The sequence below is a fragment of the Telmatherina bonti genome (assembly GCF_933228915.1).
Source record: "Telmatherina bonti genome assembly, chromosome: 19".
In the NCBI taxonomy this organism is placed as follows: Eukaryota; Metazoa; Chordata; class Actinopteri; order Atheriniformes; family Telmatherinidae; genus Telmatherina; species Telmatherina bonti.
The window spans coordinates 34,521,969-34,654,425 of record NC_136617.1 but is presented as its reverse complement, the minus strand read 5'-3'; the positions used below and the strand labels follow the sequence as shown (position 1 = coordinate 34,654,425).

Genomic DNA, 132,457 nt, shown 5'->3' with positions numbered 1-132,457 from the left:
AGTAGACCAGCTGAGCTTCTGTAAACCAGCTGAGCTTCCGTAGACCAGCTGAGCTTCCGTAGACCAGCTGAGCTTCAGTAGACCAGCTGAGCTTCTGTAGACCAGCTGAGCTTCCGTAGACCAGCTGAGCTTCCGTAGACCAGCTGAGCTTCAGTAGACCAGCTGAGCTTCAGTAGACCAGCTGAGCTTCAGTAGACCAGCTGAGCTTCCGTAGACCAGCTGAGCTTCCGTAGACCAGCTGAGCTTCAGTAGACCAGCTGAGCTTCTGTAGACCAGCTGAGCTTCAGTAGACCAGCTGAGCTTCTGTAGACCAGCTGAGCTTCTGTAGACCAGCTGAGCTTCAGTAGACCAGCTGAGCTTCTGTAGACCAGCTGACCAGTGGCACTGAGCAGAAGCATAGGGGTGGAGAAGCTCAGAACTTTTTATGATTGCTATTTCTAAAACATAACGAGTAATGTTAATGAGGAAATGGTGGCAAGTTGCAAAGCTTTGAATTAACACGCAAACCTTTAACTGACCTCATCGCTGGCCTGCAGGTGCTGAGCGGGTCATCTCTCTGAAGATGGAGATTCCAGGTTCCATGCCACCACTCATCCAGGAGATGCTGGAGAACTCAGAGGGCCAAGACGGCCAGAGCAGCAGCAGCACTTCAGCTGAGGCCGAGGCAAGTCCGAGCAGCAAAGGCAGCCCCAAGGAGGACGCCGATGCGCCAGAGTCACCGGATCCTCTCAACACGGAGGGGACCGCGGCCACGCCGCCCCGCGATGATCCCTAGGAGGTGCCTCCAGGTGCCTCTGAAACTCTCTGACATTCCTTTGCACAAAAAAAGAACACCCGAAGAAGGCACTGACCCCCCCTATAACCCCAGCCTGACTCCTTTGCTTGGTATTACGTTAACTCCAAATCCTCCTATTTTTCTCTCTAATTTAATCTAAATTTCTCCTGAAAAGACATGGAGGCCTCAAAGGATCAGCACTTTGTGTATAATTCTGATTGAGCTCTTATTTGGCGTTGCGTCTCTGGGACAGCAACATTGTGGCCCATGCAAACCGCCAGACGTGATACTCCTCAGGTCTCCTGTGTAAATTCTTATCTGCATGACGGGAGTTTGATAAGTGGTTTCTCTCGCTATCCTCTCTGTTTCTCTGACGTCTCTCTTCATCTCTTGTATTGTTGGCATACCATACACTGTATATACCATTGTATGGTTAGGTCTCTGTTTCTATGATGAATTTTGTGGTGCTTCTTTCATTGTCTTAACTATTATCTTTGAGGCGATACATCAAGGTTGAAAGCGGGACTTGGTCCTTCAAAAAAATTTTGAATGTTATTGCACATAGACATTATGGAAATCAAATATTTTATATTTGTTTGTATATTTAAAGCTGTTTTTGTCTTTTACAACACTTATTAGCTCATGTCTTGACATGAATAAGTGTCCATCCACACCGCCAGAATGCAAAGCTTCTCTCCACATTTACAGCTGTTCAGCTGTTTCCTCAAGGAGGGAAGCACAACAGCAGAAGCCTTTGATACACACTCATCAGACTGGCAGCGTCTCCTTTACTTTGTAGTCATGACAAAAGCAGCACAGATTAGGTTTATAAGCCCTTCTATGAAATCAGCTCATTTGGGGAACATCGTTTGTCATAACCAAACGATCAAAACAAATCTAAGAAATGAAGGTTCTCATAGACAGCAGAAATTTTTCTGCAACTCGTTAAGTGGCATCGCTTTTCCTTAACCCTGGGCTTTACCTTGATCTTTGTTCCCAACACAGTCCTGTTTAGCGGAAACTTTACTTAATTAATCTACGTACATCTGACCTCATTCATCTAAATCATGTGTTTCCAGAATGGCAGATCAGTCTGACTGTAGAAACCAGAGACAGCACTTACAGACAGTTAGCTAAGATAACCAGTCTACGTAACTTCCCGAAGGAAGAAAAGATGGTACATTTAAAGTACCATCTTCACTTGATGCTACTGCAGCAGTGCCATCAATACTGACTCAGCATGCAACTCCATCTAGTTTTAGCTTCTAACATTAGCATGAATTAGCCACCAGTTTTATAGCATGCAGATGAGCTACTTCTTGCGAATGTACTTAAAATTTAATTGTTCATATGTACATTCCCAGCATCAAGGTTCTGTTTGTTGTAACATTTAGTGCTGACTCATTAAATTCTGGGTCTTTTCCTGTGCTAGCATAGCCATAGCAATGTAAGCTTGGCTAAACTTTAGTGGTGGAACATTGGTGGAAGCCAATCAGACTGATTATGTACATGAGCTTATAATGAATAGTTGCAGCCATCTCAAAAGTCGAACTATCCCAACATTGGCAATGAAGAACGTACTATAACTGGCTAAGCAGCTCAATACAGTGAAACAGACCTGCATAGCTAGCTGAAAAAGTATAAATATTTTCACAGGACAAGAAATCTGATTTAGAAAACTACTTTAGAAGAAATTTATAAAAGTTTGATCCTAAATACCAATATTGATTAAAAAACCAGCTTATTAGGTATGCACAGGTATGCTAATCATCGTTTCTTCAACAAATCACAACATTTATGTTGTTTATGACTACATCTTTGTCTTTTCAAGTTATTTCTTGATAAGTAGTCTTGCAGTGGTCCAATCTCAGCAGTTTTGTCCTGGTTACAAATATCAAGTCCCTTTATCGCCTTTTAGCTTTTCAGTTATCTAGTTTAGCTTGTTGGATTTTCCTGAACAGACGCCTGAGTGTCAGCCTAATGAGTGCGTATCTACCACTAACAGCATAATATTACCGCACATGGGCTCTGTTATGGCCTTAAAAACAGAGCTCCACATCCAGCTTTTCTCTCCCTTTTCAGAAGTGTCTTGTTTGAAGCAGTGAAACATGGGGGCAATGCAATTCTTAAAACACACTGAAGACGGAGCCACGTGGGTCAGGATGAGTGTACACTAATGCAGAAAGCACAGCATGCTATGGGGTAGGATCAGTGCGAATCCACCCCAAACGTTTGCCTTGTTCTTCAGACTAGGCCGTGTAAGCTATATTTAAATGATGCAAAAGGAGATTCCTGATGACCCGTCAACCCTCCTGAGAGCAGCGGTCGAGGGAAGAAGTCTTTGGACAGTCCATCCGGTTGAGATCCAGTTGAGTCAGTGTGTCACGTGGGATGAGTTGGTCTCGCTGAAACTAAAACATGATCCCTGAGAGCTGCTTTCCTCCACAGCCAAGGTCACATGTTCTGAACAATAAGAAAAACCTACTGTTATGTCCCTTTTCAGGAGCCAGAAACCACCTACTCCGTCCCTGCTGCCGTAGTCGTGGTATAGGACCATTACTGCCAACACTAAATCTAGCACTTAAAAAAAAGAACAATTTCAAAAAGCAGCTGCAGCTCTTAAACCAGAAATTGACAGCAGGAACCACACAAAGGAGCTCCAGTTTGACTAATATAGCATAAACTGGAAGAGAAGAAAGAGAATATTTTATTCCTAAAGGCGAAGAAGGAGTAGATGTTTCAGGCTTGGAGCAGATTTATGCAGATCATTTACCTGTCTGTAGACTCCTGCATTTTGGCTAAAACACGTCAAAATAGCAGTTTTGAGTTAAGATGTTTGTAGTTCGATGTGCACTGGTGGTGATGTTGCCATCTGTTAATCTGATCTCCACAGTCAGACTCCCACTTGATGCCCACTGTCTTACATATTTGTAAAATATTCTTCATCACTGTGTCGAATTAGCATCAGTGGCATTTAATGTATTAGCTAAAAGCAATAGTTTGGCATTCATATTCATATTTGTTCATTTTAGCAAAGTCAGAGAATATAATTGTCATGTCTGCATGCAACACGAATGTGGATTTTACATATGAACTGCAGTGAGAATTAATTATGATTCAGAATTTTCCTGCACCTGCAATCCACTGTTTACTGGGGAGTTAACTGTAAACCTGTAACACATGACCCAAGAAATTATAGACAAAATTATATATATTCTTGAAATCTTTGGCCCTTTAAAATGAAATAAAATAAACGAATAGAGAGCATATATGTAGGCCATGGCAGAATTGTTGTAGTGCAGCAGGTATCCACCAGGGGACAGTAGACACATATTAAACTATGTAAAACAGAGTTTGTACCATAATTCAGATGAAACAGGTCTCAGAAACTCTAAGTATGATAATAACATTTTATCTATTATTTCTAGATACTAGAGGTCACCGTACAGATAAAAAAAAATTTAAAAAAATTTACTGCATATTCCCTCAAACAACTAAGCTGAGTCACTTTAGTCACCGTTTGATCCGAAACCTCCACGCTGAGGTAGTGACAGGTTCTGGCTCTGGAAAGGCACATAGCAAAACCCATCTGCATCCCATCCCGGCTTGGAAATACATATCATAAGGGAAGCCAGAGCTGTTTTATTTCTCTTTCTTCGTAATATAGTGTGTTTGAATGTGAATAATGTAATGGAGTTTCACAGAAGAAAGAAATGCAGTGTTAGTGCAGGAGTATTTACATCTATGTCAATGTAACAGGAAAAGCTCTCCCTCGATTCTCTCTTGGTCCTCTCCTGGTGAGAGATGAAGGGAGGCATCTTGGTGGGCTTCTTCTTTTTTTTTTTTTTTTTTTTAGCTGGAAAATTCACAGCCGAAGAATGTCCACATTCATACCTGAAGCATCAGGTCAGCCCTCGGGCACCTGGACGTAGAAAGGCCTGTCATTGGTTCCTTTCGAAAGCAACTTCACAATGTTGAAATCACTCGTTTGTTTCTGTTGAATGTCGTACCGACCTAACTGTAATACTCTACTATCAGCTCGCTGCGGAGATGTTATACATGATGTGTGCTTTGCATTCCAACTGGCAGCTCTGTGGAAAAGATGCTGTTATTTTGTCCTTGGAAACATTGACCCATTCAAAAATATAAAAAAAAAACAAAAAAACCCCAGAAATAAAAAAGGAACTGGAACACAGTGAGCAGACTACACAGGACTCAGTTATATTTAGGACAATAGGAGAAGAGGTCTGAGTGGGAGAGATGAACAATCAAGACACCTCAGCAGATATCATTGTTGAGTTGTGTTTGTTCCACGTTAAGTCGCAGAGCTGCCTCCTCCCTCCTCCATCAGGAAGCTGCCGTCAAACAATCAAACTCAATCAACTGACGGCTATTTGGTGAACTGATTTGCAAGGGTTTGACCAATATGGGTTTTTGAGAATAACCTTTAATCATCAGTGGGGAACATTATGTGCCATTAGTCAGTTCAAGGTACATTTGTTGTCAAAGAAACCCTCAAACTTAAAACTGTGACAGTGAATTCACTCTACACTCTAGATTTTGTAGCTTAGACACTAAAAGTTTCCCAGAGAAAGGTCAATGTGATGTCCTTGTCCAGTCCAAACCCAAAGGTTCAAAAACATCCTTCAATTTTCCATGTCTACTTTGTGCACGTGGGATAAAGGACGTGCATAGGGAATAAAGTAGTACCTTGCTAGCTTTGACGTTCAAACCTAGCTTGCTAATTATGATGTTGAAGCCTAGCTTATTAGCTATGGTATTAAGTCCTAGCTTGACAGCTATGATATGAAGTACTAGCATTAACTTGACTCAAGTGTTTAGCGATGGATCTTAACACTGCACTCAACCGTTTTTATTTGCAGTGACTGCAACCAGATAAAAAAAGTGCTATAGGTATGTTTCTAAGCACCAAACCCTCAAAGAGCACTCAGAATGGTTTTGCCCAAAATTGTTCATTAGCGCTTAGCAGTAAATTAAGTTAGCATTACAAAAACATCAGTTTACTGCAGATGCTATTGTATTTAACACTAACAGCAAAGGCTCAGATCTTCATCTGCTTATGGTCTTGGCAAAGGGGCGTGATACCCTCAAAATAAATACATATTTCCACTCAATCTTTTTAGTAGCTGCTTCAGTTTAATGCCTGGTCATCACTGCTTCACAGCTCAGCTCAGAAAAAACCCAGTTTGTCAAAAAAAAGATTCAACTTTGCATCCAGTTAAAGTGAACACAGCTTCAGTAACATTTCTTTGCCTTTTTCTTGCATCAAAAAGAACACAAGCAGTTAGTAACAGCTAACAGGAAGATGTGGAGCGAATATTTAAACAGGAACATTTTAGCTTTGGGACATCTTGGTTATGGTTATGAGGGGTTGATGCTATTCTCAATTAACCTCTCCATTTTCCTACACATGAAATTAAAACCCAAAAAATATCATTCTCTATCAGACCCCTATATCGGTCTAACCCTGCAGCAAACATGAGTCAGGAGCCAGCAATCATGACTGTCAACGTCAATATCAGTCATTAAGAGTAGCTGTATTTGTCAGTTCTGAAGTTGTTCCTGGTAAACATATAAAAGGGTCCGTAGACATCTTTTCCCATCAGACTCACTACCAGTCATATGCAGTGTTAATCGTGTTAATATAAGATGATGCTCACATCTTACCGGACATGATGGTCGGAGGGAGCAAGAACTGCTGCAACCCCCTGTGGGAACTACTCAAAAGCATCAGCTCCGACCAGTTTCAGCTATCCATTTGAAATACTGTCTTTGTTTGTATATTAACATATGCTTTTTATGTTCATATACTGTTTAACTTTACCATGATCTGTCCTGGCAAAGTAATAAAATATATTTATTTTAAAAATACTGGTGTCTGTGCGGGTTACTTAGGTGGGGCTCCTCCTGGAGCTTCAATTCCCACTGGACCAGCACCAAAGAATCAAAGGAAACCAGTACCTGTCAAAGTTTTCTGATTCTGATGTATTCCAGAGAAGGGAAGGGACACCGACTGAAGTCTGGGCAACATTAAGGACCCTCTGCTGGTTCTTCTGTGTCCTGGCCTACCACCAGGCCAGGACACAATAGAAAAAAGCTGCTTCACCTTCATCATTCAGCATCCCCAGGAAAGGTTCTCAGGTGTGGAATTTAAGAAACCAAGTGCCGACAGCAGCGAGGAGGTTCAACACTCTGACTCAATAAAACACTGTCATCGCTGGAGCTCTGACACCTGGATTGCCATGGAAACTGCTGACAAAAAACTGCCAATTAATTCACCTCACTGCAGTGAGAAGTTCTCAGACATGTTAACAAGGATGCATGATGGGAGAAAACTACTGCCCCGAGTCGGAATCCGCTGACTAAATACTTCACTTCCCAATCTATTAACCCTGAGGACCCCATTCCTACAACTACCAGAGCCGTGGACCCCCCACCGGTCACATGTTGAAGCTATGCTTGTTAGGAGAACTCACCTCATTTCATCTCTGTGTGGTCATCAACTTTATTTAAAATCACACTGGCTCTGAACAGACAAAGTCTCAGCAACACCCTGGGCTCTTTGGAAGACCCTCTCGGGGGTCCAGTGACCACAAGTTGGGAACCATTACTCTACAGCAGTGTTTCTCAAATGGAAGTAAGGATAGTAAAGATATTTGAATTCAGTTGAATCCACAGGAATGAACCCAGGCTACCTCCACACATTCTGGCTAATCATGAGTAACATCATCAGTCATGTTTAGAGTTTTTTTAGGAGAAAATTCTTCTGCTGAGTTTGTGCTCATGACCAAGTACCCCCAGCTGGATGTTGTGGGCAAAGTAAGGCTTGAGCATTTCAGGAAGAGACTTGTCTTAGGCCATCCCCTTTCCATCTGCACTCTCAGGGCAGTGAGCGCAGGACATGTCTCACATGTCTTGAGTCAGAGGGCTTTCAGTTCTGTATCCAGCAGAGCAACCAGCTCAGGCTCCACCACTGACTCTGCATTCTCGACTGATGGAAGAGGCAGTCTGAACCAGCACAGTACACGACTCTTCCGAGGAGCAAACCGCCAGTCAGCACACCGGGTCCTTACAGTGAAATGGGCACACAGTTTATTAAAAGCAAGGAAGTTAAAAAAGGGGAGTCCGAGTTCTTTTCCTTCTCTCTGGGCAACGTGAGGGGGAATCCCTCTTTGGTGGTCAGCGGTCCAGATCCCTCTAGTGCTGTGACCACTCCTCCGGATGCCCGACATCAGATCAACTGCAACCAAGGGAGAAAGTCTAAGCCCAATGTCACAACAACTAAAAACCATGCAATAAACCAGGTGTTTGGACTCGTGGTCATCCACCCTTCAAGCGAGTCGAATAGGAGAGAGTACTTAGCTTAGCAGGGGGTGTAGCGTACGTCACCCCTCCCGTGTTGGCCAAGGCCTCCTCTCTCTTTTCCATAACGTCCCCGTCTCTGCCGCGTTCTTTTCACATCCTTTTCCTGTGGTTGCCCTCCTCCATCCCTGCCGTCAAAGTTGGCCTCTCGGCTTCAACCTCTCCCAGGAGCTCTCTCTGTCCAGCCAGCTCTCCCATTCACCTGGAATGCACCGGAGAAAAAGGCACCCAGGTGGCAGTGATTAGGCTCCTTGTCCTGGGAGGAACTGGATGCAACACAAACACACCTGTGACATGTGTGCAGTGTGAATCTTGTCCCCCACAGAAAAGTCCTCCATTTTTCAACTGCCAGTGTCGAAGCTTGGCTGTGCAGCTGCAGTCCATTTGAATGTCTCATCACGCAGACTTTCTCGCAGGGGCTTCACCAATGATGCATAGTTTTGCACAAACTTTGAATACCATGCGGTGAGCCCTAAGAATGAGTGCAGAGTGGTGGCATCATTTGGTTCTGGAGCTTCTGTGATGGCTTTAAGATGATCCTCATATGGCAACAAACCTTGAGCTGAAATTACATATCTGTGTGTTGGGGTTTACCCCGGTGGATGAAAGGGTAGTTTCCCTCCGCCTCCGGGTGGGGGGACGGGTCCTGACTGTTGTCTGTGCTTATGCACCGAACAGCAGTTCAGAGTACCCACCCTTTCTGGAGTCCTTGGAGGGAGTGCTGGAGGGTGCTCTTTCTGGGGACTCCATTGTTCTTCTGGGGGACTTCAATGCTCATGTGGGCAATGACAGTGAGACCTGGAGGGGAGTGATTGGGAGGCATGGTCACCCCCCTCTTAACCCAAATGGTGTTTTGTTATTGGACTTCTGTGCTTGTCATGGATTGTCCATAACGAACACCATGTTCCAACATAAGAGTGTCCATATGTACACCTGGCATCAGGACTCCCTGAATGGGGGGCGGAGCTGTCAACTGATCACCACCTGGTGGTGAGTTAGCTCAGGGGGAGGAAGCTGGTCAGACCTGGCAGGCCCAAACGTGTTGTGAGGGTCCGCTGGGAACGCCTCAACAATGTCCCGAGTGAGGCGGGGGACATTGAGTCTGAATGGGCTGTGTTCCGTGCCTCTATTGCTGAGGCAGCCGGAGCTGTGGCCGTAAGGTCATTGGTGCCTGTTGTGGCGGTAATCCCAGAACTCATTGTGGACACCAGCAGTAAGGGATGCTGTTAAGCTGAAGAAGGAGTCCTATCGGGCCTTCTTAGCCTGTGGGACTGTGGAGGCAGCTGATGGGTACTGACAGGCTAAGAGGATTCGGCTGTCGCCAAAGCAAAAACTCGTGCGAGGAGTTTCATGGAGAAAGACTTTGGATGGCTTCGAGGCGATTCTGGTCCACCGTCCGGCGGCTCAGGAGGGGAAAGCAGTGCTACGTCAATATTGTGTACAGTGGAGATGGGGAGCTGCTGGGGAGAATACTTCGAAGACCTCCTCAATCCTACCAACATGTCTTCCGATGAGGAAGCAGAGTTGGGGGACTCAGGGGTGGACTCTCCTATCTCTGAGGCGGTTAAAAGGCTCCTTGGCAGCAAGGCCCAGGGGGTAGATGAGATCTGCCTGGAGTTCCTTAAGGCTCTGGATACTGTGGGGCTTTCCTGGCTGACACGCCTCTGAACTGGCAGACCGGGGTGGTGGTCCCCCTTTTTAAGAAGGGGGACTGGAGAGTGTGTTCCAATTACAGGGGAATCCAGGAGTCCTGGAGAGGAGGGTCCGCCAGATAGTCAAATCTCGGATTGAGGAGGAGCAGTGTGGTTTTCATCCTGGTCGCAGAACAGTGGACCAGCTCTATACCCTCTTTTGAGTTCTGGAGGGGGCTTGGAAGTTTGACCAACCAGTCTACATGTGCTTTGTAGACCTGGAGAAGGCATTTGACTGTGTATCCCGGGGGCTCCTGTGGGGGGTACTCCATGAGTATGGGGTAACGGACCCCCTTGTACGAGCTGTCCGGTCCCTGTACGACAGGTGTCAGAGCTTGGTCCACATTGCTGGCAGTAAGTTGGATTCATTTTCAGTGCAGGTTGGACTCCGCCAAGGCTGCCCTTTATCACCGATCACCTATTTCCAGGTAACTGGCTTATCACCCTTCTAGGTGCTGTATGCGACAACTACATTGCCTAGAAAAGTTGTGTAACTTTAAAGAACATTTATTTTTTTGTACTCGATGGTTTTGGGACCTCGATGGTGTAAATGATCACAATGCGATCAATCTTCATCTATCTATCTATCTATATTCACACACACACACACAAATATATAAATATATTTGTATGACTTTTTTTTTATCACTTTTTAAACTTTCATGAATTATTAGTGAACAATTATCGTACTAAATCACAGAAGTCCATCTTTGCAGAAAAATGGCCATTTACGGTTGGAGTTTTAAATTGTCTCTTAAACAGAAATAATCTTAAAATGGATCATTTCATGCTCTTGTCACAGTCCTATGTGAAGACCAGGAAGAAGGCAGGTGTACTGATCAGTAAGGAGTCGGACCAGCAGACATTTCATTGTTTACTTTCAACTTCATGTTCAAAAAGTTACATATCATCTTAACAATTAAAATGTGCTAAATAACAGTGCTCTAATCTCTACAAGCTGCGTCAGACAAAGACGGAACGTTTCAATGGGCATTAAAAAAACAAACTGTATATGTAGAATAATAAAAAGTGTAAAACACCTACACATTAAAAATCATTTAACACCACCATCAATGAAAAGAACAGAAATGAAACTGGAAATGTACAAAAAGGTCTGTGGGAACACAGGAGGAGGAACTTCCACACAAGCAGAGTGGTTGAATGTGACTGAATGTTGCTTTAATCAAACATGTCGTCATCGTCATCCTCCTCTTCCTCGTTGTCCGACTCGTGGAAGTACTTGACCTCCTTCCTGGCACGGCCCGGCCTATCGCGGGACAGAGCTTTCATGGTGCTCAGGCTGTTGCTGTCCTCGTCTTCGTCTTCGTCCTCGGAAGGAGCTTTCTGTGGCTTCTGGGAGGAAAAAAATCTCATTTCAGCACGTTTCCTCATTTGTTTTGGAACGTTCCAGATATTACCGCCGTGCAGAATCATGCTCGTATGGAATCAGTTTTGTTTCAGAATCTCCAAGCAAAACTTTAAAACTCAAGCAAAAACCAATTAAAATCAAAACTTTCTAAAAACTTAAGTAAAATAAATGATCTCAAAATCAAAAATGATCAATCATCATGAAAACTATTAGGCTTTTATTTGGTATAATTGAGTAGTGTTTGTAGTTTCCTCTTTCTCTCTTTTTGCTATTTTGGTTGCACTTCACAGTCTTTGGCTTTGATTCTCGATTGTTTGGTTTCATTTCTGACACAAACCTTTCATGGGCGGGCTCTTTCAGGGTGCATTTCGATTGGCTGGTGAGTTCTGGAGCGACACAGCTGTAGCCTGATGAGATGTACAAACACTTTCTTCGGAAGTTAAGGAGTTGAAAATTAAAACTACTTCTGATTCCCTGACAAAGAATTTGAAACTGTAGAATTGTTATTGTCTAATGGTCATTTTCTTTAATCATCAGCATTCATCTGTGCTGCTTAACCATAACAATGTGAACATCCTTAAAACCATTAAAAGACGAGTTAACTGTTTACTTCTAACTCCTCATGAACCCAGCCACTTTCACTTTTCAGCACACAGTAGTTAAAACACTCTCATAAAAGTCTATTCTAGACTTGTATCTAGAAACTGATGCAAACTGCACACTTAGTGATAAAACAGACATGGGTGTAAACATAACTCAAAGCTGAACTTGGCATACATATACAGGGGTTTAAACAACCTCTGGGCTACAGCTGTGTCACTCAAAAAGTCGCCAGCCAATCGGAATGCGCCCCTGAAAAGAGCCCGCCCATAAAAGATTTGTCAGAAATTAAACCAATCAAGAATCAAAACCAAACACTGTGAAGCGCAACCAAATAGAGAAGAGAGAAAGAAGAAGACGAAACCGCAAACAAGACTACTCAATTATACCAAATAAAAGCCTAATAGTTTCCATGATGATTGATAATTTTTGATTGAAATTATTTATTTTACTTAAGTTTTAGAAAGTTTTGGTTTTAATTGTTTTTGCTTGAGTTTTAAAAAGATTCTGAAACAAATCTGATTCCATATGCTTGTGCTTACTTTGCACTATTAACGAGCGTCTGCTCCTGTTGTAATTTTACTGGTGTGGTGCTGGCCTGCCAAACAGGGGAACGAGCTTTGTAACATTTTCTCTATTTCTAATATACCAATGACTTTATACTCCTCAGTATAAAATATAGTTTTACATTTTATATGACATTTACATACAAAGTGTTAAATACAAAGGTTTAATTTTAAAGTAAATTTGATGAAAAATTCAGTTTATTCTTTAATTTATATATTCTCATATAAACATTTTTTTCACTTAATGTAAACTATAGAAAGCATTTTATTTACTTCTAGACGTGCATCAGGTTAGACATGACGTCTTTCTGCCTACTTCCTGTTTAGCGTTTCTGACATTGAGCCGAGAGGCTGTCCGTCTCTCAGGACAACTTTTAGTTCCTGCTTACATAACATAAAACACAGATGGACTTTATGTCCGAACATAAACCAGACGTGGTTTCTGCGCAGCGCGTCTAAAACACAGTAAGTTCCTCACCTTGCCGACTGGTTTCGCTGCTTTCTTCATCGGACTGTACTCGTCTTCAGAGCCAGAACCCTTCCTCTTCCTTCCTCGACCTTTTCCTGCTACAGCAGCAAAACAACAACATTTCCCACAACACTTCCAGTTTTAATGTCGTGTTTTTCAGAGGAAATGGTTTCCTACCTTTGAGAGCTGGTGCTGGTTTCTTGGAGCCGGTGTCGGAGTCGGAGTCCCAGATGGATTTATCCGGCTTCTTTGCTTTTGGTGCTGGTGGTTTCTTAGGTTTTGGGGCTGCATCAGAAGGCTTCTTTGCTGCTGCGGGTCGCAAATAAATAAAATTTCATATTAAATCAGCCTGTGTCAGTGTGGAAGCGGTGTTATACTGCCCTCTGCTGGGCATCCTGGGACATTACCTTTCTTTGCTGATAGTTTGTCGAAAGCTGAGCTGCTGGAGTAAGTGGAGAAGACCGGACCGTTGTCATCACTGTCCGACTTGGAGGCGTCTACAAGACCAACACAGTGCAGAGTTTACCTGCTGCTCCCTAAACGCACCGCAGCTGCTTGGCTGCTGTTTCAGAGTAAAAACAGACATTTTTCCTACAAACTGAAAACAAGGAGCTGCTGTGAGACGAGACAAATTCAGCTCTGTTGGTGTATTTGTGGAGAAAACATCCCTCTTGTGATGGATAAGAAAGGATATTGATGCAGTAATAAAACCTCTTTGTTTAAGTGGAAATCCGTCTGCAGGATTCTGTAAAAGGTCAACAGAGCTGCTGGAGCAGCCTGACAAGACCCCAGCGACGTGTACAAGGTCAGAGGTCAGGCCAGATCCGTGTCAGCTGGCGCCTCCCTGCTGGAGGCTTTACTCACCGCTGTCGCTCTTTTCAGAGAAGGCCGGCTTGGTGGAGAAGATGCTGCTCGCTTCTTTCTTTTTGGCTGCAGGTGCAGACCTTCAGAGGGACAGAAGGAAACAGTCAGCGACGTCAGATCAGCAGCAGCCACCTCCACCGATTCACCAACAGCTGCTCTTACGTGGTCTTCTGTTTGGGCGGGGAGGAGGACACTTCGTTGTCTTCGTCCTCTTCCTCGTCGTTACGGTCGTTGTATTGGTCCTTGGTGTCGGAGAAGCCGAAGTCGTCTTTGAACGACCTCACCGGAGAAGAGGCCGCGTCGTCGTCTCCGTTTTCCTCTTCGTCTGCCTCCTCCTCCTCTTCCTCCTCCTCAGAGAAGTCGAATGTGTATTTTGGTTTGGAAGCTGTGAAAAGGAGCAGACCAGGTTAGTCTGACTGACGCTGACATGAAGAGTCACGCTAACCAGCTGTTAGTTAACCAGTTCTTAACTAAACACTAGGACAGCGTTAGCGAGGGCAAACCGAGTTGTGGAACCAGGAAGGATGAATGTTGATGACTTGATGTGTAAAGGCGTGGAAAGAACAACTTAAACCATCCTGCGTAGGTGGCCGATAAATGGAATTCCCTAAAAACAGATGTGTCTTCCTGGCGGGGAAATTCCCCTGTGGTGTTGCTGTACATTTGCTTGCCTGCTTCTTCTTCTGTGGTGGCGGTCAAAGGTTTGAGCAGTGCAGCCCACACGTGCTTGACCAGCTCATGAAAACATGTATAAAGTAACGGCAAAGCGGCAGAGTTTCCACACGGAGAGCCGCAGCAGCATACCTGATGCCCGCTGAGACTTGGTCTCTCTGGGAATGACGGGTTTGCTGTTCTCCAGGTCGCTGTCGGACTTGGACTCGTCATCAGACCAGGGGTTCCTCTTCTTCACCTTCTTAGCTGAAGCAGCTTTGGGTGCAGGAGGTTTTCTGACTCTGGGAGCTCCTGAAACAGAAACAAGCTGACATTACTTCCTTCTGCCATGGTGGAAGACCTGGGCATCGAGCGGAGGAATGTTAATGAGAGGCGACGTGTTGAAGAGAACTGACCCGACTCTTTCTTCTCCTTCTTGACTCGTGGAGCTTTCGGTTTGGCCACAGAGTTCTCTCCGGTTCCTCCCTCGCCGCCCAAACCCTCGTCGTCAAACTCCAGCTTCACGGCTGCGTCCGAGTCTCCCTGACAACGAGAACAGTTAAAAACTTTACGTTTGTCGCTTTTTCTTACTTTTTACCTTCATCACTTTAATTTTATCCATCCATCCATCCATCCATTATCCATCCATTATCCATCCATCCATCCATCCATTATCCATCCATCATCCATCCATCCATCCATTATCCATCCATCCATCCATCCATCCATTCATCATCCATCCATCCATTCATCATCCATCCATCCATCCATTATCCATCCATCCATCCATTCATCATCCATCCATCCATCCATTATCCATCCATCCATCCATTCATCATCCATCCATCCATTATCCATCCATCCATCCATTCATCATCCATCCATCCATCCATTATCCATCCATCCATCCATTCATCATCCATCCATCCATCCATCCATCCATCCATTATCCATCCATCCATCCATCCATCCATTATCCATCCATCCATCCATCCATCCATTATCCATCCATCCATCCATCCATTATCCATCCATCCATCCATTATCCATCCATCCATCCATCCATTATCCATCCATCCATCCATCCATCCATCCATTATCCATCCATCCATCCATCCATCCATCATCCATCCATCCATCCATCCATCCATCCATCATCCATCCATCATCCATCCATCCATCCATCCATCCATCATCCATCCATCCATCATCCATTATCCATCCATCCATCCATTATCCATCCATCCATCCATCCATCCATTATCCATCCATCCATCCATCCATTATCCATCCATCCATCCATCATCCATCCTTCATCCACCCATCCATCCTTCATCCATCCTTCATCCACCCATCGATCCATCCATCCAAGTGATTTCAGGAGGATGTTGCTAGGTTACCTTCTTCTTCTTGATCATCTTCTTGACTGCATCAGATTTTATGGGCTGAGTTGGAGGCTCCACCCGCCGACCGAACGGTGAGGGCATCGTCTCCTCCAGGTTCATTTTCTTCACTTTAGGTTTGCCCACTTTTCCCTTCACCAGCTTGATGGCTTTTCCTAAACTCTGCTCTTCTCTCTCCTGAGCCTCCACTTTCTGAAAACAACATACGGGCCATATAAAAACTCCAGAATGACGCAACCAGAGGCCTTCAGTTTCACACTCCACTGGTCTCATTTTAATTTTAATCACAATTTGGGTTTAATTAAGCAAAACCGTTTCCAATGATCCTTTATCTACACCTGTTTAAATATCAGGGTGTACAGGGATACTAGTCCAGTCCAGGTGAGCGACAGGATCACTGGGAGATATGCACTGGGAGACGTCCCGAGATGCACTGGGAGACGTCCCGAGATGCACTGGGAGACGTCCCGAGATGCACTGGGAGACGTCCCGTAATGCACTGGGAGACGTCCCGAGATGCACTGGGAAACGTCCCGAGATGCACTGGGAGACGTCCCGAGATGCACTGGGAGACGTCCCGAGATGCACTGGGAGACGTCCCGTAATGCACTGGGAGATGTCCCGTAATGCACTGGGAAACATCCCGAGATGCACTGGGAGACGTCCCGAGATGCACTGGGAGACGTCCCGAGATGCACTGGGAGATGTCCCGAGATGCACTGGGAGACGTCCCGTAATGCACTGGGAGACGTCCCGTAATGCACTGGGAGACGTCCCGTAATGCACTGGGAGACGTCCCGTGATGCACTGGGAGACGTCCCGAGATGCACTGGGAGACGTCCCGTAATGCACTGGGAGACGTCCCGTAATGCACTGGGAGACGTCCCGAGATGCACTGGGAGACGTCCCGTAATGCACTGGGAGACGTCCCGTAATGCACTGGGAGACGTCCCGAGATGCACTGGGAGACGTCCCGAGATGCACTGGGAGACGTCCCGTAATGCACTGGGAGACGTCCCGTAATGCACTGGGAGACGTCCCGTAATGCACTGGGAGACGTCCCGTAATGCACTGGGAGACGTCCCGTAATGCACTGGGAGACGTCCCGTAATGCACTGGGAGACGTCCCGTAATGCACTGGGAGATGTCCCGTAATGCACTGGGAGACGTCCCGTAATGCACTGGGAGACGTCCCGTAATGCACTGGGAGACGACACTGTAATGCACTGGGAGACGTCCCGTAATGCACTGGGAGACGTCCCGTAATGCACTGGGAGATGTCCCGTAATGCACTGGGAGACGTCCCGTAATGCACTGGGAGACGTCCCGTAATGCACTGGGAGACGACACTGTAATGCACTGGGAGACGACACTGTAATGCACTGGGAGACGTCCTGTAATGCACTGGGAGACGTCCTGTAATGCACTGGGAGACGTCCCGTAATGCACTGGGAGACGACACTGTAATGCACTGGGAGACGTCCTGTAATGCACTGGGAGACGACACTGTAATGCACTGGGAGACGACACTGTAATGCACTGGGAGACGACACTGTAATGCACTGGGAGACGTCCTGTAATGCACTGGGAGACGTCCTGTAATGCACTGGGAGACGTCCTGTAATGCACTGGGAGACGTCCTGTAATGCACTGGGAGACGACACTGTAATGCACTGGGAGACGTCCTGTAATGCACTGGGAGACGACACTGTAATGCACTGGGAGACGTCCTGTAATGCACTGGGAGACGACACTGTAATGCACTGGGAGACGACACTGTAATGCACTGGGAGACGTCCTGTAATGCACTGGGAGACGTCCTGTAATGCACTGGGAGACGTCCTGTAATGCACTGGGAGACGACACTGTAATGCACTGGGAGACGTCCTGTAATGCACTGGGAGACGTCCTGTAATGCACTGGGAGACGACACTGTAATGCACTGGGAGACGTCCTGTAATGCACTGGGAGACGTCCCGTAATGCACTGGGAGACGACACTGTAATGCACTGGGAGATGTCCCGTAATGCACTGGGAGACGTCCCGTAATGCACTGGGAGACGACACTGTAATGCACTGGGAGACGACACTGTAATGCACTGGGAGACGTCCTGTAATGCACTGGGAGACGACACTGTAATGCACTGGGAGACGTCCTGTAATGCACTGGGAGACGACACTGTAATGCACTGGGAGACGACACTGTAATGCACTGGGAGACGACACTGTAATGCACTGGGAGACGACACTGTAATGCACTGGGAGACGACACTGTAATGCACTGGGAGACGACACTGTAATGCACTGGGAGACGACACTGTAATGCACTGGGAGACGTCCTGTAATGCACTGGGAGACGACACTGTAATGCACTGGGAGACGACACTGTAATGCACTGGGAGACGACACTGTAATGCACTGGGAGACGTCCTGTAATGCACTGGGAGACGACACTGTAATGCACTGGGAGACGACACTGTAATGCACTGGGAGACGACACTGTAATGCACTGGGAGACGTCCTGTAATGCACTGGGAGACGACACTGTAATGCACTGGGAGACGACACTGTAATGCACTGGGAGACGACACTGTAATGCACTGGGAGACGACACTGTAATGCACTGGGAGACGACACTGTAATGCACTGGGAGACGACACTGTAATGCACTGGGAGACGACACTGTAATGCACTGGGAGACGACACTGTAATGCACTGGGAGACGACACTGGGTCTTTCTCTGCCTCATGACTCTCTATGTAGAAAGTGACCCTGACTACGGCCACCATTATGTCTTTGGGGCTGAAATCAGATTCCAGCCGCCGTGTTTCTGTGAATGCTGAATAAAATGATAAGCTGTCATATGATCCCAACAGCTTTTGACGTGTGCAATATGTAAGAGGACCAGAAGATCTCATTATTTTTAAGGCATTTCAATCATTAAAAAGCTCAATAACTCCTTTAGTTTTAAACAAAACTGTATCTGCCGCCATCTTTCCTGAAGCTCGTCACGTCACGTAACCCCTGCATGTTTAAAGCGTGTGCTGAAGGGTTTTCATCCCTGTTAGAAGGGACTTTTCCTTGGCCTGGGTTGCCTGGTGCCAGTGGGACAGAGGAGTGTTGGCCTTCACTGAGACATTTTCACCCAGTTAGAGGCTAAATGCAGCATTTTAGACAATTACTACCAGCTGAAATTCACAGCAGGAATCATTCTTCCATCACTGGTAATGTTTCAGACTGAAGTGAAAAATGGGCCCAAAGTTTTTTTTTAAAAAGATGGCACAATCCTTGCTGAAGTGCCCAGTAAGGAACCACAAGCTGTTGGTTTTGATGAGTTGCCCGTAAACACATTATTTCAGCGGCAACATGAACTTACATCCAGCTCTTCAATGAAGACCGCCAAGTCCTCTTTCCACAGATCCTCCGAGGATTTCTTCTGCAGATGGTTCAGCTCACTTCTCTGCACACACAAACACACACGTGCTCAGAAACACATGCCTGCTGCAAACCTGGATTAGTGTGAGCTAAATAACTCTGCTGATCAGCACATGAATAATTAAGTACAGCTCGCTTAGCCCAGAAAACAGCTGAATGAAACCCCGATGGATACCTTTTGGTCCCTCTGCTTGAGCAGCTCCTCCACCTTTTCTTTAGTCAGACACCACAGAGGCATGTTGAGGATGTAGTTGAAGTTTGGGCCTGATGAGGATCCGGAGTCCACGGAGCCGTCGCTGTCGTTCCCGTCGGGATAGTCGTCTTCCTGAGCCTGGAGAGAAAACAAGCGGGCAGATCTGGCCTCATGTTGCCACCTTTATGGTGGACATGCAGCACGAGCAGGTCAGTGCAGGAGCACTTCCCACCAGAACTAATCACACTGTTCAGCTGCAGCCGGGTCGTACCTTTTCCTGAGCCTTGGCCCAGGCAGCAACCGGGTCGGACTCGTAGCCTTTCTGCACCAGCATCCGGATTAGTTCACGTTTGGATTTGTTCTCTGGAGGAAAAGAAAACTTGCAGCTTAACATCAATCAGCTGATTTCAGACGGGATGCAACATTTCCATCTTTCACAGAAATCCTTTAAACAGACGTTTGGGAGGTTTCATCATCTTATGTGGAAACTGTTTGCTGAGGTCCCCGACGCTGTGCTGTCACGGCAACACAGTCTGGACTTACAATACGACTTTAGTTTGAAATGGTCCAACATCTTTATTGTTTTTAATCTTTGTTTTGGATTTGTTGTTTTCCTTCACTGCACCGTCAGATCTCACCGGCTACAAGCGGAACATGGCGTGTAAACATGTTGCAATCTGACCTCTGATGGAACATACGAGGTGCAAAACATCGAAGCAAATCATCAGCACTGAGTTACTCTGATAATCCTTTCGACTCCATATTTCTGGCTGCAGAGACTGAACAACAACGTTTTTTGTTCTGGTTGTTGAGGTAAAAGTTGCCGTCAGCGTTTTCAGGTCCTACCGATGGAGATCTTTCCTTCGATCTTCTCCAGAACAAAGCGAGCCTGGTTGGACAGTTTGGCGGCATCAGCTCCCAGGCTGCCCAGCAACCAGTCTTTCCTCAGTTTGTAGTAGTGCAGCCGGAGCTCAAAGAACTCCTTGAGCATGTCTTGGACTGAATCGTACCTTTTCAGACAACCCATGTGGTCAAACAGCACCTGGGGAGAAAGTCAGTGAAGAGTTCAACTTGCACGTCCACAGTTAAAAAGCAAAATTTCAGAATAAAAGGCCTGGACGTCTCGTTTCACCATGGAGTTGCAGGTGAGGCTGGACTGCAGTTTGAAGACTTTGTGGAGGCCAACTGCTTCGGCTTGAGCCAGCTTCTCCTCAGACATGCGAACCACAAACTTCACCGTGGTATCTGTGTGGTATTCCTTGTAGTCGTTGATGAGAGCCGGCGTCTTGTCGCTGCCCTGCAGCATGGGCTCCAGCACAGACTCCTTGTAGGCCTGAACACAGAAGCAAATATGATCCTCAGCTCTACGTCGGACATCCGTTCCTCTGATGAGGAAGGAGGCTGGATCGTACCTGAGTCCATGTCCGGATAGGAAGCTCTGTGATCTCGATGGTGTTTTTGTCAATGACTGACACTTCTCCACTGACCAGGTACTGGTTCTGACCTAGTTCGTGGATCACTCCTTTGAAGTTTTTGTAACTGGGAAGCTGTTAAATACACACACACACAAAGAAAGCATTATAATGGGATAAAAACAGAACAAAATGTCCTGTACAGGAGACAGCATGAGATCCACACTATTCAGATGTTTGGACGGCAGCAAGCAACAATGCTAACATGTAGCGTAGCAGCAATGCTAACATGTAGCATAGCAACATGACAGGAGACACTGGGTGTTTCTCAATCCAGGGTCTGCACACTTCGAAGTGCGGATTCGTCGGCTGCATGCGTCATCGTGGCGCGCCAAGTGCTGTCTCAATTCAAAGGCTTCTTCGAATCCACCCTTCAAATGCGCACTTCGTTTGGCTCCAGATTAGCTTAAAACATAGGATACAAGAGATGTATCCTTTGCACCCTCTCCTATCCCAGAATCCATTGCGTTCCTGATATAAAATGAGCAGCAGAGCACTGGTGTAGGTACCACACCAGCGAGACCGTTTATTTTTTATTTCTATGTATAAACATACATATTTGTGTCCAATAACCACAAATGAATTCCATTCCAGTCGTCCTCAGATGTCTTCGTTAGCTTTCATTACAGCTGGAAGAAGTCTGTCTCGTCTCCGTGGGACAGAAACTCTGGAAGACGTCTGTCTCGTCTCCGTGGGACAGAAACTCTGGAAGACGTCTGTCTCGTCTCCGTGGGACAGAAACTCTGGAAGACGTCTGTCTCGTCTCCGTGGGACAGAAACTCTGGAAGACGTCTGTCTCGTCTCCGTGGGACAGAAACTCTGGAAGACGTCTGTCTCGTCTCCGTGGGACAGAAACTCTGGAAGACGTCTGTCTCGTCTCCGTGGGACAGAAACTCTGGAAGACGTCTGTCTCGTCTCTGTGGGACAGAAACTCTGGAAGACGTCTGTCTCGTCTCTGTGAGACAGAAACTCTGGAAGACGTCTGTCTCGTCTCTGTGGGACAGAAACTCTGGAAGACGTCTGTCTCGTCTCTGTGGGACAGAAACTCTGGAAGACGTCTGTCTCGTCTCTGTGGGACAGAAACTCTGGAAGACGTCTGTCTCGTCTCTGTGGGACAGAAACTCTGGAAGACGTCTGTCTCGTCTCTGTGGGACAGAAACTCTGGAAGACGTCTGTCTCGTCTCTGTGGGACAGAAACTCTGGAAGACGTCTGTCTCGTCTCTGTGGGACAGAAACTCTGGAAGACGTCTGTCTCGTCTCCGTGGGACAGAAACTCTGGAAGACGTCTGTCTCGTCTCCGTGGGACAGAAACTCTGGAAGACGTCTGTCTCGTCTCTGTGAGACAGAAACTCTGGAAGACGTCTGTCTCGTCTCTGTGAGACAGAAACTCTGGAAGACGTCTGTCTCGTCTCTGTGGGACAGAAACTCTGGAAGACGTCTGTCTCGTCTCTGTGAGACAGAAACTCTGGAAGACGTCTGTCTCGTCTCTGTGGGACAGAAACTCTGGAAGACGTCTGTCTCGTCTCTGTGGGACAGAAACTCTGGAAGACGTCTGTCTCGTCTCTGTGGGACAGAAACTCTGGAAGACGTCTGTCTCGTCTCTGTGGGACAGAAACTCTGGAAGACGTCTGTCTCGTCTCTGTGGGACAGAAACTCTGGAAGACGTCTGTCTCGTCTCTGTGGGACAGAAACTCTGGAAGACGTCTGTCTCGTCTCTGACAGAATCCGGATCCTAATCGGGTTTCTGGTGCTGACGGCTGTGTTGATTCATGAACTGGGTTTGTGAAACGAAAGAAAGAAATGACACAGACTTGGAGATGCAGCACCTCTTCCTCCTTTTCAGACGTCATCTTTTCAGATTCGTCATATTTGAGAATTTAATGAATCTTCCAACATTTAAATAAAATGAATAAACGACACAGAGGTGAATGTTTTAGGACAGAATGTTAAACCAACAACATATCTCATTGAATCTCTAGTAGTAGGGAACGTTCCTCAGAGACATGTTCCTCTGGATGAAGTGGTTCCTCGTCCTGATAGTAGTCTATACATTCTGTCATCATGAACAATACGCAATATAGTTAGAGGCTTCAGTTTACTGTAAATCTGTAAAAACTCTGAGCAATCCAAACGTTCCGACCCAAATGGAGTTGTTCATTTCTTATATTCCATAGCTTCTTCTCCCAGCTCCCCTCCTCCCCCTCCAGCAGAACATACCTGATAGCCACACCCTGCATATAAACAGCATGTTAGGATGAAAATACAAAGTAGTGAAGAAGAAACTTGGAAGGCAAACATGGCTGACAAAATGCAGGAAGGATTTCCCGACCCGGCTCGGTTTATTTGCCTCCTCCTGCTAAACAGCCGAGAAAGAAAATCGTTGGTGGAAAAAACTGCGAATAAAAAAGCCTCGGATCACGCAAGGAGCAGAACCAGAGGGGGAGGAGCCAAGACAGAGCGCCACTTTCACATCTCTCTAGCTCCCCATCATGAGCTACCGCATCTTTAAATCTGGTCTGAACTAAAGTGACCCTTACCATGGGTAGGGGGTCTTGGTGGTTCAGCATTCTGTTGATGTTGTTGACGATCTCTCGGGTGTCATAGTTTGGGATCTTGCAGGCCCAGCCTGTCCCGATGCCCTCTGCACCGTTCACCAGGACCATAGGAATGATGGGAATGTACCACTCTGGCTCCACCTTCTGGTTGTCATCAAACAAGAACTTGAGCAGGTTTGAGTCCACAGCAGGAAACAGCAGCTTGGCCAGAGGACTGTAAGGAAACGGGAACGCTGTTATTTTGGTTCTTTGGGTTGAACATTAAGGATTTATTGGCTCTTTTTAACGCTGTTTGTGTCCTGGCTGAAATGCACACAGAACTGTTGTTTTACCTGAGCATGGTGAAGATGTAACGAGGGCTGGCAGCATCTTTGCCTCCATTGATGCGAGTACCAAACTGACCCAAAGGCTGCAAGATGTTCACGTTGTTGCTGCCAACAAAGTTCTGGGCCAAGTTCACTATAGTCATCATGAGGGCTTGCTGCAGGACAAACAGGAAGTGGCTGGTCAGGAAGTTTAGCATGCACGTGAACGCCAGGAACAAGACAAGCTTTGATAAAAAAATTTTAAAAAAAGTTGGTCCTGCAATAGACTGGCAACCTGTGCAGGTGGCCCCTGCCTCTAGCCTGCTGGGATGGGCTCTAGCTTCCCTGCAACCCTGAACAGGATTAACCAGTTCAGAATATGGACGGATGGAAAGTTAAATGTTCCTTTATGTAATAAGCATCAGTAAATCAGCAGCAGATACCTTCAGTCTCAGCATGAACTTTGTCTAATCTCTTGTTCTGGTTTTCCACCAGGCACAGTCAAACAACTCTACCGAAGTCCAGCAGCTCTCAAAGTGGGGGTTTGGTCCCTATGGGGGTCACCACATGATGCAAGTAAATCTGGGAGAAGCTTCTCTGCAGCAGACTGATTAGGAAGTTTTATATTAGTGACATTTAAAATAAGTTGCTTTGATTTGAAAAATTCCTTTTGAGATTGAAAAACTAGAAAAACCCTTTTGCTCCTCAGTTCCTGTAGAAAGTTTTCTCGCGTTAGTTTTAAATAAACAGGAAGGTGAACATGTTGCCGGAGCTGGAGCTTCATGACCTGATGAAGGCTGCAGAGGACCAGCAAACAGTCCACAGTGACCTTACCTCTCCGTGGTGGTAGGCAGACATCTCTGCCACTGAACCAGCCAGCTGAGCGACTTTCACTTCTCTTTTGTCGTTCCTCTTTAAACAGGTAAACAAAACCTTCCTCTGCCCGGGTTTTAAGCCTGAAAGGAACACACACATATTTATCTGAACAGAGTGGTTCTCGTGCCTTAAACAATGGTTTTCCATCAGTTCAGACATGAAGATGATACAAACCATCAACTAAAGATGGGATGGATCTCTCGTTGTCAGAGTTGGAGAACAGAATCAGCTCTTTGTTGATGAAGTCATTGTATGAGAGGAGCCTGGCTTGAGTTCCATAAAGGTATTGCTGAAAAGGAAAAAAAAATTGGTTTCCCTTTCAATCAGATGTCAGAGGAAACCGAACCAAATCAACTGGTTCAGTTTCTGTAAGATCGATGTTGAAGGTTGTGGCTTAGTTGGCCTGATCTGCAGAAACCGTCACCTTTCACTGCATGTTATCGTATAAAAGGCTCAGCCAGAGGCCTGTCCCAGGAAGCGGGTTAAAACTCAGTATGTTCACTGCGTTGAGGGAAAATCTGGGTTTTTATTCCAGAAAGCGACATAGGGGATAGGCTCCAGCTCCCCCGCGACCCTTAATCAGACTAAGCGGTTTGGATAATGAATGAATAAGTTATGTGAAGTGAACCTCCTCGCTGGCAGGTTCATAAAGAAACCCTGAGTTTCAACCCGCCTCCTCCTCCAGAAGCAGCTTGACATGGGTTGTCTGTACCAACGCCACTGCAGAAAGATTTACGTTGGCAGAAGATTAACAAACATGTTGAACAACATGTCTGTCAAAAGGTGCTGTTTTGCAGTCACTCAGATTCACTGGCTGTACATATCCACTAGGGGCAGGCCGATTCACCAACGCAACACATGCCAATTCAATTACAGTTCACAGAGGTTCAAAAACAATAGTTTCATTAAGTCACACGTTCCGTCCTGACACTGAACAGTAAACAGAGATAGCAGGAAGCTAGCAGCTAGCCTGGCATTACTAGCCACAGCTAGCCACCGTAACTGAGTGCAAGATCTCCAGAAAGCATGGTATGTCATATCACTTTTATGCTGATGACTGCCAAAGTTACGTGCCAATGTCCAAAAGCAATTGTTGCCTCCTGACACCCTTACTCAATGGTCTTGGTGACGTCAAGGCTTGGTTAGCTCAAAACCTTTTTAAAATGAATGAGGAAAGACGGAGATCCTGCTCTAACAAAACACCCCCGTTGACTTGGGACCGCTTCAAAATTTTGTGCCTCCCAAGGTCACCAGCCTTGGCGCCACAATGGACTGGGATTGATTAACAGGTGGATGCAGTTTTATGCCGTGTTCTGGAACACGTTGTGCACGCTTTTATTTCTTCTCGATTGGACTACTGCAACGGTCTCTATGCAGGTATCAGCCAACGCACACTTTCATGCTTGCAGTTAGTCCAGAATTCTGCTGCACGACTTTTAACGGGGACTAGAAAGCATGGACACATCACCCCAATTTTAGCTTCTTTGCACCGGCTGCCTGTACGTTTTAGAGTTGATTTAAAGATCTTATTGTTTGTTTTTAAAGCTTTAAATGTACTGGCCAGTCAATACATTACCAAATGCCCCCAAATTTACACTCCAGTGTGCACTTCGAGGTCTCAGGGCCAGTCCCAGCTTGTGGTGCCTAAGATGAGACTTAGGAATGGAGGGGAAAGGGCATTTTCAGTTGTCGATCCTAGGCTCCAATTGTATTTCATATTATTTGTATTTTGTGATATTTGACTCTGTGCAGCACTTTGGAGATGTTCTGTTTTTTAAAATGTGCTTTATAAATAAAGTAAATTAATTGGATTTCCTCATCGGGTCTGAAGCCTATGGACGAGAAAGAAGGAGATCTCGTATACAGGCGGCTGAAATGCGTTTCCTCCGCAGGGTGGCCGGGCTCTCCCTTAGAGATAGGGTGAGGAGGGAGGAGATCAGAGTAGAGCAGCTGCTCCTCTGCATCAAGAGGAACCAGTTGAGGTGGCGGATTTATCTCTGCACATATAGCAGGTTGTCCGCCATTCTCCATCTTCTGTTTACGTGTTTTCCAAAACGGACATAACATCGTGTTACTGGGCAGTCAAAGGAAACATTTCGCCCTCTGCTGGAGAAAAGCTGTAACTTCTTCTCGATCTGGCATCTAAACATATAAACATTTAAAAAAATGGGGGGAAAAAATTATTTTTGACCCAAAAAATTGTGAAAGAAAAAATCCAGATTTTTATGTGAAAGGATTTTTCTCCCACCCCTAGTTTTTATACTACATTTCCATTCCTTCATATCTGTTTTTCCCCGGGGGAGTTGAACCTACAGACGTAAGATCTGATTCAATTCACCATTATTTAAATCCACATGCTCCAAGTTTATTAGGTTAAATATCCAGTCAGGTGACCAGTGGATTCCAACATCCACACTGACAAAGGCAGCAGAGGCTTCTCAGGTTTTCCTCATTGAGAGAAGCACACACACTTCAGCAAGTGTAGAGGGAAGCTACGCACCTCCGGCAGGCCGTGCATCCTCCTCTGACGTCTGTCTTCCATGAAATTAGTCAGCCACTCCTTCCTGTCATCTGTTTTTTTCTTACTGAACGCCTGAAACAAACAAGCAAAACATAAACAACATCTACAGCAGCCGCCACTACTTCATCCTGTAATTCTGTTTGCATCGTGTCTGATTATTCCCTTATTTACACAAACATCTGGTATCTTCGTGTTTTCTGTAAAAATTACAGAACAATCCTGATTTAAAATGTAACTTTTTTAAACAAGTTAAGTATTTAAAATACACATTTAATTTCACTCAGTTATTAATAAATTAAAGACACTTTTCCCCCCGAAACAAGAGATCTGCAGGATTTACTGACGAAAGGGACGTTTTTTTTTTTTTTTTTACTACCGTTCTACCAAATAAATAGCTTAGAGCACCTGACCAACATCTGATTCGTAACTTCCAGTAAACTGTTAACATTATTTTGCTTTTAATGTGTCATGAAGAAGAAAAAGGCCAAACCTTCTCAGCTTTAGATTTCATATAAAATAGGACCGTCAGTTGTTATCGCCGGCAGCGCTCACCTCATCGGCGGAGCGGAATCAGTCTGTTCTGTTTGCTGTAATCTTCTGAATTATTTTACGTGTCTTCAGTCTAAGACGAGATGTTCTGATATTTTCAGGATTGATTCTTTCATGTGTTCTTGGTTTGTGAATGGCTTTCTGTGGCTCAGCTTTCACCAAACCTGCAGACATAGCTGAGTTTGGGAACTTAAAAAAATAAATCAGAAAATTACAGAAAAAAAAAGTTTTTATGCCCACGTTACTGAAATAAGTTGTGTTTTTATTCTCAGAATGGACTATTTATATCTACATGGGTTTGGGGTACAATAAAGGAGCGTAGAGGAAGACCGTACCGATGTACACAATGTTGAAGAGGTTACCTGTGGTGCAGTCATCACATCTACATGTCTGGAAAAATTCTGGCTACTGACGGCCACCGTATACTTATTTTTATATTTACAATTGTGCTGTTGAATGTTTGATGCCTGTCTTTGCCACTAGATTTGAGTATAATGTCTAAAGCATGTTTTCATTTTCCACAGAAGGTCCAACATGCTCCGTTTGCTCTGTGAATGTCTTTCAACAGGAATTCTTTTGACTGTTTGGTCATTTGCAGTAACAGAAATCATTTTTCTCACGCAGAATTACTCTTTTATTCTCCTCTGGGGCGATGCAGAATGGTTGTAGAGGCTCCAACCAACAGAATGCTGTCGTAGCTTCGACTCACCAGAGTGATGGCTGCATCGTCCTCAGCACCGCCGTATTTGAACGTGATTCGGTGCCTCTCCATGTCAGCAAAATAGTCCTTTGCCTCTTTGCTTGTACTTGTACCCAAACCTGGAAGCAAACAATGAAATATTGTGATTATTACTGATATATTAAAAATAAAAACTGATCTTTTTATGATTTGTGTAAATTGTTAACGATCGAAGCAGCAAACCTTTGTAGTACTTTATATGCCAGGTTTTAAAGTTTTCTGTTTGTTTCTTCCACTCCTCAAACTCTGGAAGGCTGTAGAAGGCCACTTCCTGTTTGTTCTTGGTCGCCTGCAGAGAAATGTGTAAATATTAAAGCTGGAAGTCATGTTGGGGAGCTGGCAAGATAAAAGTAGCATCCTGTCTTAGCTCCTCCCCTCTCTGGTTCTGCTCCTTGCGTGATCCAAGGATTTTTTCTCACCTCCACCAAGGAGGTTACATTTTTACCGGCGTTTATCTGTTTGTGTTTCAGATAACTCATAAAGTTATGGACTGATTTTAATGACATTTTTTGCGAGTTGTTGGAAATATGAAAATAAAGAACAGATTTAATTTTAGTGGTGATCCAGATCACTGGTTGGATCCCGGAACTTTTTAAAAGGCCTTGGTGGAGGTTTGCGCTCTCAGAGGGTTTTTCTAGTTTGCAGCTTTTTCCACCAACGATTTTCTCTTTCTCGGCTGTTCAGCAGGAGGAGGCAAATAAACCGAGCCGGGTCGGGAAATCCTTCCTGCATTTTCTCAGCCATGAAGAAGCTTACAAAATATAAGAAGTGAACAACTTCAATTCTTCCCAAACATTTGGATTGGTCAGAGTTTTTACAGATTTACAGTAAACTGAGGGGTCTAACTATATTTCTTATTGTTCATTATTTAAAAATGTATAGACTACTATCAGGATGAGGAACCGCTTCACCCAGAGTGGAAAAAAAAGTGTCTCTGGGCAACATTACCTACCCCAGCTTAAATTTGCGTTCATGTTTCAACTTGCATGCAGCAGATTAACCAGAATAAACGCTTTGCTGAAGTACTGACATCTGCAGCAGTTTAGCTGTTAGTCAAGTTAAAGCGGAATAAAAAGGTATTTTTATGCATTTTAATTCTCTTACTTTGACAATAGGTGTGATGAACTGCTCCAGGAATGTGTGTTTCAACAGGGATGGCCAGTTGTGGTGGAAAAAGTTGATGAGCAGACCTTTGATGTGGGAACCATCTTGATCCTGAGGGAAGATGACAGTTATTATGTCTGCGTTCTGAGCTGCCGTTAATCTGACGCCATCTTGAAAGACATGTCTGAGAGGCTGGTCACCTGATCCGTCATGATCATGATTTTGCCGTATCGGAGGCTCCTCAGAGACTCTGGGTCGTCGTAGCTCTTCTTGTACTGAAGGCCAACAATTTTGATGATGTTGTTGATCTCTGCATTTTCCATGATCTGTTGACAGAAAGATTAACGTTAACTGCTGCTGGGTTAGCGTAGCCAGACCGATCAACAGCCAGTTGCAAACCAAAACCTGGTTTGAGTTGTTCATCTAATCTGAACCCTGCTTATCTGATGGAGGAACAGGTGGCTTATTTATAGAACACATTAAGAACAAAGTGCTGGAGAAAAACAAAATGTCACAGAAAGATGCTGACAAAAGACAAATATGCAAACCCTGAAAATAAAGCGATTAAAAAAGGAAAGAAAACATGTAGAAAAGAACTCCCAACCTTCATTTCTGATTAACTGAAAAAGTTTGTCACATCTGATAGGTAGACCTGATCTAGACGGTACATTAGAAGTCAGAGATATGCAGAAAAACTAGCCTGTTAAGAGACTTTTAAGTCAGTAAAAACAGCTCAAATGTTACCATTCATTTGATGAATCGTTTGATTTTGATCTGTTTTCCAGATTTTTATGAAACACCATTTCACTAAAAAGGTTTCAGTTACCTGTTTTTAACACTGAATCCACTTACGTGACAGAAAAATGTGGGAGTAATCCGATTACTGTAATAATCTGCTCCAACACATCTACATGTACTTGTGATTTCATTATTGGATTTACTTCAGAGTACATACATACGTCTGTAGCGATGTCCCATCCTTTTTTCAAAACATCCAGTGGATATTAAAAATGTCAGAGCAAACTGTCTTAGCATTAGCTGCTGATGTCAGAGCCCACTGTCTTAGCATTAGCTGCTAATGTCAGAGCAAACTGTCTTAGCATTAGCTGCTGATGTCAGAGCAGACTGTCTTAGCATTAGCTGCTGATGTCAGAGCAGACTGTCTTAGCATTAGCTGCTGATGTCAGAGCCCACTGTCTTAGCATTAGCTGCTGATGTCAGAGCAGACTGTCTTAGCATTAGCTGCTGATGTCAGAGCCCACTGTCTTAGCATTAGCTGCTGATGTCAGAGCAGACTGTCTTAGCATTAGCTGCTGATGTCAGAGCCCACTGTCTTAGCATTAGCTGCTGATGTCAGAGCCCACTGTCTTAGCATTAGCTGCTGATGTCAGAGCAGACTGTCTTAGCATTAGCTGCTGATGTCAGAGCCCACTGTCTTAGCATTAGCTGCTGATGTCAGAGCAGACTGTCTTAGCATTAGCTGCTGATGTCAGAGCCCACTGTCTTGGCATTAGCTGCTGATGTCAGAGCAGACTGTCTTAGCATTAGCTGCTGATGTCAGAGCCCACTGTCTTAGCATTAGCTGCTAATGTCAGAGCAGACTGTCTTAGCATTAGCTGCTGATGTCAGAGCCCACTGTCTTAGCATTAGCTGCTGATGTCAGAGCAGACTGTCTTAGCATTAGCTGCTGATGTCAGAGCCCACTGTCTTAGCATTAGCTGCTGATGTCAGAGCCCACTGTCTTAGCATTAGCTGCTGATGTCAGAGCAGACTGTCTTAGCATTAGCTCCTGATGTCAGAGCCCACTGTCTTAGCATTAGCTGCTGATGTCAGAGCAGACTGTCTTAGCATTAGCTGCTAATGTCAGAGCAGACTGTCTTAGCATTAGCTGCTGATATCAGAGCCCACTGTCTTAGCATTAGCTACTAATGTCAGAGCAAACTGTCTTAGCATTAGCTGCTGATGTCAGAGCAGACTGTTTTGGCATCAGCTGCTGATGTCAGAGCCCACTGTCTTAGCATTAGCTGCTGATGTCAGAGCAGACTGTCTTAGCATTAGCTGCTGATATCAGAGCCCACTGTCTTAGCATTAGCTACTAATGTCAGAGCAGACTGTCTTAGCATTAGCTGCTGATGTCAGAGCCCACTGTCTTGGCATTAGCTGCTAATGTCAGAGCAGACTGTCTTAGCATTAGCTGCTGATGTCAGAGCCCACTGTCTTAGCATTAGCTGCTGATGTCAGAGCAGACTGTCTTAGCATTAGCTGCTGATGTCAGAGCAGACTGTCTTAGCATTAGCTGCTGATGTCAGAGCAGACTGTCTTAGCATTAGCTGCTGATGTCAGAGCAGACTGTCTTAGCATTAGCTGCTGATGTCAGAGCAGACTGTCTTAGCATTAGCTGCTGATGTCAGAGCCCACTGTCTTAGCATTAGCTGCTGATGTCAGAGCAGACTGTCTTAGCATTAGCTGTTGATGTCAGAGCAAACTGTCTTAGCATTAGCTGCTGATGTCAGAGCCCACTGTCTTAGCATTAGCTGCTAATGTCAGAGCAAACTGTCTTAGCATTAGCTGCTGATGTCAGAGCAGACTGTCTTAGCATTAGCTGCTGATGTCAGAGCAGACTGTCTTAGCATTAGCTGCTGATGTCAGAGCCCACTGTCTTAGCATTAGCTGCTGATGTCAGAGCAGACTGTCTTAGCATTAGCTGCTGATGTCAGAGCCCACTGTCTTAGCATTAGCTGCTGATGTCAGAGCAGACTGTCTTAGCATTAGCTGCTGATGTCAGAGCCCACTGTCTTAGCATTAGCTGCTGATGTCAGAGCCCACTGTCTTAGCATTAGCTGCTGATGTCAGAGCAGACTGTCTTAGCATTAGCTGCTGATGTCAGAGCCCACTGTCTTAGCATTAGCTGCTGATGTCAGAGCAGACTGTCTTAGCATTAGCTGCTGATGTCAGAGCAGACTGTCTTAGCATTAGCTGCTGATGTCAGAGCCCACTGTCTTAGCATTAGCTGCTAATGTCAGAGCAGACTGTCTTAGCATTAGCTGCTGATGTCAGAGCCCACTGTCTTAGCATTAGCTGCTGATGTCAGAGCAGACTGTCTTAGCATTAGCTGCTGATGTCAGAGCCCACTGTCTTAGCATTAGCTGCTGATGTCAGAGCCCACTGTCTTAGCATTAGCTGCTGATGTCAGAGCAGACTGTCTTAGCATTAGCTCCTGATGTCAGAGCCCACTGTCTTAGCATTAGCTGCTGATGTCAGAGCAGACTGTCTTAGCATTAGCTGCTAATGTCAGAGCAGACTGTCTTAGCATTAGCTGCTGATATCAGAGCCCACTGTCTTAGCATTAGCTACTAATGTCAGAGCAAACTGTCTTAGCATTAGCTGCTGATGTCAGAGCAGACTGTCTTGGCATCAGCTGCTGATGTCAGAGCCCACTGTCTTAGCATTAGCTGCTGATGTCAGAGCAGACTGTCTTAGCATTAGCTGCTGATATCAGAGCCCACTGTCTTAGCATTAGCTACTAATGTCAGAGCAGACTGTCTTAGCATTAGCTGCTGATGTCAGAGCCCACTGTCTTGGCATTAGCTGCTAATGTCAGAGCAGACTGTCTTAGCATTAGCTGCTGATGTCAGAGCCCACTGTCTTAGCATTAGCTGCTGATGTCAGAGCAGACTGTCTTAGCATTAGCTGCTGATGTCAGAGCAGACTGTCTTAGCATTAGCTGCTGATGTCAGAGCAGACTGTCTTAGCATTAGCTGCTGATGTCAGAGCAGACTGTCTTAGCATTAGCTGCTGATGTCAGAGCAGACTGTCTTAGCATTAGCTGCTGATGTCAGAGCCCACTGTCTTAGCATTAGCTGCTGATGTCAGAGCAGACTGTCTTAGCATTAGCTGTTGATGTCAGAGCAGACTATCTTAGCATTAGCTGCTGATGTCAGAGCAGACTGTCTTAGCATTAGCTGCTGATGTCAGAGCCCACTGTCTTAGCATTAGCTGCTGATGTCAGAGCCCACTGTCTTAGCATTAGCTGCTGATGTCAGAGCAGACTGTCTTAGCATTAGCTGCTAATGTCAGAGCAGACTGTCTTAGCATTAGCTGCTGATGTCAGAGCAGACTGTCTTAGCATTAGCTGCTGATGTCAGAGCAGACTGTCTTAGCATTAGCTGCTAATGTCAGAGCAGACTGTCTTAGCATTAGCTGCTGATGTCAGAGCAGACTGTCTTAGCATTAGCTGCTAATGTCAGAGCAGACTGTCTTAGCATTAGCTGCTGATGTCAGAGCAGACTGTCTTAGCATTAGCTGCTAACGCCAGAGCCCACTGTCTTAGCATTAGCTGCTAACGCCAGTGCCCACTGTCTTAGCATTAGCTGCTGATGTCAGAGCAAACTGTCTTAGCATTAGCTGCTAACGCCAGTGCCCACTGTCTTAGCATTAGCTGCTGATGTCAGAGCAGACTGTCTTAGCATTAGCTGTCCATCCATCCTCCAGGTGAAGCAGGTCTGCAGCGGGGAGGGATCACTGCGGGGGGCGATGTCTGCTTTATGTGCCATGAACCCGGTTGTTACCTCCAGCAGGTTGTGTTTTTACCACCGTCTTTGTGCTCAGGATAACTTAAAAGGTTATGGATGGATTTTTATAAAAACTTCAAGAGTCGTTGAAAATGTGAAAATGAAGAACTGATTAAATTCTGGTGATGATCCGGATCACTGTTTGGATACAAGAATGTTTTAAAAGGATTCTTTAACATTGTGCTTGGCGGAGGTTTCCAAGTTTCTAGTTTCATATTTAACGACCAACTTCGTCTGCGGCAGGGCGGGTCGTGCACGCGGCGGGGTCTGAGTATTTTAATGCCACATGTAAAAATGTTCCTACTTTCTCACCATCTCGATCAGCTGTTTTATTAAAACAATCCGTTTTACCTGCAGCAGTAAAAACACAGAAGCAGCAACTCCGCTTCATGTTTTCTCTGTGTTAACCACGCCCACCTCACATGTCTGACCAATCACACGATACTTCTCGGAGCCCCGCAAGAAAAAAGTTCTGCCAACCCGATGTGTTGTGTCTGCGAGAACAAAATGACGTAATTTTCTTCTCGGAGCCTCAAGAACAAGAAGAAAGTTCTCGCTTCTCGTGGAGGATGGAACGAGCCTTAGATGCTAATATGAGAGCTAATGGTGAATGTTTACACATGAATGTAATGGAATGCTGAGTACCCGCGAGGTACGCAGAGTAATGTGATGAAGAAACCACAAAATAAACATAACCTGAGATAAAAGAACCACAAAAAGTAATCAAAATGATGAAAATCTGCACATTAAACTATAATAAATGCTTATTTGGTCTGATAACAATCCGACATGCAGAGAATTATAAATAACTGTACACATAAAGTATTAACTCTGTGATTTAAGAAACGACTGCAACACAAAGACAAGTGAATAATTGTAAACATCAGAATCAAAATAGTTGGCAATTAAAAGTAGTTTGTGATTGCAGTGGAGGTTAGAATGAGCCATGAGGAGTCTGACGACATTCTGACCATGGCTGTCCAGGTAAGTCAATATTTTAAAGTCCAGAAGTATGTCACCTGTTTGTGTGTTGCCTCCCGCACGTTCAGGATCTTTCCTCTTAGTGGGAAAACTCCGTAGCGATCCCGACCGATGACTCCCAGACCAGAGACGGCCAGAGACTTGGCCGAGTCTCCCTCGGTGAGAATGAGGGTGCATTCAGAGGAGTGTTTGCCACCTTACACGAGATAAGAACATGTAGAAGGTTTAGAAGGGCACAAACTACAGACTTCATGAGGAAAATAAGGCATTTCTGATTCTCCTCCTATTAATAACTCATTTAGTTTATCCAATGAAATTCATCTATAAAAAAGACAAGAGACATGTTTGAGGCGTGATACAGGCAGATGCGCGATTCCTCACGAAACCTGCGGTCCTGAATAAACTGGTGGCATTAAGAGTCCCGTTCCGTTTGAATGAATCGCTTTACTAAAACCTTAAATAGGGAAGTCATTTAGAATTTTTAGAAAACAAATGGAAAAAAGTAAACTTTTAAATATAAAGCACAAAACAACAAAGTTCAATTTCCTGACCTACCCTTCAAGCGAATCCATCCTTTTCCTGTTTACCAGACCCAGGTGTGTGTTATCTTATTTAAATTTAACATAAAAACAAAATATCATTTAAAACAAGTCATTTTTTTGGTATAGATGAAAGTTTTTACAGAATTAGATGTTTGGCTTAATCTGACAAGAAGCTGTGTTTGAAGTTTTACTGTTTATTGCATTTTAAACATCGACGCTGGATGGTTTTATGTCGGCTCCCAGTCCGACAGACAAACCTTAGAGTTATTCTGGACCAGAATCTGCTTTCTAGGACCACCTTCGTCCACTGATGTAACATTCCCTAAATGAGGAACATCCTGCCTCAGAATGCAGGAAAACTAGTTCATGGAACTGTTTCTTCCTTACTGAACGACTAACTCCTGATTATTGTTGTGTTATGGAAGTGGACAGTACAATAATCACTTGTTAGAGCGTCCTCTGTGGAACCAGCTTCAAGAAGCAGACCCCCTCCCTACCTTTCAGATCCTATCCACACATATACATGGGCATTTTGAGAAGGACAGATTTCAACTCCAGCAGTTCACATGCAAACAGTTTCAGGATCTTGAAAATGTCTTCTAAGGTGAAGCTTTCTGGAGATCTTGGTGTGCAGTGTGTGTATCCCATCTGTATTGTTCATAGCACAAAAAACAAAGCAACGCCACTGGAAATTGCGTGGCGGTGATATGTTGAACAGCGGTTTCTGGTTTGCTTCTCTGGAACAAACCAGAGAAACAGGAAGATGACGCAGTGAACCACCAAATAAAAAGCACACAAAGAAGACGCAGAGGAGCGGTGCATTAACGCTACCAGTGTCAAAACTTGCAAGTGAACCCTGAACTCAGCGCTGCCCTCTAGTGGATGACCTGACTTAACCATGGCAACATAAAAGACGAGTGGATCACCACTCCTACAGCACTATTTTAAATAATATCAGCCTCCATCCATGACGGAAACACGTTAAGCAAAGCAGGTATGGATGACAGGATGGCTTGTTCTGTAAATCAGTGAATGGTTACCGCACCGGCATCGTTGGCGTCATCTAGCTTGGGGATGCCTTTGATCTTGCTGTGTTTGACGGACGAGCACTTCTTGTTCAGCTGTGTCTGAGCTTTGAACTTGACCCAGTTGAGAATACTCTCCACGATCCCACAGTTGGTTGCCTGTTGGTGACGGAGAGGAATAGTCAATTCATTCCTCTTTTCCATGAACAAAAAAAACAAAAAGGAGGTGAAAAATGTCCTTACAGCCCTAATGAACTTGTCAGACAGAAGGCACTTGGACCCAAAGCTCTTGGTTTGGAGTGTCATGTTCTCCTTGGTCTGGGAGTCAAACGTTGGATTCTCGATCAGGGCGTTGACAAAAACCCAGATATGGTTCTTCACCTGAGGGGCAAACAACAGGAGGATCATCAGCTTTTCCTTATTCTCTGTAGTGAAACACTGCCGTCACAGCGACGTCGAAATGTTGAGAAAACCTTTGTTAAACTACCTGGAAGGGTTTGACCGAGACTCCTGCCTTGTTCTTCTTCTTCACTACTTCTATGAGTTTGGCTACAATCTGGTCCACCACATAGTCGGTGTGTCTGCCGCCCTGAAACACACGTCATGTCAGGCTGTTACACGTTTCACACACACGTGTTACTTTCCCCACATTTCAGGGAGATGTACCTTTGTGGTGGCGATGCTGTTAACGAAGCTGATCTGCTGGAATCCCTTCTCACTCATGGTGAGGCAGACCTCCCACCGATCATTCACAGTTTCATTCACCACCTTCAGGGGGACGCCCGTCTCGTCCAGTTTGTCCTTCACGTATAAATCCACATAGCTGCGGAAGCCATGAACCTACGGGACAAAGAGGACGGGGTTCATTATAAACTTATATCCAACTAAACTAATTAAAACAGTTATAGAAATCCTTCTGAAACATTTTCTATGTGTAAAGAGAGTCTGGGTTACAGCCGAGTCACAACGGTTTTATCTGGAGCTCCACTTTCATGCAATTCTGGCAGATCTACACATTAATATGTAGTTTAATAATGAAGCACATTCATTCCTTTTCTCCTCTAGTGTTGTAGACAAACTGGACTGATGGTTCATATAATCACAGCTTGAGTTTGGAGTGGAGTTATCAGTGTAGGCTAAAAGAGTTGCCAAATATCGTTTGCATTCCTAGCAAATAAATTCTGGATTACAGATGATACGAGACGAAATAATAATTAGAGAAAATTAAGGAATAATTTTGTATACTGAACAGAAAAGATTATAAAAAAAATAGTGCCTATATGAGAGGTCCACCTTTGAATCTGCTGCAGAAAAGACTAATGTGTGATTGAAGTGGTAGTTCTGTGTTTCTGCACCGAAAATGACTCAGCAGAAACATCACATGTCAACATATAAAGTAGAGGAAGAGACTTACGGGTAATTTTTTGCCGTTCAGTGACACTTTAACGCCCCTGCAGGAGCCGGCTACATCATATGCTCTGCGGGTAAGGAGTGCTACGATATCCCGGTCCAGTTTCTCCATCTTGAACTTGGACAGGTCTGGCTGGAAGGTCACGCAGGTGAAGTCTTCCCCATCAAAGAATTTGATCTTGGGCTCAGAAGTCTTGTTCATGTTGTTCTGCCACGTCTGAGGGTCGAACACATGGCAACATAAACCGGCCGTTTCCGAAGCCACTTTGCATTTTCTGACTGTTAAACTCTCCTGTGTGCACCGTCCTTTAACTAAGACCAACTTCTGTTGTATGAAGTGACCATCTCCCACAAAACGCCGGATATGAATTCACCCAGTAACCTTCAATCACCCAGAGTGTGACGGTGACAATATTCACACCCTTACCTCATGCGTTGCTGCATCTCACAACCCTATAAAAACAATCATTACTTCATTCACATATCATAGAGTAAACAGATTAAAGCAAAATGCTTTTGTCGTACTCAGTGCACAACAATAAAATGTCCTAGTGGGGACTATGAATGAAAATGCATTTTAAAACATTTTTTATGTACAATCTCTTGAGATTTTCCAGTGAAACCAAGAAAAGACGAAATGGATGAAATCACACGAGGAGACGTCCTGTAGACGGCAGCTGGGAACCTGAGACACTACAATGACCTTTCACAGTAAACAAAGTGTTAATTAAACCACAATCCAAACTACTGCCTCTACTTTGTGGCCAAATAAGGAGAAGAGGTATCTCACCTGTTTAAAACTGTGTCTGTATTCTTTGCAGGCAGTTTCTACTGTGAACTTGGTACTGAAGATGTTGCAGAGTTTAGCACCGTAGCCGTTCCTCCCACCTGGACACAAACACACTTCATCAGCAAGAGAGTTTGGAAAAATGAAAAGAGCTTTCAGTGGACCCTGTGAAAGCTAGCTGCTGTTAAAAAACCACTCGAGTCGGCAGGAGGCAACTTTCTGAGTGGAAGTGGGAGGTGTTCGCTCGCTGGAGCAGAGGGCCGTTTCTCAGCATGATAGCAGGGAAAAATAAAGTAAACATGAAATTGTTTCGTTTTAACATTTACTTTTGTACTATTTACGCCCTGCACATATTTGGATTATTATATAATCATTTGTTGAAACACACATCTGGGGAGGGAAAAAATAATCATTTACATGATAATGTTTAAAATGACTTTAATTCATTTAAAAATCCTTTTGGAAAAGGTTTATATTGCATAGATCTTCTACCGTCCTCATCACGAATCCTAATGACGAGTCAGAGTCCGGAGTTTAGTGAATGTGAAGCAGGAGGAAATACGGCTGGAGCTATAAATGCACGCTTCTGGCTGTGTGCTAAATTAAAGTAATGCCAAATTGAGAGGAATGTAAGCTGGAGCGTAACTCAGCCCTCCTTCAGTTTGTTGTCAGCAGCAGGCAGGACAAACAGCCACACTGTGTGTTTCTTTAGGAATTCAGTATGATGGTTCTTCAATACAAACAGCCTGGATTTCCAGAGGTTTACATGGGTAAGCTTAGAAAACATGGAAAACAGCCTCATGCTGCAGGCTTAGCCGGCTTCCAGGAGAGGAGAAGGTTTGTAACAGCTTTATGGAACTCCATCAGACAATGACCCAAACGTGCTGAGAAAGAAAACCAGGAGTTTCTGAGAGCAAGGAAGAGAAAGGTAGTGTGACGGCAGATTCAGCCATGTGATCGAAAGCAGGTCAAAGTGCCTTTCATAGCCCACAGTGAGAGGAGGCTGCTGATTTCTACCAAACTCGCCTCATCTAGATTTAAATACGTTGCAATAAAAATCCACAATGAGCTAAAATGAAATATATCTGCTCTCACCTGTGACCTTCTTCTCTTCATCATCGTAGTTGCTGGAGGTGAGCAGATGGCCGAAGATGAGAGCGGGAACGTACATCTTCTCGTCTTTATGCTCGACCACAGGAATTCCTTTCCCGTTGTTCCAGATGGAAATGGTGTTGGATTCCCTGGGAACAGAACAGGCATGACATGCAGAGCCTGCTTCGTGTGTTTAAGGTCACTGGAGAACGATGAGCTGCTGGGCAGCTCTGCAGACATTAAAATACTGCAGATTGATGAATTCTGGACAACATACAGATGTTTTATTTGGTTTTAACTGCTGAAATGTCCCTTTAGGGCTGGAATAGTGACTCCGCTTGTCAAGGTGAAGCTGGATTTCTTCAACACTTCTACATGGTGCAGTGGAACAGGTTAAATGTTACAATCCAAACACTGAAGCATAAGAAAGGTTTTCCGTCTTCATGACACTATGACTGGTACATAGTGTGGTTTGTGGTGATTCAGAATGACAGCGTGTGCTTCTAGCTCGGCCACTAACAGGCTGTCTGGTAGGAGTTCCTCTGACAGCAGCAGACATCAGAGCTGAAAGAAAGAAGCAACAGTTTCTTCTCCGTTTTCCAGGAACCGTCCTGATCGTCATCATCACACACTTGTGATGCAAAATACTCTGAAGTCAGTGAGAATTATTCATCCCCTCTCAGCGGTAGCTAACGCCAGGTTGCTAGCATCATCGCGCTGTTCCTTTTCCATTTCCAGCGTTCAGCAGCTGTTTAAAGCACGTTCATGAAGTCTGATGAGGTCCAGTATTTGCTCTTGACGGCCAACATCAGACCTCATCTGGTGAAGAAGCTGATTGGTGGATTAACCTTCTGCTGGAGGCTTTGTTGACTGATGATCTGCTGGCTTTACTTGCAGAGGTCGAACCGGACCTCATTTCCCTTTATTGTCTTTCTCTTTCAACATAGTTTAGTGAACTGATGGAGACCACAGTCACACAAAATGTTCTAAAATGTTTACCAGTCATAAGTAAAGCCTGTACTCACGGGTCGATGGTAACCTTGATGGCGGTCATGTTCTTGTCCCTTTGTTTGTTGTCTGCTGCATTGACTGGAAAGGAAAAAGGAACAAAGCCATAAAAACACAAAGTCTGACTTCATGAATCAAACTAAAACCTGATGATTTTTATCATAAATTCAAATATTCTTTTCTTTTTCATAGAAATAGCTGAAATAGTGAACATAACAGTAAGATGAGACATTCATGCATCGCTGCATAGAAGAGAGACGAACGACAGCTCAGATTTTTCCTCTGGTTTCTGTCAGAAATATGCAACGTAGAACTCATCTGCACCCGCCCGTTTCCTTCGGCCCAGAACACCAAACATCTTGTGATTGTGTTGCCTTAAGCCAATAACGTGGTCCTGTTGGAGTGTTTTGATGTTTCCAGTGTCTTCCAGACATTCATAGTGTGGCACAAGTCTGAGTCTGCCTGAGGACGACCACCAGAGAAGCTGCTAGTTCGTCTTCAGGCAGGAAATTCAGACTAACTTTCAGCATCACTTATACACCATGTTTCTGGTTCTGTCAGGCAGAAACATGCAGGGTTTTTCCCCGGAAACTCGTAGTTTTCATCTGTTTTCCCCTGATCTGCTCCATGTGCAGCTCAAACAGAGGAAGTCTGATGGAAGCTGCTTCCATCAGCGGGATGTTCTCCTGGCACAGCTCCACCAGGAACAGATGCAGCAGCTTTCACTTATTCCAACACCAATGTGTGGCGTTGGGGTCTGCTCCGTTGTGCTCGGTGACAAACTCTAGAATAATCAGTAATAACATGAGCGGCTCCCACGTTTTACAATTGTTTCCAGTTTTTGCGATTCTTGTCTGTCGTTCTTCACCGTAGAACATGTCTGATGTGCACCGGTGTTAATTCCACACCAACACCCGACAGGTGTGAAACCGGGAATCACAGCCAATCAGAATGTTGCTTTTTGCACGCTTCCATGTGTGGCCTGCTGCATGCAGCTCCAGGAGAGAGGTTATTTCCCTTCTTAAGGTCCCAAAGGGGAAAGACTCACCTGTTTGAGCACATATTTGCTACAATGTGGAGCAGGTGGGAGAGGTGAGAGAGCTTTCTCAGGTTTGGGCGTCAGGCGCAGGACATGGAGACGGTTAGAAAGCCTTCAGAAAGTTAAAATGACATAAATGGGACCTCTAAAGTCTTTCACCTCGACATGTCAGATGTCAGGAACACTGGTGCGAAGAAGAAAAAAACTTTTGTTTCACACTGGAAGCAGGTAAAATGTGAAACATCATCTAACAGAAACTTCTGAATGTCCCAAACTCCATCAAACTGCCTGGAGGCTCTTTGTCCTCATCTGACCCGGAGTCAGGCTGAAGCTGGCAGGAGCGGCTGCAAGCTGCATGATAAGACTGATGAAAGCAAACCATCGGAGAGAGCTGCTCCACCCATAACACAAGCAGAAACATCTGCATCATCTGTTCATGTCAAAAATCTCCTTTAAAACATGTTTATGCCCCTCCTGCTGCCATGACAGAAAACAGGAGGGGCCAAAAAGGATTTCTGATGTAAAAATGGTTGTAGGATCCATCTGAAAGGTGATTCTGCCTTAAAATGTCTCCAGATGAGTCTTGTGTACGCAAGAGGAAACAGGAAACTGTTTATCTGTCTGGTGTCACAAAGCGCTGCATCTCTCCCAGATTTAGCCCAGTCATAAAAACAAACGATCCCGCCGCCGTTTTAACCTGCATCGGCCTGACTCAGCATGCCTGCACGTTAGAGGCATAAATAAAGCCGCAGCGCTCGCTCTAATCTGCCACAAACACTCCTCAGTCAGGCTGAACGTTGGAGTTAGAGGAGCTGAGTGATCAGAGCTGCCGAGCCTGCTTTCAGATGCCACATGGCCTTTTCCTCCAACATAAACAGTTCATACTCACTCACCGAGAATTTCATCAAAGATCTTGTAGAGTCCAGGGACGTAGGTGATTTCCCTCTGGTTCATCCCGACCTCTTCATCAAAGACCCACATCGGCTGAAAGAGATCATGAAAACATGAAGAGGGCGGCGTGTGCTTCTGGTCAAACTGGACCCAGCCTGGTTATCACTCATTCATCTTCTCTACCATTTATTCAGATTTAAAATGCAGGGAAATCAGATGTTGAGTCATTTCATTGCTAAATAACTGAAAAATTCTAATTATTTCACTGATAAACACACAATATTTTATTCTGTTCATCTCTGCGACTTTGTCGCTACGCTCAGCGAGACCCCTGCAGCGACCATTTCTCCAAAAGCAACAAATGTAGCCACTTCTCCAAGGATTCAAGGAACTTTATTGTCATGTCAGCTCACATTTCGCAGGTATGTTTGCTTTCTTTTCAGTGAAAGAAACGTCTAAAACCCCTGCAGTAGAGGCGCGGACCTCCCGCAGCAGCAGGAGGCGCGGACCTCCCGCAGCAGCAGGAGGCGCTCACCTCGTCGCCTCCATGAGCAGACTGAACCATCCGGGCGAACCGACACGTCTCCTCATGAAGAGTGTGAACAAAACAAGGATAAAGTTAGAAGCACCGCAACATGTTGTTAAAAACAAAACAACGCTTCATGAAAACTAAACATAACTAGAAAAACACCCAGAGAGCGCAAACCTCCGCCAAGACCATTAAACAGTTCCTGATCTGGATCACCACCAAAATTAAAGCAGTTCTTCCTTTTCACCTTTCCAACAAGTCCTGAAAATTTGATGAAAATCCATCCAGAACTTTTTGGGTCATCTTGAACATAAACAAACAAACACAGCCTCCTTGTATCATCATCTATCTGGCCTCTCCGGCGACATTATTCCTCTCCACAACATTGTGTGTTACTATGAACCAGTCTGATTCTGCAAATTAAGTGATGACATCATTTAGCTACTACAGCCAATCGCAGCTTCTGTTACTGGGGAGTTGGCAGCACTGCAGAGGAGCGCCAAACACAGGAGAACACGTCTGAAACGGCGTCTTACAGCTGGAGGCAGAAGCACTGACCACATGGAGAGAGAAACAGCACACTGGGGGAACATTCAGGCATTTGAGAAGAGAATTAAAGATTAGAACAAACGGACGTCAGATTTGTTTCTTTCTGTTAAAAGTTTGTTTTATTTAAATATCAGCGACACACAACAGCCATCAATCAGGCTGTAGAAGACCCTCCAGTGGGAAGGAATCTTTCCGTCCAGAATGTGCTTCCCCTCAAACATCATCTGTCTGAGCTCAGGGAGAAAACCCGGCTGCTGCTGCCATGATCATATCGCTTCATATCCACCTCAGGAGCCCGAACCGAACGGAGTTATATTTACATCGGTTACTGAATCAGCGACCACAGCTACAGGATGACCAAGTCTGACTTCATTATTCAGAATGAAAGTATTCTCCTTCGTCTTGACGTGGGAATAGTCATTCCGCATTGAGGTTTTCATGGAAAACACATCAGATCCCCTTTATTCAATTCCACTTCCAATGTGGGGGGGCTGGGGACGGCTCTGACCGGACGTGTCTACAGCTACAACATGGAACATAAATAACCATTTCTGCTTTGCTTCCAGTTCACTTTCAGCGCCGGTCTCGTCTTGAGCCCGACGCCGGCTTTGGGCAGCCATCCTGGACTTTGTGTCCGCCGGCGCGGCAGGACAACGGAACAGCCCGAGTCAATAAACAGAGCGTACAGGTGATGTGGAGGCCTTTCTCTGTGGAGTGCATGTGCATGGGTTCTCTGCAGGAACCCACAAGACATGTGTGTTAGATGAATTAATCGCTTGTCACATGCAGCTGTTTTGGCAGAAATGACGGCTTAACAAGGATTCAGACAGCATGGTGATTCTGAAGCACGACACCGGCACATAGCATCCTATAACTTCCCAAAAGCTGGTTAATCAAACAAAGATGATGAATGAGCACATCTGTGGTCCTCTTTGTGTTTTCAGTCAGAAGTTTCTGCTCCGGCAGGGTTTCTAGCACTGAAACCACCACAAACACAGATTTACTCTCTAGCTGAGGTGTGAACAATGTTCTGACCTGGAAATGTTAACTAGTGGAGCGTCTGCATCTTTTCTTGGTTAAACACTGCAGAGATCAGGTCTGTGAACATGATGGAGTTTTATTTTCACCAGGCTTTTAGAAACCTGGTGAAAATTATGCACGTGCATCGCTCCACAAGTTCAGTCAAGAAACCATAAAGCTTTTGCATCGGTCTTCAGATCCTGTAACAGCAGGATGAATCAGCCAGTCGTTTATGTTATTAGTGCATTTAGAACAGATTGGAGTGAGAAGCCAGTAAGTTGCATGGTGAGTTTTCTCAGGCATGCACCAGCTGGACATGTCCTTTTCCACACAGGACCATGAAGGCTTGGAGACTCTTTGGCCCCTAAAGACTGCCTTTTCCTCAGGGTAAAATCTGTGTGATGATCTGACACTTTGAAGTGTGACAGATTTGCTAAAACATAAGAAATCTAAAAGGGGAAATACTTTTTCACAGCACTATACATGAAGCTCTACCTGTGTGCCCTGAACAAAGCCTTACACAGATATGACTGGAGTTGGAAGATGAATATCACCGAACCATCTGAGAGACGTACGCTCTGAAAGCACATGTTGACGACCTTGCATCAGAACTCACCTGAGTGACGGGCTCCACTGAACCGATGTACGTGTCTGGACGGAGAAGGATGTGCTCCAGCGGGGTCTTCTTCTGGTACACTCGCTCCACGGATAACTTGGAGACTGCCTTGTCTTTCTTGGCCCCCTCCATCTTCCCAAAGTCACCTCTGCCGTTGGCAGCCTCCTGTTCACAATGATTGTTGTTAGAATTGGAAATATCCATTTAACTGCGAAAGCTGCGGGACAACGCAGGCAAGTGAGAGCAAGCTTTGTCATTTACTGGGTTTTACATTTCTTTTTCATCTACATCCCTTTTTCAAACTTCTAATTCCTCTTGTATTGAAAATGTGAAACATGCGTCTTCTCATTTTATCTTATTTTGCACTTCAGCAGGAATTCCCAGCATGCAGGGAAACATATAACAAGAGTAATGACTAATGGGGTGACCCCAGCAGCCCTAAACCCCCCCCCACGTAATGTCTGCGCTGCATGATGCCCCCAACAACAGTCCCTGTAAACGTATCAATCAAAACTGATGAGACACAGTGATGTCTGCGCAGGCTGAATTTCTGCTCTGCACAATCCAACAGTAAATACAAAAAATGTTAGGTCACTTAAACTTCAGAGATATTTCTAAACAAATCCGGTGCAAGACATGAAGATTTAAGAAAGAAATTCACCAGGATTAACACATTTGCAGCACATAATTTATTTTCAACTGTAATGTTTACAAAACAAGGCAAAGTGTATTTTACAGCAGATATGTGTTAGCATGGTTTTATCCTCTGTCAGACAAATATTTCCCATTTCTTCGCTGACTGATTCTGATTTACAACCCATTTTTACCCTGGCAATGCATCCCAGGTCTCAGGATGCCCCCAGACACCCAGAACATGGAGATTAACCTGAATATTGTGGAGCAACTCTTTACTTTAAATAAACCTTTATTAGTTTCTGTGATAATATGAACAAACAAAAACTCTAAATAATTAATGGATTGGCTTGATTTCACCTCTGTGAAGCTGTATTGGACAGAAGGATATCAGACTTTTGGTGTGTCTGATATTTTATAGACTTCTGATGTTTAAAGGTAGTAGATTCATTATCGCCATGTTTGAACAATTTTACAGCAAAAACCTAAATATATTCATGCAAGTTGGGTCCATAAATTTTATTAAGGTTGTGATCTGAAGTATAGACTTTATTAGTGATGTTGTGTGCCCTCATTCAATGGTGTTGTGGGAAGAGAATCCTGTTTTGCAGAGCTGCTTGCTTATATCACTGAAGAAGGTAAACTGAGTGTGTGAAACAACAAAAGTTATGGTCTCATGGTGTGTGTGTGTGTGTGTGGGGATGGTTGGCCACCTCCCTAGCGCTCCCACGTTATGTTGCAGAGTGAGGGGTATTAAAGCGGGGAAGCCCCAGACTTCGGTGGAGTCTGCTGCGGGTCTATCTGATCAGGACGCCCAGCTGGTTTTGGCACTCTCTACCGGGGTTGTGGGCTCCCCAACCTATCCGCGTTACGGTAAGAGCTGGAAACTGAAAAGTGCCTTAACCGATGTGCTTACTCTTGTGCTGCAAGGTTAACAAAACGCTGAGTTAATCATTGGGCAGAGAGTTTGTGTGTTCATTATTTGCCGACTTCCTACGATCCTGCAAAATAAATAAAAGTGTTTCATTACATGATCAATATTGTAATTTTGTTAACGGTCAGTCTTAAAATCAATTACAACTTTCAGTGAATCAAGTTTTGGACCCTGATCATCTTGTCCACAGTTGATGGCGCTACAAAGTGGCGCAGTTTTGTCTGCTGTGTGCTGCTGTGTGTTATAAGCTCTGATCAGCCCCATGGGGGTCCAGAAGAGGGGTTCTGATCAGCCCGTTGGGGGTCCAGAAGAGGGGTTCTGATCAGCCCGTTGGGGGTCCAGAAGAGGGGTTCTGTTCAGCCCCATGGGGGTCCAGAAGAGGGGTTCTGATCAGCCCCATGGGGGTCCAGAAGAGGGGTTCTGTTCAGCCCCATGGGGGTCCAGAAGAGGGGTTCTGATCAGCCCCATGGGGGTCCAGAAGAGGGGTTCTGATCAGCCCCATGGGGGTCCAGAAGAGGGGTTCTGATCAGCCCCATGGGGGTCCAGAAGAGGGGTTCTGATCAGCCTGATGGGGGTCCAGAAGAGGCGTTCTGATCAGCCTGATGAGGGTCCAGAAGAGGGGTTCTGATCAGCCCCATGAGGGTCCAGAAGAGGGGTTCTGATCAGCCCCATGAGGGTCCAGAAGAGGGGTTCTGATCAGCCTGATGGGGGTCCAGAAGAGGCGTTCTGATCAGCCCCATGGGGGTCCAGAAGAGGGGTTCTGATCAGCCCCATGGGGGTCCGGAAGAGGGGTTCTGATCAGCCCCATGAGGGTCCAGAAGAGGCGTTCTGATCAGCCCCATGAGGGTCCAGAAGAGGGGTTCTGATCAGCCTGATGGGGGTCCAGAAGAGGCGTTCTGATCAGCCTGATGAGGGTCCAGAAGAGGGGTTCTGATCAGCCTGATGGGGTCCAGAAGAGGGGTTCTGATCAGCCTGATGGGGTCCAGAAGAGGGGTTCTGATCAGCCCGATGGGGGTCCAGAAGAGGCGTTCTGATCAGCCTGATGAGGGTCCAGAAGAGGGGTTCTGATCAGCCCCATGGGGGTCCAGAAGAGGGGTTCTGATCAGCCCCATGGGGGTCCAGAAGAGGGGTTCTGATCAGCCCCATGGGGGTCCAGAAGAGGGGTTCTGATCAGCCTGATGGGGGTCCAGAAGAGGGGTTCTGATCAGCCTGATGGGGTCCAGAAGAGGGGTTCTGATCAGCCCCATGGGGGTCCAGAAGAGGGGTTCTGATCAGCCTGATGGGGGTCCAGAAGAGGGGTTCTGATCAGCCTGATGGGGTCCAGAAGAGGGGTTCTGATCAGCCTGATGGGGTCCAGAAGAGGGGTTCTGATTAGCCCCATGGGGGTCCAGAAGAGGGGTTCTGATCAGCCCCATGGGGGTCCAGAAGAGGGGTTCAGGCCTGGGAAGCCCCAGCTGGAGTTACAGACCGGCTCCGGTAAAAGAATAAACAGCAGGGACTTCCTGGGAGACTTCCTGCCTACTACAAGCTAAAAGCGACTTACACAACGTTTTTGTCTTAAAATATACTAAATATTGCAAGCGCAGTTTTTTTTAAGTTAGTCAATTTGATTTGATATGAAGGTAACTTACCATCCAAGCCAGACCCCCACTCCCTGCGGCGCCGTTAGACATCTTTCTTTGTGATCCTTAATTTGTTTATGGTGCAGCTCGCAAAATGTCCTCAGTCCCGGCCAAATTTATAGTCCATCAACATTGACTCATGTGCTGAACGGTGCCGAAACCTGTCCACAGTCCATGTTCTTTAGTCGGCTCGCCCTGAAAATAGCTGTTGGAGTGAATGAAAACAAGCTGAAGAGAGGAATGTGTCCCTGCTATTGTTAAAATCGACAAGCGGAGGTACCGCAGGCCTTAACTTGCAACAAAGCTGCTAACCGGCTGCTTGCTGCTAAATAAATACTGGACAAAAACAAAAGATTTAAATACGTTTACAGTTTCATGTGGAAATGTCACATAGTACAAGTTTAATTTAACGGAAACGCCCCGAAATGCAGTAAATTAAATGCTTTCGCTTATTGAGAAATAAAGCGAACATTAGCTAACAGCAGTGCCCGATGTCCGGCTCCGCCATCTGCACGACAAACGGCGAATCGCTTCGAAGAGAAAGCAGCCAATCAGGGGGCTGCTTTCGAAAAGAACCGGAATTTCAACCAATAGGAAAAGTCAACTTTAAATGACCCCATGCTCTTGTTTCAACGCAAGATGGCGGCAAAAATCCAATCAGCTTTTCCTCAAAATTAATTAATTAAAACACATCCCTTGTCTGGCCTCTTTACTGAAAAAAGTAAGACACTGGCGTGGTTTTACTATTGAAGTAAACTTAGGGGCTGGACTACAGTGTTATCTTTACAGTACAACTACACGTTTGGTAACGTACAGCTTTTGCTCAAAGAGAAGAATAATTACTAGTAACATGACTAGGCACAAGATGTAAATCACTACTAGATAACACGTTCACCAAATATGACAGTTTATTACTTACAAGTGACCTAAAGCCCGAGAAGACAAAGGTATCCTCAGATACACAGTGAAGGAAAATATTACAAGAATGCTATGGCTTATACTTAAAACTCAGTTTGATTAATTAATTTCCAATCTAAATGTTCAAAATGTGTCACAAGTACAAAAGTAACATTCATTCATCTATCATTCATCCAAGCACGTTTACACACCCTGGAGAACTAACATGTTTAAATATTGCACTGATTTGTCAACATAAGCTACAACCATTTTAGTCCCCAGTTATTGAAGTTACCGTGGCAACCAAAAGTGAACAAAAATTATGTGTCCAGTTTAAAAGCAAAAACAACTTTTATGCATCTTGTAGATGAATGATGACTTCAAGCGAAGTCAACTCTGGTTCTTTCAAATGCTGTCTGAAGAGCTGAGAGTGCTGCCAGGAGTTGTCCCCTTCTCCCCCGCTGAGTTCTGCTGCCACGATGAGCTCGGAGGAGCCGGACATGTCGGGAAACGAGTGCATCTTCCCATCTGAGGATTCAAGTGCATGGAAGGAAATAATCAGGAGGGATCAAGTCCCACAACATGGGGAGTATTTTGATATGTCTGACTGGTAAGTGTACCTCCAGGAAATTCTGTAGTAGTCTGGCCTGACTGCACGTTCCAACAGATGTGAGCAGAATGGAAAGTCTGGCTGCTGGCCATGATGGAAAAGGACTCTATCTTCATCCCCGCCGGAGCAAAGTCAAACTTCCAGCTGATTCTTCCAACCGAAGAGCCTTCTGTCCGGGCTATGTATACCTAAAACATAATTACAACCAGATCATCACAAAAAAGCTGCTCATGCTTCCTGATTCTGTAAGATTTCTGCTAATTTCAACCAGTTTATCTTTGCTGGACTTATCTAGATTTAAAGCTCTTCCAAGCTGTTGTTGCAAGCAAAGCAGTTGGTAACTGTTTTTCTGCCTTTTCATTTATTCACTGAAGTGAGGGCACTTCTTTCTTTCTCTCTTTTTTTTTTTTTAATGAGAAACACGGTAATTAGTCAATCCTTTCATTGTTTTTAACAAACCACATTATCAGATTTTCAGGAACAGACAAGATTTTCATCATCATTTCCAGGTGAACATAGAGGTCTCTTAGCAACATAGTGGTGAGAGTGATGAAAATTTGAGAAATTACTGTGTAACCATATTGTGGATTTGCCATAAAGTCTGAATAAGCTCCATGTTTTGTTGCTGGATTGTAAACCTTGTGGATGGAATAAAAATGTGAGAAAACTTCTGTAGATCACCTCAATGGTCAGATATCCATCCAGGGGTGGACTGGCCAACGGGCATACAGGCATCGTCCCGGTGGGCCATTGACCCAATGTGGGCCGGTCCAGTCTGCTGTCTTTTTTTTTTTTTTTTTTCTCTCTCTCTAAAATTCCTCCATTTGGGTCAATTGGTACAAAGGGCTAGCAGTGTGTAGGCAGCCTCGACACATGTGATTGGTCTATGTTTGTCATCGTCAATAAATCATGGACTAATAGGCTAAGAGAGCCCTAAAAGTTCCAACACAAACAGGGTGGGTGGGACCCAAGCGGCAATCTCCGGCGGTTAACAGTGAAGTCTATGCGGAAGTGCATAAAACTGCAGTTCCCCCTTCATCCGCTAGGGACTGACTCCAAAACAGAGCAAATCCCCATAGATTCCCATGTTAAAAAGGCCAACTTCACGGCAGAAATAAACATGTTCACAGCAGAAATAAACATGTTTACAGCAGAAATAAACATGTTCACAGCCAGTTCAAAAATCCATTTTCGGTTCATAGGTCAGGTTTACCTTCATGACAACTGCGGGGGGAGTGAATTTTTTTCTAACTCACCCTTTTAAAAGTAATCTAATCTCGAAGTTCGGCATATTTAGGGGCGTGTCCTTTTGATTGACAGGTACCAATCTCCAGCTTCAAGTCAGAAGAACGTAGAACAAGCGCGGTTTTTAGCTGGTTAACAACGTGACTTAGCTTTAGCCCGCTTACCTCCGTTAGCTGGTTATCTCCAGTTATCTCCGGGTTAGCTCGGTTAGCTCTTAGCTACAGAAAGCTCGGAGTGCGCTCGATGTCAATCATCTGCCATGACCCATATGGCTCCCCTCTTAGCCCATATTTGTATTTTCTGGGCGAGACGACGCGCATGACGCTGTCAAGATGGCGACGGTAGGAACCGCCCACCGAGCTTCAATTCAGCTCTTCAGAAACCTACGGGTGACGTCACAGAGGCTGCGTCCATCTCTTTAAATACAGTCTATGGTGGGACCTCATGGCATGGGCCGGAGTCGTGGGACGCTCTGCTGCTGAGCTGAAAATGGAAATGCTTAAAGAAACCTCCGGGTGGTGCTAAAAAACTGTGACTCAAAAAGCTGAAGTCTTTGGAGGCGGAAGCTGTTAAAAGTTCAAACCTGACAGATCTATTTTGGTCTGGGGTCACCACCTCAGCAGGTGCTGCTGCATCGGAAAGCCGAGCAAGTGGAGACCTACATGGTGAGTAACGTTAGCCTTACTGGCTAGGCTTTGAGACGTGTCCAAAACAAAGTAGAAAACGTTTTTACATTGGATGTGATGGGACCAAATTAACTGAATACCCGTGACAACATATTAGCCCAGAGATGAAGGGCTGTGACTGTTGATATTTGTGGCTGATTATTTTTTAACATTACGGTGGGTTGTTATTGTTCAGAGTATTTAGCTAAGATAGCGAACAGCTGCTAACAGCAGCAGTCTCTTGTCGCCATAGCAACAGTAAATATTGACATGGACTATTGACCTGTAAACAGATGCAGAATCAATATGCATTGTAAATAAAGATGATATACTTAAAGTTTTAGCATACAATACAAGTACACCTGTTTTATTTGCAATATCTTCCATTGAATTTATTGTAATCTTTCAATGCATTTATTGTTTACTGAGGTAATAGGTAAAATTTGTGTGTAACATTAATATCTGTGTAAATGTGTTACTTTTTCTATAGTTTTCAAACAGTTGTGTATATTGCTGTCTTGAATATTTTCATGTATTTTCACAAAGATCTGAAAAGATCAGATTTTCTTGCATTGTAAAGCAATAGTAAGTGTCATAATATGACAAAGACATTAGTGTTGTTACACTCGAGAAAGATTATTTCACAATGAACTAATCTCTTATGTAGCTCATTATTTTTCAGTTTTGAGTTATTTCCCATCCACTGATAAATGTTTTATCTGAAAAGTTTTCAACTGTAGGTGCAGGACAGAAGAAAAAAATTCTTTGTAAGATGCTGAGGAGTTGTTCCCCCTACGTCCATTTTCAAGGACTTACTGCCTTTACTTCACCACTTTGGACACTGAGACCTCTGATTTGTTGAGTATGTATAATAATTGTATATGAATTCATACTTGATTTCAGATGGTGACTTTATAACGTTTCCACATCTCTTGTAGGTTGACCACTTTATGTAAAGAGCCTAACGAGTTGTTTCCGCTCTGTCCCCTTTTGACAACCTGCTTTGACTCCTCCATCATTCACTGGGCCAAGTTTGGGTTTCTGATCTTGTTTCACGTGGTGAGAGGAATATGTATGTTTAACCTTCGCATGCTTAGGTTGGGTGATTTTCAGTCATGCTATGTCTACAACTGGTAATTCATAATTGTCTCTTTATATTCTCTGCAACCATCATCTCTTGTAAAACAGGTCTTCCTCTTTATTTTTTTACATTCCGGTTTATTTATTACATGCATGTTGCATTTGGTTAATAATAAATGGTCAATAAGGCATGTTGCAACTGGGTACTGCTGGAAGGAATGGCTGAAATGGAATACAGAGTGGAATCGACTGCTTATATCTGAGATTATTGGTACAGTCAGATAATATCCAATGTTTTGGCAAAAATCGGACCTATTTCCAATTCGGAACACCCTTAGCTTGATTATGTTTATTTCCTGCTTGAAGATTTTCATATTGATGATCTTAATTTCAGACATTTACATATCTTTTAATTCCAGTTAACGGTTCTGTAGGCAGGCCTTAAGGCTCTTAGGAGACTTAGTCTTCCTTAATGACAGAAAAACTTGTTCACTGCATCACAAAAAGGCTACATGGGTACTTGACTGCCATAGTTACGTTCTTTATTTGTTAACTGCTATTGATGAACATGACTTTCGTTGTGCATGAGATGAGGTTGTGTGAGATTTGTAGACTTATCTGTAAAGTCCGCAGATGATGTAGTGGGCTGGTCTGGACAGAAAATGCCAGGGTTGGTTTTTTTTTTTTTTTTTGTCCCAGTCCAACCCGGTATTCATCACGATTTACTTTACAGAGTTACACACTACTGTTTCTGAAAAACTGATATACAAGTAGTGCTTGGAGTTTTAATGGGTTAATGAGCACCTAAAATCTAAATATCTCTAACAAACTACAGACCAGTCCCTAACGAGCTATTGATCTGTCTCTAACCAGCTATAGAGAGAGACACCAGCTACAGACCACTCTCTAACCAGCTACAGACCACTCTCTAACCAGCTACAGACCACTCTCTAACCAGCTACAGACCTGTCTCTAACCAGCTACAGACCACTCTCTAACCAGCTACAGACCACTCTCTAACCAGCTACAGACCTGTCTCTAACCAGCTACAGACCACTCTCTAACCAGCTACAGACCACTCTCTAACCAGCTACAGACCACTCTCTAACCAGCTACAGACCTGTCTCTAACCAGCTACAGACCTGTCTCTAACCAGCTACAGACCTGTCTCTAACCAGCTACAGACCTGTCTCTAACCAGCTACAGACCTGTCTCTAACCAGTTACAGACCTGTCTCTAACCAGTTACAGACCTGTCTCTAACCAGTTATAGACCTGTCTCTAACCAGCTACAGACCTGTCTCTAACCAGCTACAGACCTGTCTCTAACCAGCTACAGACCTGTCTCTAACCAGTTATAGACCTGTCTCTAACCAGTTATAGACCTGTCTCTAACCAGTTATAGACCTGTCTCTAACCAGTTATAGACCTGTCTCTAACCAGCTACAGACCTGTCTCTAACCAGCTACAGACCTGTCTCTAACCAGCTACAGACCTGTCTTTAACCAGCTACAGACCTGTCTCTAACCAGCTATAGACCTGTCTCTAACCAGACACAGTCCTGTCTCTAACCAGTTATAGACCTGTCTCTAACCAGACATAGACCTGTCTCTAACCAGTTATAGACCTGTCTCTAACCAGACACAGTCCTGTCTCTAACCAGTTATAGACCTGTCTCTAACCAGACATAGACCTGTCTCTAACCAGTTATAGACCTGTCTCTAACCAGTTATAGACCTGTCTCTAACCAGCTACAGACCTGTCTCTAACCAGCTACAGACCTGTCTCTAACCAGTTACAGACCTGTCTCTAACCAGCTACAGACCTGTCTCTAACCAGCTACAGACCTGTCTCTAACCAGTTATAGACCTGTCTCTAACCAGACATAGACCTGTCTCTAACCAGTTATAGACCTGTCTCTAACCAGTTATAGACCTGTCTCTAACCAGTTATAGACCTGTCTCTAACCAGCTACAGACCTGTCTTTAACCAGCTACAGACCTGTCTCTAACCAGCTATAGACCTGTCTCTAACCAGACACAGACCTGTCTCTAACCAGACATAGACCTGTCTCTAACCAGACATAGACCTGTCTCTAACCAGTTATAGACCTGTCTCTAACCAGTTATAGACCTGTCTCTAACCAGCTACAGACCTGTCTCTAACCAGCTACAGACCTGTCTCTAACCAGTTATAGACCTGTCTCTAACCAGTTATAGACCTGTCTCTAACCAGTTATAGACCTGTCTCTAACCAGCTACAGACCTGTCTCTAACCAGCTACAGACCTGTCTCTAACCAGCTACAGACCTGTCTTTAACCAGCTACAGACCTGTCTCTAACCAGCTATAGACCTGTCTCTAACCAGACACAGTCCTGTCTCTAACCAGTTATAGACCTGTCTCTAACCAGACATAGACCTGTCTCTAACCAGTTATAGACCTGTCTCTAACCAGTTATAGACCTGTCTCTAACCAGCTACAGACCTGTCTCTAACCAGCTACAGACCTGTCTCTAACCAGTTACAGACCTGTCTCTAACCAGCTACAGACCTGTCTCTAACCAGCTACAGACCTGTCTCTAACCAGTTATAGACCTGTCTCTAACCAGACATAGACCTGTCTCTAACCAGTTATAGACCTGTCTCTAACCAGTTATAGACCTGTCTCTAACCAGCTACAGACCTGTCTTTAACCAGCTACAGACCTGTCTCTAACCAGCTATAGACCTGTCTCTAACCAGACACAGACCTGTCTCTAACCAGACATAGACCTGTCTCTAACCAGACATAGACCTGTCTCTAACCAGTTATAGACCTGTCTCTAACCAGTTATAGACCTGTCTCTAACCAGCTACAGACCTGTCTCTAACCAGTTACAGACCTGTCTCTAACCAGCTACAGACCTGTCTCTAACCAGCTACAGACCTGTCTCTAACCAGTTATAGACCTGTCTCTAACCAGACATAGACCTGTCTCTAACCAGCTACAGACCTGTCTCTAACCAGTTATAGACCTGTCTCTAACCAGACATAGACCTGTCTCTAACCAGCTACAGACCTGTCTCTAACCAGCTACAGACCTTTCTCTAACCAGCTATAGATCTGTCTCTAACCAGTTACAGACCTGTCTCTAACTACAGACCTGTCTCTAACCAGCTACAGACCTGTCTCTAACCAGACATAGACCTATCTCTAACCAGCTACAGACCTGTCTCTAACCAGACATAGACCTGTCTCTAACCAGTTACAGACCTGTCTCTAACTACAGACCTGTCTCTAACCAGCTACAGACCTGTCTCTAACCAGACATAGACCTATCTCTAACCAGCTACAGACCTGTCTCTAACCAGACATAGACCTGTCTCTAACCAGCTACAGATCTGTCTCTAACCAGCTACAGACCTGTCTCTAACCAGCTACAGACCTGTCTCTAACCAGACATAGACCTGTCTCTAACCAGCTACAGATCTGTCTCTAACCAGCTACAGACCTGTCTCTAACCAGCTACAGACCTGTCTCTAACCAGCTACAGACCTGTCTCTAACCAGACATAGACCTATCTCTAACCAGCTACAGACCTGTCTCTAACCAGCTACAGACCTGTCTCTAACCAGCTACAGACCTGTCTCTAACCAGCTACAGACCTGTCTCTAACCAGCTATAGACCTGTCTCTAACCAGTTATAGACCTGTCTCTAACCAGCTACAGACCTGTCTCTAACCAGCTACAGACCTGTCTCTAACCAGACACAGACCTGTCTCTAACCAGTTATAGACCTGTCTCTAAACAGACATAGACCTGTCTCTAACCAGTTATAGACCTGTCTCTAACCAGACATAGACCTGTCTCTAACCAGCTACAGACCTGTCTCTAACCAGCTACAGACCTGTCTCTAACCAGTTATAGACCTGTCTCTAACCAGACATAGACCTGTCTCTAACCAGCTACAGACCTGTCTCTAACCAGTTATAGACCTGTCTCTAACCAGACATAGACCTGTCTCTAACCAGCTACAGACCTGTCTCTAACCAGCTACAGACCTGTCTCTAACCAGCTACAGACCTTTCTCTAACCAGCTATAGATCTGTCTCTAACCAGTTACAGACCTGTCTCTAACTACAGACCGGTCTCTAACCAGCTACAGACCTGTCTCTAACCAGACATAGACCTGTCTCTAACCAGCTACAGACCTGTCTCTAACCAGCTACAGATCTGTCTCTAACCAGCTACAGACCTGTCTCTAACCAGCTACAGACCTGTCTCTAACCAGACATAGACCTGTCTCTAACCAGCTACAGATCTGTCTCTAACCAGCTACAGACCTGTCTCTAACCAGCTACAGACCTGTCTCTAACCAGCTACAGACCTGTCTCTAACCAGCTACAGACCTGTCTCTAACCAGCTACAGACCTGTCTCTAACCAGCTACAGACCTGTCTCTAACCAGCTACAGACCTGTCTCTAACCAGCTACAGACCTGTCTCTAACCAGCTATAGACCTGTCTCTAACCAGCTATAGACCTGTCTCTAACCAGCTATAGACCTGTCTCTAACCAGCTATAGATCTGTCTCTAACCAGCTACAGATCTGTCTCTAACCAGCTACAGATCTGTCTCTAACCAGCTACAGACCTGTCTCTAACCAGCTACAGACCTGTCTCTAACCAGCTATAGACCTGTCTCTAACCAGCTACAGACCTGTCTCTAACCAGCTACAGATCTGTCTCTAACCAGCTACAGACCTGTCTCTAACCAGCTACAGACCTGTCTCTAACCAGCTACAGACCTGTCTCTAACCAGTTATAGACCTGTCTCTAACCAGACACAGACCTGTCTCTAACCAGCTACAGACCTGTCTCTAACCAGCTACAGACCTGTCTCTAACCAGCTACAGACCTGTCTCTAACCAGCTACAGACCTGTCTCTAACCAGCTATAGACCTGTCTCTAACCAGCTACAGACCTGTCTCTAACCAGTTATAGACCTGTCTCTAACCAGCTATAGACCTGTCTCTAACCAGCTACAGACCTGTCTCTAACCAGCTTACAGACCTGTCTCTAACCAGTTATAGACCTGTCTCTAACCAGACATAGACCTGTCTCTAACCAGCTACAGACCTGTCTCTAACCAGTTATAGACCTGTCTCTAACCAGACATAGACCTGTCTCTAACCAGCTACAGACCTGTCTCTAACCAGTTATAGACCTGTCTCTAACCAGACATAGACCTGTCTCTAACCAGCTACAGACCTGTCTCTAACCAGCTACAGACCTTTCTCTAACCAGCTATAGATCTGTCTCTAACCAGTTACAGACCTGTCTCTAACTACAGACCTGTCTCTAACCAGCTACAGACCTGTCTCTAACCAGACATAGACCTGTCTCTAACCAGCTACAGACCTGTCTCTAACCAGACATAGACCTGTCTCTAACCAGCTACAGACCTGTCTCTAACCAGCTACAGACCTGTCTCTAACCAGACATAGACCTGTCTCTAACCAGCTACAGACCTGTCTCTAACCAGACATAGACCTGTCTCTAACCAGCTACAGATCTGTCTCTAACCAGCTACAGACCTGTCTCTAACCAGCTACAGACCTGTCTCTAACCAGCTACAGACCTGTCTCTAACCAGCTACAGACCTGTCTCTAACCAGACACAGACCTGTCTCTAACCAGCTACAGATCTGTCTCTAACCAGCTACAGACCTGTCTCTAACCAGCTACAGACCTGTCTCTAACCAGCTACAGACCTGTCTCTAACCAGCTACAGACCTGTCTCTAACCAGCTACAGACCTGTCTCTAACCAGACACAGACCTGTCTCTAACCAGCTACAGATCTGTCTCTAACCAGCTACAGATCTGTCTCTAACCAGCTACAGACCTGTCTCTAACCAGCTACAGACCTGTCTCTAACCAGCTATAGACCTGTCTCTAACCAGCTATAGACCTGTCTCTAACCAGTTATAGACCTGTCTCTAACCAGACACAGACCTGTCTCTAACCAGCTACAGACCTGTCTCTAACCAGCTACAGACCTGTCTCTAACCAGCTACAGACCGGTCTCTAACCAGCTACAGACCGGTCTCTAACCAGCTATAGACCTGTCTCTAACCAGCTACAGACCTGTCTCTAACCAGTTATAGACCTGTCTCTAACCAGCTATAGACCTGTCTCTAACCAGCTATAGACCTGTCTCTAACCAGACACAGACCTGTCTCTAACCAGCTATAGACCTGTCTCTAACCAGTTATAGACCTGTCTCTAACCAGCTACAGACCTGTCTCTAACCAGCTACAGACCTGTCTCTAACCAGCTATAGACCTGTCTCTAACCAGCTACAGACCTGTCTCTAACCAGCTACAGACCTGTCTCTAACCAGCTATAGACCTGTCTCTAACCAGCTATAGACCTGTCTCTAACCAGCTATAGACCTGTCTCTAACCAGCTATAGACCTGTCTCTAACCAGCTATAGACCTGTCTCTAACCAGCTATAGACCTGTCTCTAACCAGTTATAGACCTGTCTCTAACCAGCTATAGACCTGTCTCTAACCAGCTACAGACCTGTCTCTAACCAGCTATAGACCTGTCTCTAACCAGCTATAGACCTGTCTCTAACCAGCTACAGACCTGTCTCTAACCAGCTACAGACCTGTCTCTAACCAGCTACAGACCTGTCTCTAACCAGCTACAGATCTGTCTCTAACCAGCTACAGATCTGTCTCTAACCAGGTAGACCAGAGACTGGATCAGAATCCTTTTATATTTTATTTAATTTATGATTTCATTGTAATTTTTTTCTATTTGTTGTAGCCTTTTATGCTTCTTTCTACGATCTGTAATACTTTTAATGTTTCATGTAAAGCATTCTGACTTAGCTGGTACATGAAAGCTGCTGTAGAGATAAACTTGCCTTGCTTTTGTGAGTGCATCAGTCATAATCACTGAAAACAGTGAATGAGCCCTCTGAATATCCTGAAAATTAATGCATGTAATATACAAATATCTAATCAGACACCCATCCTACTGTGGAGAGATTATTTCACTGCTGTAGGAATAAACTTTAAATACCCTTTAAAATGATCAATAAAACTAAAGAAAACTTCAATATTTTATGTTTTAGTTACTTCATGTAAAACGCAAAGATGCATTTTAGAAACTTCAAGAATAAAGCAGATGTACCATCAAGAGCTTTTTAGTCCAAAATGATGAACATACCATTTGCCAGTCGTTCTCCACCTTCCTGAAGACTGACTCCTTCATCCACACACACCGATCCCAATTTGGGATCGTCTCAGAGTAGTTGGACACTCTGCAGTACTGGTCCTTGGTGGCATTGTACTGCATGTGCACTAACCTGTCACTCTGTTCTTTCTCAGTGGGAGTAAAAACAAAACCTGCAGCCTGGAAAGAAAAAACAAGAGAAGAAAAAAAAGACACTTTTTTTTTTTTTTTTTTTTTTTTTTTTAGAAAACTTTTAGATCCAGCTCAACCAGCTGTGCAAACCCAACACTTTGTCCTCTGTGTTGTTTCTGACACAGCTGCAAATACTACATTCAGGCAAGAATATTGTGGATGGAAATCCCTCTAAAGCTCTAATAAACTGGTTTCAAACTGGCAAAACCAAGAAGTTCGAAACATTAGCCATGTAACCATTTACTCAGGTACAGGGCTGCCACCTGGTGGCCGTTTGGAGTACACACCAGTAAGAATTCCAGTGAATATTTAATACATATCTATCACACTTCAGTCACTGTCAAAATACAGTCGTTTACATTTAACATTTTTAATCAAGTGTATGTAAGTTTTTTTATTCATTTTACAGGAACTTTTTGAAAAGTTATAGTAAAATGTTTTTTCCTTACAGACATGAAAAGGAGGGAAATTTACTGTCAGCAATCTAAAGCAGCAGGAAACGTGAACAGCAGCAGGAAGAGCCCACAGACTCTATTGTAAATAGTTTCAGGGCATTTAACCCGTTTTTCTTGTCTGTCCAGCAGCAGAGAGCATCATCCCGTGTGACAGTGAAACCCTGCGGAGAGGTGGATGCAGCTGTGACAAGTCAGCCGCTGACGCTGCATCTACACATTCACATTATCTGTCTAATATTTATACTGGTTCATACATTCATCATCCTTAGTTTTATTTTTCTATTTTTAATCATACTTGTGATCATTTTTTCTGTTTTGTCTGTTTTGTGAAGCATTTTGGTCAGCAGGGGCTGTTTTTGAATCTGCTATATAAATACATTTGACTTGGATAGCAAAATCAATATTCGTATTACTTTCCAGTGGATGTTTACTACTACAATAAATTTTTATACTCTGACCATCAATTTTCCAGAAATTCTCCTCAAACTCAGCTGCAGTCATGCCAGCATACCAAATTACTACACTACTGGTCAAAAAGAGAACACTGAAGTAACACGTTGTAGATCTGAATGAATGAAACATTTTTATTATTTCATAATATCCTGCTGAGAATGAAGGCAGTTCTGGAGGAAACAGAAGGTCTAACCCAGCAGCAGAAGGTGGGCCTGATGATGTGGATGCTGGGTGTTGATGATGGGCGGCTGGTTTGAGCTCTATCATGTAAAGCATGTATGGCTAACAGATTGCTGCATTTTTGATTATCGGATGAATTTCTGAGTATGATTGAATAAAGTGATAAACTAAGTTTAAGATCAAATGTTTAAGACTGTCAGTTTTTACAGAACAAAAGAACTTCATCTGAATGAAAATCCAATTATCTGACGATGCATACTGATTCATACTTAAGGTCCTTTTCTGCTTCCTTATGCACGTAAATGAGGACGTCTATCTCAAGTATAGTCATCATCTGTCTTCATACTTCATTACGTCTTTCACGTTGTCGTGGTTGTTCAGTCAGTTCATCCACTAGGGGGCAGTGCTGAGTTCAGATTTCAGTTCCTCGTTCTGACACCTGTTGGTAGCGGTAACGCACTGATATAAAGCTATTTACAACCGTCCTAAGAGAGAAACCACAACTGTTTGGAGTCTTTTTATTTGGCGGTTTCTGTGTCGTTTCTTCCTGTTACTCTTCTTCTCTGGTCTGCCCCCGTTATTTCTGGTGTTATTGCTCCGTTTTCTGTGCCAAGTGACGGGTTGTGAAGCTCCAAAAAGACCAAATTATGCGTCTAACCAACAGAGGAGACAGACCAAACTGTCCGTCCGTCTTCTGTTTCCAGCATAAAGGGCCTTTAGAGGCATTGTTTTTTAAGTTATGACTGTGTTGCTGATAGGAAGAAGGCTAATAAAATGTCTGTTTCAGCATGTATGAGGCTGTATGTACTGTATCGTACCTGTATGGCTGTCCCAGTATCAGCTGCTCTGGTCTCACCACGTGCTAAGCGCCAAGCTAGAGAACCGGAGTTACGCCCCCCCAGATCTCCTGGTTTTGGCTTCTTTGGGGAAATGAACTCCACCAGCTCAACAAGCAGCCTCTCCATCAGCTCCTTCCTTCTGTCTGGACTCAGAGACTGCTGTCTCTGTCAGTCGGAGCAGAGGAAGAGGGTTTTCCATCACTGCCACCGAAGCAAAGCAGTCCAACTTGCTGTGTCAGGGCTCAAGCTTACCGACGTATTCAGCCTGTTGATGGTGTGCAGCAGCCAGGCCTCCTGCACTCTGGTTCTTCTGGTCAGAACCTCTGGGTGTTTGCAGGAATACCTCCATGTCACATCAACCACCTGCAGCACAAACACACCAGTGATTTTTGTGATTAAAAAAACATTGAAATGGGAAACATTTTTCAAACTTTTTCTACCCTTAATGTGACCGTTTACAATCTGAACAACTCAACTAGAGAAACTGATGTGTAAGAAAAGCCCAGTGAGACTGTGAATCCCAGATGTCTTTCTTCTTCTGTTGCAGTCTGTGACAGTTCCCACTCTTCCTCACATACTGGCTCCAGATCTGTCACACTGTGACGACGACGCTCGTCTCCACAGATCTTCTGTTGGGTTTAAGGTCGGCTCTCTGGCTGGACCGTTCCAGAACTTCAGTTTTCTTATCTGGGATTTTCTTGATTTATACTGTTTGGGCTAAAAGATGCTGTCGTGTTAAAAGATTAAATTCTTTCTAGCAGAAGCCTGGTTGTTGACTGAAAGTGAACCAGAGGTTTTAGCGTGTCCCCGCTGCGACACACCCGACCCAAATCCATGGCTCAACAACGGACAGCTGCAGAAGATGACAACAAGTTGCTGGAGAAGCTTTTCGTTTGAATCCAGTGTGTTGCAGACACTGGTCACATAAAGGTGAGAAAATATGGAAATTCCTAACATTTCAACAAGGGTGTGAAAACTTTTATATCCACCATATTTCTTCATCTATCAAAAAGGCCCTTTGAGAAAAAATGAACCAGATGTGTCTTCATGGTGCAGAAACATCCACTTTACAGTGAGAATACAGATGAAGAATAAGATTACAAGTAAATGTAAAACTGGACCATTGACAGCACTGATGTTCCAGAGGGATAAGACAGGCACCTGGTCCTTGGAGAAGGCCAGAACGTAGGCGAGTTTTTTCCCCCAGCCGACCTCATACAGCAGCGGTTTGTCACAGACATTCTCACACGGGTCACAGTGAAGCCAACGCCGCTGAGAAACCGAGTAGATCTCCGTCCACACGTGGTCTGCAGCAGAGTCACTCATCACACACAGATATACCAAACACAGGCTGAAGCTCAAACAGCTTTCCAAGTCTGAAAATCAGCTTCAGATTCTTTCAAAATGAGACGCGTTGAAGCGATGGCACCGAGCTGACCCAACAGCCTCGCTTCCTCCTCCGATGCAGACTAGCAGGCTTCAACATACCTGTGCTGTCCCAGATGTACCTGGCCTCCAGGCCCAGAGCTCTGCAGCACAGCGTAAAACAGTTGGCCCACTCCCCACAGCGCCCCCTCCTGCTTTCCAATAACTTCTCAGGATTATTGTATCTGTGGGTAAAAGACAGAGATGCTCAGCCTCTATGCTCAGCATAATCTATAAATTACATAAAAAAACTTTATTGAACGTGGGATTTAACAGTGAAATGAAAAGCCTAATCTATATTCTAACGTAACATTCAGACAAAGTCTCTGACATGACCAAGCAGCACACACACCTGGGGAATCTTGTGGAGAAGCGGCAGCTGTGACAGGAGTGGTTCTCCACTCGCTGAGCTCCCCAGCGGAGGTCATCGGCACTGGGGCTGAGGGAGCCGGCGTTCTGGGTCGGACCTCCACACCGGCTGCAAGGCAAGCAGTCCACCCAGGAGAAGAAGTTCTGTTTGAACCATCTGAGTAACTCCAGCACCAAGAAGTCCTCCATTCCAAGTTTACCTTCTACAAACAGGACAATGAAGTCAGCCTCCCTAAGCTCGTCTAAACGTGTCACACAGGATGAAGTTCCTGTGATGAGCAGCAGGTCTTCACCTGGATCCGCCTCTTTAGCCTCCTGCAGCTTGCGTTGAGCCGCAGAGGACAGCTCCAGCTGTGGGATAACGCTCCTCGCTTTCTGCTGCAGCTCAGAGTTTTCATACTGCATCACGTGCTGGAAGTTCGACTGAAGAGTCACGAAGAAACTCATGCTGCTCTCCTGAAATACAGAACCAAAAAAAACCACTTTCAGAAGGAGGCTTCTGTCTCGGAGAAGATTCTCCTCCAGTTTTACAGCAGAACTGCTTCTGTATCCATCAGCGCTCAATAAGGAACCAATCAGCTTCGTCTTCCTTTTCTTTATATCTGGATTCTTAAGATTTCTCATCCACTTTCTGGAAGGACTGGACTCCTCCGGGGACTCCTCCGGGGACTCCTCCGGGGACTCCTCCGGGGACTCCTCCGAGACTCCTCCGAGACTCCTCCGGGGACTCCTCCGAGACTCCTCCGGGGACTCCTCCGGGGACTCCTCCGGGTCTCCAGTTGTGTTTCTGTCTTGTTTGACAGATTTCTAGGATGAACTGGGGCTGTGAGAAGGTCTGGTTTTGGGGACTCAGGACTTATGAGAAGGTCTGGTTTTGGGGACTCAGGACTTATGAGAAGGTCTGGTTTTGGGGACTCAGGACTTATGAGAAGGTCTGGTTTTGGGGACTCAGGACTTATGAGAAGGTCTGGTTTTGGGGACTCAGGACTTATGAGAAGGTCTGGTTTTGGGGACTCAGGACTTATGAGAAGGTCTGGTTTTGGGGACTCAGGACTTATGAGAAGGTCTGGTTTTGGGGACTCAGGACTTATGAGAAGGTCTGGTTTTGGGGACTCAGGACTTATGAGAAGGTCTGGTTTTGGGGACTCAGGACTTATGAGAAGGTCTGGTTTTGGGGACTCAGGACTTATGAGAAGGTCTGGTTTTGGGGACTCAGGACTTATGAGAAGGTCTGGTTTTGGGGACTCAGGACTTATGAGAAGGTCTGGTTTTGGGGACTCAGGACTTATGAGAAGGTCTGGTTTTGGGAACTCAGGACTTATGAGAAGGTCTGGTTTTGGGGACTCAGGACTTATGAGAAGGTCTGGTTTTGGGGACTCAGGACTTATGAGAAGGTCTGGTTTTGGGGACTCAGGACTTATGAGAAGGTCTGGTTTTGGGGACTCAGGACTTATGAGAAGGTCTGGTTTTGGGGACTCAGGACTTATGAGAAGGTCTGGTTTTGGGGACTCAGGACTTATGAGAAGGTCTGGTTTTGGGGACTCAGGACTTGGGCTCTGCTTTTTGCAGATGGTTCTTGCTTCGCTGAGGGTGATCTTCACCTTTACCTGGAGCAATTAACAGTCCAGTGTAATGCGAGTGAGATGCTAGTCCAGCACCTCCAAATCAGAGAAAATGATGGTCAAACGGACGAGGGTGACGTGTCCTCTCCAGGTGGGGAATGAAGCCCAAAGTGGAGTTCAACTACCTCTGTTTTGTTCTGTTTATGAATGCAGGTAGAATTGAGCACGCTGGAGCAGCCAGACTGAGTTCCCCCTGATGCAGACTGGCTAGCATGTTCAGCCATGCAGGCTCGTGACCTGGGACTGGGCCTTCCTGAAGGGGCTGAAAACAGCACAACTCCCACAACAGCTGCTGGTTAACTTCTAAAGGTGAATCAGGAATCTGCATCATGGCAGTTGCACCTTGGAGAACAGAAAACTCCTTTTAATGCATCATAAAGACCGGCCAGCAGATGGATGGCACCCCGGAACAGCTGCACAGGCAGAAATACCACTAAAGACTAAGCCAAAGACCCAGTACGGATCACCCTGTGAGCCAAGGGCAACAGGCAGTCACACTTACTGCACCCAAAAGCAAACTGAAGACAAATTAAAAAGATATAGAACGAGGAAAAATATACGAGATGTCTTGAAAATCTATGACACACTCTCTAGTGTTCAATAAATGAAAGTAACTTCACCAGGGATGATGGCTGTTGTGCAGATGGCGTTACTCGCTGTCCAGTGGCAGGAGTGGAGGCCTCTGACGCCGCGGCGGGCGAAGCGGCGGGCGGAGCAGGACGTCCCCCATGCAGCCTCTGGTCCCTCTCGGCTGCGATGGTTTCCCTGATAAGCCTCAGCTGTTCCACAGATGCAGACTTGGGGAACACAAGGTGGGTCTCAGCCTGGAAAAACAAAGACAAAAACCTGATTTATTTAGTTACATAAACATCAGACGACCAAAAAGTCTTTGAGTTAAGTCGGCATTTCTTTCATTGCCAAACCAGAAGTTCCACTAAAGTGTAAACCAGGAAGCTAAATATTAATAACCTCTTCAAAGCCCATCTCGAAGAGACATTCCACAGCTCCTTTAATGGGCAGAAGTTTGGTGGAGAAGGTGGGATTGCCAATACGAATAGATCTGTACTTCTCCTCATTTGGATACCTGTTGGGGGGGGGAATACCATCATCATCATCATCTGAGACAATAGTTGCTCCCTAGTCAGAAAATACAGTTTGATCCTGTAAAGCTGAAGAGATGTGCAAGCATGGTGTTTTTCTCTACACACACACCTTCCCATTTTAAAATGCGTGTTCCTTCAAAGTATCATAAACATTTCTACAGCTTGTACTTTAATATGCTGAGTCCTTCACATATCATGCAGCGGAGTGGGGTTTTGTCACCTCATGGATAAACCAGGAACACGTTTAAAAACCTGCTCCTCCTCGTCTGTTGAATTAATAAAAACAAGATTGTTTCTGGTGATTACGTTACAGAATAATTTTAGCAGGAATTTTCTCATTTACATGAAATAACCGTCACATATCGGCAGCTACGTCAGCTTTACTCTTACTGTAGACATGTTGGAAATGTACCAAGTATTTCTACCACAGAGACAACTTGTCACATTAGCATCACCTCAGGATGTTGTCCGCGTACGTCAGTAATAACTTTGCGACGTCTAAGAAGACATCGTTGGGATTCTCACACAGAGTTGTGACCGCCGCTGACATAACCATAATGCTGCTTCTGGACTAAAACCAACTAAGCCCTTCCTATCTTAAACATGAGAGCTAATGCTAGGAGCGGTCCTTGTGATCATAGACATCATTTACATAGACGCCGCATCGGTCTATACGAACTGACGTCATATCGCGCCGCCATCTTGGATGGGTCTCCATGCGCTTCCAATGCATTTATTTATAAGGTGTAGGTCCAACCACAACAATAACTTCACCAATTTTTACCTGATTTTTCTCAAAGTTTGGTTTGTTCCAAAAGACAGAGATATTGTTATGATAAAGGTCACTGTCAAACATTAAAAACTATGTGCTAAAATATTTTATATTGCTATTTAACAAAGACAAAAGGTAGCTACAATATAAACAAATATATAAATTAATTTGATACTAACATGTTTGACTGTTTATTGATGCATATAGATTTATCCGTCTATTTTTATCTGGCCAAATAATTAATTGATTTTCAACCTAACTTGTGAAATGTAATTCCACATCATCTGCTTTCAATATTTCATCGGTTATTGCAACAGTATGCTGAACGAAATATGGGAATAGTTGCTGGTTATCTCTTGACTACAGTTTACTGTTTCTTTTTTACATTTATTAATTTAGCTATAAAGAGATACAGTGGTACAACATCTAAAAATAAAGTATTGTATCAAAATAGTGCAATTTAAAAGTTAATTTAAACACTGAGAGCGCAAACTTCCACCAAGGCCTTTAAAAGGTTCTTGGATCCAAACAGTGACTCAAATCACAACCAAAATTTAATCAATTCTTCCTTGTCACATTTCCAACAAGTCCAAAAAATGTAATGAAAATCCATCCATAACCTTTTGGGTTATCTTGAACACAAACAAACAAACAAACAGACAGACAAGCTAGAAAAGCACTCAGAGAGCGCAAACCTCCACCAAGCACAATGTTAAAGAATCCTTTTTTTTTTTTTTTAATTCCTGAATCCAAACGGTGATCTGGATCACCACCAAAATTTAATCAGTTCTTCCGTTTCACATTTCCAACAAGTCCTGAAAGTTTAATGAAAATCTGTCAAAGTTATCTTGAACACAAACAGATAATGCCGGTAAAGACAACATCTCCTTGGTGGAGGTAATTATGCTACCATGTGAAACTCTCTTTGTGAAACATCAATGTAATATTACCCTGAGGTGTTTATGGAAAACATAAACACCTCAGGGTAAAATTATCTTTTGCATTTAGTAGATTGGTTTGTGTTCACATTATTTATAAACCAGTTATGTAGAAAAGTGTTTTGTTCGTGTGTAATATATACACACTGTTCCACAGAAAACAGTTATGTGGGGAAACTACGTTGACTCTGCGGCAAGACTCGAAAGCAGAGACCCATCCAATATGGCGGAGACCCATCCAATATGGCGGCGACGCTGGTTCACTCGCCAGCACCCAATGAGGCGTCTTACAGTCTATAGTCTGTGTATGTATGATGTCTACGTTTGTGGTCCTTAAAGAAGGTGTCCTACCTGCGCCTGTATAAAAGATGTACGTTTCTTTTTTGTTTTGTTTTGTTTGTTTGTTAAGAATGTATTTTTCTGTTGCATGTTATATGTATATTTAAGGCCTGTGAATATTTTTGTTTTACAGTTATATAGGTTACTTAAATTACTTTTAAAAAGTTGCATCGGTCTGGCGATCCATAAAGCTACCTAAAGTTAGCTAGCAACAGTCCAGGGATGTTATGGATCCGTGTTTTCTCCACGTGACAGCTCGTTTTGACGGGTATTGTCAGCGCTTTTCCTGCTCCACTTCAAGGCTTATGCTGATTACTTTTTCACACGTTAATTGTTCACTTTTAATCTGATATTTACATATAATTCACAGAAACCTCAAGCTGGCTGTCTAAGTTAAGAAAGGCACCATAATGTCTGCCTTTTCAGTGTCCTGTTGGAATAAGCTTCTGCATAGACCGCAGTTCATCAGGACTTTTCTTCCACATGCATTTCTTTGTCCAAACCAGGACTCCAGACTTCACAGCTGTGGACAGCAGTCGCCCAGGAGGAGGGTTGTTATCACTGGCATAGGGTTGGTTTGTCCACTGGGCACAGGGACTGGTCTGCCCTGGGAGAACCTGATCAAAGGTCACAGTGGCATTGTTGCTTTAGACTCAGAGGAGTACAGGACAGTACCCTGTAAGGTGGCAGCTCTGGTACCAAGAGGGACTGATGAGGGCAAGTTTAAGGAGGAAAGGTTTGCCTCTCGTGGGGAAATTAACAGCATGTCACCTGCTACTGTAATGGCCCTTGGAGCTACTCAGCTGGCTCTGGAGGACTCAGGGTGGAGCCCCAAGAGCCCGGAAGAACAGCTTAACACAGGGGTGGCTGTCGGCATGGGTATGGTGTCACTGGATGAAATTGCTCGCACCTCTACTGCCTTCCAAGAAAAGGGTTACAACAAAGTGAGCCCCTTCTTTGTTCCCCGCATCCTGGTCAACATGGCTGCTGGTCACATAAGTATTAAGCACAAACTGAAGGGTCCAAACCATGCCGTGTCCACAGCATGCACCACAGGAGCTCACGCCATAGGTGATGCAGCCAGGTTCATCGCCCACGGAGATGCAGTTGCTATGGTTACAGGTGGAACAGAGTCTTGCATAGGGCCTCTTTCGATTGCCGGCTTTGCCAGGGCTCGTGCGCTTGCTACTAAATGGAATGATACTCCTACGCTGGCTTCAAGACCCTTTCATCCGGAGAGAGAGGGCTTCGTGATGGGAGAGGGAGCGGCTGTGCTCCTGCTGGAAGAGCTGGACCATGCACTGAAGAGAGGAGCCAGGATCTATGCTGAGGTTCTGGGCTATGGTCTGTCAGGGGACGCCAGCCACATTACTGCTCCCACTGCAGACGGAGATGGGGCATTCAGGTGACTCAGTCCAACGTTTCTTTTTACTCATACTTAGTATTTAAACAATAACCTAATTATTCCCATAAACCTACTGATTCTGACTAAAGCCAGCTGGAAAGCCATACGGCACCATGGGGTCTTCAGTTGGTTTAAAAGGAAATATATCTCATGCAAACACTTTACATTTGATGGTTCTTTTTCTGTGGAAAACTTAGATTCCACTCATCTTTACTTATATAGTAACAGTTTACAAGCAAATCTTCTGTTATTTTAATTTTTTGCATTTGAAATAATAGTGACCAGATTTTCATTTTTAATTGACATCTAATCAAAAGGGTGGACCTGCAGAAGCCAGTGATTGTAAGTTTAAAGAGAATACACAAACAAATAGTAACGGCATCACAAATAAGAGAGTTTTGATCCACTATCATGCAGATGTTAAATTCTACCTGACTCCTTTACATGAAGGCGCAGGAGAGCCATGCAGCGCACAAGATATTAGCAGACAGCAGGAAGGAGCAATGCTAACATGTAGCGTAGCAACAATGGTAACATGTAGCGTAGCAACAATGCTAACATGTAGCGTAGCAACAATGCCAACATGTAGCATAGCAACAATGCCAACATGTAGCATAGCAGCAATGCTAACATGTGGCCTAGCAGAAATGCTAACATGTAGCATAGCAGCAATGCTAACATGTACTGTAGCAGCAATGCCAACATGTAACATAGCAGCAATGCTAACATGTGGCATAGCAGAAATGCTAACATGTACTGTAGCAGCAATGCTAACATGTACTGTAGCAGCAATGCTAACATGTAGCATAGCAGCAATGCTAACATGTAGCGTAGAAACATGACAGGAGACACTAAGCTAAAAGACTCCACCAGCATCAGCATCCAAACCAAACAGTTCAAACTCCAAACAGAAACATGACAACATCAGCGTTCACTTAGAGCTTCTCATAACTTCTCCACACAAACAAGGCGTCATATGAAGCAGAGACTCTGCTGGTTACAGAGACGTCTGTCTCGTCTCTGTGGGACAGAAACTCTGGAAGACGTCTGTCTCGTCTCTGTGGGACAGAAACTCTGGAAGACGTCTGTCTCGTCTCTGTGGGACAGAAACTCTGGAAGACGTCTGTCTCGTCTCTGTGGGACAGAAACTCTGGAAGACGTCTGTCTCGTCTCTGTGAGACAGAAACTCTGGAAGACGTCTGTCTCGTCTCTGAGAGACAGAAACTCTGGAAGACGTCTGTCTCGTCTCTGAGAGACAGAAACTCTGGAAGACGTCTGTCTCGTCTCTGTGAGACAGAAACTCTGGAAGACGTCTGTCTCGTCTCTGTGGGACAGAAACTCTGGAAGACGTCTGTCTCGTCTCTGTGGGACAGAAACTCTGGAAGACGTCTGTCTCGTCTCTGTGGGACAGAAACTCTGGAAGACGTCTGTCTCGTCTCTGTGAGACAGAAACTCTGGAAGACGTCTGTCTCGTCTCTGAGAGACAAACTCTGGAAGACGTCTGTCTCGTCTCTGAGAGACAGAAACTCTGGAAGACGTCTGTCTCGTCTCTGAGAGACAGAAACTCTGGAAGACGTCTGTCTCGTCTCTGTGGGACAGAAACTCTGGAAGACGTCTGTCTCGTCTCTGAGAGACAGAAACTCTGGAAGACGTCTGTCTCGTCTCTGTGGGACAGAAACTCTGGAAGACGTCTGTCTCGTCTCTGTGGGACAGAAACTCTGGAAGACGTCTGTCTCGTCTCTGAGAGACAAACTCTGGAAGACGTCTGTCTCGTCTCTGTGGGACAGAAACTCTGGAAGACGTCTGTCTCGTCTCTGTGAGACAGAAACTCTGGAAGACGTCTGTCTCGTCTCTGTGAGACAGAAACTCTGGAAGACGTCTGTCTCGTCTCTGTGGGACAGAAACTCTGGAAGACGTCTGTCTCGTCTCTGTGGGACAGAAACTCTGGAAGACGTCTGTCTCGTCTCTGTGGGACAGAAACTCTGGAAGACGTCTGTCTCGTCTCTGAGACAGAAACTCTGGAAGACGTCTGTCTCGTCTCTGTGAGACAGAAACTCTGGAAGACGTCTGTCTCGTCTCTGAGAGACAGAAACTCTGGAAGACGTCTGTCTCGTCTCTGTGAGACAGAAACTCTGGAAGACGTCTGTCTCGTCTCTGAGACAGAAACTCTGGAAGACGTCTGTCTCGTCTCTGTGAGACAGAAACTCTGGAAGACGTCTGTCTCGTCTCTGAGACAGAAACTCTGGAAGACGTCTGTCTCGTCTCTGTGAGACAGAAACTCTGGAATACGTCTGTCTCGTCTCTGTGAGACAGAAACTCTGGAAGACGTCTGTCTCGTCTCTGTGGGACAGAAACTCTGGAAGACGTCTGTCTCGTCTCTGTGGGACAGAAACTCTGGAAGACGTCTGTCTCGTCTCTGTGAGACAGAAACTCTGGAAGACGTCTGTCTCGTCTCTGAGAGACAAACTCTGGAAGACGTCTGTCTCGTCTCTGAGAGACAGAAACTCTGGAAGACGTCTGTCTCGTCTCTGAGAGACAGAAACTCTGGAAGACGTCTGTCTCGTCTCTGTGAGACAGAAACTCTGGAAGACGTCTGTCTCGTCTCTGTGAGACAGAAACTCTGGAAGACGTCTGTCTCGTCTCTGAGAGACAGAAACTCTGGAAGACGTTGTCTCGTCTCTGAGAGACAGAAACTCTGGAAGACGTCTGTCTCGTCTCTGAGAGACAGAAACTCTGGAAGACGTCTGTCTCGTCTCTGTGGGACAGAAACTCTGGAAGACGTCTGTCTCGTCTCTGTGGGACAGAAACTCTGGAAGACGTCTGTCTCGTCTCTGTGGGACAGAAACTCTGGAAGACGTCTGTCTCGTCTCTGTGAGACAGAAACTCTGGAAGACGTCTGTCTCGTCTCTGAGAGACAGAAACTCTGGAAGACGTCTGTCTCGTCTCTGAGAGACAAACTCTGGAATACGTCTGTCTCGTCTCTGTGGGACAGAAACTCTGGAAGACGTCTGTCTCGTCTCTGTGGGACAGAAACTCTGGAAGACGTCTGTCTCGTCTCTGTGGGACAGAAACTCTGGAAGACGTCTGTCTCGTCTCTGTGGGACAGAAACTCTGGAAGACGTCTGTCTCGTCTCTGTGAGACAGAAACTCTGGAAGACGTCTGTCTCGTCTCTGTGGGACAGAAACTCTGGAAGACGTCTGTCTCGTCTCTGAGACAGAAATTCTGGAAGACGTTTGTCTCGTCTCTGTGGGACAGAAACTCTGGAAGACGTCTGTCTCGTCTCTGTGGGACAGAAACTCTGGAAGACGTCTGTCTCGTCTCTGTGGGACAGAAACTCTGGAAGACGTCTGTCTCGTCTCTGTGGGACAGAAACTCTGGAAGACGTCTGTCTCGTCTCTGTGGGACAGAAATTCTGGAAGACGTTTGTCTCGTCTCTGTGGGACAGAAACTCTGGAAGACGTTTGTCTCGTCTCTGTGGGACAGAAACTCTGGAAGACGTCTGTCTCGTCTCTGTGAGACAGAAACTCTGGAAGACGTCTGTCTCGTCTCTGTGGGACAGAAACTCTGGAAGACGTCTGTCTCGTCTCTGAGACAGAAATTCTGGAAGACGTTTGTCTCGTCTCTGTGGGACAGAAACTCTGGAAGACGTCGGTCTCGTCTCTGTGGGACAGAAACTCTGGAAGACGTCTGTCTCGTCTCTGTGGGACAGAAACTCTGGAGACGTCTGTCTCGTCTCTGTGAGACAGAAACTCTGGAGACGTCTCACTCATACATTTATTTAAAGTTTGCCAGAATCCTCTGTTGGTTTTAATAATAAATAATTCCAAGTTGATGATCATAAATGAGGTCAGATTGTGATGAAATTGCTCTTCTTTCTGTCTGTCTACTTTTTTCTGCAGGTGCATGTCTGCAGCCCTCAGAGATGCCGCCATTTCTCCAGCTGATGTCACCTACATCAATGCTCATGCCACTTCCACACCTTTAGGTGACGCTGCAGAAAATGCAGCCATCAAAAGGCTTTTCCAGCAACATGCTGACAACCTGGCGGTCTCCTCCACTAAAGGAGCCACCGGACATCTGCTCGGGGCCGCCGGGGCTCTGGAGGCAGCGTTCACAGCTCTGGCCTGCTACCACGGGGTGCTGCCCCCGACCCTCAACCTGGACCGCACAGAGCCAGAGTTCCACCTGAACTACGTCCCCTGTACAGCGCAGACGTGGCGGATTCTGGGCCGACGGATCGCCCTCACAAACTCGTTTGGGTTCGGCGGCACCAACGCTTCTCTGTGTCTCGGCAGTTTGTGAAGATTGGCTGAAACTGATCCCAGCCGCAAGGGAGACTTCTGGTGGGGTTTGTAGTTGAATGTTAGCTACTTTCATCTGGACCTGCTTTCAGTTAGAGATTTGGAGTTGTAACGGTGAAAAAAAAACGATAATTATCAGTTTGTGGAATAATATCTTTTCCACAAATGATCAAACATGCACTTGGAACTTCTGCTTTCATGGTTTGCCGCAGTCACAACTTCAAGCAATGAAGCTCTGATCCTCCATTATCGACTTGCCGGCCCAAAACAAATACAACCAGAAGGACTCGGAGAGCAAACACCTCCACCAAGCTGAAAGGTCTCTCACCTGAGAAAAGCTGCCCATGCTACATTTATGTTTCCATCATCAGGACAGATGCAGCATCTCATGTAGAATCTTTGATCCTTGAAACAAACTTTACATGAAGCAGACGGCTCAGATCGTCTCTTGAAGGAGTCATAACCTGGTCTTTTCATGTGCCCACTGTCCTCTAATGGTTTTTAAATAACTGTTTAAAAACTTATTAAACAAAAAAAAATTATAAAAGTGCTTTTAATGACACTTTATTCATAATAAACATTTTCTTGCGAGAATTCACGCGAGATTTTCATCAACCTTGACATCGATTAAAATAATGTTAATGAGGTGCTCGCTGATTGGTCGCTGGAAGTCCGGAGTCGGAAGAGGGGCAAGGCCAGTAGTTTCCATGCTAAAAACATTAGCGGCTAGTGATAGCAGCTAACCTGACAGCAGCAGCTTTCTGAATTCAGCATTGATGTCTGAGCCGGACTCTGAGCCTGACAGAGAAGATACTGAGATGGTGGAAGGAGCACGTTTACGACAGACTGTCTCTGAATGGTAAAGTCCTCATTTTTAATGTCTGCTCGCCTTGCCTGTTCAGATAGCATGTTGACAACGAGGCATGTCGTTCATGTTAATACGTCTCAGTTTTATTCCATGTTGGACCGTTTTTTAAAACAATAAATGTACTTTTTTTTTTAACACAATCCGAGGTTACAGATGTAAAAAATGAAACGGATGTTGACTGAACCGGTCGGTACGTTCAGTGTCCAGCTGCCGGCCGGTCTGCACCCAGATAAGCACACACACATTTTAACCACACAGAGTTTCACGAAGCTGCGCTTTTTATTGAGGTTTAATTTACCGTCACGTTTTTCTAGATTAATTAGCTTATTTATATTTCCCGTTTTAGCCAGGAGTGTGAAAAATGTCGTTATGCCAACATGACAGATCTCTGGTTGATGCAGCCACTGATGTGGGCTGCTGTGTTACTGTACAGATAAATAACATCAAGTCAGATATCTTGTATCATTGATCAGACTTGCTGCTGACTAATATCTCGTGTTTTATATATTCCAGCATTACTTACCATCTATTATGTTGGTCTAATTGTTTCTGTTAAGCTGCACATGCCAACAGGAATAGACAGCAAGATATTATTATTGTGCTTAGAAAATAAAATTTGTCTTTTTAATTCCTTAGGTGCTGAGAAGGATAAAGCAGGTCCAAACTCCTCCGTGTCTGACCCAACATTCTGGCATCGAACCAGTCTGCTTCAACGCTTTTTTATTACAAAATGCAGGAAACATTTATAAGCAGGATTATGTACATTTACCTGTCAGAGGGAATGAGAGGCAAGTTTCTCTTCAATGCCCAAAAATTCAGAAATAAAGCGGATCAAATGGCAAATAACTGTAAAAGGTGATTATATATGTTCTTGCTCTTTCATATTACATATAACAAATAGTAACTTTGCTGCAGTCACTTATAACAAAAGCAATAGAATTAAAGTAAATACACAGTTTTACCATATACACATTTATGCATCTGACTTCTGAATGTAAAATGTAAAGCTGAAGTAAAAAAAATACAGCTCTTTAAAATACAATATCTTTATTAGTGTACAGAAATAAAATCAATGCTCATTTTCAATGTAATAAATTAAAATTGATCATTTTCACTCTTCGTTATTGATTCTGTTAAGACAGTAGCTGAGTTTTCTGGGTTTCATGTGGACTCTCGTGGTTCTGGAGCCCGATGAGCAAGCCTCAACAGCACTCTTCATCATCACCATCATCATCTTCCTCCAGACTGGCTGAGATGTCCCTTCACTGCTGTCGTCTGGGTTCCTTCTCTGCACAGAACCAGATACTGACATCAGAACAAGCAATAAAAGTGCCTCTTAGCTTCCATTAAGAATATATATGTGTTTGATTTATTATCATTTTCTGCATGTAAAATTAATCAAACAAATGACAAACCTGTATTTCTGAAGAGAGGATGAAAAGTCCTTGATGACAGCTGTGTTCCAGTTGTTGCCTGCATTGCAGGGTCAGTCTGCTCCAACATCAACTTTTAGACATCAGTGGACCGCTGGTGCTGCGCATGGCGTGAGATGTGCTGGATTAAAATCTGCAAATACAAGTTTGAAAAATATCAAATCATCACATAAATAGATTGTAGGTGTAAATAGCTGCAGTTTAAGAGTAATCAAATATTGTAATACAAATGGATCAAATCTTTCATGCCAAAGGCAACACAAAGTGCTTTGCAAATTAAACAGGTTTTCACACACCAAAATATTGACAAAGAATATTAAAAACACACTCATTTTATTTCACACATTTATACACAGACAATTTTCACCAACCTCTGTGTCTTCACTGCATGTAGATAAAAAAATAAAACATATCTTTCAAATCCATCCATACCAGGAGTCAGACCTCCATATCTACAGAGGCTGCAGATATTAATCCTGCACAGCTCCCGTTTTACAAACATGACGTGAAGATCTCAGAAATAAAAAGTTTGCATTCTGGTTCAGTGAATAAATCCGATGATGGAAATAAAAAGGCAGTATAACATCACTTTAAAAAAAGAAAAAACTAATACATATCCTCCCTTTCAATAACCAATAGGTGCCAATATCAGACTAAATGTCACCTTGTTAAATCATCATTGTGATTATTACAACTGCATGTCATGGTGGGGAAAGCAAAGCTACATACATCATGAACACCGTACTTACTGTGTGGTAGCAGGCATGAAAAAAATAGAGAAGTCATTTACAAACATTTACGTGGCAGAGCATAGGATAGATATAAGAAAATAAAACCTGCGGCTCATTTATACGCCGCAGGACGTTAAACCTCCAGGCTTGTCTCATTAGCATTAGCATTATCTGCATCCGCTTAAGTCACGTCTCAGTCACGACAAAGCAGAACTTTATAGTAGTAGTGACACTTACCGACTGCATTGATGGTGAGCCGCTTAAAGTTGTAACTGCCCCACTTTCCAACCGGGTTGATGCCGTCTTCCCTTGGTATTTTCCCAAATGTTAGCAAAATGTTTGGCACAAACAGGCCGCAGCCGGCAGAGATGCAGGTGCATTATCAGCAAAGAATAATGTAATCCATTTGTCCATGGTAGTTTGGTCCGCTGATGAAGGGAGAGCAAAAAACCTTCCGATGTTGGTTTTGGAAACAGACAACCGAGCAGTGGACATGGGATCGCTGCTCGCACATCTTCACACAGCTTGTTGCTGAAAGCAACTGAGGCAGGTCCAGCAGGTGTATTCAGGCGTGGAAAAGGGGCTGGTTAATGCAAATAGCTCCCCCGGGATAAAATTTTAAAAAAGCGTTTGCGAGACTTCAATCTTATGGGCAGTTTTGCTGCAAACAAAGCGCCCAGACGGAAAAGGCGTCTTCAAAAGAAAGGCTTGATATTAACATTTCCGCCCAACACAAATACGCACGTTTTAACTTGAAAAAGAGCCATTTCCGGGTGATGGCTCCTTTAATATTGTGAGTACACTTGTCCTATCACAATATTATAAATGTTTGTAACAAATTGTAATACAAACCAAATGTATTATATCTGTTAAACATAGGCAATTTTAAACATCCAAGATTCCAATAAATTCACTCTAAAAACTTTACAATAAATTTTGGGACTTACCTTATATTGCACATGATGTCTAGTAATAAACAAAACAACAACATTAAATCTACAGACCAACAAAGAAGTATGCAGCATCTTGGACTTCCAAAGGAGCCTCTGCTCTCCATATCATCCTCAAACCAATGGGGTGGTTGAGAGGATGAATGGGACAATTCAGAGGTAAGTCCTTTACTTTTTGAGCACCAAATATAATGCAACTTTAAGCACAACTAAAGAAAACATATATACTTTAATTTTTTACATGGCTTTTTTCATATAATCTTCATGTGGAAGAGTTTAACTCAATATGGTAAAGTGATCTTACAACTAAACATTAATTCTTTTAATATTTGTTGACCACAGAGTGAAGTGGTTGCCAGTCACCCTGAAGAATGGGATGATTTCCTGGATCCAGTAATGTCTTCATACCAAAAAACAAATGACCACGCATTACTCACCTTACTACTTTATGTTTGGACGAGAGGCTCTGTATCCCCCTAAAATTCCAGAGCAGCTTGAGGTAGATTGGTCAGATACTTCGCATGTCTCTGTTAACATATGATACCTGCTTCATATGCAAATCAACACATGACAGTGTCAGACAGGCAGCCATCACGAGAAACACCACCAAACTTAATTTTACAGAAATTTTAGAAAAAAAAAATTTATTAAAAGGAAATTATATTTATAAAGCACATCATTTGTCAAATGATAATGCAAATCCTCTGTCTGAATATGTTGACAAACTTTTTCCAGAGATGCATTGTGTCTCATTTATGAAACATGAGCAGCGTGCATTTGTGTAAACTGTTGGTAAACATAAATTTGTGAATTTGGCACTCAATAACATTTTAGTAGCTCTAATCTGTTCGTAGCGAATAAAAAAATCTGCACGTGTAAATTTACAAGCACATATAAATACTGCTTGTCTCTGTTGTAAATTACAATTTTAATTTATATTGCGCTCTGTTATGTAAATAATAGGCACATGATTTAGTCATATCTTAAACATGACAAACCATCAGAAATTTTTAGCATTTAGTTTGTTAAATCAATTGGCAATTGCCACGTTTAAAATAAAGATGAGGTGGATGACTGCAAATTATAAATTCTAATTGATGCGACAGACTCCGATGAAACTGATCACTGGTATGTGTGTATATTTCTCATAATGTACACTAAGAGTGTGGCACATGTTACCGTTGTCATCATGGTGATTCTTGACAAAGCCTCTTTCCAATAGTTCCTACTATGTGTTTGTATTTGACAACTTGGACAGAGAAATTCCTTTTTCTGGGAAAGATTATTTTTTTCTGTGTGCACATCTCTTAGATGTTATGGTTCCTTTTCTTGAGCCGTATTATTGTTTTGTTTAGGGACAGTAACAGATTTGGATAATGGCCAGCTTACTTTTATTTCTCTGTTAAATACCTTACAGATCATACCCATGGAGCATCAAGTTCCTTTGGGGATCATGAATTAACATCATCATTGGATGTTAGCAGTATTGAAAAAAAAATTGGAGAGATACCTGGAAAGGAATCTGAACTTCATGTAATTCTCAGTTAGGCTATCTATCCTCATGAAAAAAAATCCCTGCTAATGGATCCACTGGTAGAGTCCAAAGAGAAGAAGATATTCAGAGAGAACAAAGTACACAGCCACTAACACACATAAATATAATTCTATCTATCTATCTATCTATCTATGTGCAAGTGTCGGTTATATATATATATATATATATATATATATATATATATATATATATATATATATATATATATATATATATGTGTGTGTGTATGTATATATATATATATATATATATATATATATATATATATATGTGTGTGTGTATGTATATATATATATATATATATATATATATATATATATATATATATATATATATATATATATATATACCTGAGAAGGAAAAGGCGACTCTGTCCCTCCCTGTACTGTCTGTGTTTGCTGATAATTTCAACACATTCTCTACATCTTCTCCATAAAAACAGACTGGCTTTCTGTGTGATGTAGATTTCCTGAAATCCAGGAGTGTATATGATAGAGGCCTTCACACATTGGACTAACAAGAACTGTCTTCTCCTGAACATTTCCAAGACCAAAGAGCTTGTGTATATATATATATATATATATATGTATATATATGTATATATATATATATATATATATATATATATATATATATATATGTATATATATATATATATATATACAGGGAGGGACAGAGTCGCCTTTTCTTTCTCAGGTCCTTTGATGTCTGCAGTGACCTGCTGCAGATGTTCTATCACACCGTCATCACAAGTGTGATGTTTTACGCTGGTGTCTGCTGGGGGAGCAGCATTACAAACAAGGACTGCAAACGTCTGGACAAACTGGTCAGGCAGGCTAGTTCTGTCCTCAGCAGAAGTCTGGACCCTGTCAGAGCTGTGGTGGAGCAGAGGATGAGGAGAAAACCTAAGGGGATTTTAGATAATAAAAAATGTCCCTTCCGTAATACCTTGGTAGGACAAAGGAGCAACTGCCGTGAAAGACAGATCTCTTCGATGCAGGACTGAGAGGTTCAGAAGGTCCTTCATTCCAGCTGCAATTAGACTGTTTAATATTAATCCTCATTTTAATCTATTTATCTTTTTTTTAAAGGAACTGTTGGATTACCCTGAATTTCCCGCCTGAGGATGAATAAAGTATCTATCTATCTATCTATCTATCTATCTATACAGTGCCAGTCAAAAGTTTGGACACATCTACTAACTCAGGGGTTTTTTCTTTATTTTTTTCATTTTCTTAATTGCAGAATACAACTAAATACATCCACACTATGAAGGAATACATGTGGAATTATGTCATAAACAAAGAAGTGGTAAATAAACCAGAATATGTTTTATATTTTAGATTCTATAAAGTAACCAAGTTTTTCTTTGGTCGCAGCTTGGCATACTCATAACCTTTTTTTTTTTTACTCAATCAGGTTCATGATGCAGTCACCTCGAATGGTTTTTCATTCATTCATTATCCTTACCGCTTAATCCAATGAAGGGTCTCGGGGAATCTGGAGCCTATCCCAGACGTCTTTGGGCAAAAGGCAGGGTACACCCTGGACATCTCACCTGTCCATCGCAGGGACACACAGAGACAAACAACCACTCAAACAACCACTCATTCCTAGGGGTAATTTAGAGTAACCAATTAGCCTAACATGCATGTCTTTGGATGGTGGGAGGAAGCCGGAGTACCTGGAGAGAACACACATATACACGGGGAGAACATGCAAACTCCACACAGAAAGGCCACTGCCCAAACCTTGCCCCAGACAAGGATCAAACCAGCGACCTTCCTGCCGTGAGGCCACAGTGCTCAGCACTATGTTACCATGCAGCCCCTGAATGGTTTTTCATTCACCCTATATAAGGCACTCAATGAAATACCTTGAAATTAGAAATTTTAACCTAAAATTGTCCTTCTGGTATGTACCAAGACCTCCATTCTGTCATTACATTAACTAAATAAAATGGTTTCATGCTGAATATGAGAGAATACGAAGTGATCAAAAATACTCACTTGCCCCATAAAGGATTAACAGGATTACCTTGTCAAGAGTTAATTTCTGGCATTTCTTTCCTTCTTAATGTGTTTGACACCATTGGTTGTGATGTGCCGAGGCATGGTTGCTACAAAGGTCTATACGGTGGTTTAACTGTTTGATCTCTGTTATAATCCATATTATGGCAAGAGCCACTCAACCAAGTAAAGAGAAACGACAGTACATCATTACTTTAAGACATGCTGGTCAGTCCATCAGAAAAATTTAAAGAAGTTTGAAGAATCACATCTGGATTGCACTTAGTGGGATCATCATTTGTGTTTCAAGAGGACAAAGATCTCAAACACACCTCCAGACTGTGTAGGCGTTGAATTGAAAATATCAGAAATGCCACTTTCATATCAACAGAGATGAGGTAGGGGCTGCTGCTGTACCTTTGCTTATTAGTTAATGAGATGGTTCAACTGTTGTGTGAGTGGTGGACAGAAGGGGGAGTTTGTTGAGACCTTCTCCAACTGGAGTAAAAGGAACCGTCTTCTCCTAAACCCCACCAAGAGAAAGAAACTGATGGTGTGAAAAGCTCTCAAATACCTGGACAGTAAATAGCCAGTCTGCATTGATTGGGAAGAAATGGACACTGTGTAGTCCCATAAATACCTGGTGGTAGTTCTACATAAGAAGCTGGAGTGGTCTTCCAACACAGAGACAGCGTTCAGCAGGGATAACCAATCCTGCTCTTCGAGGGCCAGTGTCCTGCAGGTTTTCCAAGTGTCCCAGTTGCAACACGACTAATTCAAATCAAAGCGTATTTAGCAGATATGAGCAGAGCTTGTCTGAGTCTTCGACAAGAGTTTTCCAGCATCCAAAGTGTCATACTTTTTTGGACCCTTCTGGGTTCCCAATCATACCAATTTGAACCCAAAGGGTGGCAACCAACAAATTGCAGTCAACCAGTTTGATTTAAAATTTAGCCCTCCCTTTGTGACTCAACAATAAAAACAAATCAAGAAAAGCTACATGTTTAAATATACATTGGATTTTTTTGTTATTTAAAATTGCATGCCAAAAAGAAATAACTACAACTGCTGGATGTCTACCTTGGTTTCTGGATTTGTTTCTGGGTTGGGATGGAATTCACTGGAATTCAAGGCATGCTATGATATAGCTGATGCAGCTATCATTTTCCTGCTGATACTCCATCAAACAGATAAAGGTAAGGTTACTGTGCAAACACAACAGTTTACCAGACCTATTGGTGAAAAGAGGTTTAGTTCATGACTTTCTCTTGGCTAGACAGGATACTTTGAAATTTTTCATAAACCTTGTTCTGCATGTTGTTTCTACACTTTGTCAGTGTTAACTTCCTTCAGGAAGATTCCTGTGCCTATAAGCATAAACTCTGCAAATGTCTAGCAGCACTTCTGCATCAGGTGAAATATCCGCATCTCATAAGAGATGAAGAAATAATCAAACACACACTTGAATTATGGATTTTAATTTCCATTGAGTGAGGGAGCACATCCTCTCTTGAGTTTCTTTCCTTCGGGTGTACCACGAAAAAATTCAAGATAAGAGGAAAACACATACTTATTCATGACTTTGATCTTCCCAAAGATATCCAGCTCTGTTTGCTCATTGTGACGGATGGCATTCATCAACTGCTTTGATTGAACATACAGAGCATTTTCTTTTGCAACAAGCTGATCCAACCAAATCCGTCTGTTTTGTGGTGCCATAAGATAGTTATCAACAGTGCAGCCGTAGAACCCTCTTCTCACATCTTCAAACCATGACTGATCAGATGCCATTGGATGGTCATCTCCTACAAATGCTGAGCAGAGGGGACTTTCAGTTCCCCTCAACCTCCCAACTTCACAACCAATAACACTCATGAGGAAAAGTGAGAAGACTCTAAAGTTCCGTATTGATGCTGAGAACACTGCTGCCATAAAGTAACGGCCCCATCTCTCACAGTTGTAGGTACACTGCTGGAATTTGAATGTCTGGCGACAGAAATCATTGAATTTAGATGGTTTTAGACCCTGCTGCAGCTCTTGCAGTGATGATTCACCCTGCTGATCATGGAAACTTTCATGAAATTGTTCCATTTCAGCTGTGTTATCAGATTTCATAAACTTTCCCACCAGACTTACACTAAGATTTCTTCTCTGTACTTTGTAAATACATTCGTTAAGAACATAGTAAAGGTCTGATGCAACTTCCTCTCTGGCATTGTATCGTATCTCCACAAGCAGATCCTGTATGTTACTGATGTGCTTTAAGTCAGTGCTGCTTGCTTCAATTACTTCTTGCTCTTGAAGCCAAACTGCTTGGAGTCCATCATGATCTGGACTATAATTAGGGGCACGTCTTCTTTCATTCTCCTCAAAGAATAAACTCCAAGTAAGCCCTTCCAGGCAGTCGATAGAGGTGTATTTTTTACGCAACTCAAGTGGTACAAACATTTGAGGATGGCTTGGCCATTCCAGTGTTTGACGATACAAAATATAACCTTTATAATTGGGAAGAAGAGGTCCTGTTGGCCATTCCAGTGTTTGACGATACAAAATATAACCTTTATAATTGGGAAGAAGAGGTCCTGCACAGCCATGCATTTGTTTAGTCACCAGGTCACCTTTCCAGTTTAGATGAGCAACAACTCTGCTGCTGTGGTCATGTGACCTCCACTCATCGTCACTTCCTGTTATTATTTGGCCATCAGAGCTAACTGACAGCAAAGTGTTGAACAGATGCAGTTTGGTTTCTGGACTGACAGAGCGGAGAACTTGCAAGAGTCTCAAAAGGAAATTTTGGTCATTTCCAAGGTTGCAGCAGATGATGGCAATGGTGCCAACATGGCCGATGAGGATATCATTTTTCAAGGTGGACACAAATGTGGCCACTTCCTCTGGGGTATATCCAGCCAGATGGACTGCACCTGTGGGGAGCTTACTTCCATGGCCAACTAATGTGATATAATGATTTCTGGAAGGAATCTTCTGACTTCCACGCAGAACATGCAGTGCCCCATGATGGTACCTCAGCAAAGTTGATGCAGTAGGATGCCTCTCAAACAGGTAAGTAGCTGACTTTATTACTGCAGTGTTGTCCTCCATTATTACTATTGTTTGGCGCCCATATTCGTCATCAGCTTCCCTGAGAGTACATGATGTCAGACAGACATAATTATGTCACCAGTGTCACATAATTCATAATGATCAAGTATCTACATAATACAGAATAAACATTAAGATATCCCTTAAGATGAATGCATGAAAATTAAATACTTTCATTCAATGAATATTACTGATTTTGTTTCACTCAAGTTCTTTGCAAATAAATTATTTAGTTTTTATGATATCAGGTAATATTAACTGATCTGTTTAAATCAAGATAGATCAGTGAAGTGATTATAAACATAAATTATGTTGTCTTACCAGTTTCCTGGAACAGCGCTTAACTGAGTCTTCTGAACATCCGATTCTAAAATAAATAATAAAATTCATAAGATAACAAGTCATCATTTTACAATTTGTTTCTCCAGCTCAGTCCTGTTACCCTTGATGTAAAGAGGAGGAAAGTTTAAAATGTCTGTCTTTCTTACTTCCAGACGACAATATGCAGACATCATGTTAAAGACCAATTTATGCTCAATTCAGAAAACAGATACACAAACCAACTTGAAAACCAACTGCACACACAAATGTTAAACACTGGGTGCATATACATTATATGAGCCAGTGAAGTAGTAACCATAACTACATAAACACGAGAGGCATTTTTGCACTTCAAAGGAATAACACAGTATTTTGCAAGCAGAGAACAGCCCTAATGAGAATGAATCAGTCCACCGTGGACAGATGTGGCCCAATGTCTTGGCAGCAGTGACCAGTACTCTCTCAATTCTGCTCAGTGGTGGACTTAACATTAGGCAAAACTAGGTGGTTGCCAAGGGCCCCATAAAACTCATCAAACACCCTATGATTAATACACTTATTATTTATTGCGTATAAATAATAGTGTTAAATTGAAATCCTTTCTCTAAAATACCACAAAATACCAGTAGAACTCTTATTATATTAAGTGTGTCTCGCCCCCCCCCCCCCCCTTCACTTGTAACTAGATTGGATCAGTCCATCTATGCGCATGTGCAGAACCCAGAATGAGCAAAACATTAGAAAGTAAATGGCACCAAAAAGACGAGGAGTGAAAATAAAAGAAAAGATTAATCGAAGCTACCCCAGCAGTGCAGAAAAGAGGAGAAAAAAGGATGAAAGCAGAAAGTGACAACCTTTTTCACTGCAACAATGGCTAGCAACAGTAGAAGCAGCAACCTACTACCGGCAAGTGCAGCGACGACGTCCACCCTGTTGAGGAGGGTCCGTCACATGAACAACCAGTGAGTATCAAAACTGTAAAAAGCACGAGTCCATGTAAAATTCATATGGCTTTAATGTGTGTTTTTATTTGCTGCTGCAGATGTTTAAGGTTGAGCTCATTTTAAATTAATTTATTTACTGTTGGACAGTTTAAGCATTTGTCATATATTTGTAGCATCACCAGTCTTTACTGTGACATCAGTCAGTTTTCAGCCTTTTCAGCATTGTCTGGCTGAGCCAAGCCAATTTGATAAGGTTTTGGCTTAACAAGTCACCCCTCAAAGGAAGACTCTTTAAGTTTATTATAAGTATCAGCATGAAATAATCATTTTAGTGGTACACTCAGCTAAGTTTCCACGAAGCAGGAAGGGTTTGAATTATGTACCCAGCAACATACATAATGTACAGTAGTGGAGTAGAAAGTGCAGTATTTGCCGCTGAGATAAAGCAGAGCAGATAAAATTGAACTTGCATGAAATCTGAAATTTATATGTTAACAACTGAGTAAATAAAATTACAAGTCATCACTGGGTATGAGCCTTATACTGTTTTGTATGTTTTTGTTTTCAGAATGAGACAGGGATGGGCTGTGACAGTGAGACTTCTGAATTGATTTAGCTAGCCTTTCAGGATGACGTTCCACCAGATTGTGAGAGACCAGCATCATTATACATAAACATATTATATAATACCTGGTACCGCACCAGACACAGCCTGTGATGTCATCAGAGCCGTCGTTGCTCGGCTACAAACACAGCATCCAAACTCATTCATGGCGATCTCCGGAGACTTCAACAACGTCTCCCTCTCTGCAACTCTACCAACATTCCAGCAGTTTGTCAGCTGCTCCACCAGAGAAAATAAGATGTTGGACTTATTTTATGCAAATATGAATAATGGATCCAGTTGTTCTGCCCTGCCTCCTTTAGGAAGATCTGACCATAATCTGGTTCTTCTCACCTCCACCTACAAGCCCATCGTTCAGCAGCAACCAGTCATCACAAAGACTCAAAATCTGGTCTGCTGAAGCTGAAGATGCTCTTAGAGGAGGCTTTGAGGCTACAGACTGGAACGTCCTCTGTGAACCTCATGGAGACGACATCAACGCCATGACTGAGTGTGTGACAGATTACATAAACTTCTGTGTGGACAGCATCGTCCCAACAAGAACAGTGAGGTGCTTCCCCAATAACAAACCCTGGATCACCAGTGACCTGAAAAAGCTGCTGAACATCAAAAAGAAAGCCTTCAGGGATGGAGACAGGGAGTTATTGAGGGCAACACAAAAACAACTTAAAACACAGACTAAGAAGTGCAAGGAGGACTACAGGAAGAAGTTAGAAAGTCAGCTCCAGCAGAATAACCTGAGGGATGTGTGGTCTGGAATGAAGAAGATCACCGGCTTCAAGTTAAAGGGGGACCAGCCTGATGGAGGTCTGGACAGAGCTAATGAGCTGAACATATTCTTCAACAGGTTCAGTTCACCCCCTACCTCCAGCCCAACAGACCACACACCCTCCATAAGCCCACTGCTTTCCTGCCACGCCTCCAATCTGTCACCCTGCAGCTCAGTCATGGACCAGAACACAGCTTCATCTCCCTCCACATCAGGACATCCTGAGACCTCCACCTTGTTTGTCTCCTGCAATCAGGTTAAGAAGCAACTTGAGAAACTGCACCAGAACAAGGCTGCAGGTCCAGATGGTGTCAGTCCCAGAGTTCTCAAGACCTGCTCAGAACAACTATGTCCGATTCTCCAGCACCTTTTCAACACCAGTCTGAGACTAAATAGAGTCCCAGTGCTGTGGAAAACCTCCTGCCTTGTTCCAGTGCCTAAAAAAACACAACCAGCTGAACCAAGTGACTATAGACCAGTTGCCCTGACATCTCACATCATGAAAGTCCTGGAGAGACTCTTACTGGCTCACCTCAACAAGCAAGTAAACACCTTTCAGGACCCATTCCAGTTTGCATATTGTAATGGACTTGGGGTTGAAGATGCCATCATATACCTGCTCCAGAGAGCACACTCTCATCTGGACCATTCAGGCAGCACTCTGAGGGTCATGTTCTTTCATTTCTCAGTGCTTTTAATACCATTCAGCCTGCTTTGTTATGTGAGAAGCTCCATAAATTCCAGGTGGATACCTCCACAACCACCTGGATCTATGACTACCTCACAAACAGACCCCAGTTTGTGAGACTGAAAGGTTGTGTGTCTGAGATGGAGGTCAGCAGCACTGGTGCACCACAAGGAACTGTACTCTGGCCATTCCTCTTCACTCTGTACACCTCAGACTTCCAGTACAACTCTGAGTCCTGTCGTCTGCAGAAATACTCTGATGACTCTGCAGTTGTGGGGTGTATCAGGGATGGACAAGAAGCAGAGTACAGAGAACTGGTCAGTCAGTTTGTTAAATGGTGCGGTGACAATCATCTCATATTAAATAGCAGCAAAACAAAAGAGATGATTGTTGACTTCAGGAGGAAGAAGAATAAACAAAGCACTGTTTCCATCCTGGGAGAGGAGGTGGAGGTGGTGGAGGAATACAAGTATCTTGGAGTTCAGCTGGACAACAAACTGGACTGGAAATGCAACACTGACTACATCTACAAGAAAGGTCAGAGCAGACTGTACTTCTTAAGGAAGCTGAGATGGTTTAACGTCTGCACCAAGATGTTGCATATCTTCTATAAGTCTGTTGTGGAGAGTGCAGTCAGCTTTGCAGCATCTGCTGGGGTAGTAGCATCAGAAGCAGGAAAAGATTGAACTAAACAGCTGTGAAGAAGCTAAAGAGCGATATAAAATATATATATATATATATATATATATATATATATATATAACTGAAATAAAAAATAAATGAATTAATGAATATATTTATTTTTGTCTGGGTGTCCTTACACATACCTGAATAAACAAATACTAGTACATATACACACACCACCTCGGAATAAAAAAAATATATATATAGATTTATATGTAATATAATGTACACAAATGCATGTAAAGTTTAACTGCAACAAGATATTGAACATTACTTATATAAGTACCAAAGTAGCTGAAATAATTGTGATAATTGTAAAAAAAAAAAAAAAAAAAGCACAATTGTACACAAACATTTTTACACATGGACATCATTGTAACCTTTTAAAAGGCTTATTAGTAAGAAGTTGTCCCTCCTATAACAGCTGAATGCAGCGATTTCCATGTTGCTCTGCAAAACGCTTTACAAATGTGTCTAAAACCAGAGCTTTAGTGTGTTTTGATTTAATGCTGAGCACAGCCAAACTTGATAGTCTCTTTTCATTAATTGTCATTGATCAAATTGTTCTTTATGAGCCTCAGAGTTGAAAAACTTTGTTAACAGGACGCACTGCTCACTGGTAGAACACCTGCTAGTTTACACAACCTGAACAACTCATAAAGAACATCCTGGTATGGGTCCAAAAACTGAGTGAACTGCATCAGAGTGATGGGACTCTCATTTTCCTTTTTTTTTCTGTCTAACAGTGTCTTTGTCAGATGTAACTCGTGCTTTAGATCCTCAATATTTAACCCATAAGCTTCCACCAACAGAAGAACGGCCTCTTCTTTCAAAAACATTGGACTTGATGGATTTAGTGCCTGTAGACCTTTCATCATGTTACAGTTTGTGTTTGAAAATCTTTTTCCTGTTTCTCCAATCATGTTATCCAGAAATGGAAAGTACACAGATGTACAGAAAGTGAGCTTACTATCTGGAGCTACATGCTGTCCCAAAGTGGAGGGGATGACGCCATCCTGAAGCACCTCTTGATCTTTTTGGTTTTCTCTGAGTTGTGACTTCATTTATATAAATCCAGTGTTTCACTCCACATTTCATCAGAAGAGTTTTGACCACGAAACTGGACCAGTGTCTCTTTAAGAGAGTCAATAAGCTCAACAACTTTAGAATAGTCCACTGTTTTAGACTGGAGCATGTCTGATAAACATTTGGAGTCATTTAAGACCTTTCGGAACAGAACAAGAGATCCAGCTAAATTTAGGTCAATCTGAGCCAATATCGCTCTTGCTTCAACAGCTCTTTGTGCATGGTTTTCAGAAGCAATTTCTTCAAGCACCTGCACAATTGCAGGCAATCTGTCCATAAAAAGCAGCTAAGCGACGTGTCTACAGGCCCAGCGTGTGTCCCTTAGCTGCTGGAGCTCCCTTGGTGCATCATTAAACATGTCTCGCTGCACCTCCAGCCATCGGCTGTGGACATTTCAACCAGATATGAATACATACATTCTTTCTAACAATGAGAAGAAGTTTCCTGCATCCGGCACACTTTTTACAGAGTCTACTATGACCAAGTTTAAGCAGTGTGCACTGCAATGTACATAGAAGGCTTAGCTACATCTTTTATTTTAGCTTGGACACCCGCCTGTGCCCCGCGCATCACTGCAGCCCCATCATATCCCTGGCCTACAACGTTTTCCTTCTACTCAAGCCCATGTTTCTCAAGAAAACTTGTAATCTTGTCACTTAGAGCTCTAGCATCCATGTGTTCTGCCACTTCAAACTCAAAGCTTTCATGAACCACACCATCATAGTAATATCTGAGAATAAAGGATATTTGCTCTTTTTTCTGAACATCTTTAGTTTCATCCACAATAACTGAGAACCGCTTGCTCTTTTTAACCTCCTGAATGATTTCCTCTTTAACCATTGCAGCCAAGCATTCAAGTATTTCATTTTGGATAGTTTTACTTGTGTATTTTGCATTTTTAGCTTGTTGTTCAAGTCTTTTTTTAACCATAGGGTTATGGTTACCCAGCAAATTTAGCACAGATAGAAAAACACTTTTTTTCCAGAGTCAGGAGATTCTCTGTGACCTGGCTGATGTTTTCTGTGGCAGTTAGAGAACCAGGATCTCAGCCAGTGTTTTAATGCAGAACTGATTTTCAGCCACTTGTTTCTTATTTTGCTCATCCATTCGTCCCAACATTGAAGTATTTTTGTCTGCACTTTTTTTGTTTTCTGTCCATGCAAACATTGCCTTTATGTGGCTTTCAGATCTGGACCGAGAACAGAAACCGCCGTCTTTCATTGTTGCTTTTCTCCAATTACGATCCCCCTGAAGTGAGGTGAAAACGGTCCTGGAGCATCAGGAAGTGAAAAATGGCTCCAGGCAAAACAGTAAGCTTCTCCTGGCCCCTCCCTGTTAAATCTTTGGGAAACGTTCACGTTTAGGTTGCGCAAGACCCTCACACCAGGACTTGGATATGTCTATAAGCTGGACAATATAACAATGAATGAAAACAATGTCTGAAACTGTCATTAATTAACAATCAGGTCAGATTCATGTGCACTCTATGTTTTGTCTCATGAGGACATTTTTAGGTGAATTTGTTTAATTATAGAACATAACTTAAGCTTAGTCTCCAAACCATGTGGTCCAGCTCGACCAGAGATGTTAGATGAAGGCTCAGAGCCCCTCTTTTCACTGTCTGAGTCCTGCATGCTGTCTTTTCTCTCATCATGTTGCAACTCTCCCTCCTCCATATCTTCAGAGCAATGTTGTGCTACCTCCTCCTCCTCCTGCATGATGTCGCTGTTACATCAGAGTTGTTCTTCCCCTCCTTCATCTCCTCTGTCAACCTCTTTAGTTTCTGGCTTTTCTCCAGCCTTTTTCTTGAAATGCTCTCCTTTCCCTTCATTTCTGTAAGATCAAAAGTAAATATACAGTTGCTTCCATGACAAACATTTAATCGTATAGCTTTGTATCCTACACAGGCCGACTTCAGACCTACATTAAAACTACAAGTAGCAAAATAGCTATCATTTTTCGCTCACTTCTCAAAGTCAACATCACAACTGTTTAAAAGAATTACCACCTAGTTTTCGTTCATGATCAGTTTTAATGTGATGTAGAAAATGTATTTTACCTCTCTCCTTCAGTGCAGCCGACTTCTGTCCAAGTCGCCTCTGCTTTGCTTCGCGCCACTCACAACCAAACAGTCGCAGGTCACTGAGCTTCACCTCATGGTGCGTTCAAAACTGTCGGAAATCAGAGCTTCACGCAAGTGTGCGTTTTACTAGAAATATATATCAATTTCTGAGTTACCAGCTAGGGTGGCAGCTAGGGTGGCAAGGCGTTGTGTTAGTGGATCAAGCTCCAACATTAACTCTGGCAGCAGTTTGCTTCCATAATGTTTTTCTCTGCTTAGCAGCAACAGCAGTTTCCCTTTTTTCCTCTTTGTGTTGCCTTATGCTGACACAAAAACCTTTTCCTCAAGTTCTGTAAATAACATGCTTTATGTCAGTGGTTGCATTGGTAAATTCAGGTATCAGGGCTCCGTTGATGATGGCTTTTTGTCGTAGTTCTTAACTCTGGATAAAGATATTCCGAGTTGACCGAACTAATTCAAAGCAGCTAATCTGGAACCAAAAACTCAGAGTTGCTCTGCTCAGTCAGTTGTCCAGAGCTTTATTCAGTTAACCAGTTTCTGAGTGTAGATTCAGAGTTAAGAACAGGCCCAGGTTTTCATTTCCACGACACCATGTCAATTTTACTTTATCTGAAGGAGTATTTTAAAATCTGTTTCTTGAAAGATGGTAAAGGCACATTTTGTTCCTTGACTTGATGGAACTTGTATTTAGTTGTTCACTTTTCTTGTTTATGAAATATTGCTCTTCTGACTGTTTTAAAATGAATGCATTCTTATAATTATACACAAGCTGAATAATCATATTGAATCTAATATAGTTGAAATTGAGTGCAATAAACTTCAAGTTTTGAGTTGAATAAATATTCAAATAACTTGACACTGCTAAAGACTTTTACTTAAATTAACTTGCAGTTGTGCTCACAAGACTTAACATATGAAGTGTATTCAAGATAGAAATGCAATTGATATGACAAGAGTTTAAGTTAAATTAACTTTAGTCATTGTGTGTTGTATTTACATCTATTTCAGTCTAATCAAAAGTGCAAGTGAACTGCACTCAAGTTTTCATCATCCATTACTTAAATCTTTTATGGCAAGCAGTTTCCTTATATAGTGAACTCAATTCATCCATTCTAAGAGCGAAGACAAGACCACAAGCTTTAGAATGGTTGAAAAACATGAAATAAAATAATCATTTAGTAAACTACATAGTGGTCCTACCAGCATTTGTGCTTGTTGAAAAACACAGCTGAATGATGAAAAAAGAAAATCCACAAAGCTTCATGGTAGCTCTGATGTTCTGTCCGTAGCAGTTCATTATGAGAAGCAGCAGCAGGCAGAGAAGCGTCAGGTCCTATCTCAGCCTCATTTGGTTAGATAAAAATGTAAATTATGAAATAACTGCTCACCAGTTAAATATTTAATAAAGACCGGTTGTGAGCGTTGCATCACTCTCACTGCTTCAGAAAAGGTTTATTTTCCTCTTTGAAAAGTGTATTTTAACAATAAACTAACAATAAATAACAATAAACTCAGAGGACTAACCCGTGACCCAGAACAGGCTCAGTTGGGTTTTCTTTTCTAATGTATTTAGGGTTTGGTATTGCCTGAAGTGGCTTCCAAGGTGAGCTGAATGAGCATTAACAATTGTTTTCATTTACAGAGCAGGTCACCCAACAACTAGAAGGTTGGCAGTTGAAATTTCCCTATTCCCCATTATTATTAACTTTATTATTTCAGATGTAGCCCTAGTTAAGCTCAACAGTCCTGATTACCAGTTAAAAACAAGCACTAAGACATACTTGAAGGTGGTCGGTGACTATGCTGTTTTTCCCTCCCTCTCTCCTGAGCACTCCTCTTACTGTCTATATCCCCATGTCATCAGAATGGGCAGGTCATTTTCCAAAAGAGCTGATTGGTTTTATACCTGGTGATCTCTTCTGCAAAACATAACTTGCTCCCAAGCAGGTTAGCTGTTCAGGATAAATGACTGGGTGTTATAGCTAGGTAAGAAGTGAGCCAGCATGGGAAACCCACAGCCTGTGGTCGGCTGTTACCAGTTTGTTGTGTTTGAATGTAAAAGAAAGTGAAAGTCCCTGGATTGTGCGCCCCACATATATGACATTAGATTTATACCAGTCTTTTGTTGATGTTAAGAAAACAAGCCCTTTTATAGTTTTAATGAATTGTTAATAAACGCAGCAGAAAGACTGGTGCTGTGACTCTGAAACCTGTTATTTTTCTTGCGTTGGTCACGTCTGCCAGTATAGTTTTCTTATGATACGCACACTCAGTTCCAGCCATATGTAAGTAGCTTCATGTTTGACACTAGGAGGCACACATCCTGTTACCTCATGGCTGTTTTCAGGTCACTGCTAATCCTTTGCAAGCTTCTTTTCTCCTCATTAGCCATCTTACCCTCTCCTGTGCACTCTGTGAAGTTGTTCTGTGGGTTATTCATCATAACTCGGAATAATTTACCACAGCTTGGGCTTAGGTTTGGAATGTTTACACAATTTTGCTTTGTGTGGCATGTTAAGAGGAACAGATTTTCAACTTTAAGAAGATGGACAGAAAATAAGTAGAGGGGACTTTAAGAGAAACTAAGAATGCACCATCTCAACAATCCTGTTTGAGCCAAACACTGACGGACCGCTGCACAGTATGGCGTTCAATGTTCCAGAGCAACAGCTGGTTTTTATGTGAAGAACACAGGAATTAAAAAGGACCTAGTGGGAGACGTGAACTCCAGGAAAACCCAACACAAGGTAAATGCCTATATTATACCCAAGTGCTGTTAACACTTCCATACAGTCAGTGAGTGTCTTTTTAGAAACATTTAAACTGATCTGGGATTAGAACCAACTACTAGTTTCATTTTAGGGCATTTTAAAAATATTTCCCTGCTCAAACGCAGCTGACTCAAATGAAACTGATATAGATGATATTTGGAACAATGACTGACTAACTTGAATCAGGTGTGCTGGAGCAAAGAAACTCTGGAAACCTGTGAAACTGTGACCCTCGTGGGACTAAATGAGTACAAACAATAGTGTCGATATAGAATTTGTAAAGAAGCATATCAAATGCTGCATTCACTGACACCTGGACATCTAAGGTTTACCAGGTGAAGATTTGACACCAGGAGTGGATGACTCCAATCCTTGAGGGCCACAGTCCTGCAAGTGTTGGCAGTTTCCCTGCTGCAACACACCTGACAGAATGTCAGAATTGTGCAGAGCTTGACATCAAGCTCTGATCAGATTAGCTAATTAACTATTCATTTGAGTCAGTGAGACCTCTGTTGGTCTCTTTGGTGGTTGGAAGAAGCATCCTGATCTCTATTAGATTAACTGTCAATATTATTAAAATTTACCTTGTGATGCATAAACACAATTAAATGTTCCATGATCAACATTTGTACAGAATTTATAATTGAAAAAGTTGTAGAAGCACTACATAGCTGTCATAATGAGCTGGGCTTCTGGGTGAGGGATCTGGTTCATCAACACCACACCTTGCTCTCCAGATTGGAGTCAAAATCTGACCTCTGCTGCTGCAACCTTTGCTTCCTCCCCTCATGTCCCTCTAAGTCAATTTAGACTCATCTGTTCTGGGTTTTTTTTGTTCTGAGTTTTGCACCCACCTCACATAGAAAAATGCTCACCTAAACTGAAACTACATAGCTAGGGCGCACACATTTTGTAACTAATGTACAAATTCTTATCTCTTTATTAACAATCGAAATAAGGTCACACTGAAAAAATGTAAACAAACTGTAACAAAAATTATAAGTAGAAAATAAATGAACATATCTGAGTTTAGTGCAAAAGTCCAGGGCATTAATGGCACAAGTGCAAATCCTATAACAATGTAAAACAGTGCAATCATCACTCTAAACAACTACAATAATGATAAAACAAAATAAATAACACTTTTTCTCAGGATTTATTTGATGTAAGTGAAAGACTGGAAATGGGACATAGGGTGTTGAAATAGTTGAGTTGGTTCTGTTATGGTGAGGAGCTTTCATGCATTTTCTCAGTTCAAGTTTCCTCTTTTATTTTGTAGTTTTTCCTGTTTAGCCTTGTGTCTGTTAGTTCAGCTGTGTTCATTTAGTTCGTCCAGGTCACTCGTGTCTTGTTGTGTCCTCTGTGTTTTTATACTCCTCAGTTGCAGTTTTGAGTGTTGCTGGTTTACTGTGTTGTATTTGTCTGCCTTGGTTACTTCATTAAAACAAGATTCTCAGCACCTACTCTGCATTTGGGTCCACGTCTCCACGTCTTGACATCTGGAGCATGTTGTCTGAGCTGGACAGTGTCCTGTCCAAGTCCTGAAGAGCTTCCTGTCAGAGGCAACAAAACTCTTCCTTCGTTCCCGCTTCTTCCTCCTCCTCTTTCTGGTTTTGGGAAACCTTAAAAATGTGAGAAATGTACCCAGACATATAAATTATGGTCAACATCTTTAACATTTCTTTGTTTTTACATTAAGGCTAGGAACAAAAATACACACGTAAATGATGATAATGGATCATTTGAGCTCATTTGGCTTACTTTTTCAGGTGCTCATTAGGATTAAGTCGTATCAGAACGGTATTTTCAAGAAAGGGTTTTTAAATTTTTTTTTATAAGTTTGCAGAGAACGTATGAATTTAGAGAAATGTAGATTAGTCCTGCTTCTACTGAAAACCAAGACAAAGAAAAATACCTCTCAAAATAAAATATTTTTGCTCTTATTTGGGCTGCCCTGTCATACCTTCCAGGATTTGGTAATTGTAACCCACCTCAATTATCGTAAGTAAGCAAAGATCATCCTAAACATGTTTAGAGTATCCATAGTATGGCAACTTCCAATTCTATCTTCATCAGTGGGAAATAGCATTAAACTATCTATGTTAGCAACTATGGTTCTGGGAAACACGTCCCAGCTAATAACTACAACCACATCTATAAAGATTGTAATTCAGACTAAAACATTAGTTTGTCTTAAAATCGTTATTGGTGTTAGTTAAACCTTATAAACATATAATTCCAGTTGTGGTCTCAGACCTAATAACATTTGCAAGTAGACAAGCTATATTATCTGTGATAGACAATTATGCAGCACAATCAAGTCATTTTTCAAAGACAAAAGCTGCAATTTCAATTATAGCTACATTATTAACTGTAGTAAGAAACCAAATTATTTGTAGTTTGTCAAGATTTCAGCAAATTAAGATTATTTCTGTAATTTGTGTTGTCTGCAAGACGGCTGCCAATGATGATGTTCAAAACTCCACCATAGAACATCCAACTCTTTTCTTATATGTATCTGTGGGATGGCCAACGAGAGACATACTGCTGAGCAGCGCTGCATGACGTGTGTCAGAATTATTTTCAGGAAACCAGCCAGAGACAGCAAATGCCAAAATATCTTTACACATTTTTTTTATTCAAGCAAAGCCTGTAAGTTGAGTTATGCTTTTGCATGTAGGTAATGTAGATACAGAATGACAAGTTACTACATACATTTTTAAGCGAGTTAATAAGAATACTATTGTTAGCCTATGATACATCCTTTGCTATTTAGTTCATCCAAGCATTAGCAGGCCTGTGAGAGTTTGATATCAAGTTCTGCTCAAGTCTGCAAATGAAGTTTGATGACATTGTGAACTCAAGTGAATGCATTGTGATCCAGTTAAAAATAAAATCAATTACATGATTCACATAAGTCCAGTTTATAGCAGCCGTAATCATATTAACCAATTCATAAAAATAATTAGCTAGCCTAGCTAAGAAAACCAATGGATTGCATCAAATCTTCTCTTTGATTCAATCCTCTGTCCTATGCTGTACGAGGAGACAGTGGAAAAGAAAACCATCAGAAAAATGGTTGAAAACACTTGAGTGGGACTAGAGGGGAGAACTAAAAGAACTAGAACTCAATTGAGACTGTAACTGGAAAGAAGAACTTAATCATAACCAGATTCATAACCAGAATCAAGAAGGACTAGTTGGGGGTGGAGTGGACAGGAAAAATGGGTCATCAAGCAGCATGACATTATTTCTCAGTCCTGGCCCTGGACCTCTGCCCAGCGTGAGCAAAGAGGAGCGCAGTGGTAGTCATAGATTGGCCACAAGCAAATTTCGACATATCGACTAATCTAAGCAAATGCTGGAACTAGACTGTCCTCCATTTTTGCAGTAGCACCTGTGTGTCTGTAGCAAGTAATTGTGCGAATGCTTTCAAACATTTGAAGCATTCACACAATAGTTTTCCTGTTTTTTTTAATTATCTATTCTCTATTTATTCTTACTTCTTCCATACCTTTTCAGCATTTAAAATCTTCAGCTGTGTTTAACAGATCTAACCAAACTTGGTATCAAAGCATTCAGCTCCTCATTGAAATGAATGGGAAAAGCTGAACATTACACAAAACTTTTCAGCTTTCAGCCTTTATATCTTCAGCATACTTTCAGCTCAAGACATCATTCAAACTTTAAACAAGTCACAAGGGACTGGACTATTCAACTTCTTTTCAACTTTTTGATATTTTCAACCATTTTCGAAATATCGCAGTTTTAAAATTATTCCAATTTTCCCCCGATCATTTTTCTCCTCGCACTCTAGCCTCACTGAATTTTCAAAACTTCTAGCAGCTTAAACAATTTCTAATAACTTATTCAGTTTTTGTCCTACAGACACATATTATACATCAAAACTTTGCAAATCTTCTTGGCTTTAACTCAGTCAAAGAATGAAAGAGTTGGGACCTACAGATTTTGAGCTACGGCCCTCCGAGTGACCAAAAGTCTGCTTCAGTTGCCAGTCCCTTTGGAGAGAAAGCATCAAGGGTCTCTGGCTCCAGTTTTTAACTCGCTGCCATTTGAAGGCAGAGTATGAAAGATTTCAAGGCCATTCTATCCAACACTAGGTAATGAACAAAACCACAAAACTGCTACCTTCACAAACCACCGCAGGGCGGCAGTAATGAGAAAAACTAACTCCTCACCTCTCCCATCCCCTAAACACAGCGGAACCTCACTGTTCACAAGACTCAAACTTTATTTACAAGCTGACATCCAGTATTTCAACTCCAAGTGAACCGGTGAGTAACTGGTAACACATCAGGTTTGTTCTCGCGCAGAAAATTATCATCATAAATTATGCTGTTTTGCATAGAAGTACATAAAAATTACAATATAGCATATGGAATAAACTGTGCTAGTAAGAAGAGGTTAAGCTACGTGCTCAGCTAGCTATAGTTGCTTGGTTAATTATAGCTATAAATGTGTCTGCATATATTTAACTTTTTTTTTTAGTTGCATATATCCAACTAATGTGAATGGGACTAACACAGACAGTAAGCCACTGACATGATGCTGAATTTGCAGGATTTGAATGTTGTTACAGCCATGTTACGTGTGTGCACTTGTTTTAATGGTGACGAAGATGATGTGTTGCAAAGTTTGCCAGGAAGGCTGAGGCAGGGCTGGTGGACAGACGTAGGGAAAAGCAATACAGGTTAGTCAGGGGAAGATGAGCTGCTATGTCCAACGCTCAGAGAAGCAGCAACACCGTGACTTGCTGGCTGCAGTACAGGTAAAATGCAGTTTCATATTCAATGTTTTGTCTCAAGATATTACTCGTAAAAAAAAAAAAAAAAAAAAATACAGGAATTCCATAGTTTCACAAGTATTACCATAACCAATAATAGTAAATATTTTATGTGTATGTATTTATTGTTGCAACGTAAGTGAGGCTTCATAGTGGAGCTTGTTACCTACTGCACTGTCTTGTGTGCTTTGGGATCCAAACATTTGGATCAGATATTACACACAAAAATCTATTTGTCTACCCATTTTTCTTCACAGACCTTCACTAATAAATCTAATCTTACACTTTGTTTTCCAGTAGTCAGTAAAATGTGGCACCACTTATATAACTAATCTTTTGTACAATCCTTGAGGAGATATATGCGAAGGACCTAAGAAAACTCACATCATAGCTGCTCAGAAGGAAACCAGGCCTGATTCTCAGTCGCTGTTTGGCCTACTACAGACAAGTTGTTCTGATCTCCACAAACACTGCTTTTGTTTTTGGCTTTTGATTATTTTTTTCAGGTAAACTGACAATTAATAGCTTTTCTGTGGAATTTTATTGTGTGCATATTTATTTATTGTATCATTTCTTCCTACAATTATAACTTTGTGTTCCTTATTACCTCATTTGAACTAGTTTGGATTTATTGATGTCTTGATTAAAAGAAGCTAATTTAAATGCAAAAACTTGCCGTTCACATTCACATATCAAATACTACACATTTTTTAAACTTACTACAATATATAAATATCAGTTTAATTTAATAATGCTAATGTAAAAAAACAAAACCAAAAACATCTAGTGCAACCCCACAGTAAATATTGTAATAAGATTTGTTTATCACGCTGCCACCACCTTTGTTAATCCGGTCTGGTCCGGTGTCAGAGGCCAGAGAGCACCCACCACAACAGTTTATATGTATACACAACAGACTTTACTGGAAAAATGTTGATCCGGTAAAAATGTCTGGGACCTGCAGATGAAATAGAGGCGTCAGTAGGCAGGGCACTACACCACGTTCTGCATGCAGACACTGCAAACAAAAAGGAGCTATTAACACCCAAAAAGGCACACAAGAAGAGCTGCACAGCAACACCACACAGCACACTAGGGGGACTCACCAAACACCCCCCCTTAAAGGACCACTGCAACACCAGGTAGGTCACGCCCACATATGACGTCAGAAAGGTGAAGCGCTGCTCGTCTGACTGACCGCCTGAAATGACAGCTCCCGGACTTATAAAAGATATAAAAACTGTTAATAAAAATTATAAACAAATACAAAAGTTATAAGAATAGAAAATGGTGACTTATCCCGCCCCGGTCTGACGACGAGACCCTCCCGTGGGGCGGAAGGATTAAAGTCTGCTGGACCCAGCGGTGTTGCGGCTCCTGCCACGAGGGACGTACTGGCAGGCCTGATCCGCTCTCTGTGTCTTTGCGGGGGTTCAGTTGTCAAAACAGCTCGGAGATGCACCGGCCAGGCACTAATCCCCGGACCCTAGCTACCTAAAGGAGGCATCCAGCCTCCCCTCCTAATCGCAGGAACGCAGCTCCCCTAGTCAGCTGTCTTCGCTGCCAGCAGCACTAAAAGCTGCGAACAGCACCCCCCCACCAGAGTGCCGCCACGTACACAGCAGCTGAGCTCAGACTATGCTTGTCAAACACCGACAGACAGCCACGCCGTCGTCCAGCCTCCGTCTCTCCTCTCAGTCTCCCTTTTCTCTCCTCTGCTGCAGCCGCAAATCCATCTAGCCACCCCCCCCCCCCCCACAGGTGAGCAGCATCAGTGATCAACTTCTGATCCGACACACCCGCATTACAATATTCTACACATTTTCTTTAATCTTACTATACACACACAATGATGGAGAGCTGCCATTTCCGTGACAGCGTTTCATACCTGCAGTCCATAAAAAGCTGGCAGATAATTGATCATTCTTAGATGATAAAACATCCTCTTACCAGCTGCCAGCATGCCGTGTCACTCCATGGATCAGCTGATCATCCCAGCATGTGTGACGTCATATATTTAAATCCCCCGCTGCATTTTTGTGGACTTGATTACGCTTTTTTCCTTCTTTTTTTCTGTTCAGATAAGGTTTGACTTAACATAATGAGATGCTGTCAGTATCACAGCAAATATTCTACACATTTTCTTTAACCTTACTGTAAGCAGTATCAGATCTCTGCTGCTTTCTGGAAACCTTGACTATGACTCTCAGCTTTTACTGGAGCAGATCAGTTCAGTATGAATTTGCTGGGATGGGAATCAGCTTCATATCTGAGAACATGATGCTCAGCAGGACTACTTCCTCTGGGTAGGGATGACATCTTGCTGCAAGTGTGGGACTTCAAGTGACTCCGAGTCTTGTTCACGAGAGAAGAGAACTGGAAAGGGAGGTCGACGGCTGAATTAATGCAGCATCTGCTATTAAGTGGATTCTACATCTGCTTTGTACTGGGTGTTGGTTGTCTTCATAGATCTGACAACATCCTGATACAAAGAGAGGAATGGTGTCAAATTCTGGACCTGATGAAGGAAACAGCATAAAGTATAGCAAAGCGGTTTATTAGACACAACGTGACTTTCATATTACATCCAGGTCTTGTGTACTTTGGGAGTTCCACTCTGATACCACACACATGACATGTGCGTGCACACACAGGTGATCACACTTCCCTCACAGACAGCGAGCCAATGTCAGAAAACCCACCAACTAGCTGAAAGTCAGACAAAATTACGTTTTTAAAAACTCTCACAGGAAGCTGAATATGGAAACATTTGCAGTCCAGCAGTCGTTAGTGGAATACGTCACCCGCGTAAAACTTCAATAAGATAGTTTCAACTGTTTGTGTTTTGTTACTTTTTGAGATATGAAGAATGTTTTAATAAAAGTCTAATGTTTGATGTCACGCAGCCCTCATTGTCTTCAAAAGCGATCATTTCTGCAGCATGATCCATCACAAACAAACAAAACCATTTTGAGTTCATTTGGAGGACAGCGGAGGTCTGGCATGTCCTCAGATTGACCATTTAAATAAGTCAAGCAGCACAAATTATACATTTTTCCAAGCACAAACTACAACACCAACTGACCTGCTGTATGCACAAAATCTGGAAAGACGGGAAACACCAACACCAGCGAGAGAAGAATAACACCAAAGAAATGTTGTGAAATTTGAGACATTTTTGGAAAATCATCTATGAACTTTCCCACAAAATATTGTACATTAAATTATTTGCAGAAATGAAAAATGTGTATTTCACAGATACTGCACCAAGAAAAAAAATCTGGGTTTACAACAGAAAGGTTAATTTGATTGTAAACCACTGTCTGCATACTTCAAAGTGTGCAGAGCCTGAATGTAATGAAAGAATGCACAGAAGCAGCTTTCTGGATCAGTTTGTTGATTCTCTTCAAGTCTCTGGTTCTGATGCTACTACCCCAGCAGATGCTGCAAAGCTGACTGCACTCTCCACAACAGACTTCTAGAAGATATGCAACATCTTGGTGCAGACGTTAAACCATCTCAGCTTCCTTAAGAAGTACAGTCTGCTCTGACCTTTCTTGTAGATGTAGTCAGTGTTGCATTTCCAGTCCAGTTTGTTGTCCAGCTGAACTCCAAGATACTTGTATTCCTCCACCACCTCCACCTCCTCTCCCAGGATGGAAACAGTGCTTTGTTTATTCTTCTTCTTCCCTAAGTCAACAATCATCTCTTTTGTTTTGCTGCTATTTAATATGAGATGATTGTCACCGCACCATTTAACAAACTGACTGACCAGTTCTCTGTACTCTGCTTCTTGTCCATCCCTGATACACCCCACAACTGCAGAGTCATCAGAGTATTTCTGCAGATGACAGGACTCAGAGTTGTACTGGAAGTCTGAGGTGTACAGAGTGAAGAGGAATGGCCAGAGTACAGTTCCTTGTGGTGCACCAGTGCTGCTGACCTCCATCTCAGACACACAACTAGAGCTGCAACTATCGAGTACTTTTGTAATCGGGTACTCTGTTGATTATTTCTTCGAGTAATCGAGTACTCTAAAGTACTCTAACGATTTTTTTAAATTATTATTATTATACTTTGTAAAACAAAAACTCAACCAAAGTAAATCTTTAAATGTATATTTGTGAAGCTGTTGTATGTGTTGTTACTACCTAATGCATGAGGAAAATGTGTTTTGAAATATGATACTTTTAAAATGTTTTAAAAGTATCATATTTTAAAATGTGCCGACATGTTTGTGCTCAATGTGTGGAGAAACAATTTTCAACCAATCGCAAATTTCTGCATTTTAAAAGATTAAAAGAAGAATTCCCGTAGAAAGAAGGAGTGACTTGTAAACATGTCCACAGTAAGAACCAGCCGATGTCTTGGTGGACGACACGCCTGTTAAAAGTGTGTCTGTTTAATCCGGAATAAAAGTTTGCTGCAGGAACAGAGGCTCCGTCACACGCTGCCTAAAACATGCGCTTTGACTCTGCGTGTGTGCAGGAGAGACGGATGAGGGACGGATTACCGGGGGGGGGGGTCATTTCAGGTGCAGCAGCATTAAGACCTGCTTTACAGCACACACACTGCACTACGTTTTCTGTCCTTTTCAGTGTGAAATGGTCCCACACTGCCACTTTTTCGGTCTTTTCCTCCCCTCTTCTTCATTCTCTGCCGTTAGAGACCAAAGCAAGGAGGATCTTCAGACAGAAAGCAAAGCGCTGCTGGTGGAAATGTCCGTCATCAGTCCGGCTGAAACAGTCAGACTGTACAGACACACCGTAGGCCACAGGTTCTGCTTTTATATGTTTTATACATGTTTAGATGTTTTATATGTTTACTGAAGCAGTGATGTCGTCCCTCCGAACAGCGCTGTGGTCTGAGAACGCCAAAATATATCACCATGTGATATTAATTAAATGGAGCCTCGATCAATTTTTGTACTCGAGTTACCCGAGTAATCGTTGCAGCCCTACACACAACCTTTCAGTCTCACAAACTGGGGTCTGTTTGTGAGGTAGTCATAGATCCAGGTGGTTGTGGAGGTATCCACCTGGAATTTATGGAGCTTCTCACATAACAAAGCAGGCTGAATGGTATTAAAAGCACTGAGAAATGAAAGAACATGACCCTCAGAGTGCTGCCTGAATGGTCCAGATGAGAGTGTGCTCTCTGGAGCAGGTATATGATGGCATCTTCAACCCCAAGTACATTACGATATGCAAACTGGAATGGGTCCTGAAAGGTGTTTACTTGCTTGTTGAGGTGAGCCAGTAAGAGTCTCTCCAGGACTTTCATGATGTGAGATGTTAGGGCAACTGGTCTGTAGTCACTTGGTTCAGCTGGTTGTGTTTTTTTAGGCACTGGAACAAGGCAGGAGGTTTTCCACAGCACTGGGACTCTGTTTATGAAAGATTTATGAAATATTCTCACTAAACTAATCTTCATTACCTATATAAACATTCTGAAAAATATTTTACATATTAGGATCATTGATGTGCAGTGACTACAACTAAACAATCTAGCTATCACAGTAACGTATTACCGCACTGAGATGGGGGAGCGAAATGTCAAGTGATGTCAAGTGAGCTATTTTTGTCTTGTGTGTTTCATTTCTCTACTTAACTAACATTAGAACAAGTTCATTTCATGATTGACAGACAAGATGTGTTTATTGGTAACTGTGGGCCACTGTTAAACTGGATTCGTCCGGATATCCATTCTGCTTCCAAACAGCAGCAGGTAGTTGCCAATACAACGATTCCACCACAAGATGGCAAAACACTAAAAGAACAGCTGCCAGATTCCAGGATTGGAGGAGTCTGACTTAACCTGGAAAGAAAGTTTAATTGTATACAAAAAGCCTTACGTGTGGCAAGACATCATTGATAGAGGAAAACAAAAACAACCTTCAGCATCTTTTCAGCACTGTAGCCAGGCTTACTAGGAGCCGGAGCGCTGTGGAGCCATGTATTCCTTTCTCACTTAGCTGTGATAATTTCACGTATTTTTTCAGGAATAAAATTGATACTATTAGAGATCAAATTGACAATACTCTTCCTTCTACCTATAATGTTGAGCCTGTTGTGGTCTCCGAAGCATCCTTAGAACCAGGATCTGACTTGTGTCTAAATAGTTTCTGTCCTGTCCAACCCTCTGAATTAACTAAAATAATAGCTTCATCTAAACCATCCACCTGTATCTTAGACCCTCTCCCAACGAGCCTCTTTAAGGACATTTTCCCTTTAATTAATACATCACTACTAAATCTTATCAATATGTCTTTAGTGACAGGATATGTACCACAATCATTTAAAACTGCTGTCATCAAGCCTTTACTTAAAAAGCAATCTCTGGATCCAGAGGTGATAGCAAATTATAGACCTATATCTAACCTCCCGTTTATGTCCAAAATTCTGGAGAAAATAGTTTCAGCTCAGCTACATGCCCACCTGAGCAGAAATAATTTATGCGAGGAGTTTCAGTCAGGATTTAGAGCTCATCATAGCACTGAGACAGCATTGGTGAAAGTTACTAATGACCTTCTTATGGCCTCAGACAAAGGACTTCTGTCCGTACTTATCTTGCTTGATCTTAGTGCTGCATTTGATACAGTCGATCATAACATTCTGTTACAAAGACTAGAACAGGTGGTTGGAATCACAGGTACAGCGTTAAGCTGGTTTAAATTATATTTATCTGATAGACTTCAGTTTGTTCATGTAAATGACAAGTCCTCCTCCCAAACTACAGTAAGTCATGGAGTTCCTCAAGGTTCTGTACTTGGACCAATACTCTTCACGCTATATATGCTCCCTTTAGGCAAAATTATTAGACAGCATGGAATAAACTTTCATTGTTATGCAGATGATACACAGATATACTTATCCTTAAACCAGATGAAACAAATCAAATTGTTTCAATCTTTAATACAATTGAAACAATATGATAGATATTTTATTTGAGGTGACTGATTTCAACTAACAATCCCTGTAGGACATGAACATAATATAGTACCGAGATGGGGAGGGATCGGGAGACTTTTTTTCCTTTCTCCCTTTTCTAATTTGGTTATTGTTCAACCGATAGTCTAAACTAACCTGAAAAAATAAAATAATTTATAGACTGGCAGATCAAGACACATTCATTAGTAACCATGGCCACTGTTTGACATAATCATTCCAGATATTCTTTCTGCTTTCTTTTCTGCCCGTTTCTCACTAATATTTCTGTTGCCATGGTTACCAACTGGCTTTTGAGCCAGTGCAATGATTTAGAACTATTAGGCTATTTGACAGAACTGTTTTTAACTGGTGTCCTATATCACTTTTTGACGGACACGCTGCAACCAATCAGAATCAATTATTTACATAAGGTATAATAAGTGATATCATTATCAAATTCTCTTTGAATAATTCAATATATTTTATTATAATATTATAAACATGTCTTCTAAGAATATATCTTAAGTTGTATTCATATTTATATTGTCCTTGCAATAATTATATTATTGTAAACTGTAAAAAAAAATTTCTTTAAAAGGGGAAATTATCTTTGTATAGATGAAAAGGTATCTTCAATTGGTATATTGATAGGAAAAATTGCTAAATATGGCCAAACTGAAAGTGTCACACATGAATTGAACCACTTTCTGCCATCAGGTGGGTTTTACATGTTTACATATGAAAAAAATCAATTGATACAATATGATTTAAGTTATCAGTAATGTGTAATTTTGTGTGTCTGATCCAGAGTATGTGACTGCAGCTACGATCCTCACCACTCTGAAGAAATTGGAGGTGGTCCTCAGACCCAATGGTTATCCTCTGACCTTTACTGTGGTCAGACACCTTCACTGACTCTCCAATGGGAAATCCTAATCTACTGATTCTCATTGTGGCCTTGCTTGGTTTGCTGAGCCCATGTCAGACCAGACTGACTCCTAGAGTCTCCTTCCCCATGGGTAAGTTTATTGGTTATTTTGGTTATTAGAACAAACTGTGGAGAGCTGCAGAGGTGGAAGAAAACAGACTATTGAAGCCTAGATAAAAGATGTTAAATGATATAGAGATTATTAAGATAGTGTTGAAATGCCTTGTAACTACAGTGGGGCCAGTAGTTATTAGCTTAAAGTTGCACTGTAATTACCATCGCTAATAAAATACAAAATTATTTTTGTGTCTGAATGGGTCTGAACAGTTCATTGTTTATAAATAAAATCACAAATTAAAACATTAGCAATCAGCAGAGCTGAAATGGTTTTAGCAGAGCTGAAGTCATTATAGTTCTACTAAATCAAATTCAAGCATTTTGACATATTTCTGTATGTGTATTAAATAAGTTAAAGTCTTCCATTTTATTGGAGAGTACAGGGGATAACCTATAAGTTGTCAAACAATTCAAGGTGGTGCAACATATATTTGGGAATACAAATAACATTGAACATGAAACAAATAGCAGAAGTTAACTATAATCCATTAAGAAAACAATAACCGATGAGGTTCACATTTGGATGACCCTTTTATCAACACACCATGGGAAACTGGTTATGCCAGTGGTATACCTACTGTCTTAAAGAACTGCGTGCATCGCAAAGTGATTTTGAAGTGGTCTTATTCCTCTTTTGAATTAAGCAGTTTTGAGCTGCGAATGCAACAGACTTATCCACTTCTGTGTGCTGTCATTTATAGAACACCGAAACATAACAAAAATTTTATCAACGATTTTTATGAGTTTGTTGCTTCTATTTTTACATGTTATGACAAGATTTTGACTGTTGAAGATTTTAATGTTTACCTAGGTTTGTGGGAGCTAAGAGGTAAGTAATGACCAAGGGAGTCAGGTGTTCAAGAAAACTTATTAACAACAATATTAAAAAACAGGGCCCTTTAACCTAAATGAAAATTAAAAATAAAATAAAATTGTTCTTGAGGGATGTTCAGTGTGAATCCATCCAAAGTTCAAGTCAAAAGTCAAGGGAAGTCAAGTCAAGGGAAGTGTTAAGTCGGCTTTCGTTGGTGTCGACCCGTTGGACTGACACAATCCTACCACAAGGTTAGCTGTAGGATGTGGTAGAGCTCAAGATTTAGCTGGGAGGCTCGCCATCATTGGATCGCTGGTCATGTGGCTACAAAGGCTGAAGCATCACTTTCCACGGTCCCAATGCAAAATTATCTAAACAGATTAAATCAAAGTGTTGCACAACATTTACCTATTCTCTCAATATGGAAAATAACAAAATATAGTTCACAGTTCGGTCATCATAGTTATTTTCACAATAAAACTCCTGGATATACCATTTTAACCAAATGTAATTAAGTGAAATCAATATATTTGACCAAATAATCCACTTATTTCTTCCAGACAATTTACCCTTTAAGGTAAGTTCTACTTTTCCATGCATACATTTCTTTCTTTTGAAAACCCCTTTTACCATAGGATTTTAGGTTTAAAAACAGCAAAAGCATTTTGATAAACAAAAATAAAATAAATGGCAGCTGTACAGCTTTTTCCTATCTTAATTAACTTAAAATAATTTCTTTTTAGCCGTTGTACAAGGTCTTATTTTCATCCTCAGTAACAAAAGAAAATGACTAGGTATTTCACAGTGTAAAAGTAACTTAAAAGTGCTTATTTCAGTAATAAAGTAAAACAAGTAGTCTTCTCAAAAGAGTCATTTCCATTTAATTACATTTTTGATAAAGAACATAAAGCGCGCCTTGTGGCATCCACACATACAACCAATTAACACAGTGGTTTCCAAACTTTTTCTGCAGGCCCCCCTTGTCATCGACGACAATAATGCTGAGCCCCCTCCCATCACATAAACTAAAGAAACATACTAAGAAATGCATCTTTAGTTTCAGTGGCTGTATTGTAGGTAACTATAATTAAAACCGTGTCAGTATTATTATCCATTCTTCTGCTTTAGTGTCAAACACTACTACTACTTTTGGTTGAGGGGAGTTTTCTATGAGACGATGCTGCTTTAGTAAAACAACTTTGCTATATATGATAGTTGGATAGTTTATTTCTAGAGTAACCTGCAGGCTTTTCTTTGTGTTCAGTATGAAAAGTCCACAAGTGGTGGTGTAACTTGTTTGGCTTCGTACTTCATGATATTAAATTATACTATTTTGGTCCATGCAAAAGACTATGGTCTCAATATTACCCACCATTGGTGATTATTATTACTGGTCAAGCTGGGACAGATATACTCCATGATAGTTTGCTTTTTTTTGTACTTGAAGTCTCTTTTGTTGATTTATCATCATTTCCAATGATGTTTTTATAAATTTATCTGGTGTAAAAACTCCCAAGTTTTATTTAGCCTTGCCGCGCCCCCCCTGTGATTACTCTGGGCCCCCCCTGGGGGGCCCGCCCCCCAGTTTGGGAACCACTGAATTAACATGAGAAGATAGCTTACCAAGAAAAAGTTTGAACAGGACACGGCCGGTAAATTAAGTGTTTCTTATACCCATTTTCAGGTGGGTTACACTTCTAAACTGACACAGCATGTTCGTGGCCTAACACAGGTACAGGGACACACTTTGGACCTTGTCCTGTCTTATGGGTTTTCAGTGGAAAGTGTTGTGGTTGAGGAGGCTGTGTTCTCCGACTACTGCCCTGCAGTGATGTGCGGTCAGGGGAGGCAGGTGAGGCAGTGCCTCACCCGTCATGGATTTAAAAACGGAAAAAATACATGAAATAAATGTTAATATTTTCCATTAATCTGTATTTAAAATGCATTTTCAGTATTACTACATACATATTTCTGACATTTTATCAGAAATTTTTTTTGCCAAATTTGAGTTATCACCGATGGCAGAAACCCTGGGTGAGGCAGTGGCGAGCGGTGCTTCACACCTGAAAGCACAATCCAATACAAACTGGGTAGAATGATGCGTTCCCGTTTCTGTTCCTCGGCCTGTTGCCAATATGAACTTTGTTCAGGGACGTCCATTGCTTGTGCTAATAGGGAGGCCTCTGCAAGCAGCAAGTCCCATCTATTACAAAGAGCCTGCATTTCCTCTTGTAGTGCCTTGATGTTTGCAGCTTCGACATCAAGAGAAATATCTCCTGCCTGAAGAATCACATTTCGGTTTACAGTGCAGTGCAAAATCTTAACCCACACAGCAGAAGACACCGGTGGAGCTTTAAACAATGACGGGCAACCCCAACTTCAGATGTGTGTGGTGGACACAGCTGCTAGAAGAGAGATTAGTAGAGCTATGGAGAGAACAAAAGGTTTTCTTTTGTTTTTCGTTTCAGCGCACACAACTGCAACAACTTGCTGCCTGCTCGCCATCTTGTTGTCAGGCACGCTGTGGTTGTCATAGGAACTAGGAATATTTGTTTTTCGTTGTTCACACTCGAGCATGTCGTGCCGTCACACACCAACTGACGCCGACAACTAGTCGTGGTTGTCAATAATGGTGGCTGACAGCAGTCGTACAGTATGAGTACACATGTTGTAGGGTCAGATAGAGTACGAGGGACAAACCCGGTCGTGCAGTGGGAGCATTTCCCCGACAGTCAGATTTCTAAAATCGCACAGTGTCCGCCTGGCATAAGTGCTCCTGTAAGAGGGGATCTTAATGGGCCAACAATTCCAGAGTTCCAAGGAAATTGCCATGATGGACATCATCCAAATTTGAGGTTTTGCCTCTGAATGCAAGATTTCTTGAAACTAAATGAAGAGCTTCGTCCAAAAGCCTCTCTAAGATCTTGGTATGCTCCTCTGCTTCTGTCTTGAGCTGTTTTTGAAGGTGACCATCAACTCCTGTGGCTACCAATAATGAGTGCTGAAAGCTATTCCATTTTACATATGCACTGCTTATGGGGAGCGTGTGTCTCATGTTCTGGGAACTCTCCATACATTTTTTGCCACTTGAGTTCTGATAACTTAAGTCCATCTTTGCTGTTCAGTGCGCTTTTAGATGGCCTTGTCTGCTCATGTGAGAAGGCATGGGATGCAGAACACAGCCTTTGCATTGTCACTGTGAATCAACCAGTCCCTCCTAATCTTCTCACGGCCATTGGCCAATTTAACATATTGAAGGTAGTTAGGGAATGCTTTGCCTTTCTTGTCTTTGGGTGCGACTCATGTCAGGTTTACACTTTCACTGGCCAATCTGCAAACAAGAGTCTTTCTCTGCTGAACAGTTAGCTTGTCTGGCCTCAGTCCTGGGTCCTCTGACAACAATTCTTCTGCATTTCCCTCACTTGGCCCTGCCTTTCCTCTCCCCCAGCCTCCTCACTACTCTCAAACACATCTACAAGCATGAAACACACATGATTTATGTTAGCCTCAACCTGATTATAGACTCACATCCTACTTGATGGTTGTACTGGCTACTGCTCGTTTCAGTTGAAACTGCTAGATGATTGCTGGTAATAACTTAAAGTTGCCTCTAATAGCTCACCTTGTCTCTCAGACTCACACCCTTCTTTGCTTTCAGCATCTGATGCAAAACTCTTTATATCTACAAAACTAAATAAATTGGAATTTGCCTCTTATCATACAAATAACCCAGCCTACTTTTAAAAGCAAGCTCACTTTGTATTTCTAGTGCCATTTTAGTATAAGATAAACTGCTAAGGATAATTAAACATATGGCCAAGCATTGCTTATGATGTTAACAGATTGTCTTTTAAATGGGGCTTATTTTTGTGTTGCTATGGGCTGAGCTTGAAGGCTGTCAACCAGTCATAACTAGTAACTATCTACAAGAGAGCGCTTGACATCTACCAGTGACAAGAAATAAAAAAAGATTATGTGAAAGGTTGTAAATATGTTCATTAATAGTCAGACATGAAGTAAACATCAGATGTGCTTTCCTACAATCAATGCTTAAACTAGCATAATTATTTGCTATAACACAGTATTCCTCATGGTCAGTAGGTTGCAGAGGCAAAACGGTTTTAAACCATTATTCAGCCACATTAAGAGGAATGGCTTATTGTTTTTCTATGTTCTCACCACACACACCTATCTCTCTTGCTATCTATTTAGGGGCAAAATATATGGCAAAAATCATAACCATAATTAATTTTATTGATATTGAGATCACAATTTTTTAACACGATTATTCATTGGCTTTTGTAACATCATGAATTTATTGACCACTGACAATAGCTTTTAAGCAATACACTTGAACAAACCAAATTCTCACCATGTTTTTGCTCATGTCATGGTGTGAAGATGTTTGACCCACAAGCAAGATCAAGCAACATGGAGTGTAAGAATTAGTTTTATTGGAGAATGAGGGAGATGGTTCCAGAAGACCCAAAGATGGGGTTCTTTGTTTCGGAGTTGCAGTGAATAAGGGTGGTGTCAGGTGATCCGTGAGGACTAGTGTTAGCAGTGGGACCCAGTGAGGGTCTTTTGATGGAGGGCGGACAGGCAGCACCAAGATGATCAGATCCGGAGGATAGCCAGTGAAGTAAAATGCCAGGTGGTTGGTATGGAAGAAGTGATTGCTGGAGAGGATTGACCGCTGGGAAGGAATCACAGGGAGCTCAGGAGAATCCAAGTAGTTTCTCACAAAGGTTCAACGCTCAAGCAATGAAGGACTGGCAGTCAGCTCCAGATATAGTGGTGGGTAATTGATCACCAATTCTCCACAGCACACCTGTGGTGAAAAACATCACCCTCCGGGAAAGGTTCCTCTGGCACACTCTGGTGGAACCTGAAAAATACTTTAGAGAACCCAGACCCCTGACAGCTCATCTCTAAGCTGAGCCTCTTCATCAAGCTGAAGAAGGACTTCTATAGGTCCTTTTTGGCTTGTAGAACTCCTGATGCAACTGATTGGTATCAACAGGCTACACAGAAAGCAGCTTTAGTGGTTGTTGAGGCAAAAAGGTGTGGGAAGTTTGGGAGTTGGTATTACCATGTAGAATGACTTCTGAATATCTTCAGTGAGATTTTGGTTCACCATACTGTTGCTTAGGAAGCAGAGTTGGGGAACCCATCGGCGGGTTCTCCTATCTCTGGGGCTGAGGTCACCCTTTCGGTGGATGAGATCCACCCAGAGTTCCTTAAAGCTCTGGATGTTGTGGGGCTGTCTTGGCTGAAACACTTTTGCAACACTGGGTAATGCCTATGGACTGGTCTCCTCCTCTTCAAGAAGAGGGACCAAAAGGTCTTGAAGGGGCATGATATTTTGTTCAACCAGTCTATGTGCTTTGTAGATTTAAAAAAAAACAAAACTGTGTCTTATAGCACGCCTATCACTCTGTATCTCAAATGCTGGCATCATGGCTCAGCCTATTAGTATTGGATGTCACATTTGAGAATGTTTGATTAGTTTGATGTCAGTAATTTACAGATCACCTTTTTTCCCCCAAATTTTATGATATCATAAACAAATAATACCAATCCGGTAGTTAATAAAGGTTATTGACATCTGAGTGGTGAATGGCCTGTAGAAGACTTCAGCTTGTTTAAATCTGGATTCCTATTATTGTCTTATGTTGTTTGAACATGTATAATCCCTGTTCATTGCTTGTCAAATCACAGGTAATCCTGGGAGACATCACACCTGCTTCAATAGCCCTGACATCAGGAACACTACAACACTGCTTCTAAGCAAAGATGGAAGAATGCTGTACGTTGGAGCACGGGATGCTGTGTTAGCGCTTAATGTTAGCCACAAGGATGCCATCATTTTAAGGAGCAAGGTAGGAAGTGAACTGACTCATTGTTATCTTATTACTTGTCAGTGTCTTAATACTTGTGTAAATACTTAACTTTTAATAGTTCAGAATAAGCCAATATTTTACTGAATTATTAGGAATAAAAACACATCTGTGAGAGACTGTTAAAAAAAAGTAATTGAATTGTAAAGTTGATAATCACATCCTTAGTCAACAAAGAGGACCCGAACAGCCCTGCTGTTCAGCACCTTTGTTGAAACATAGACTTGTTTTTTAAATGTCCATTTTCTAATAGAAGCATAGGCGCCATAGGTGAATGGCTTGGGGTCCAATAACACCCCCAAAAGAAGTTTCCTTTTTTTCCATTGTTGTTTATTTTACTTTATTAACATGTTAGTTATAAATACTAAAACTCAATAAAAATATATGAAAGTTAGGAATGACAAAAGTTCATCTACCAAAATATGCACATGATTACACATGTAACCTTTGACCCTACTCCACTTTGGCTAATATACAGTGGAGCTAGCTTGCCTTGCTTTGCGATGTAGTGAGAGATGGATCATTTAGTTTGTCAGAAACATGCACGGATGGAAAAAACTGCTTCAGACAGTGAGGTAACAAGTAATGCATACTCTGTTTTGGTAGCTGATGAAACTTCGAAAGTGCTGGGACCTGAGCAAAGCCAAGAATATGAAGACCGGTAACCGCCTGCGCTTTCCACTGAAAATCTGGTCTTGCACATGACGTTAGCTGTCAGCCATGTCAGGTTCCAAGGTGTCCTGTGCTGCAAAAATACCCTCTAAAACCATTCTGCAACCAGCATAGGAATTTTTACAAGAGCTGGATGGATCAGTACATTTGGCTCGAATACAGCATATCCTAAAATTCTGCTCTGCCTGTCAGCATCTTTTTAGAAAAGCTAAAGATTTAATATGGGGTCATCTTCAATCCAGCAATCCAGCAATGGATTGAATAACTGGCAAAAAGGCTTTTGCATCTCTGAAGAGTCATCATGAAAGGACATAAATTTGACATGGAGGCATGGAGTGAATTTAAACAAACTTAGACAAGTGGCTCGAAAACACGCTAGATAAGGGGCATTCAGCTTTGGTCATGGAGAACAGACGTTACATGAAGGCAGTGGTGGAAAGTTTAAGGTTCACAACTTCCCAGAGCCACTGATGGCTGGCAAGGAGTTATCAAACAGAGGAAAATATCATGAACTTCTCGATGTAATTGGATTATTTGATCCAATATTGAAGAAAAAGTCCAACAGCAAGCCATTAAATACATTCACCGCTGAACATTTTTCTGTGATGGCAGAAATGATTAAGAGAGACAAGAGTGATGAAGTAAAGGATGCTGAGTACTTTGCTGTTTTGGTGGACGAAAGCAAGGATGTGAGCAAAAAAGATCAACTATTTGTGATCATTAGATATTTGAAGCTGGCGATGGAAGAAGTGAAAGAAGGAGTTTTAGCGTTTTACAGCTGCAGAGGGATTGCAGGCAGACTCCTTACTTGTCAGCGTCAAGCGGACACAGTCAGTGTAACATTAGCCTGCAGTTCTGCCTTGGTCAGTGCTATGATGGAGCATCGATTATGTCGGGAAGTAACAACAGGGTGCATGAAAAGTTCACAAAGGAGGTGCCACGGGACATATACACACTGTCATGCACATAGGCTGAATTTAGTGTTGGTGAAATGTGTACACATCACCATTGTTGCTAAGTTTTTTTTTTAACTTTTTAAAGTTTTTTTCTGGGTCAGTGGTATGATATCTTTATGAAAAATCAAAAAGAGATCAAGCCAACTGGAAAGTGTATGGAAGTTAAGAAGTTGTCTAACACTAGGTGGACATGCCAATTTAATGCCTTCTGGGCTGTCAAACAAAACTCATCTCATCAGACAGTCAAACGCACATCGAAGAACGAAGGCCAAAACAGTCATCTTTTTTTAAAAACACTGACTGCTGAACACTGTCCTGCATCTCATTCCATTTGAAGGTGTATTCTGTTTATGTCAGATCAGCTTTAGGCCCCATCATTTGACCTTGTAGCGGCAAATGATCTTGCAGAGTCCGTCATTACCGGCTTTTAAAAAAAACGTACATAGGAAGAGGACAGAAATACAAGAGCAAGCTGAGGATATGTGATCTCCAGGTATAAAAGGCCGGTCCAAAGTTTGACACCCAGTGGAGGCTTCATTAGAGAGAGTTTGGAAGACCTAGAAACACGGTCTTTCTTTCCTGTCATTGACAAGCTATTGGAGATGAAACGTTGCTATTTAACAGAGACAAATCATGTTTTAAAAGGGGTGCCTGCTTCGAGCCCCAAGCACTCATTTCTTGACAAGGAGCACATCCTACCCATGGCTCGTCACTTTGGAGTTGGGGAGGAAAATCTGTGTGCAGAACTTAATCAAGTTTGCCGCTGCTTCAGAGGAAGGAAGAACAGGGACATAAGATCAGCACAACACAGAAGTTTTTATCCCACATGAGACCATACATGAATGTATTATTAGAGTTGTTCAAACTCTTGTCCAAATGTCTGACCCTTTCTGTCAGATATTGAGCTTCGAATGCAGTTTCTCATGCCTAAAGCTTGTTCCATCCGCCACAAGAAGCAAGAACTGAGTTCTTGTTATTGAGGCTGCAAGAACAAGAAAAAAATTATTTTTCGTCAGGTCCATACATACTCCACAAGAAGCACGTCTGCAGCGGGGAGGGGGTCACTGTGGGGGGGGGCAATGTCTGCATCATGTGCAATGAACCCGGTTGTTACCTCCACCAGGTTATGTTTTTACCAGCGTCTTTGTGCTCAAGATAACTCAAAAGGTTACGGACAGATTTTTATAAAAATTTCAAGAGTTGTTGGAAATGTAAAAATGAAGAACTGATTAAATTTTGGTGGTGATACGAAGTTTCTTAGTTTCTTACTTAACGAGCAACTTCGTCCGCGGATGGTCGGGTTGTGCACCCGGCAGGGCGGGTTGTGCACGCGGCAGGGTTCGAGTGTTTTAATGCCACATGTAAAAATGTTGGTACTTTCTCACCACCTTGATCAGTTGTTTTATCAAAACAATCCATTTTACCTGCAACAGTAAAAACGCGGAAGCAGCGCTTTATGCTTTTTACGTGTTAATGACGTCCACCTCAAATGTCCGACCAATCACTCGATATTTCTCGGAGCCCCACAAGAAAAAAGTTCTGCCAGCTCGATGTTTCAAGAACTGTCGTCAAACGCGTCCGTGAGAGAAAAATAACGTCATTTTCTTCTCGGAGCCTCGAGAACAAGAAAAAAGTTCTGGCTCCTCGTGGAGTATGTAACAAGCTTAAGGGGCTTAAAGAACTATTTGAGAAACGGCAGTGGAAATTCACGGACCAGCAACCTGACATGGGAATAAACTCAGACAGAACCTGAACTCTGGACAAAAAAAAATCATCAATACTTTTGCCCTCGACCATAATAACAGGAGAATTGTTTAATTATGAAGACATCAAAATGTAAGAGCGGGTTTTTTGTGGATGCAGTGTTATTTAAATGTATTAAGGCGCACATTTTGATTTTTTTTAAATCTACGTTCATCTGTGGCTCTGACATTAAAGAGATCTTTGTTGATTTTGGAGCTGCAGTAGTTTCAATTGGCAGCAGAGTCTGGTGGATTATTATAACTGTGGATGATTAAATGCAGGCTTTAATGATGTTGGCATGGACTTTCAGGTGCATTAAGGTGCATTTTGACCTTCAAGTCACGCTAAATAGGCGTTAAATCTAAACGTGCATATTTACATAGGTGTTTTCTGGTCATTGGTGGTCTTTGTGTGGCATTAAAGACTTATGAGCTCCATCGATGATGTGGTTAGCACCCCCATGCCACCTGCACCTGATGCGACCACGGAATAGAAGTAATGATTCAGGATTAATTTGAAGCATACTTTCAATTTACACCTCCCTGAGTCGTCACCTTATCGTGGTGGAGGGGTTTGTGCGTCCCGAAGATCCTAGCAGCGATGTTGTCGGGGGCTTTATGCCCCTGGTAGGGTCACCCATGGCAAACAGGTGTCTAGGGGACGGACCAGACCAAGCACCGCTCATCGACCCCTATGATGACGACAAACCTGGGCATAAATGTTCCCTTGCCCAGACGCGGGTTACCGGGACCCCCCTCTGGAGCCAGGCCTGGTGGTGGGGTACGAGAGCGAGCGTCTGGTGGCCGGGCCTTCGCCCATGGGACCCGGTCGGGCTCACCATATGCGGGAGGAGCCGTAGGGGTCGGGTGCAATGTGAGCTGGGCGGCAGCAAGGGGCGGGGACCCTGGCGGTCCGATCCCCGGCTGCAGAAGCTGGCTCTAGGGACGTGGAACGTCACCTCTCTGGTGGGGAAGGAGCCTGAGCTTGTGCGTGAGGTTGAGCGGTTCCGGCTAGATATAGTTGGACTCACCTCGACGCATGGCTTGGGCTCTGGAACCAGTACCCTCGAAAGGGGCTGGACTTTCTTCCACTCTGGAGTTGCTCATGGTGAGAGGCGTCGAGCAGGTGTGGGCATTCTCATCAGCCCCCAGCTTGGTGCCTGCACGTTGGGGTTTACCCCGGTGGATGAAAGGGTAGTTTCCCTCCGCCTCCGGGTGGGGGGACGGGTCCTGACTGTTGTCTGTGCTTATGCACCGAACAGCAGTTCAGAGTACCCACCCTTTCTGGAGTCCTTGGAGGGAGTGCTGGAGGGTGCTCCTTCTGGGGACTCCATTGTTCTGCTGGGGGACTTCAATGCTCACGTGGGCAATGACAGTGAGACCTGGAGAGGAGTGATTGGGAGGCATGGTCCCCCCTTCTGAATCAAAATGGTGTTTTGTTATTGGATTTCTGTGTTCGTCATGGATTGTCCATAACGAACACCATGTTCCAACATAAGAGTGTCCATATGTACACCTGGCATCAGGATTCCCTGGGCCGCAGTTTGATGATTGATTTTGTAGTCGTATCATCGGACCTGCGGCCACATGCCTTGGACACTCGGGTGAAGAGGGGGCGGAGCTTCAACAGATCACCACCTGGTGGTGAGTTGGCTCAGATGGTGGGGGAGGAAGCCGGTCAGATCTGGCAGGCCCAAACGTGTTGTGAGGGTCTGCTGGGAACGTCTGGCTGAGTCCCCTGGCAGAGCGAGCTTCAACTCCCACCTTCAGCAGAGCTTCAACCATGTCCCGAGTGAGGCGGGGGACATTGAGTCTGAATGGGCTGTGTTCTGTGCCTCTATTGCTGAGGCGCCCAGCTGAAACTGTGGCCGTAAGGTCATTGGTGCCTGTCATGGCGGTAATCCCAGGACTCATTGGTGGACACCAGCAGTGAGGGATGCCGTCAAGCTGAAGAAGGAGTCCTATTGGGCCTTCTTGGCCTGTGGGTACCGACAGGCTAAGCGGCATGCGGCTTCGGCTGTCGCCAAGGCAAAAACTCGGGCATGGGAGGAGTTCGGCGAGGCCATGGAGAAAGACTTCCCAAGGTCCCTCCAGCGTGTTCTGGGTCTCCCCCGGGGTCTACTCCCAGAGGGACGTGCCTGGAACACCTCACCAGGGAAGCATCCAGGAGGCATCCTGAGCCACCTCAATTGGCTCTTCTCAATGCCGAGGAGCAGCCTCCTCCACTTGAGGCAGGACCTGACTCCCGACCCGAAGAGGGCAATCCACCCTATTCCGGCTGAGGACCATGGTCTCAGATTAGGAGGTCCTGATTCTCATCCCAGCTGCTTCACACTCTGCTGCAAATTGCTCAAATGAGTGCTGGAGATCACGGCCAGATGAAGCCAACAGGACCACGTCATCCTCAAAAAGCAGAGACCCAATCCTGAGGCCACCAAGCCGGATTCTCTCAACACCTCGACTGTGCCTAGAAATTCTGTCCATAAAAGTTACAAACAAATAAAGAAAACTTAAACAGAATGTGATTTTACACATTTGTAGTTGAGATGAAAGTAAAACCAGGCTGAAAATGACAAACACATAAAATAACATGGCGAGATTAAATACAGAATATGATAATAACATTTTCAAGGAAAGTTAAATGTTAAAAGCAGAACAAAACATGTGAGTTTTTAGTTTGAATTTGAAGGTGGCAGGGTCTGTGGTGTCTCAGATGTGTTGTAGAGGGAGTTCCAGAGGGTTGGAGCAGGAACATATAAGGCCCTATACCCCCAGATTCAAAGCTTGATACTGGGGATGATCAAGAGGTTGGCATTTGTGGAACTCAAGTACAGTAAGTGTACATGAAGGGCTGTAGGTGTGAGGCATGTCTTTTAGGAAGAGGGGAGCCTGGTTATGAAGTTCTTAACAGGGGGATTTTGCCCCCCTTGTGACTACACTCTTGACAAAATTGGATTCAGTGTTTTTAAAAGAGAAAGATCGGCAGTACAAAGCATGCAAGGAATCTGATGGTATCACTAGAGAGAGCACTGTGTCTATGGCGAATTACATTGTCGAGTGTGAGCAACAGTACAAAAAGACAGGTTTGTTCAAAATGGAGCTTCCAGATGCCATGATAGCTTTTAACCTTCTGAATACAGCTGGTCTCAACATAAGACAAACAGCTAGCACTGACAGCTTGTTCACGTTTCCTTTATGGACATGAAATCAGCTTCGAAAAGAATCGAGGGGGCAGCAGTACGCTGCAGATAGATGCAGACAGTGAGTGTGTCTATTACCCATTTGTCAGAGCCCATTTCACTGGGCAAAGGACACAAAAGAGAAAGTGTCAAACTGAGAAAAGATGGGGGACAAAAAGATGAATATGAAGAATGCAATATCACACTATTTTCCAAAGAAAGTCTGTCTCAGGCAGAAATCTTCCTGCTAGAATGTCATGATGCGGTGGTTTGTGTTTTTTCTTAGTTCAGGTTTCCTGTTTTATTTTGTAGTTTTTCCTGTTTGGTTCCCTTGTTTGTCGTTTAGCTTTATTGATTTCCTGTTCATTGAGTTCACCTGGTCTTGTTTCAGTTCATTCCGTACACCTGTTTCTTGTTTGGTTCCCCAATGTATTTATACCCCTCAGTTTTAGTTCTTGGTTGCTGGATCATTTTGTTGTGTTAGTTTGTTTGTTGTAGTCCCTGGAGATCCTTGGTTAAAATAAATCTACTCAAATCTGCATGTTCCCTCATCTCTGCGTTTGGGTCCACACCTTCACCTTCCTTGCTGCCACCCCTTGACATAGAAGCCCTAGGGTCAGCGGTGATTGACAGCCTGAACAAGAACAATGTGTGGCTTGAAGATTACATAAATGGACTGCCACTAAGTGAGTTACACAGATGATGAAATAAGTACTAGATTTGGTGATGGCTATTCATTCCACAAGAAAAGTGACTACCAGCAAGAGAAGGGAAGACCAGATGCAAAATATAAACAGAAGTTGTCTCTGCAAACATACCAATGCTTTAAGCAAATCCTCACTGAAGAGGGCAAGTGCTGTGTTGGACATTGCACATGACAAGACAACAATGTTTAAACAGCCTATTAAACTTTAGCTAAAATCCTTTGGTTACTATGTTGTGAACTTAGGAGACAGTAGTCAGGACAAAGAGGAGACTCAGACAAAAAGTAAAAATTAGAGCACCAGATTGGGCACTTATGGCAAAGAACTCCATGCACAATGTGCACAGCTCTAGCCCTTAGCACAGCAGTTCTTAATCCTGGTCCTCGAGGGCCAGTGTCCTGCAAGTTCCGACCCTGGTGGAACACACCTGACTCAGACAAACTCTGCACATGTCTACCAAATACACAATGATTGGAATCAGGTATGTTGCAGTGGGGACACATGGAAAACCTGTAGGACAAATTGCCCTCCAGCTGGTTTGGCCAGAATCCAAACCTGCCCTCAGTGCTCAGTGATAAACCCCAGCCTGGAAACCACTGTCAGCTCCTGGGTAGCTCAGCACATCAGACTCAGCCAGTTTAAGGCAGGTATGACACAGGAGCCAGATTCTATAAGAGGGTGAACTGTAATGAGTGGAACGGACAAAGAATTGTCACAGGCCAAGATGGTGCTGGCCTGTTTCATGAGACACGGGGTATCATATGTGTGGTTGCATCAGACCAGACTGAGAAAAGTGGATAATCCATCAACGAAAGAGGAGAAAATAGAAACAGAACAAGAAATGGACACCTAAAATCTTCCAGCTACGCCAGCAGCAGATCTCAGTGAACTTGAAAGTGACGATGAGGAAGACACAGGTATAAACAGTGGATCTCAAAATGTTAATTATGATGATCAGCCCCCACAAAGATCATAACCAACTGCAGGAGGCAGTTTTGTCCAGTCTCAGATACCACAAGCTCTGGCAAGACATAAAGGTCTTAAGCTGAAAACTGGCCCAGTGGTTACATACGACAATCAGTGGTAAAAGCTATACTGGAACTGTCCTCAGCAGAACAAGAAAAGTTACTGAAAAATGCAAACATTGGTACAACCTGCAGTTCAGCCAGCCTGAGGAACTGGCTGGCACAACAGGATCGGTTAATCTTGGAGCAATGGACAGTGATTCTGTCAGAGCATAATGAGGCATGTGCTAACAACAATGAGGTAGATGTGTTAGTAGTGCAAGATTACATTTTTCTGCCAGCTAAACATGCAGAACTCATAAATTATAAAACAAAAAAAAACCAATGTATCTGATGAAGTCACAGATGAAAGTCAGAAATGCATCTCAACAAGTTGGGTGACAGCTGCTGGTGTTGAGCCTGAGGCCCGACTAGTAGCAACAGGTTTTGATGAGGCGAATATCAAAAAAACTTCCCAAAGACTCACCTACATGTGCTACAGAATCTCTGAAGATGATCATTGCTGTCATATGTCAATAAAAACAAAGTGGCAGCAGAGGTCCAATGACAAGAAAGCAGCCTTTTTACTCAGATGCATTTCCCACAACTGAAAAATTGGGGAGAAATTCCTTAGTTAGAAGCCACTTTCCAGGTTGGTAGAGAAAAAAACAGCAACTTTAGTGACATCAAAATGGAAGTGGATTTTACTTAGGATGAGACACAGGTACAACAAAGTACAATACACACATTAATCTGCAAAGTATCCCCATAGATCCCACAACAGCAACACAACGTGAAGTGCCACTGACTGACAATGAAGTAGACATGAAATCAGAGATAGGACAAATATTGTGGGTAGCAAGGCAGAGTACCTGGAGAGAACCCATGTATAGATGGAGAAAACATGCAAACTCTACACAGAAAGGCCACTGATCAAACCTTGCCCTGGCCAAGGATTGAACCAGTGAGCTTCTGGCTGTGAGGCCACAGTGCTAACCACTATGCTATGGTTTCAGTGACTGACAAATAAAAGCTGCCTTAAACCTGTGGTGCTCAGTGATTCCTCCATCGGAAGCCTCTCTGATGGTGGTACATAAGGTGGCCATTTCATCATGCTTGAGGGTAAAAATTCTCACCCATATCCTGGCACTCAAAATGTATTAGGAGAGTTTAAATGTTACTCTAAGGCCTCATTCCATCTGTACTGGATTTTTATTTTGATGTATGTTTAATAGGACACTGTAATATTCATGCAGTACTTTAAAAAGAGGAAAGAAAAAGGAGGAGATTGTTAATTTACGTTTCCCTGAGAGCGCATGTGCAGGGAAGGAGAATGCAAAATGGTTTCCGCCTGTGAGCGTCGGTTATAGAGTGAAGGTTGTTTCCAAGAAAACCCTGTTTGATTATTATGTTAACAACTTGTCTGCACTTAATTTACTGTATCTAAAGGTGAATTTGAGTTTTAAAGGGCAGAAATAACACCTTGTTCTGTGGGACCTTGCACACTATTTTGCCATCGCTGCCTTAGCTAAACTGAAGGTCCACCGTGCAGGATTTGTATAATGTCAAAGTAACTTTCTACGTTTACCAAAGGTTTTTCCACAAGGTGAAACTTAGTGCAGGTTTCTGACTTAAGAGTTGGCATTCCTCAATCTTCTTAAAAAAAGTTGCATGAAATAAAGACACAACTTTAATTAGATATATTTTTACAATGGCACACAACATTTTGCTCAAAGAAAGTTCACCAGTCTTTTTCTTTTCTTTCAGCTGAGCTGGAGCCCTTCAGAGAAAGACCTCGAACAGTGCTCAATGAAGGGGAAAAAAATGGCAAGTTGTTTTTTGTAGACAGAAGTACTAAGAATTGATAAACTGACTCATAGCTAACAAATCCAGAACTGTAAAGTAGAAACAAGGGCCACTTGTTCAAATATAATCTGATCAGATTTTGGTTATTTGATTGCATAAAATCTTGAAAATGGCTTGCTGTAAATGGAACTAAGGATTCTTAGATTGGATTTGGTTATGTAACCCAATTCTAGTTTTTTATCTGGATAAAGCCTTCAGTTTGTGGTGTTCAAAACTTTTTAGAGGGGTCTGCATAACTTTGATTGAAGAAAACAGGATTATGCAGTTCCTGCTGGGATCAGGATAATCCTGTTTTCTTGAACCTGAATTGATCCCAGTTAGGGGGTTGTATTTCAAAGTAGATTCTGGTAAAAAAAAAAAAAGTGCTAAAATAATAAATTTAGTTAAATAATAGATATTTTTCAATTTTGTGAATTTGCTTGTTTATATTTAGCACTGACAGGTTCACATGTTACCAGTAAGAATTAAGTAGATAAACCTATTAAGCCTTTCATCTTAGAAAAGCAAACATAAGGTTGTATCTGAGGAATAAACCCCAAAAATTGTTTCAAAAACAATAACAAAAATAAAATAATCAAATTTTCCTGTAATTTATCACTGCATAATCAGAGAAGAACCTGTCAAAAATACTTTGCAACAATAGCATCACTTACTCCACATCCAGTCAGTCCTTTATTCTGACACAATGCCAAAGGTAGGTCTGTTTCTTCAACATGGGGCTCAGGTAAATAAATAACAGAGTGACATTAATCTATTTTTATCTGATACGTTTTCAAAATATCCACAATGTAGTTATTAAGGAAATGTTTTTATTTGCCGTGACTCAGATGAGAGGTTGTAAAATTATTAACAGAAGTGGATTTTTTCGATTTTTGTGTTTTGTGTATTGTCTCAAACCGACAAAACACTTCAATTGACCCCACATTGGCTCTTCTACCTGTTGAACTTCATAGCCAGTACCTGGTAGTCCACATTCTTTTAAATTTTGATAATGTGGATTTGGTAAACTTTAAAACCGTAAATCTGGATCAGGGTGATCAAATCTAATGTTGATTTGAAAAACCAGTATAAGAGTAAGATAGATTCCCAGATTGTACATGGCAAAAGTGGGATTTTCATATCTAGACAATCTTGATCCAGATTAAATCTTTTGGAAAAACTGGCTCCAAAAGATTAATGGTTGACACCTTCTTTCATTCTAGAAATTCTGCCTTTGGGGACTGAAAGATGATACTTTACTGACCTTGCTGGATATATGCAATGTATGATACTAATCTGTAATTGTTTGTTAAAAGCTGCTGCTACACTTTTTTCTGATTTCTGTAGACACAATTTGTTTTTTCTGAACATCTAAATTTGTGATCTTTGTGTGTTATCTTCTCAAGGTCGACTGTTCCAACTTCATTCGTGTGCTTCATTTCCTGAATGCAACCCATATTTATGCCTGCGGAACATTTGCCTTCAGTCCACGCTGCACCTACATTGTGAGTTTAGGGTATGGGTCGGGCCAGCAGTTCAGTACAGCCCAGTTTGTGCTGATTTTTTTTTTTTTAGAAAGGTGTTGTCAGTGCAATTTGAGGATAATTTAGATTGCTGTGTTGCCACATCCTGCCTAGTTTGTCCTAATTTGAAATACACTGCTAACAAAAAAATAAAAGGAACACCTAAACAACACGATGTAACTCCAAGTCAACCAGACTTCTGTGAAATGGAACTGTCCACTTAGGAAGCAACACTGATTGACAATCAGTTCCACCTGCTGTTGTGCAAATGGAGTAGACAACAGGTGGAAATTATAGGCAACTGGCAAGACACACCCAATAAAGGAGTGGTTCTGCAGGTGGAGACCAAAGACCACTTCTCAGTTCCGGTGCTTTCTGGCTGATGTTTTGGTCTGAATGCTGGCGGTGCTTTCACTCTAGTGGTAGCATGAGACGGAGTCTGCAACCCACACAAGTGGCTCAGGTAGTGCAGCTCATCCAGGATGGCACATCAATGCCAGCTGTGGCAAGAAGGTTTGCTGTGTCTGTCAGCGTAGTGTCCAGAGCATGGAGGTGCTACCAGGAGACAGGCCAGTACATCAGGAGACATGGAGGAGGCCGTGGGAGGACAACAACCCAGCAGCAGGACCGCTACCTCCTTCTTTGTGCAAGGAGGAACAGGAGGAGCACTGCCAGAGCCCTGCAGAATGAGCTCCAGCAGGACACAGATGTGCATGTGTCTGCTCCAACAGTCAGAAACAGACTCCATGAGGGTGGTATGAGGGCCCGACGTCCACAGGTGGGGGTTGTGCTTCCAGCCCAACACCATGCAGGACGTTTGGCGTTTGCCAGAGAACACCAAGATAAATTCTCCACTGGCGCCCTGAGCTCTTCACAGATGGAAGCAGGTTCACACTGAGCACATGTGGCAGACGTGACAGAGTCTGGAGACGCCGTGGAGAACGTTCTGCTGCCTGCAACATCCTCCAGCAGGACCGGTTTGGCAGTGGGTCAGTAATGGTGTGGGGGGGCATTTCTTTGGAGGGCCGCACAGCCCTCCATGTGCTCGCCAGAGGTAGCCTGACTGCCATTAGGTACCGAGATGAGATCCTCAGACCCCTTGTGGGACCATATGCTGGTGCGGTTGGCCCTGGGTTCCTCCTAATGCAAGACAATGCTAGACCCCATGTGGCTGGAGTGTGTCAGCAGTTCCTGCAACACCAAGGCATTGATGTTATGGACCGGCCCGCCCGTTCCCCAGACCTGAATCCAGCTGAGCACATCTGGGACATCATGTCTCGCTCCATCCACCAACGCCAAGTTGCACCACAGACTGTCCAGGAGTTGGTGGATCCTTTAGTCCAGGTCTGGGAGGAGATCCCTCAGGAGAACATCTACCGCCTCATCAGGAGCATGCCCAGGCGTTGTAGGGAGGTCATACAGGCACACGGAGGCCACACACACTACTGAGCCTCATGTTGACTTGTTTAAAGGACATTACATCAAAGCTGGATCAGCCTGTAGTGTGTTTATCCACTTTCATTTGGAGTAGAACTCCAAATCCAGACCTCCATGGGTTGATTCATCTGATTTTCATAGATAATTTTTGTTTGATTTTGTTGTCAGCACATTCAGCTATGGAAAGAACAAAGTATTTAATAAAAATATTTCATTCATTCAGATCTACAACATGTTACTTTAGTGTTCCCTTTATGTTTTTGAGCAGAGAATATATAAATATATATATATATATATATACACACCTTTTTTAAGCCGAAAAACTTCCAAACCACAGATGTTGCTTCTCTTCTTTTACGTTAGCAATGGGTGCTTTGTCTTGTGAGGTCTTGCCGGCAGTCATTCTGTTCTGTTTAAAACTGTCCTTTTCACACACTGAGATATTTGTGTCCAGCAGAGAAATTGGTGCCTGCTGAAACACTTTCTCATTGCGCCCATTCTGGACATTGTTTGAGCCAGTATCGTGGTATATGAAAAAAATTAATATAATGAAAATAAATATCGATTCTCAGTGTGCACCGGCATACCGCACAGGCCTTTGTACTGTATATAATATAGTAAACTATTGCTGGTTAAATGTGCCTTTTTTTTTTCTTCGTACATCACTGCGCTTATTTTTTACATCTTAAATTTAAGTTTATTGGAGTTAGAGTTTTCTTTTTCTTTTCCTTCCACTTATTTTATACAGAATTCAGAGACATTCACAATGAGCATCAGTCCTGATGAAGGAAGAGGTCGCTGCCCCTATGATCCCTACCAGCGCAACTCTGCTATCATTGTGGGTAAGGCATATTGGCTTAGATACTGTTCGTTTTAAGACAAGCTGTCTAGGACCCAGTGGATATGATATAAATTACTTCAAACCTACAGCACCTTTTAAAAGGGAGAATTTAAGTATAGTCTTTTTTCACCAATAAACATTATTTATAACTTTTACTGTAAACTTAAGATTTACTCAGGAATGATGCACTTCTAATAATTCTGCTATATTTACCATCTTTTCCTCACTTCCTCATTTTCTTCACAAGGATAAAAGAAGTGTGCTTCTTTGAGACTAAATCCAGACATTTCTTACATACTTTGACTTGCTGTCAAATTTCTTCCTCTTCTTCAACTTTCTTCAACTTCATCCCAAAAGCAGACAAGTTCGACAGCCCAGAAAATTAATTTTAAGATTACTTTGACAAGAGAGATCGTAAATCATTGTTAGCCTACCTTTATCAACCCCTGAAAACCATCTCCCACTTCTTTTCAACACTCATTGAGAAAATTAGCGTATTTACAACACTCCCATTTAATATTACAAAGGCATCAAAGGACTTCAAGTTCAATTATATTATCAAGTGCCACGCTCCTCTTTACAAATAATGTCAACAAAAGATATCTTTTCACTTTAAAAAGAAAAATAAAACTTGCTAGATCATCTCCTAGTGTCCCTCTTTTTCCCTCTTGCCTGGCATTGTTTCTTACCATGTTAAACACTCAAAAAACAGGGCCTTGTTCCTAACTAGTTACATTGGGGAAAGTCCAACTTCTCTCCTACAGTACTCAAACTTTTTCCTTGTTAGTGGCCTGCTCTCATGTCACTTGTTGGGCAATATTGCAGTTTTATTTGCCCATTCTGCACACATTCACCAATGTAGTGATAGTAAATGTCTGTGTTCTTGGTTCTTTAATCATCCACTGGATTCTTTGATTGCAATGGCTCCTTGGTTGTCCTTCGGGATCAGTGTAGGCATAGCATCCATTCACAGATCATTCAGAAGTCGTCTCAGCCAGGCGCCCTCTTGAGCTGTGTGACGAAGTGCAACATACTTCAGCTGTTTCCTGCTGACCCAACTCACTGCTGCTCCACTTACGAAGAAAATATGCCCTGACCTATTGTTGAGTGGCAGTCATCCTGATCAGTATCTGAGAAGCAATCCAAAAGTCCAGATTCTGACTTTTGAAATTTCAGAGCAAGATTTACTGTACCCTTTAAGTATTGAAGAATTTTCTTAACAGATGATAGCCTTTTGCATTGTTTGCATATTCTATAAACCAAAGCTTTACAGCCTTCATGTCAAGTTTCTCCTCTATGTCTGGGACATGCACATAAGCAACACAACTGGCTTTTTGCCACACCCTCTCTGGTAGGGTGTCTCTTCTTTCAGGACATTTGTGGGCCCGTTTCTGTATGTAAGCTGCAGTGGCTACAGCTTCTACCCAGAACACTAGCAGCTTCAGCTAAGGTCCTGTTTTTTTCCCTTCTGTTTTGCTGAGTGAGGTACAGACATCTCATGGTGAATATCTTGAGCCAAATGTTCTTGAAATTCCTTTGATGTGTAACTATGTACCATTGAGTTTGAGAATGTTTTCTGAAACTCATTGAATCTGTTTAGGACCTCTCTTTTTTGTTTCTTGCAGTATATAAGCAGTCATCAATAAAAGTTACAAAGTACTTTGCTACTCCTATAGATTCAGTCTGCATAGGTCCACAGATATCCCTATACATGAGGTGCAACTTGCTTTTAGAACTGATTTTTCCCACACTCTAAATAAAAATGGTTCTTTAAGAGATCTCTGAAGCACTTTGGGAGCTCTGAGGAACCTTTTTTATGTTGAAATACCTTTTTCTCAGTATTTAAGGTTCTTTAGGCAACTGAATTAAAGAAAAATAGGGTTAGCAGGTTTTTAGTGCTTTGAAGAACCTTTATTTGTTTGGTCATGGCTAGTGACCACATGCATAACCTGTACTGACTAACTTGTGACTCCATTTAAATATTCAGGGTGATGTTTTATTTAATTTTTTAAAAATTAGAATACGATATTTTGCAACTACTTTACCTTTTTTATTTTTTTTTTTTTTAAGATAGAATAGTTATAAAGTAATGTAATTATACATTGTGAAATTAATTTAGCCTGTACTTGATATCTTTTTAATGACCCAAAACTGAATTTGAACAAAATTTTGGGTCCTACCTCAGGAGGTGCTATGTATGTACTAAGTTCTGGCAGCAGCGTCTCACTGGGTTTATCGAGTCTTGCTGGTAAGATTTTCGCCATATATAGCTCAGTTGTTTCAGTGGTTATTGGTGTTAATGAACTAAAATATTGTCAACTGAACAAAGCAAATATGAACATTCAATTCAGTTCAGCTTTATTTGTATAGCGCCACTTCACAACAATGTTGTCACTTTACATCCACAAATCAACATACACATCGTTTCAAGCTGTGATGGACTGGCAACCTGTCCAGGTTGTACCCTCCTCTCACCCAATGATTGCTGGGATAGGCTCCAGCTTCCATTAAATGGACTAAGCGGTTGGGAAAATGAAGAAATTAATTAATATATTTTTCCTCCAGGAACAGTTTTTTTTAATCCAATGTATCTCTTTCAAAATATAATTTTAGTGTGTTCAGCTTCTCATGAGGTAAAACTGGGGTGTACTTACATTTAGCACTAGAACAGAGAAAGTCTGAGTGTTATTATCCACAGCTAGGACATTTGTCTACATTAGCATGTTCCACTGTCCTTCAGCTTTTGGCAAATGTTCTATCTGAAATTTCCCCATTGCCGAGTTCTCTGATCTGCTCAGCTTGTCAATAAACAGCTTATATGTTGTGGTGTAAGGACAATACAAGGACCCAAGCGCAGATTAGGTGTAGATTCAGGGAGTGGTTTTATTGTTTTCCTTGGCAGGATGGCAGGTTGCCGGGCAGGCAGACAGGTTGGCGATATTCCATTGTGAATCCCACAGTACTGTTTATCGAACACAAGGCATGATTTGGAGAGGAGTCTTGCATACTTAGACATGACAGATATTGCATTTCACAGCTGTGGTCCCCAATCCCATTTTTTATGTGTACTGTCAAAGTCCTAAGTGCCATGTGTAACTGGATGGTCACAGTTAATACATTTCCACACACTTGGCGGTTATAAACTGACACCAAGCAAGTTGCTGGATTTCTTAGTGATTTTTCTTGTGTTCCCCTTCTAATTGTCTTTATATGATTATTTTTAACTTCATCCCCTGTTAGCATCATTTCACCAACAGCATTAACTTTTTCAGAAATTGGCTCCCATTTATTTGTGTGGTAGTCAGATTTCTTTGCTGTTGGTGATGCTTTTTCACCAAACTCTCCATGATGCAAACCATGTCATGTACAAAAGTCTCATTTAAACAGGGAGTCTACAACACCTTGCAAATCACTTTTAGTATCCTCAAACCGTGGTTCAGACCCACGCACAAAATTCTACAGTACTTGGACTTTGGGATCTTAGTAGATCTGGCTCTCTGGAAAGAGAAGAAAAAGAGAAAAGGAAGAAAGAAAAAGAAAGAAATGGACTTGGCGAAGGAATAAG

At 42.9% G+C, this 132,457-nt stretch overlaps 5 protein-coding genes across 5 annotated transcripts in view; 3 read left to right on the top strand and 2 right to left on the bottom strand.

Annotated features, from left to right (window-relative positions):
* Nucleotides 1-775, top strand: part of LOC306770027 (retinoic acid receptor beta-like) — a gene marked incomplete at both ends in the record, with an annotated part of 192,957 nt that extends 192,182 nt beyond the window's left edge. Inside the window, one exon of the mRNA XM_079258796.1 lies at nucleotides 537-775. Coding sequence (XP_079114922.1) covers nucleotides 537-775 — 239 coding nt within the window. The remainder of the gene's footprint in view (nucleotides 1-536) is intronic.
* Nucleotides 776-10,781: 10,006 nt separating this feature from the next.
* Nucleotides 10,782-49,268, bottom strand: top2b (DNA topoisomerase II beta). Its single transcript, XM_079259211.1, has 36 exons — nucleotides 48,779-49,268; nucleotides 45,581-45,745; nucleotides 42,869-42,959; nucleotides 40,954-41,017; nucleotides 39,932-40,077; nucleotides 38,840-38,937; nucleotides 38,054-38,266; nucleotides 37,306-37,479; nucleotides 37,127-37,228; nucleotides 36,883-37,020; nucleotides 36,660-36,798; nucleotides 35,111-35,268; nucleotides 29,721-29,846; nucleotides 29,521-29,631; nucleotides 28,600-28,705; nucleotides 28,387-28,496; nucleotides 27,108-27,200; nucleotides 24,782-24,896; nucleotides 24,566-24,687; nucleotides 23,759-23,907; nucleotides 23,409-23,640; nucleotides 20,812-20,946; nucleotides 20,532-20,732; nucleotides 20,246-20,441; nucleotides 19,671-19,762; nucleotides 19,382-19,537; nucleotides 19,148-19,231; nucleotides 15,769-15,963; nucleotides 14,785-14,911; nucleotides 14,522-14,680; nucleotides 13,880-14,102; nucleotides 13,718-13,797; nucleotides 13,261-13,350; nucleotides 13,031-13,162; nucleotides 12,863-12,951; nucleotides 10,782-11,202 (listed from the first exon to the last, which is right to left on the bottom strand). The coding sequence occupies exons 1-36, from the start codon at nucleotides 48,818-48,820 to the stop codon at nucleotides 11,029-11,031; spliced, it is 4,827 nt and encodes a 1,608-aa protein (XP_079115337.1). The 5' UTR covers nucleotides 48,821-49,268; the 3' UTR covers nucleotides 10,782-11,028.
* A 428-nt stretch (nucleotides 49,269-49,696) lies between these two features.
* On the bottom strand, nucleotides 49,697-67,722 carry ngly1 (N-glycanase 1). Its single transcript, XM_079258576.1, has 12 exons — nucleotides 67,581-67,722; nucleotides 66,992-67,106; nucleotides 66,643-66,846; nucleotides 64,694-64,856; nucleotides 64,384-64,603; nucleotides 64,095-64,216; nucleotides 63,768-63,913; nucleotides 62,859-62,969; nucleotides 62,586-62,771; nucleotides 60,482-60,667; nucleotides 50,287-50,464; nucleotides 49,697-50,194 (listed from the first exon to the last, which is right to left on the bottom strand). Exons 1-12 carry the CDS (start codon nucleotides 67,679-67,681, stop codon nucleotides 50,019-50,021), a joined length of 1,908 nt encoding a protein of 635 aa, XP_079114702.1. The 5' UTR covers nucleotides 67,682-67,722; the 3' UTR covers nucleotides 49,697-50,018.
* A 1,726-nt stretch (nucleotides 67,723-69,448) lies between these two features.
* oxsm (3-oxoacyl-ACP synthase, mitochondrial) lies at nucleotides 69,449-75,292 on the top strand. Its single transcript, XM_079258287.1, has 2 exons — nucleotides 69,449-70,579; nucleotides 74,480-75,292. Exons 1-2 carry the CDS (start codon nucleotides 69,585-69,587, stop codon nucleotides 74,880-74,882), a joined length of 1,398 nt encoding a protein of 465 aa, XP_079114413.1. The 5' UTR covers nucleotides 69,449-69,584; the 3' UTR covers nucleotides 74,883-75,292.
* Nucleotides 75,293-108,152: 32,860 nt separating this feature from the next.
* The window catches only part of sema4ab (sema domain, immunoglobulin domain (Ig), transmembrane domain (TM) and short cytoplasmic domain, (semaphorin) 4Ab), a gene marked incomplete at both ends in the record, with an annotated part of 49,194 nt that continues 24,889 nt past the window's right edge, over nucleotides 108,153-132,457 (top strand). The window contains 5 exons of the mRNA XM_079258795.1: nucleotides 108,153-108,249; nucleotides 114,811-114,971; nucleotides 125,014-125,073; nucleotides 126,498-126,596; nucleotides 128,800-128,893. Coding sequence (XP_079114921.1) covers nucleotides 108,153-108,249; nucleotides 114,811-114,971; nucleotides 125,014-125,073; nucleotides 126,498-126,596; nucleotides 128,800-128,893 — 511 coding nt within the window. The remainder of the gene's footprint in view (nucleotides 108,250-114,810; nucleotides 114,972-125,013; nucleotides 125,074-126,497; nucleotides 126,597-128,799; nucleotides 128,894-132,457) is intronic.

What these genes read in the sequence shown, in the direction of transcription:
- top2b (XM_079259211.1), bottom strand. Translation starts at nt 48,820, where the DNA reads ATGTCTAACGGCGCCGCAGGGAGTGGGGGTCTGGCTTGGATG. An exon ending in TCATGATCATGACGGATCAG is followed by an intron (nt 29,632 to 29,720) that starts GTGACCAGCCTC and finishes ATCTTCCCTCAG; the next exon opens with GATCAAGATGGTTCCCACAT. An exon ending in GAAGGAGAAGAAAGAGTCGG is followed by an intron (nt 14,681 to 14,784) that starts GTCAGTTCTCTT and finishes TTTCTGTTTCAG; the next exon opens with GAGCTCCCAGAGTCAGAAAA.
- ngly1 (XM_079258576.1), bottom strand. Translation starts at nt 67,681, where the DNA reads ATGGTTATGTCAGCGGCGGTCACAACTCTGTGTGAGAATCCCAACGAT. An exon ending in CACAACAGCCATCATCCCTG is followed by an intron (nt 64,857 to 66,642) that starts GTGAAGTTACTT and finishes TCTGTATTTCAG; the next exon opens with GAGAGCAGCATGAGTTTCTT. An exon ending in GGCTAAAGAGGCGGATCCAG is followed by an intron (nt 64,604 to 64,693) that starts GTGAAGACCTGC and finishes TCCTGTTTGTAG; the next exon opens with AAGGTAAACTTGGAATGGAG.
- oxsm (XM_079258287.1), top strand. Translation starts at nt 69,585, where the DNA reads ATGTCTGCCTTTTCAGTGTCCTGTTGGAATAAGCTTCTGCATAGACCG. An exon ending in GACGGAGATGGGGCATTCAG is followed by an intron (nt 70,580 to 74,479) that starts GTGACTCAGTCC and finishes TTTTTTCTGCAG; the next exon opens with GTGCATGTCTGCAGCCCTCA.